At 39.6% G+C, this 121,896-nt stretch overlaps 2 protein-coding genes and 2 long non-coding RNA genes across 10 annotated transcripts; 1 reads left to right on the top strand and 3 right to left on the bottom strand.

The window, feature by feature from the left end:
- Positions 1-1,228: 1,228 nt before the first annotated feature.
- Positions 1,229-60,035, bottom strand: LOC103460734 (chemokine-like protein TAFA-5). 2 transcript variants are annotated; one of them, XR_014087781.1, is made up of 6 exons: positions 59,401-60,035; positions 17,002-17,151; positions 9,377-9,504; positions 2,891-3,592; positions 2,029-2,072; positions 1,229-1,927 (listed from the first exon to the last, which is right to left on the bottom strand). XR_014087781.1 is itself a non-coding variant. In XM_008403020.3 (4 exons), exons 1-4 carry the CDS (start codon positions 59,504-59,506, stop codon positions 3,584-3,586), a joined length of 393 nt encoding a protein of 130 aa, XP_008401242.2. In that variant the 5' UTR covers positions 59,507-60,035; the 3' UTR covers positions 1,229-3,583. The 2 variants fall into 2 exon arrangements, 1 of the variants encoding a protein (XP_008401242.2); XM_008403020.3 differs by having other exon boundaries at positions 1,229-3,592.
- On the top strand, positions 37,735-48,745 carry LOC103460732 (uncharacterized). 4 transcript variants are annotated; one of them, XM_081607682.1, is made up of 24 exons: positions 37,735-38,998; positions 39,680-39,845; positions 39,994-40,107; positions 40,238-40,439; positions 40,650-40,766; positions 40,887-41,086; positions 41,168-41,315; positions 41,397-42,081; positions 42,645-42,758; positions 42,840-42,998; positions 43,089-43,133; positions 43,271-43,309; positions 43,432-43,506; positions 43,701-43,789; positions 43,874-43,976; positions 44,056-44,172; positions 44,258-44,456; positions 44,547-44,687; positions 45,030-45,087; positions 45,175-45,303; positions 45,710-45,805; positions 48,010-48,097; positions 48,187-48,217; positions 48,448-48,745. In XM_081607682.1, exons 10-20 carry the CDS (start codon positions 42,978-42,980, stop codon positions 45,299-45,301), a joined length of 1,014 nt encoding a protein of 337 aa, XP_081463808.1. In that variant the 5' UTR covers positions 37,735-38,998; positions 39,680-39,845; positions 39,994-40,107; positions 40,238-40,439; positions 40,650-40,766; positions 40,887-41,086; positions 41,168-41,315; positions 41,397-42,081; positions 42,645-42,758; positions 42,840-42,977; the 3' UTR covers positions 45,302-45,303; positions 45,710-45,805; positions 48,010-48,097; positions 48,187-48,217; positions 48,448-48,745. The 4 variants fall into 4 exon arrangements, with proteins under 4 accessions (XP_081463808.1, XP_017158943.2, XP_008401237.2 ...); XM_017303454.2 differs by having other exon boundaries at positions 37,735-39,845; XM_008403015.3 differs by having other exon boundaries at positions 37,735-39,845; positions 39,994-40,133.
- Positions 60,036-66,254: 6,219 nt separating the features above from the next.
- LOC145551908 (uncharacterized) lies at positions 66,255-67,076 on the bottom strand. The gene is made up of 2 exons (XR_014087780.1): positions 66,771-67,076; positions 66,255-66,689 (listed from the first exon to the last, which is right to left on the bottom strand). It is a non-coding gene; the product is annotated as an uncharacterized LOC145551908 (long non-coding RNA).
- Positions 67,077-108,016: 40,940 nt separating this feature from the next.
- LOC145551907 (uncharacterized) lies at positions 108,017-111,367 on the bottom strand. 3 transcript variants are annotated; one of them, XR_014087778.1, is made up of 7 exons: positions 110,618-111,367; positions 109,685-109,947; positions 109,484-109,577; positions 109,073-109,414; positions 108,795-108,973; positions 108,494-108,654; positions 108,017-108,412 (listed from the first exon to the last, which is right to left on the bottom strand). It is a non-coding gene; the product is annotated as an uncharacterized LOC145551907 (long non-coding RNA). The 3 variants fall into 3 exon arrangements; XR_014087779.1 differs by having other exon boundaries at positions 108,795-108,967; positions 109,685-111,361; XR_014087777.1 differs by having other exon boundaries at positions 109,685-111,358.
- Positions 111,368-121,896: the final 10,529 nt, after the last annotated feature.

Here is a 121,896-nt window from a genome sequence, read left to right as displayed (position 1 = left end):
ATTACCAAAAGTACAACTTCACAAAAGTATTATTTGTATATATTTGTAATATATTTTTAAAATGTACATTTATTTGAGTAAATATAGATTTTAAATGTACATTTTAAAAATATATTGCAAAGTGTATACATGCAAAGTGTATATTTAATATCCATCCATCCATTTTCTTACACCCTTGTCCCTCAGTGGGGTCAGGAGGGTTGCTGGTGCCTCTCCAGCTAACGTTCCGGGCGAGAGGCGGGGTCACCCTGGACAGGTCACCAGTCTGTCACAGGGCAACACAGAGACAGACAGGACACACAACCATGCACACACACACTCACACCTAGGGAGAATTTAGAGGAACCAATTAACCTGACAGTCATGTTTTTGGACTGTGGGAGGAAACCGGAGTACCTGGAGAAAACCCACCATGCACAGGGAGAACATGGAAACTCCATGCAGAAAGAGCACGAGCCGGGAATCGAACCTAGAACCTTCTGTGCAGCCTTATTTTTAAAATGATTATCCAAAGTATAACTTTAGTAATATAATTAGAATTTATTACTAAAGTAATAGATTCTTTAGTAAAAAAGATTACTAAAGTATAATTTATAAAGTATATTTTAGAAAAAAAATCTTTAGAAAGTGTACCAAAAACTAATTTTTAAAAAGAGTACTAGAAACATGTTCTTAAAAATGTATATTACACTTTTAGTATAATCTTAAGTATATCCACTTCATAACGTACTAAAAATGTACTTAAAAATGCAGTCTATTTCAAATATACTTAAGTATACAAATTTTTTATCCAGGGTCCCCTTGTGTTTTTTTTTAAGAAATCTGAATTATTAAGCCTGCACAGCTGCACCTTCTGAGTCTATTTTGGTCTTCATGACACGAATAAAGCCAGGAGGAACTGATGACACCATCTCAAGCCTGGCTCCATGGCTTATCCTTGATTTCTGAATCCCACTTTTGTGAAACATCCCCCTGGCTTTTAACCTATGAACACCTTTCCAACTGTCAAGCTTGTTGGTAGCAGCATGTTAAGATGTTTTGTTATTGGCACATTGGCAAAGTGGAAGACATAATAAAAAGGGACTGCCTCCAAGTTCTTGAACTTTTCAAATTAATAGAAACAGACCCATTAAACAAATTAGAATATGTGAAAATATGTTCACATAGTGAACATATTTCACTATGTGAATTAGTGAAAAATGTTACATAGATGAAGTACAAACAGATGGATGTTTGAAAACCTTTATTTCTATCAATTATGATTTTTCCACTTACAGCCACTGAAAATATGACATTTAAAATATTACATTAGACCATCCATCCATTTTCTTACACCCTTGTCCCTCAGTGGGGTCAGGAGGGTTGCTGGTGCCTCTCCAGCTAACGTTCCAGGCGAGAGGCGGGGTCACCTGAACAGGTCGCCAGTCTGTCGCAGGGCAACACAGAGACAGACAACCATGCACACACACACACACACTCACACCTAGGGAGAATTTAGAGAAACCAATTAACCTGACAGTCATGTTTTTGGACTGGGAGGAAGCTGGAGTACCTGGAGAAAACCCACCATACACAAGGAGAACATGCAAACTCCATGCAGAAAGACCGGGGCGGGAATCAAACCCAGGACCTTCCTGCTGCAAGGCAACACTACCGCTGCACCACTGTGCAGTTAGACCAATAAAAAGCACTATTTTTAAAAACAGAAAAGTGGTTTTAATGAGAAGTATGTTTAACACCCATTTTAAAAGGTTGATCTTTTCAAAAGTGTCATGATGCGTGTTTAAATCCAGATCCAAATGCAGCACGCAAGAGACATAGATCAGTTGTGGATATTTAATGAGCAAAAACAAAACCCAACTTACAAAAATAGAAAGTCCAACAGGAAAATCCAAAACAAGGCCAAACTGGAGACACAAGGAGAACACTGGGAAGCCAAGAAGAAGAGAGGAGAGTAACAAGATGAACTGGCAACTACTGACTGAAAGAGGGTGGCTTAAATACTAGGAAGGAGAAATTTGAACAGACCTGGGCTGATGAGTAAATTGATTGCAGGTGTGAGTGAAGGCAGACTGAGGAGAAGGGGAGGAGAAAGTGACACAGGAGAGAGAGGCAGGGAACAGGAAATCTAAGATTAAAGAATAACTTGGACTAAAGAAAAATGAAAAGAAAAACAAACCTATATTCACAAAGGAAGAACAGAAGTGGAAAACACGCAAAATAAATAGAAAAACCTAAGGAACACCAAAAATCCAAAACCAAACTAAAACAACCCCAGAGCCCAACAAAAAGGTATTTTTAATCTGATAAACAAGACTCATTGAGACACGTATTCTAATTTATTGGATATAAGTAGATGGTACACAAAGTATCATTCAGGAGCGTGATTAAGAGCCCAAATATATCGAGAGATTTATACAAGTGATGAGTATTTGTAAACTTCTAAGCTCCACTGTGGTTACATAAAAAATTTAATTACATAAAATTATTGTGGCTTTCCTTCATGCCATCCTTGGCCACGTCTGTGACATTCTTCAATGCTTGATCTGCGAGTGCAAGAGCCAAAAGCACACAACACAGGGAATGGTCAATGGACTGAACTTACAGTATATGGCGCTTTTCCAATCATTTGACCACTCAAAGCTCTTTACACTAGAGTCACATTCACCCATTCGCATTCGGGAAATGTTTTAACCAGATTGTGTGGGCAACAGACAAAATAACTCCTTTTATTTGCTTTCACAATATGCTCTTTTCTTTAAAAGTCTCTTCTCTAAATGTCTTAGTGTTGTTTATTTACATTTTTGCCGTAAAAAAAAAAATAAATCCATTGATGTACTCCACCAAAATAAAATAAAGTCCCATTTTTTCTCTAGACTGTAGTTTTTACCTGGCTTCTTGACTCTGATGGTGGTATGGGGGAATTTTTCTGCCATAATCCAAGAGCACACATTTTCAGTCTGAAAGCAGGATTTCATCTCTTTTGTTCTCAAAACTTTTAATACTTTTGCTTACATTTTTATTTTGAAAGCAGGACTTCATATCTTTCTTCTCAAAACTTGTAATGCTTGTACTCAAAATTTCTCCTCGCACTTAGACTTAGTCTCTGCTTGGACTCTGCTCACTTTTGGAAACACCTATTGGCACAGTCACCTGACAACCTCTCAGCCAATAGAATGAAAGTGTTGTACTGGGCGTGTTTGTTTTCTTCTAGCGGGTGTGCCTGTGTGGCTACTATCGATTGTAGCAAACTGTGCCACCAACTGGATGTAGGGAGAAACAATGACATCAGCTTCCTACTCCGTAGTACATTAAACATCTGCCAGCAGTGTGCTACTGATCACTACAGGAGTTTGTCTCACCAATCACCATGAACAAAAGTATTAAAAGTTTTGAGAACAAAAGACATCAAATCCTGTTTTCAGACCGAAAATGTGCGCTTTTGGATTGTAGCAGAAAAATTCCCCCATATGGTGGCTCCCGACTGGTCTGCAGGAATTAACCTGAACTGGTACCAGCTTCTTTTCATGGAGAGGGCAGTTAATCAATAGTAAGAATTACTCTGTTGTCCTCTTTGCCACTGTCAGGGAACCTGGAGACAAATAAGCAGCATTAGGAAAGAGTTAGTCGCCATATTTGAGGGGATAACACTGAGTTATACCAATACCCTGTAATAGAAAATTTAAGTTTAACTTTATTTCACTCACATTTTATCTAAATTTGGATTGATAGTGTTTTGTGTATACGAATGCTTTTCTTTAATGTTTTATCACTGTAAGTGTGAGATCATAACGTGTGATAGGACAAACTGTACATTGTAGAAATATGAAATTTGGTACGTAGTTAGATCTCACTAAATCAGGAAAAAAAAGTCTTTTGGAGTTATGACCTAAAATGTACAGGGAGTATGATCATTTTGAGTGAAAGGGCAAATTTTGGCGTTTTTTTTTTGTTTTCACACACCTTGAACATTAATAAACTCCTCTTCGGGATTTTGAGCTATCAACATCATTTTTGGTCTGTGTGCAGATAAGAGGTGAGGCATTAAAAATGATCAAAATCGCACGGCCAAGTGACTAACTTAGAGAACTCACCAAAGCAAACCAGTGTTAGAACTTTCATATGCAAAGGTCAATTGGCATCAAACCTGGCATGAATGATCCTGGTTGGATGCCTGATGGTCCTATGTCACCATGGTGTGACATTATCACACTACGATGTTCTTTTTTTACCCCGTCAAGTTGGATATCATTTTGGCCCAGCCAGGTGTAAAGGACAGACCAAATTTCCCAAAATTGATCAAGATTATTCTTAGTAAAAAAGATAATTTTCTCAAGTGCAAAGTCAAAAGTTATTTGTGAAATGCATTGTGAAATTCCACATAACGTCTCTTTCTTCCACAAGGATAAAATACAGGGTTAAGTCACTTTGTTTTTACTTGGAAAGCTCCATCTCTGACCCACTTGAGCTAATTAAGATAATCTTGTGTCAGAAGACAGAAAACTAGTCTCACTTGCCTTAAAGCACGAAGAGTTTTGGTGGTGGGTGTGGCCACTGCAATGCAGTAAAGTCACAGCTGATGCCGTTGCCATACTTTTGGCTCTAAATTCCACATATCTCCTTGTCCATCCCCCAACCGGAATGCAGTCCAATATTTGGTGGACGCATATATGGGACAAACTTTCTGCAATATAGTGAAGTCAGATTTACGAAAGATCCAATTATTCTGAATGGCTCTTTACTAAGAAGATAGGACTGGAGCCTCACTGAGAGCTGTTCTTTGTTTTAGTAATGTTCTGCGTACACTTCTGTAGCTATTATTTTATTTAATTATATACATTGATATTTATTTATTTAATTAGCAAATAAATAAAACACGAGAATGGAAGAGCATGCAGAGCATGCTCATTGCTCTTTGATTGTTTTTGTCACCTGTAATGGTGGCAGACATTACAGCACTGTGCTGCCTGGCTTCATGCAGTGGGAAAGAGAGTGAGAACAGTCATGATGCGCATATTGTGCTTGGTTACTTCTGCGCCTTGGTCAGTGTTCATAGTTGAGTGTTGTTTACAGTTAATGCATTGTCTTAATTGCTATGTTTAATGGTGCAGACAGTGGTGGTTTCTGACATGTGCAATAGTCTCCAAATTACTGGAGACTTGTGATGTACTGTGTGTGCAGGAGACATTCTTAGCTAAACAGGACCTGGAGAAGCTGAACTGCATACATAAAGACTTTTATGGCGCTGGTGAATCCACTACCGACCTTAGCACCAGAATAATTCGGGGAAGGATAGCCGGTGGTGTTGCAATATTGTGGCACAAAAAATATGATCAGCTGGTTAATGTGATTAGATTGGATGTGGATTGGGCCATTGGACTTAAGCTCACCTGTGGAGATAAAAACTTTATTGTTCTGAACATATACACACCTTATGAATGTCCTCAAAACGAAGATGAATTTCTTAATAGACTGTCTTTTATTATGTCTTTTATGCAAGATAATCCATCTACTTGCTTTTTTATTGTGGGGGATTTAAATGCAGATGTCACAGATAATCATTCTATATTTGCTAAGCATTTAATGCAATTCTGTCTCAACAATGGCTTAATCCTTTCTAGTAAGGTGCTTTTGCCTAACGACAGTTATACCTATATTAGTGATGCATGGCATACAACCTCATGGTTAGATCATTGTATCTGTACAGCTGATGCTCATGACTCCATCCAGGGCATTCGTGTCAACTATGAATTTGCCACCAGTGATCATATACCATTTTCCTTATGTGTAACCATGAATTCCATACCTTCTGTTTTGCTTGCACACTATAATACAAGCATAGGAAAAATAGCATGGGATAACTTGACTGACAAAGATCTATCAGATTATTGTTATCGAACGAACAACATGTTTAGCAATATATACTTACCAAAGGGAGCAATCTCGTGCCGTGATATGAATTGTAAAGACCCCCAACATGGTATTGAGTTATGTACCTTGTATGAGAATATTGTGAAGTCCCTCCTTACCTCAAGCAAGCCACTGCATAAAACCAGCTCACATAGCACCAAGCCAGGCTGGAACGACTATGTAAGAGAACATCATGCAGAGGCCAGAAGGGCTCTTAAAGCATGGGTTGATTCAGGTAAACAGAGACATGGCCCCTTGTTTGAATACATAAAACAAGCAAATGCAAATTTTAAATATGTTTTAAGATTTATAAGGAGAAATGAAAATACTATGAGGTCTGACTCTCTTGCTAAAAAGTTAGGAAATAATAATGTTAAGGACTTTTGGAAAGAAATAAAGAAAGTAAATAACTGCAAAACATCACTTCCAGCAACTATTGATGGTGTTAGTGGTGTAAAAGAAATCACTCAGTTATGGAAGGAGCACTACAGTGCACTGTTTAATTGTGTCAAAAGTGACACTTTTGAAATGACAAATATTCACAGTAATGAGAATGTGAATGTATCCCCACAAGAAATAGATCATGCAATTGTGACACTGAAAGACACCAAGGCCTGTGGGATGGATAACATTTCCTCTGAGCATTTGAAAAATGCAAGTAAGAAACTTTGCGCATTACTTTCTATGTGTTTCACTGGCTGTCTAGTACATGGTCTGTTACCTAATTCAATGTTATCTGTCATTCTGGTACCAATTATTAAAGATAAAGCAGGTAAGATTAGCTCTTTGGAGAATTACCGACCCATAGCTTTAGCTAGTAGTTTGTCGAAAGTTTTAGAAAGAGTCCTTTTAAATAGGCTGGAAGAGTTTCTCTTGACCTCCGATAATCAATTCGGTTTTAAACCCAAACATGGCACAGACATGTGTATTTTTGCACTACAGGAAATTTTAGACTTGTATAATTTGCACAACACTACAGTATTTATGTGTTTTATTGATGCCTCTAAAGCATTTGATCGTGTGAATCACCAAAAACTGTTCGGCAAGTTAGAAAGCAGAGGTGTACCCAAATATCTAATTAGAATTCTGGTCTACTGGTATGGTCATCAATCAATGTTTGTAAAATGGGCCAACACAATGTCTGATTCCTTTAAAGTTGGTAACGGAGTAAGGCAGGGAAGTTTACTGTCCCCTTACCTTTTTAACATCTACATGGATGAACTATCAAAGCGCCTGAATTGTTGTAAAACAGGCTGTATAGTTGGTGACCACATAATCAATCACATAATGTATGCAGATGATTTGGTAATCTTAAGTCCATATAGTGCTGGCCTTCAACAACTGTTAAGGGTCTGTTCCCAATATGGTTGTGACTTTGACATCAAATATAACGCTAAGAAAAGCAACGTTATGATTGTTAGAAGTAGGGCAGATAAGCATCTGATAACCCTTGACTTCTCTTTATCTGGCATTGTCCTCAACAGATGCAATGAAATTAAATATTTGGGACATTACATAACTGATGACCTGTCTGATGATTGTGACATTCGTAGGCAGTATTGTATGATGTATGCACAAGCTAATACTTTGGTCAGAAAGTTTAGTACGTGTTCATCCTCTGTGAAGATAGCTCTTTTTAAAGCTTTTTGCACTTCACTTTACACGGCCCATCTGTGGCGAAGATACAACAAAAGTATCCTGCAGAAACTTTATGTGGCCTACAATGACGGCATGAGGCTCCTACTCAGAGTGCCTAGATGGAGCAGTGCTGGCCATATGTTTGTACATAATGATGTTCCCACATGCGCAGCTGTGCTCAGGAATCTCATGTATAGATGTATGTGTAGATTTTCTGTGTCATGCAATAATATAATTGCAATTTTAGTAAATCCTGTTTTTAGTACAGTGAGATTTTTCTCAAGATTGTGGAAACATTGGTGTCATCATTTATTTGTGACTCAGTGAATGTCATGTTTTTATTTATTTTTTATTTTATTATTTTTCTCTTATTTTGTTTTTACCTTTTTTATTGACCTTTTTGGTCTGGAATAAAGATTGATTGATTGATTGATTGATGGGGAACCGCCCAGGTTCGTTATCCTTTTATTTATGGTATGAGACCTTCACGGATTGTGGCACAGAGATGGAAGCAAAGCAGAATGAAGAGTTTGAATTGATAAGGATATTGATTACATTTATTTCAGCTCTAAGCATTTAATATCTAGGTGCTTTTATGGGAATGTGGATCCTTCAGATCAATATAAGGAGCAATTTCGATCATATTTCACATTTTAGTGTGTCATGTAGTGCGGGGCGCCAGTCTTGGTCTCGGACAATAAAAGTCTTGGTCTTGTTTCGGTCTCGATACACTCTGGTCTTGGTCTTGACTTGGTATCGGGTTAGGTGGTCTTGACTACAACCCTACATCACAAAATGTGAGCGTGGCCAACCCTCAAATAGGGTTGGCCTAAGTGGAACAAAACCTCTAAGTGGAACAACTTATTCCATTAGATATATCTCATTAATACATCAACTGATCTGCACCAGATTGTTTGTGCATTATTAGGGAGCACTCCACAACATATTTATGTCCATTGCCTAGAGGACGGGTGTGGAAACTGCATGAGAGCATGGCCAAAGCAAGCGGATGGCGTTGCTGGAGCTCATGCGGTAGTCATGAGGCCGGAGCGGCACTGAGCTGTGAGAACTGCCAATGCTACATGTAGCTTTAATCTTTATTTGTTTTACTTCAAATATAAAATCTAAATTTCTACTTGTTTTGATGTAACATTATATTTGTTTTCTACATCTTTCAGGGTGTCCCTTTGATTTGTTAATACCAAGACATCTGTGTTTCACAAAAACAGAGCATGTTTGTGCACTTTACACCATTTTCCCTGATCCTACTTATTCAGTTTTTTATTGTTAGGTTAGGTTAAGTTTTTAATTTTCATTTTAATCTGATTTTTTAGTATCAGAAGAGAGAAAATGCGATCGAAAAGTTTAAGGTTACTATGATTATGAGTGTATCAATGCATAATGATGTTATGATTCTTATGTAATGCTCGTGGGAAAGTTCTGAAGCTGTCTCTCCAAAACCTATACTACAATAAAGTTGTTGAATTACTTCTCGTTTGTCTGCTATCCACCCTCAAGAACATCCTAGAATGTTTGATTTCCTTTATGAAAGCAAACACATATGCTTGCAATCTGTTTTGTAACTAGATTGTCAACCTATGTGAATGGAATAAAACCCTCCTACCCTCCTGTTGTGTTCTTCTCTAGGCTTTTTCTCCTGACTCTTCAGTGAGTCTTTGAACATTGTAAAACATTACAATAAATATTGATAAAGAATATATATTCTTTCTCTGGTTCTTGAAACAGTTTTTCCTCACTCTTTGTTAAAGATAATTTCAAATTATGTGATAGTAAAGAATCACAGTAGCCCAACAAGTTCTGCTCCTACCATGGTAGTTTTTACTCGGCGTCCTGTTTGTGTGCAGGTCCAGCCCGATTCATTGACCAGGATATTACAGCCTTCATCATCCAAACATGGAATCATTTCGCACCACTGTTTACTCCTGACGATTTGAACTGGGGGGAAAGAACAAAACACGTCAGCTTAGTCATTTTTATTCCTTTAATGTTTTTCTGTAGGTAGAATCTTTTCAAACTGTCTCAAAACTGAATGAAAGGCTAATTTGCAAATATGTGTTTAATTGGTCACTTGGGAATAAAGATAAAACACAGAACATTCTGTCAAAATATCACTAAAGCAATAAATATTAAATTTAAGTTGAAAATATGAATATTTTCACAAAATATGAAAATATTTTATTTTCATAATGGTCAGTTTGGGGATGCATTTTCATATTATTAAAATTATATAAACTATGATTTTATAATATTTAAATATTATGAACATATTTACAACATTTCTAAAATCATGATATTAGGAAATAATATAAGACAAACAATATATCTCAAAATTATTCATACCCCTGAATATGATTGAGATGTACAATTTTCATTCAACTAGAAAGATTGTTTCTGAAAGAAAATTAGACATATGATACAGTGTTACGTATTGGTAACACATTATTTGAAGGGGTGTGCATAAGACTTACATGACACTGTCATGTTTATGACTGATCTGCACCAGATCAGATCATGTTTATGACAGTGTCATGTTTGACAGAGTCTACAATTCTGACAGTGTGCAGCAAGATACATTCTTGGAATGGTGGTATTCCAAGAATGACAGTGTCATAAACATGTCACTGTCATGTTTATGACACTCATGTTCATGAAGAAGTCTTCGTGAATATTTATGACTGTTGTCATGTCATTTCGTAAATATGACACTTTCATACAAAGTTGACAATGTTTAAAATGTCTTTGCTATGACAACTTATTAACCTAGACAAAAATGTTTTTGTTATGACAACAGGGTTTATGATGTTGAAGGCCAAATAGAAATCCAGAAAGAGCAGATAGATGTAAGAGTTCCTGTTCTGTAGGTGTGTTAGGGCTGTGTTGACCACCAATGCGATGGCATCAGCAGTAGGACAGTTCTTTCTGTAGGCCTACTGATGGGGGTCCACAGTGGCGCAATATAGCCCTTGATATGGGTCACGACCCCGTCACTGTGGAGCACTTGGGGACAGGGACAATAGTGGCGGTCTTTAAGCCGGTGGATACAGATGACAGTGATAGTAAGGTGTGGAAGATGTCCGCCAACACCTCAGACAGCTGATGTGCACAGTCCCTCAGTACATGCCCTGGGATGTTGTCGGGGTCTGCAGCCTTGTTAGGGTTGATTTTCCTGGAGGGACTTCCCCTGTGGTCTCACAGAGAGGCGTGTCATCAGGTAGTGGTATTATCTGGTACTGAGGGGAGGTGTTAGGATCCTCAAAGTGGGAATAGAATTTATTGAGTGCATCTGGCAATGAGGGGTCCTTTGGGCATTGTGTATCCCTGATGTTGTAGTCTGTGATGCACTTGATGACCTTCCACATGCACCAGGTGGTGATGAAGGGACCTTGAATTTTCTGGGCGAATGTGGCCTTCGCCCTCACAATGCCAGCAGTCAGTTCTTTCCTTACCTCTTGGAGTGCCTGTCCTGAATGCAATATCCCTAGCTTTCAGTAGAGCTCTCACCTCAGCATTTAGCCAGGGTTTCTGGTTTGGGTAACAGGATAGTGTCTTGGTGATGACATCATTGGCACGCTTGGAGATGAAGCCCAGAACAGAGAAAGTTGTCCGCCAACTTTTCTTCATAAGTAGAATGATAAACAGGCCTTTTAGTGCACAGATTGAAAACCTGCCAATCTGTGCACTAAAAACAGTCCTAGACCACAGAGTCTTTTAATGTAACCTTACCTCAAGTTAAATGGAACACACTGGACTATTTATAACTGTTTTAGTTATACATAGTTATAATAGCTAGTAGGGGTGTAGTGATACAATAATTTCACGATACGATATGTATCACAATATTTTTTGAGCGATACAATTTGATATGCTTCAGTGCATTTTTACGATTTTCTGAAAGATTTTAGAAGGACAGTGATTTTAGTGACATTTTGTGTTCCATAGACAAAATGCAGCCACTGCATTTGTGGCTGCATTTTGGAGTAAAAATGCAGCCACAAATGCAGTCTTTTGGACTATGGGGGAAAAGGCTTTTCTACCTTGGCTCCCGGAGTTAGCCGTGGCTGTAAGCTGTTTACTGCTAGCTGCTAAAGTCGTGGCTCCGCCTGACCCCGTAGTGATCGACTCCCTGCAGCTACGCAGCGCCGCTATTCCCCTGCTTGGATCTCTGAGTAGCTGCCTCTCAGTCAGACTGCCAGGATCTCATCGTTCTCTCAGTCTCTGATACTCGTTGTCTGTTGCTAATAAGAATGATCGATCAGCCATTGTTACCATGGAAATCCTCCCTGCACCGCGGATTCCGGCTGCGGGTTTTTTTCCCTCTTCGTCTTTCTGCTCAAAACACAGCGCCGCTGCGGATGTTATCAACCCATGTTCATTCTTCAGGTAATCCTTTGTATACAGAACAGAAACCGCTAAGCTAAAAACTAATTACGAAGTGAACGCTACCAGTCGAAATTGGCATTAATTCTCACTGCTTTTTCAGCTGCTCCGTTTGCGCCGCTACTCTGTTCCGCTTCTCTTTCACGGATACTTGCGCAACTTCGTTTCTCAGCAACAAAATACAGCCCATCTTATTTATTGAAGATTTTACATTTCCAAAAACACAGGAATCTTATGTTTCGTTTCGTTTTGTACGTTTGGAAGCTCATTCCCTCTCACATAACCGGGAAAGCCGGGGAATGGCGGCGCTTTTGACAAAAATATGGTTTACTAATTTTAGCATAACTCCGGTTATACTTGGTCTATTAACACAATTTAAAAACTGGTGTGTAGTTTATAATGTGCACTTTAAGCTCAAGTTGAAAGTGAGACTGAGGGAGGCGGAGTCTTGCTGCTACGCCGTAACAAACTAGACGTTAAAGAGAGCTTTAAGGCTATGGACCCCTGTGGTTTAATGGATCGATACTCGCGGACAGTGGCGGCTGGCCAGTAGGGGGCGCTTGGGCGCCGCCCCCTTTAAATTGTTTAGATAATAAATAATTTAATTCTTAACTGCAAAATACTTAGAAATGTATTTATTCATTCTGTATGTCCAATAGACATGTTAGAATGTATTAAAATAGTAAATACATAATTCTATTTAATTGCTCACATTGTGCACACTTCCTATGTGCAGGGCGCCGTTCTAATGAGTGTGTATGTAGGCGCATCAACTTTTGGCAAGCAGGTTGATCTGAGGCTGACTTTTAATTGGTTATTTAAGGTTTTCCACAGGGCGCAGCGCTCTGCGTCCCGGACACACCCATTCTGTTGTGTCAGTACTGGTAGAGTGTCAGTACTGGCTCATTTTTTTTAAAACATTGTGTGATTGGACAATCCTAACGCAGTTCGTTAGGTCGATTCACGTTTACGTTTGCAAAGTGGAGTCGTTTCAAAATGAAAGAAAACTCTGTTTTGTCTTTACAAAAAAATGCTTTTACAAAGCGTTCACTTGAAGAAAAAAACAGGATAAAGGAGCTTGGACCGGATCGTCCCAATTTACAAATTCAGCAGCAGGCAAGTGATCGTGGACGATCGATCCTGCACGCGGGCTTTTTCCAGCTCTTCTTATGACAAGCGGAGTTGGGTAGCTGGATGTGATGTCGGACACTGAGTGTAGAAGACCATGAAAGGATTGTTGCTGCAGAGGTGAGTTGTTGTGGAAAATCACTGTTACACTGGTTTATAGTAGTGTTATTTAATATATTAGGAAGATGTGCGTTGTAGTTAGAAATACCTTTAGTTGTGTCTATGCTGTGTAGGTATGTTGATGTAATGTTTGTCAGCAAGATATTTTATTATTTAAGTTGTACTGAAGTTTATGGGTAATGGGGAATAAAACATTTGGTTACTGAATTTTGTATAATCTTGTCCCACAGAAATCCTGTAACACATTTCATAACACAGCCTTAAAAAATGGCAGCAAATGTTATTAAAATCAGTAAGTTTATAAATAAAATGTGTTCCTTCTTTCTATGACTTAATAGAAAGGACAAAATAACATTTCATATTTAGAATGAAAAATGTGATTATAAAATCATAATCTTCATGTTTGTCCTTCTCTCTTAAGGTCTGTGATCATACTGGGACACACCAGGGAGCGCTTTTCTTTCACAAACCACCTTGTTAGTGCCACACTCCTGCAGGGGGACAGATTTGAACAATACAACACAGCATTTCCTGAAGATGCACTGAGCAACACCTTAAAAGCCGATCCAGTGGTCAGTCGAGGTAAACTGAAGACAGAGCTTACTCTCATCTACAGCAAGGAAGAGTTCAAAGCCTGTTGTGGTGCTGTGGGCCTACTCCAGCTGTTTATGGAAAACAATCTAGAAGAAGTCTTTTCAGAAACTGTCACGCTCTTGAAGATCCTCATCACCACACCCATGACCACAGCAGAAGCTGAAAGGTGCTTTTCAACTCTGAAAAGAATCAAGACTTTTCTGAGAAACTCAATGATTCAGGACAGGCTGAATGCATTGGCCATGTTGTCAATGGAGAAAAGACTGGTCACAGAGATGACTGACTTTAACAAGAATGTAATTGAGAAATTTGCAAGGCAGAAGGAAAGGAGGGCAAAATTCATGTTCAAATAGTGCTATTTTTTAAGATTTGTTTTGTTTGTTTGTTTGTGTGCGCCCCCCTCAGTTTTTTTAGCACCAGCCGCCACTGCTCGCGGATGAAAAACCGATACTTTCTGAGGGCGGAAAATATCGACATAGATCGCCGAATCGATTTATTTATACAGCCCCAATAGCTAGCTATAATCAAAAACTAAAACAGAATGATTTATTCTTTAACATTAAAAAAAGGTTGTTTCAACAGTCTTAGCTTTGACTTTGCTCTGATCGTGTCAACCATCTCCTCCGTTATAGTGTTCCTGTAGCGCTCTTCTTCTTGTTGTCTTCTTTTCCTGGAAGCAGCCCCTTGAAGGTGTCGGGAAATGTGATCACTAGCTCAACAATTATAGCTGTTCTTGCAATGTTGTGGTCAACATTAATCATGGTGAGAGCCTTTTCATGAATTCAAACATGGCCAATCGTTTCAGGCCATTCTCATCATAGGCGATGACTCAATCCACTGTGGTCACTTAAAAAGGAACAAAAACAAAAAACAATGTGATGTTAATTCAGCGTTTAAATTACTACCATTCCAAGAATGTATCTTGCTGCACACTGTCAGAATTGTAGACTCTGAATTGTAGAAAGTTACAGACCGACACTGTTGTGGTTGCCTAGAGACAGACACTGCGTAGCCGCCGTGAGCTGCTATTGACCGCGTCTTTTTAAAACATCCTCAACCCGATACCCCCTTGGTCCTTAGAACCAAAACCTCTCGTAAAGATACAGACGTGAGAGGGAAGACTCAAATCTCAGGGTTAGTGAGGATGAACACAGGCAATTAAAACAAATGTGTCCATTGTGGCGCCGTGCTACTGTATGAATGGATCAGGAGAGGAATTACAGACATGTCAGAGCCTAAAAAACCAGACATCAGTGTCTCCTTATCCTTCACTCTCCTGAGGCTGATATGGTACAGAACATTTTATTATTGATTCAGTTTCTTATTGTGCTTTTAGTAGACTGGTATGGTTTGATTATTTGCTTATTTAATGTATAATAATATCAGCCAAAATCATATAAATGGTCATTTAAAGAACAAATCAAGAGATTAACAGTAAATAGATAAATATTTCCTACTTTAAAAATGTTTGTTATGACTTTCTGTTTGTTTTATTAAAATTTTTTAGCATCTTTTATTTTTTCAGTGTTCAGTGGTCATTTTTATTAATGTCAGACACAGACCTTTTGCCCAGGGGCGGATCTAGATGGGGGCCAACAAGGGGACAGAAGAAATTATGCTAAATAGATGTATTTTGTTAATACTGAGTGGTGGATTATTTTAACCTTAACAATTTTACTTTAACATTAAATTAAAAATTATAGTGCTGCACTTTTAGCTGCTGTATCGAAATAGGATCATACTTTCCATCTGCTAGATCAGAGATCTGCAACCTGTATCTTTGTAGACACAAGTGGCTCTTTGGCTTATTTAATATATCAAATGATGAAATATTGCTCTATTTTTGTCTTGTTTTTTCTTTAAGTGTCCCCATGAAAACACACTGACTACCCAGGCCTTGTGGTAAATTTAGTCTAGAACCAGCCTTCAAACCTAACTCCTTATTTCTATTAATATTTTGGTAATAATCTCTACAGTACCAGAATTTTCACATAACTTTTATACTATTGGAGCCCTGTTTGAGGACACATTTTGAAATCAGGTGTTATGATCAGTGACTCGGTACCTGAGTAGTTTACCAAATACTTTTTGCACCTGCTTAATGAAACGTTTTTAAGGTATGCTACTCTGATTGGAGTACAATTTTGGATTGTCCTATGGATCAGTTTTTAAAAACAAAAAACAGCCATAAAATATTGTCTATCTCTACAGTGGCCATCCCACCCCATGAGAGTCAGGCGACACGCTCCGTGGTTCTTTGTTCTTTAAATTAACATTTATTTTAATTTCTGAAAGGTGGCAACCCTACCTCAATGTCTTTGTTTAAACTCCACCACCACTATTGGTTTTGCAGAAACTGTACAAACAGACCTTTTTACACAAAAGAGAAGCGCGCAATTTTTTGAGACTTTTCTCAGGATCTTGAGAAAGTAAGTCAGGTGCTTGAGAAAATAAGCTCCTGCCCCTCGCCCCTTCTCCATGTCCTCTTACGAGCTCCATAGGAAACCAACTTCAGCTTTGAAACTCATAATATCTTCATCTGGGACATCTCTAGACCGTAGGAAATGTAAATTGTCCTCAATGTCTCTGTTTAAACTCCACCATCATTACTGTCAGAAACTGTATAAACAGACCTTTTTACCCAAAAGAGAAACGTGCAATTTTTTAAAAACGTTTCTCTGGATCTCGAGGAAGTAAGTGAGGGCTTGTATTTTTTTTTTCTTTTCTCCATGTCCCCTTACAGGCTCTGTAAAATGCTGAAATGGTTTTCAGCAGAATTAAAAAAAGATATATAAACACAACCATGATTGACAGAACTTATTTCAAATTGTTCTAGTCCATGAATGCATTCAAACAGTGAATGAAATAAAATAAACAGCAGCTCAGCTTTTCCTCTGCAGTTTCTCAAAAATGTTTTAAAGACTCTCCAGAGAAAAATAATAAGTAAGCACAAAATGTAACCCTTTTTAAGAAAAAAATTACTTTTTTCAGTACCACTTAATTGAAGTCTTATATGTATAATCCATTTGTGTTGAAGGAAAATGCAAATATACGGAAGACTGTGTGGACTGGCTGAGGCAATACAATAAAGCGAAGTATGAAGAAAGAACTCTGGATCACGTTATTGGTTACTTATCTTGTGTCCTCCATGTGCTTTTCTAGGGCAGTTCCCTTAAAAAAACTTCAGCCTTTGGAGAAAAGCAAAAATCATACCATCAACACAGGCCGGTTTGGTTCGTGTTGTCCCAGCAATCTGTCCTTTCCTGCAGGCACAGCGGACTGTCTGACGGGCGATAGTTGTCCTGGGCTGGCTGCTGTGTCGGTCCAGAGTTACGATCTCACAGGTTCCTGAAACCAGCTGACCTGAGTGAGAGCATTTAAAGAGAAAATGATCTAATTACATGACATTGACGTGCCACTTGATGTGTTCACTAAGTAAAAGACCTGATTTCATTATTGAAGCTAGATACAATTTAAAAATATATATATTTGCAAAAAGATACATTTTAAGTTAATACATAACATATTATGTAAGATTTATAAGTAAACTAATTTGAATTTGTTGAAAATAATATAGCTTCATTCTAAATAAAATTTTTCAACATTTATAGTTGTTATTGTAACACGTGTTGTAGTCCGCTTATTAATTTTTTTAAGGTATTTTGGCTCTAGTGACCTTTATTTGAGAGTGTTATGACAGAAGAGTATGGAAATGAGAGAGGGAAGACATGTGGCAAAGGTCACCAGGCCAATCAAGCCTGTGAAGACTAAGGCCTCCATATGTGGGTTGTGCTTAACCCCTGCGCCACATGTAGCTTACAGAAAGAGCACCCCCTGGTGAAAAATAAATATACTAAGTATGTTCAATTTTAGCATACTTGAGCATACTCGAAGCCAGACAGTATACTTGAATTGAACGTCATTTTGGAACAACTACTTTTGTACTTGGTGTATTTTAATAGTAATTAAATTGTAGAAAACACAATTTACTAATGTACTAAGTGTACTATCACATGCTTCTTTGGAACAACTAAAGTTATACATTGTCTATTTTAAGTGCACAGCTTTTTATGTAATATAAACGTATTTGATTGGTATTTCTTAAGTGTACTATTTTTGTGATCAAATTACATTTAAAATATATTTAGAATGCCTTCTAAGTATATAAGCATTACATATTTTATATGTTAGTAGTGTGATCACTGTATGATCCAGTTACACTTTTGGTTTACCATAATTGCTAATGAAGTACACTTTTCAGTTACTTAATGTCTATTATTCTGCTTTGCCACTTTGTACATTACATGCTTCTACAAACTCATGTTACAAACATATCAGGTTACCAGAACACAGAAGGATCAATTACAACAGTGGTCCCCAAACCCCGGTCCGTGGACCAATTGGTACCGGGCCGCGCAAGAAATAATTAAATATTTCCGTTTTGTGTATTATTTGAGTCTGGAGGATTTTTTATTTTGAAAATCCTTTAACCGGATTCTCTCGGTTACTTGCGCGCCAACATTGAGCCCACAAGCAGCAAAATGAGTAAGAAACAGATCAAATGTCTTTGGAAAGTTTCTTTGCAAAGGGGAAAAGGCCCAGAGAAGAGACAGGAGAATGGATTTATCCTGGACCGGTAGGTGAGTCCCACATTACAAGCCGCTCTGCGTAACATGCGGCGACCGGCTGCTAATGAGGCAATGAAGCTTCAAGCTGCTTCGCCACGTAGAGACCAAGCAGGTTGTGGATATAAGCAACACTTCGGGTGTTATTGTCTCTCATCACTCCCTGATAGGACCGTCTGGTTGCAGAGAAACAAGCTCAGGGCTCCGTTAGTCATTATCGTGAGTTAAAATTTTCACGAAAGTAAAATGTTCGTTTTTGTGGCACATCTGTATCTTATTTTGAAGGGATATATAAACGTTACCATAGCGACCAGAGTCAGAGCATTTGGGCAGTGGTCGAGAGGAGATGAATAGAGCTTGTGAGTCTTAAGTCTGGTTTAGACGGAAAGATTTAAGAATGTCGGCTGATTCTCCAAACCTCTGTGACCACAGAGCTGATAAAAGTCCAACAGGTTCGATCGGTTCGTGTGTCCAAGGCAGGAGCAACACGAACCGATTCCAGTCAGGAACATCCCGATTCCAGAGGATAATCCAGTATACACCTAATATAGCGGGAATTTAGAATAACCAAACACGGATGACGATGTAGAAACAATAGTGATAGTTTGTGGAGTCATTTTAAGAGATAAAAGACGTAACAAAAAGAAAAGGCGGTGGATAAAAGACGACGGGAGCAGCCGCTCTATTTGCTGCACTATGATTTGGAGGTGGATATGTTTTTTCATAGTTAACATTTTTAACTGAATTAACATAATAATAACCTTTAGATTTGATAATAAACATTTCCACATATTATCTCCGATATACACCGGACTCAGTTGCGCGATATGTCAGCTGTTTAGGATTCCTCTCTGTTCTTACGTCACCGCGCTTTCTGATTGGCTACCTGTCACATTCAGCAGGTTGGATTCTCGTTCCCAGTCAGGGAAAACCTCACAGGCTGCGATAAGAAGAATAAGACAACCCAAATTGGGTATATTCAGGATTTAGCAGGAACACCAACAGCGACTCCACCCTCCCCCCCCCACCCCCTCCCACCGGGCCGCAGCAAAATTTTCCAAGTCTTGACTGGTCCGCGGTAATAAAAAGGTTGGTGACCACTGATTTACAACACACTTTAAGCTGAACAAAATTACATTGTGCATTTTTCAAGAGTACATTGCTAATATACTACTACAGAATTATATAAATAGTCAATATATTAAAATTGTATGGACAACTTGCTCCTGAAAATTAGCACAATAAAATAATAAGTACCCTTTAGAGAAAATTTGAAAATTATTATTTTTTTTTATAACTTTATTTTTGTTGATAATTTTAAAGTACAATCAAGAAAAAAGCTTGAACAATACATAGAAACTGTAAGGGACATGAAAAACAAAACAACTGAAAATAAACAAACTGCACACTAAGTGGAGACTCTTAATTAAATAACTCATAACTCAAGGGGACCCATTATATCTAAAAAAATAGTCCTGTAACATTGATGTGACATTTGCCCATCTTTCCTGTTTGTCCTGGCATTGCTGTTCTTGTGTCCTTAGTCTGCATGTTTAAATCTGTGTCTCAAATAATGAGTTTACAGTTTGTGCCCATTCCTTTGTGGTAGGAGGTTCAGATTGGCAACATTTCCTGGTTATTACCTTTTTGGTTGCCACCAGCAGAATTTTAAACAATCAACAATCATTATAAAGTACAGCATTTTTCAAGAGACCAAGACATAAAACCAAACAGGTCTTAGGTATTGGGTAGCCCAATATTGTTACAATCTCTTTGTGTATTTTGTCCCAGAACTGTGTCATTCTAGGACAAAGCCAGAAAATATGCTTGTGGTTAACATTAAATACTCCACAATCTCTCCAACATAGTTGAACTCTAGATTTGAATTTACTGGTAATTTTGGATACTACAAAAAATCTGATTATTTTCTTCCAACAATGTTCTCTCCAAATTCTAGAGGAGGATGTCGTAATTTGGGTCTTCCAGATACTCAGCCAGCCATCTTCGGTTAGCATAATTCCCTTTCCCATTTTGTTTTAATATCCATTGTGTTAGTGCCTATATTTTCCAACAGATATTTATCAAGTAAAGATACTGTTCTGTGCTTTTTACCTTTATAGGTTTCAATCAGAATTTTGACAATCCCATTTTTGTTTGGGTGTATTTTATGTTTGATCTTTTTGTTATAAAAGTCCCTTAATTGTAGGTATCTAAAATGACATTGAGTTCTTAGAGCAAACTCTTGCTGTAGCTCCTGGAAACTTTTAAGTGCCCATCTTTAAGGACTACACATAATGCTGTTAAACCTTTTTCTAGCCATTGTTTAATTTGTGGGTCTTGAATAAAGTATTTATTATAAGCTGGCCACTGTATCAGACGTAATTGTCTCTCCAATTTGCATTTTTGGATTATATATAACTATTTACCCAGTGAGAAACTAGTGACAGTATTAACATTCTTAAGTGTATAGTCTAAGTATTTCCAATGATACTCTGCAATTCTCTTCCATGGACTCTTTGTTCTATATTTTTCCATTTTGCTTCATAATTTTTGGCACTTATATTTATTATGGGAGTTATTTGGGCTGAAGGATTATATTCTCTAAAGTCGGGTAATGCCATACCTTCTTTCTCTTTCCCTAATTATAACATTTCAAATTTTATTCTGGGTTTTTTACTATTCTACATTGTAATTAACCCCAGGTTGTTTGAGTTATTTGTTGTATTATTATTGTCTTCCCCTTTTTGCACTTATTGGTCTTTTCATTAGTTAACTTCCGGTTTTTGAATTTTATGCTTTTATTTTGATAAGACAGCTTCCGTTGTTTATATTGTAGAACGGCAGCTTAACGACGGATAAAGAACGGAAGACAAGTTGCAACAGAGTTAGCAAAATGTATCTTATTAGCGGCCCCCTTTTTATAGAGACACAGGGTATGTTTATTTGTCTATAAGGATATTTCTTTTATTGATCTATTGGAATTGTAAATTTGCTGTATTATATATGAATACTGGTTTAGTTTTGAGTCAAAGTTGATATTTCAGTAGTGAATGTTATTTTAGTTCAAAAGTTACGGTTGTAAGAGCATTGTTTGTAGCTTACACTGTTTTTTGTTTGTACACAGCTCTTTCAGTGAAACTCAGGGTTTACTCGCAAATAAACCTGTTCACCAGTAAAGCCAACATCCTTGATTTGAGGGGGGTCTGCTACAGCAAGAGCTTAGACCTCAGGAGGAGAGCTCCGCCCTCGGCAGTTAGAGTTTCGGGATTAAGAGCCATATCAATTAACGGCAAGGCAATGACACGGAGCAGCGAGCTGCAGCAGCTGTCCGGTAACGTTTATTAACATAACGGAAAATATGGAAAAACAATTTGACCCCTCAGATCTTCTGGTTCTGCTCTTCATCCCCAGAACCAGAACCAAACGAGGAGAAGCAGCATTCAGTTTCTATGCACCACAGATTTGAAACAAACGTCCAGAAAACTGTAAAACAGCTGAAACACTGAGTGCCTTTAAATCTCAACTTAAAACTCACCTGTTTAGAGTTGCTTATGGCTAAATTGAGGGGTTTGATGTCTTTGCTTTACTTTTCATCTAATTATTAACTTCTTTTTATTTCTCTTTCACACTGTCTATGTAAAGCCCCCCGGAAAACGTCCCAGTTAAACGAATCTATATCTATGTGTGAGAGAATATCACATCTTAACTAAAACTCTGAGGTGTGAGAGGTAGTGCACAAAAATCTGTGTAGGTCAACGAAAGTCCTAGTGCGAAAAATTTTGTGTAATAGGTGGACGGAGCCTGGTGCTGCAAGGTTTGGAGACCTTGTCCTGTTAGGCGGCGGGGCCTGGATAATACCCGTGATAAACGGACTGCGGAGTCCGGTGACGACAGGCGCTTAAATTCCGTGAAAAACTCTGAGGTGTGAGACGTTTAACTGAAGTCCTACAAGGGGAACGGGTTTTAATGTTTTTATCTTCTTAGCCTTTTTTCTTTTTCTTAAAAAAAAATTAAATAAAAATTCTCTTTGTCTTTCTGTTTATTCAATGTCACATGCTGTTTTTATTTTAATTATGTAAAGCACTTTGAAATGCTTTGCGGCTGAAATGTGCTATACAAATAAAATTTGATTGATTGAAAAGGAACAGACGAAACAGTTGATGAATTTTACTGAGACGAACAGAACGGCTTAGTGTACCTACGGAAAAAATGCTATTATTTCAAACGGATGAACAAATTAAAAGAGAAGAAGCTGCTAACCATTTATGAACGTTGGAAAGGCCAGGTCAGAGCGTACAGAGAAGATCTACAAGGTGACATGTCGGATTTACAGCTAGCAGAAATGGCTGATAATATTGAAAAGACTGTAAACGACATGACAAAAATCTACAACGAGCTGGGAGAGCGTAAAGCGCCTGCCCAAGTCATAAGGCGCAAAATGCATTTGTGTGAATCAGTGACAAGAGATATAATGAAAATAATTTCTGAGTGCTTAGCAGCGAAAGATGATTTTGATGCAGATAAAGAAAGGCAGCGTCTCCATCACCTCTTAACCTTTGAACATGCCAAGTCCATATTTGGCACTGCATCATGGTCAAGTCACCAGACTGAAGCAAGCATCAATTGATGCAGCTGCAGAACTAGCTGCAATGGAAGCTCAGTATAAAATCACACAAGAGGAAATCAAACAAAGGAAAAGGATAAGAGAAATGGAGGAGAAATACAGGAGGGAACTGGATGAACAAAGGTTTGAACTAGAGCGCTTACAAACTGAAAAGGAAAGGGAAGCTGTACGTGCAAAAGTAGAGATTTATGACAAGGAATTAAAGGTTGACATAGAAAACCAATTAATGATACAGAACAATAGGGCTTCTGTTATCAACCAGAGCTTTGCACAACCAGCTGCAGTTGGTTCTACAAGTTCATATCAACCACCCTGGCAACAATGTGCATCAGTTCCTGCGAACAATCCACTACAACAATTACACCCTCAAGTTGCTGCAACATCACTTCTCACAGATATATTCCAGCTGGCTAAAGCTATCCAAGACAGCATAGCTGTAAACAGAGTCCCAGCCCTTGTACCCATAGTGTTCAGCGGAGATCCCATCACCTACATCCAATGGAAGGTTTCATTCATATCACTGATGGACTGCAAAAGGTATATCTTCTGCTGATAAACTATATCTATTAAAAAGGCTCTTAAATGTCTAGACGGCAATATTTTATTGCAGTGATGAAGATGCATACAAAGATGCAATGAAGAGGCTTGACCAGCGCTACGGTCAGCCTTTCATTGTTCAGAAGGCATTTAGAGACAAACTGTCAAAATGGCCAAGAATTCATTCAAAGGATGCAGAAGGTTTAAGAGCATTTTCTGATTTTCTCACAACATGCCTCCAAGCAACACCACATGTAAAGGGCTTGGAGATTTTAAGTGACTGTGAGGAAAACCAAAAGTTCCTGCCAAAGGTTCCAGAGTGACTTGCAACACGATGGAATCGTCAAGTCACAGTTGCTGTCATGGAAGGTAAAGATTTCCCCTCTTTCAAGAATTTTGCAGAGTTTATGACACTTGAGGCGGAAATAGCATGCAATCCTGTGACTTCTTCATATGCACTCCATTCAAGCAGCTCATCTTCAGAAAAATCAGATTTAATCAAGCAGATCTACAACTCAAGTCTTCACAACACATGCTACAGTGCATGCAGATGAAACAATGTTAAATGGCACAAGGTTAAAGGTCACCTACATGTTCTGTAAAGATGAAAGACATCAGTTGTCAAAATGCCCCAGCTTTATGGAAATGTCATTAGATGACAAACGGACATTTGTGAAGGAAAGCAAACTGTGCTATGGGTGCTTAAAGGTGGGCCACAATGCCAAAGACTGCTGTCATCGCCACACATGTAACACCTGCAAAGGACAACACCCCACCTGTCAGCACAATGAGCATCACAAGGCAAGTGAAAGACCTGAGAGCTCCAGAAAGTGATTCTACAGCAGCCACAGCTGAGTGTCACAGGTGGGTCAGTCAGGTAGCACCTCCATGATTGTTCCTGTGTGGGTTTCTACTGCCCAGAGTCCATCTAAAGAGGAGTTAGTCTACGCTGGACACACAAAGTGACAACACATTTGTTAGTGAAGAACTGACTAACAAATTAGAAGCAGACTCTCATCCAGTTAAGTTAAAACTTACCACAATGCTGGGAGTTGACACAACGGTCAAAAGTCAGAGTAGCAGGGCTACGTGTGAGAGGTTACAATTCACATTGAGGTCCACCCTCTTACACAAAGGACTACATCCCATTTAATCATGACAATCTGGCTCTGGTCTGCTCACTCGTTCCCATACACTCACTCTTTCAGGCTGAATAAGTGATTCCATGGAAATAACACCCTAAATCCATGAAAACTTAAAAGCCCATTATATTTTGGGGCATTTCTGAATAAAGAGCACAATGTTTTTGTTTGATAGAAATGATTCTCATCATTTTTATATTGACATTAATGAACAGACTCACTTTTACAGTGTTTTATTAATTTAATATACATTTAATGTTTCCAGACAAAAAACAATGTTTTTGTATTTATTTTTTATACATTATTGAGAAATGACTTGATTTATAAATCAGTCATTGTCAAACATTAAACTACATATTTTTCTTACTTTTTTCCAGAGATTAAATATTTATTACAGTATGTCAACTCTGCTATTGACAGCAAAGAGTGAAAATAATTCTAACAGTAAATTATTTTTATTTCATTACATAAGCTACATTAATACACTAATACTTCAGATTGAGATATTTAAAAATACACAAAAAGTGAAAGAATAAAACATGTATTTATTATACTGGGAACACTGGTCACAGGCTTCAGTCTGCTGGTCACACTGGGAGAACTCAATGACTTCTGAGACGTCCTGGTTCACAGGCTAAAGCCAAGAATAAAAGAGAAATTATCCAAAAGTGAAATAGAAAATACATACGATATGTTTCGTTTATGTTTCCTACACATTCAGAAAGACATTTTCAGCATGTTGGGCTCTGACTCGTAGCATCTTTATAGCTAAATACCGACATGGAGAAGCTGAGCTGGAAACAGACTGAAGACCAGCAGCTCCATCTCTGATCCTGACTGACCTTTACTCACTAAATCCTCTGGTTTTTAATTAACTTCTCCTCTAACAGCGGTTTCTCATCAGCTCTCTCTCATTAGAAAACAGTATGAAAACGTTAGCTGCTACGCTAACAATCAGTGGTTATTTTGGGAAAATTTAGCTACATAGGAAATATTTTTCAGCTGTTTAGAATCAATCAATCAAATTTTATTTGTATAGCACATTTCAGCAGCAAGGCATTTTAAAGTGCTTTACATAATTAAAATAAAAACAGAAATAATCAGTGAGAAAGAGAGAGATTTAAAAAAAAAAAAATAAAAACAAAAAAACAAAAAACATTACATCATTAAAACGTCGAAAAGAAAGAAGAAAAAATTAAAAACATTAAAGACATAAAAAGATGGAAGACATCAAAACCCGCACTCTAACCCTAATTTAGCCATAAGCAACTCTAAACAGGTGAGTTTTAAGTTGAGATTTAAAAGCACCCAGTGTTTCAGCTGTTTTACAGTTTTCTGGAAGTTTGTTCCAAATCTGTGGTGCGTAGAAACTGAATGCTGCTTCTCCTCGTCTGGTTCTGGTTCTGGGGATGCAGAGCAAACCAGAACCAGAAGATCTGAGGGGTCTAGACGGTTGGTACAGTAATAACAGATCTTTAAGGTATTGTGGTGCTAAACCGTTCAGTGATTTATAAACTAACATCAGTATTTTAAAGTCTATCCTCTGAGCTACAGGGAGCCAGTGTAGGGACTTTAAAACTGGTGTTATGTGCTCTATGTTCCTGGTTTTAGTGAGAACCCGAGCAGCAGCATTCTGGATCAGCTGCAGCTGTTTGATTGATTTGTTAGTCAGACCTGTGAAGACGCTGTTGCAGTAATCAATACGGCTAAAGATAAACGCATGGATGAGCTTCTCTAGATCGCGCTGAGACATCAGTCCTCTAATCCTAGAGATGTTCTTCAGGTGATAGAAGGCCGACTTTGTGACTGTCTTAATGTGGCTCTGAAGGTTCAGGTCAGAGTCCATCACTACTCCCAGGTTTCGGGCTGATCGCTGGTTTTTAGTTGTAATAACTGAAGCTCTGCATTGACTCTAGTTCGCTCATCTTTAGGTCCAAAGATAATAACTTCAGTTTTGTTTCTGTTCAGCTGGAGAAAGTTTTGGCACATCCACACATTGGTCTGTTCTGAGCATCTATTCAGTGATTGGATGGGTTCAGAGTCACCTGGTGACATCGTGATGTAGAGCTGTGTATCATCCGCATAATTGTGGTAGCTAATCCTATGTCCTGTTATAATCTTTGCCAGTGGGAGCATATAAATATTGAAAAGAAGGGGTCCTAGGATTGAACCTTGGGGTACCCCACATGTGACCTTTGACCTCTCTGATGAGAAGTTTCCGATTGAAACAAAGAAATCCCTGTTCTTTATGTAAGATTCAAACCAGTTGAGCCCTGGACCGGAGAGTCCGACCCAACTCTCCAGTCGATTCAGTAGAATGTCCTGATCAACACTGAGGTCCAACAGAACCAGCACTGTGGTTCTCCCACAGTCTGTATTTATATGGATATCATTGAACACTTTTACAAGGGCCGACTCCGTGCTGTGGTGAGCACGAAAACCAGACTGGAAGGAGTCAAAGCAGTTTGTTATTGTTAGGAAGTTATTTAATTGTTTAAAAACAGCTTTTTCAATAATTTTGCTGATGAATGGGAGGTCAGAGGTCGGCCTGTAATTCTGCAGTAGTGATTTGTCCAGATTGTTCTTTTTTATCAGTGGTTTGATAACTGCTGTTTTCAAAGCCTGGGGGAAAAAAACACCTGAAGAGAGCGATGAGTTACTATTTGGATCAGATCATTAGCAACAACAGGCAGGACTTTCTTAAAGAAATGTGTGGGTAGGACATCCAGACAGCAGGAACTGGAGCTTAATTGACTTATAATTTCTTCTAGGGTTTTATAATTTAGTAGTAGAAATTGGGTCATTTTTCCTGCATTTGTTTTGTTTGGGCACAGCATTGGAACTGTCTTTGGAGTGGATGTGCAGATTAATCCTCTGATCTTTTGAATTTTCTCTGAAAAGAAACTTGAAAACTTGTTGCAGGCGGCATTAGATTGAAGCTCAGGTGGCAACGTCATTGGAGGATTTGTGAGCCTGTCAACAGTGGCAAATAAAGCTCGAGCATTGTTAATGTTTTTGTTTATGACATCTGCAAAGAAAGCTTCTCTCGCATGTTTCAGTGTTGTGTGATAGTTACGTAGTCTTTCCTTGTAGATGTCATAATAAACGTGAAGTTGACCTTTACGCCATTTCTGTTCGGCCCTGCGGCAGAGTTGTCTTGCAGATTGAACTACTTGTGCATTTCTCCATGGAGATTTCTTCCTACCAGTCACAACCTTCACTTTAGTGGGGGCAATGTAATCAATGATATCTGAAAGTTTGCACTGAAAATCATCTACCAACTTATCTACGTCACTATAACTTAAGAGTGAGGAAGAAGAGTAGATTTGATTAAATGTTTCTGCTGTGTTTTCTGTGAAAGTACGTTTTGTGATAGTAGCTTTTTGTCCAAGTGGGTTAACGGATAAAGAACTGTCGAAGAAAACAGCAAAATGATCCGACAGGGCGACATCAGTTACAGAGACATTGTAAATATTCACACCCTTACTGATAACCAGGTCCAGTGTGTGTCCCTGAGTGTGTGTTGCTTGTTTGACATGTTGTGTTAAACCAAAACTCTCTAATATATTACAGAGCCTTTTAGCCCCTCGGTCTTCAGGTTGTCAACATGAATGTTGAAATCACCGACAATTATCAAACAATCGTAATCAATACATATGAGAGATAGAAGCTCATTCAAGTCCGCAAAGAAATTTTCCACATATGTTGGTGTTTTATATAGAGTTAGTGTCAAAGTTCGTTTGTGGCCTTTTACCTCGATTCCAAGATATTCAAAAGACATAAAATTACCCAAAGAGATTTTACTACAGTGTTTGTTAAGATTGCGTCCGGGGGACTTCCGGTTTGAACGTCACCGTGATGGCCACGCTGTGAACGGGGTCCCGAGAGAACCTAAGAAATTGAAAACCCAACCCCACTTAAACGACGAAAACATACCTATAGAGGTGGAAAAGAACAGGGGTGAGCGAAATACTTCAAAACCGATGCTTTGTAGCGCCATTAAGCGGTTGTTGAAAGTCGAGAAAATATTGCTAGCACTTCAGCTAATGCTAACCGCTATCCATCTCGAACCTCTGCTTTGAAAAACTACCGCAGCACTTTTTGATTTGAACTAAGCAACCAAGAGTGGTATTATGGCTGAATGGGAGACGGTATTGCAGGAATTAAGAGGCTTCCGACAGGAAAATAATGCGCATTTGGGGGAAATCAAAGAAGAAATTCGAAAAATGAACACCAGACTAGATGAGGCTGAGGATCGGATTGAAAAAGCGGAGGAGAGGATTTTAACCACGGAGGATGCCGTCACTGAAATAATAAAGCTACAGATGAAGCTGGAGGATAAACTAATGGACCTAGAAAGCCGTACACGAAGAGAGAACATACGCATTTATGGCGTACCCGAGGCGGCAGAACGGGACTCGGCATCAATGGGTGACTTTGTGGAGAAGTTGCTGCGGGAGGGTTTGGTGCTGTCCCAAGACGAGTTCGACATGCACATTGAACGGGCTCATCGCTCTCTAGGCCCTCCGCCCCCAAGCGACGCTCCCCCGCGATCTATTATTGTAAAATTCCTCAGTTTTAAAACCAAAGAACTTCTCCTTCGCAAGGCATGGCAGAAAAGAGGATTCACCTGGAACGGCAAGCAAGTGAACTTGGACCATGACTACCCCCCTCTGATTTTGAAAAAACGAAGAGAATACGCAGAAGTGCACAAGATTCTGAAGGAGCAACAAATCCCTTTTCAGACCCTCTTTCCTGCCCGGCTGAGGGTGAAATATGGCGATGAAACCAAGATTTACAACACGGTAGTGGAAGCTACGGAAGACATGTCCAGTAGAGGCTACGCTGTGCGGGTCGTTAAGTCACCAGAAACGGTCCTGGAACAACTGAAGCAGCTGACCTGGAGCAGAGGACGCGGCGGACCGGGGAGCGGGCCAGCAAACAAGAGGCGGGACCCCGCAGCCGGTTACAAAGAAAAACTCAGAGCCTTCAAGAGGACATCCCCCACGCACAAAGAAAATTAAGGTTTATCCACTCTTATTAATAATTAAGACTTGCATTCAGTTTATGACATACAATAAGTAAATAAGGCAGGTTTCTCGCGGTGCTTTCTACGCTGAGGCCTTAGCCACTAAGGGCCCCTTCATTAACCGATGAGGAAGCTGCCTTTGGAGGTGAAGCAGGGCTCTCATCTGAGACCCCCACCTTGGAAGTCAAGAGTTCAGTTTGAGTTTTGTTTGTTCTTAATGTTGACTTTTTTATATGTTCTATGTTCAATGTTTTTAAGAGTGAATGGGGAGCCCAATAATCTGTGTGATATAATTAAGAAATATAATTTAGATGAGTAGCAGGTTGATAAAATTGGTGTCAAACAACATTAATGGTTTACATAATCCTGTAAAAAGGTGGAAAGTCTTATCTAAATTTAAGAGAGACAAAGCCCAAATTGTTTTATTGCAGGAAACACATCTACCAGATAGCGAGCATGTTAAATTAAACAAGATGGGTTTTAAACATGTGTTTTATTCTTCCCACAGTTCTGGGAGGCGAAGGGGAGTGGCAATTTTGTTATCTGGAACTCTTAACTATGAACATATATCAGAATACAAAGATAAAGAAGGTCGCTACATAATGATTACGGGCAGGATCGATGGTACCATGACCACCATCCTGAATATATACATTCCACCGGGCAGTGATTGGTCCCTGTATAGACAGGTTCTCGAAATTGCAACTACTAGGAGCCAAGGAACTTTAATATGCGGCGGTGACTTCAATATTTTATTAAACACCAAATTTGATTCTTCTAGTGGGAAAGGTGATGGACGAAATATTGGTAAGAGGGTGAGACACCTCATGGGCGATCTAGGATTAGTTGATGTATGGCGAGAACATCACGCAACTAAGAGAGAATACACCCACTTCTCACACCCACATAACTTATATTCTAGGTTAGATTACATTCTTACGTTTAAGAATGATTTGTTTAAAATTAAAACATGTGAAATCGGTCCATGTACAATTTCTGATCATAATCCAGTTTATGCTGATATTTGTCTGAACAGAAAAAATAGATCTACAGTATGGAGGATGAACACAAATATTTTAAACTACCCAAACATTAAAGATAATTTAAAAAAAGACATAGAGAATTATTTAGCTCAAAATGATAATTCGGAGGTGTCACCAGGAATACTATGGGATGCAATGAAGGCAGTGATTAGAGGGAAAATTATTAGTATATCCTCCCACTTAAAAAAAGAAAACGTGCAAAAACGTAAACACCTGGAAGACAAATTGTTAAAATTGCAACATCAACACTCCGTGACTATGAACGACAGCATTAAATCTGACATGGTAAAATTTAAAAAAGAATTAGATGACCTAAACATGATTGAAGTACAGAAAAAAACCATTTTTAACAAGCAGCAGTACTGTGATGTAGGGGGGAAATCACTAAAACTTCTTTCATATAAACTCAGAAAGCAGCAAGCAGAGAGGACTAGGCACAAAATAAGAAATCCTTTAAATGGTCAAATAGAAACCGAAGAGGAGAAAATTCAACAATGTTTTCAGAATTATTACAGAAAACTTTACTCCCAAACCCATGTAGATAATAATCAAGATGTCAATTCCTTTCTGTCTAAACTAGAGCTACCAACAGTGACGGAGGAACAAAATAAGTTGTTAGTATCCACAATAACCAGAGAAGAAATTCACTCGGCAATTAAAAGACTAAAAGGGGGAAAAATGGCAGATGGATTTGGCCCAGAATGGTATAAAATAATGCAGGATCACTTGATTCCCACCTTGCAGAAAACATTTAATTGGGTAATGGAGGAAAATATTGTACCCCCCTCATGGAAAGAAGCAATAATCTCTATAATTAAGAAAGAAGGAAAAGACAACCTAGATTGTAGCAACTATCGCCCAATCAGTGTATTAAATATTGATTATAAGTTGTTCACTTCCATCATCTCTAAGAGACTTGAAACTATCCTACCAGGGCTAATACATAATGATCAAACAGGTTTTATTAAACATCGACAAACTCAAGATAACATTAGGAAAGTTCTACATATTATGAATCAGGTTCATAGACAAAAAATAGAGACTTTAGTGTTGAGTTTAGACGCCGAAAAGGCATTTGATTCTGTGAGGTGGTCCTTTTTATATCAGGTTCTTGAGAGATTTGGATTTGATAAATCTATAATAAATACTATATCTGGGTTGTATAATAAACCAACAGCCAAAATCAAAATTAATGGAGACCTTACTGAATCATTCATACTTGAGCGAGGTACTGGACAGGGTTGCTGTTTGTCGCCACTCCTCTTCGCCTTGTTTATAGAACCATTGAGCCAGTGGATCAGACAGAGACGGGATATAATTGGAATAATGACCATAGGAGGGGAGCAAAAATTGGCATTATTTGCTGATGACTTGTTGCTTGTTATATCTCATCCTACCCATGTTCTCCCCAAAATAATGAAAATCCTATCAGTTTTCGGTTTATACTCAGGGTACAGGGTTAATGTGAACAAAACACAGGTACTAACGGTAAATTATGACCCACCATCTGAAATTAAAAATTGCTATAAATGGAAATGGGAGGCGGATAGTGTTAGGTATCTGGGGGTGGTGATCCATCGTGACCTTACTGAAATGTTTGAAGCCAATTATGCCCCCCTGAACATAGCCATAAAATCGGATATCCAAAGATGGAATGCCATACCTTTCTTAGACCTACACTCCAGGATTGAATCAATTAAATTAAACATTCTTCCCCGGATTTTGTATTTATTTCAATCCTTACCAGTTCCCATACCATCAAAACAATTTGTAGAATGGGATAAGATGCTGTCCAAATACATTTGGAAAAGGAAAAAGGCCAGAGTCAAATACAAAACTTTACAATTAAAAAAGGAAAAAGGGGGACGCGGCTTCCATGTTTATGAGAATATTTTTGTGCAGCTCAGTTGAGATCTTTGGTGTGTTTGTGCTGTCCGAATTACACTGCAGGATTGAAAAATGTGGAAGGGGAAACGGTCAAAACAATACCGATTAGAGCCATAATAGCTGACACAAAGTTACAGAGCAAAATTAATTTAGCAGATGAACCTTTATCACAAGTAATGATATCTGCATGGAACGAAGCAATTAGAATCTGTGGTTTAGAAAATGCCTCTAAACTTTTAAGATGGTGCGCTTATGATTCGGACTTCATCCCAAATCAACATGATGATGGATTCAAGAAGTGGATTTCAAAAGGCCTAACTAGCTACTATTCTTTCGTCCATAAGGGGGCGCTCCAATGTTTTGAGACCTTGAAAAGAAAACATGATTTGTGTGCAGATTACTTTTTTAGATTTTTACAGGTCAGAAATTATTTTAATAAAGATCTAAAAGTACATTTACATAATCTGAGATTTGTGGAAACGTTTATATTACTAACTAAATCAAAACCAGGCAAAACTATTTCCAGGTTGTACGACGCCATCCTGCGGTGTAAGAAGGACAGCACTGTTTATATTAAAGTGAAGTGGGAAAAAGAAGCCAGCCTGACGATTTCAGAAGAAGATTGGGACCACATTTGTAAGATGCCATGGACAACAACAAGATCAAAGGTTTGGCGTGAATTCTGCTGGAAAAATATTATAAGATTTTTCATAACCCCAATGCAGAAACGATACCAGGGAGGGGGTGTTACCTGCTGGAGATGTGGAAGGGATGGAGCCAATCATTTCCATATTTTCTGGGACTGCCAAACCATTCAGCAATATTGGTCTCAAATCCATGAACATTTACAGAACATCTTCACAGTTGATTTTCCTTTAACTTTTGAATGCATATTTTTATGTAACATTCCGGTTGACAAACTGAACTACAACGATCAAAAACTTCTGTTCATTTTACTGGCCGGGAGCAAAAAGGCCCTCACAAGAAAATGGCTTAAACGGGAACCTCCAACAACTGATGACTGGATAAATGTAGTGAAAGAGATTTATGTACTGGAGAGACTGTCTCATTCCATTAATGTGCAGAGAGACACTTTCTACAAGATATGGTCAAAGTGGACAGAATATGTCAAACCTGTTATGTCTGATTTTCTGTAAACCTTGCTATCATTCAGATTTATGCTCTAATTTGATATGTGTTGTCAATTATTGGTTGATACTCAGGCTTCCCCGCCACTCCCATTTATTTTATTTTATTTTTATTTATTTATTTTTTGCTGTTTTTTTTTTTTCTTTCTTCTTCTTTAACGTGTTTAAAATTAGAAAACAGAGAAACCATGTAAAAATGTGAACGTAATCAGTATAATTATATAATTGTATTGTAACGTGCTTTCTCAATAAAAAATGTTAATATAAAAAAAAAAAAAAAAAGATTGCGTCCTCCTCTTCCAAAGAGGTGCAAGCGCTGCCAGTAGATCCAGAGGTTATCGATGAAGGTCACTGAGCTGGCAGAGCAGGTTTTAATCAGTCATTTGTTTATCATAAGCAGCCTGGAATGTTTTTCGTCTCCCCATTGAGGTGATGGAATTGGACCACTGAGAAATAACTTCGTTTTTAATTTTCCCATAGTGTCCAGAAGAATATTAAAGTCCTTTTTCAGAATTTCGGATTTTTGCTTTGCCAGATCGTTGGCTCCAACATGCACAACTAAAGTCTCAATGTTTGGCTGATCAGTGGTTAGAGAGAGCACTTTGCAAGTCAAATCAGATACAGTGTCACCAAGAAAAGAAACCACTCTCGTTTTCTTGGGATTGCAAACATGACTGATTCCATTTACTGTCTCATCTCCAACAATAAGCACTCTTGGCATACCTTTCGTTTTCCTGGTGGTCACTTTGTCCTTCGGAGCTTTGTGCAGTGGATGCGTTGGTTTAGCCTCATTGCTGATGTTTGAAGGTGGGTTTTCACTCAGAGGCTCAGGCTGAAGTGCAGAAAATCTGTTTTTCAGTGGGATTCCCACGGAGTCAGGATGTTTTGAGGCTCGGGCTGGTCGCTTTGTCCTTGGGAGTGGGCTCGGTGAAGCCGTTTTGGTTCCAGCTGCTTGTTTGCTATTCTTTGGCGGAGCAGGTGTTGAGGTTGAAGGTGGGTTTCGGCTCAGAGCCGGCCACGCTGATTCATCCAGGTGAGGGGTTCTCCCCATTAGTCGTCTCATGGGATCTGCAGTGTGAGACTTTTGTTTTGGCTTGGCTCCCTGAGCGATCCAGGGTGAGCTGCTTGGTGCGGGGTGTACGACCTCTCCGCTGATTTGAGGAAGAGTTGTTTCATATCCACAGGTAGCGTTGATCTCAAAGTTCACCTCCAGCCGTTGAATCTTTGTTTCTAAAAACTGAAGTCGTTGTAGAATACTGCTAATGTCCTTGGGGTCGGACGGGGGCATTTTGCCCTAGTTCAACTTGGAGGTGAAGAAAAGTGAGGTAAAAATAAAAGTGAGAAAATCTCCTGGTCTTTAGGTTTGAAGTAATCCAGTTATGATGTCGATAATGTGAATAAAACCATAAAAATTGTGACTTTAAAAATAATTCACAAGCAAAGTTATCAGTAAGGACGGGAGAGAGCAGGATAAGCTGTTCCTCCTTCAGTATTGTCAGAATCCAACAATTTACATATTTTATTTGGCAGATATGTTTCCAACATGTTTTAAAGTTTATGTCACAAAGCTGTTGTTGCGCAACACCTCCCCCCCCTTCTCTCTCACTCTACTTCCTCTTCTCAGAGGAGGGAGATGTGCAGCCAGCTCTCATCTAACGGGTAATTTGAGTTTTCTAAATCTGATGGGATTTTACCCTGTTCAGAACTGAGTAAACTCTGTTTAAGCTGGCATCGAGAAAGACTAGCCTGGTTTCTAACGACCTCCCCCTCCAGATGTCCCACCTTCTTCACCCTGTGAATTAGCCAGATTGAGCAGCCTGCAACCAGCTAGCTTCACAGAGGTCACCTGTTAACGGTCGCTCTTTCTCTTTATTACAACTTGCACTTGTTACTGAACCAGGTTGGTTTTAGTGACTCGGGCGAGTCCCAAGGGTGTTTTAGTTTTGGCTAAAAGCAACCTATAAAACATTTCTACTTTTTCCTCCCAGAATCAAACTTCATAGCTATTTTATGACCATTAAAGAACTTTAATGTGACTCATTAATTGAATGTCCACAACATCTTTTAGATTTTCTTAATGCTAATTATTTTATTAGTAAGGCAATTTTGCAAGGGTCAGTACAGCTTAATTCAGTAGCAGAAATAATCAAATAAGTAAAATCAATAATCTAGCCTATCTTTCCCTAATGCTGACACTGAGAACTAAAAGAGGGAAACTTTGAGAGAGACAGACAGAGTTTGGCATCTTGAACCCCAGAACTGGCCTGATGATGAAGAAGGTGTTGCAGCAGCAGGAGGTTCCCAGTACAGGAAGAGTACTGACTTAGAGCAGCAGGTCTCGGGCCTCAGGGTGACTTCCTCATGCGCGTAGCGGTCCTCAGCTTCTTGTCTTGCAGCTCTGTAGCTCCCTTCTCCTCGTCTCACGATCTTCCTGGTCCCACGGAAGGAACACACCAGTTCTTCCTCTTTGCCTTTGTCTTTGTCTTTGTTTTTATCTTCATCTTTGCCTTGGTCTTTGTCTTTGGGGGTCTGAACCCAGCTGATGAGAGAAGTGCGATTTGAAGCCACATGTTGCGGGGCTAACGGGTTGGTCCCCATGTGCAGAACAGTCTCCGGCTCTGTGGCCCCGGCTCTTCTTCAGCTGCAGAGTTCTTTGTCCATCTCCGTCTTGGCTCCAAGCTGCCTGAAGGATCCAACCAACGATTCCTCTTTTGCACCCACCTTATAAAGGGTTTATCCACCTTTTGGTGCGTTTACATTGGCTAGCTTTGTTGCTGTGCCTGTCTCATTGGCTGACTGCTTGGACAGATGATCTCATATCCATCACCCTGGAGACCTCATGACCTGATGTCTGTTCTAATGTCCCCAAGTTGCTCAACAGTTCCTCCTACCTCTGTTTCCTGCCCAACCTTTTCTTAGGCAAGTTGAAGTTTAGCAATAAGGCTTTAGTCACCTCCGCTCTCCTATCAGTTCCTCTTTCCCCCTGACCTTTCACCTTTCACCTACCATCTACCTTCAACACAACATCAGTGACCTTTAATTACAGTTACAACATTTTACACCTTTTCAAGTTCAATGTCAAAATCACATTTATAACCTTTTTCATTTAACATTCATTTATAATGTTATAATAACCATAACTTATTAGTTACTCTTATTACAATCATAATGTGAGTTATTACAGATACTTCTGAAAAGAAACCAAGAATACCCATTATTCTAATTATCCGATACCATGTTACAGTCACTTGTTTTACCTTTAAGTACTTCCACAAGTGTAAGAGTAAGTGTAAATATTCTTATAATCAAACCAACATCAACCACTGGTTAAACCAATATTAATTATTGGCATAATTATAAGTCATTATTTTAAGTATTTTACTCTGGGTTTTATCCAATTACTCAAAATGTTTAGATTTTATTCTTTAAAAACCTTTAATGCTTTAAAATAAGGAATGGTCTGAACTATTTTTAGCCTGATGCAGGATAGAAACTTCCCCTTTTCTTCAGGAAACCAGCTCTTCCTGTTCCATGACTCTCTTTCTGCCTGACTTTGATTTTTTATGATTAAATAGAAAAAAGTAGAATTAAAGCAAAGTTTGCAGGACACAATAACAACACACACAACCAGATTCATTTTATTACCGTCTGACTCTACTGTTGGGTCTTGATGTCACCTGTGTAATTAATTTTAAGGTAATTTTATTTATTATTACTATTAAACTAAAATCTCCAGCATGGGGAAGTGGGATGAGCTCGACTTTTCTCGACAAAGTATATGCATAGTAATTGATTTGTCAATATTTATAGTTGTTGTGGTTGACTATGCTTAGGGTTAGAAGGAATCGCATCGACGGCTTACTCCAAGCGTTGCCATTACGCCATTAATGAAATTGCGCCTATACGGGGAAATAGCATTGGGAGTGTTAGACCGCGAACACATAAAGTGAAGTTATATACAGCGATTATTTTTCCCACAGACATTTATTTATGTGATTATACATTAATTTGCATGTGCTTATGCATGTGGATTTGCGTCTCATGTGTACTGTAACAACAATTTTATTACTTTAAGTCTTACATTATCAGGGATCACTTATGCAACCTACTGAAACCATTTCTTTTCCATTGTCCTTTCTTTTTTTTAACATGCATAGAATCTTAACTCTTTGGCTGCTTACGACAAATTTGTGAAAATGGACGGTGAGATGGACTATATACTATTTGTAAAGAAATTATTCTCATTTTCAGAAATAGATAGAACTAACACTCTTAACCTATACTGACACTACATTCTGTGTTATTATCCCATATGTATTGTTTCTCATTTATTTATTTTTCAGATTATCATTTTCTCAATTTCTCTTTTTCATTTATCTATTTTTCATTTATCTATTTTTCATTTGTCCATTTTTCATTTATCCCTTTATCTATTTACCCATTTTTCGTTAATCTATTTTTTAATTTAACAATTTTTCAATTTCCTTTTTCCTTTAACCTGATTTTCTATTTCCCAGTTTCATTAATCAATTTCTCGTATATCCCTTTTTTATTTACCCATTTTTCTTTTATCTATTTTTCATTTAACATTTGTTTGAAAAATAGTTACTTTTCCCATTTTCCAATTTCCCTTATTCATTTAGTATTTCCTTATTTTCTTATTTATCACATTCTATTTCCCCGCAAAACTTGGAAAAAATAAATGCAAATGAGGAGAGGCACGTCATCAGGCTACAACTTCCCCAATTGGTTGATTAGCGTCACACCCATACTTTGCTTCAAGAAAGATGGCGACCTACTAACGGGTTATCAATAAGCTGAAGCTCGTTAACTTCATTAGAAAATAATGTTATTACTCCTGACTTTAGTTCTCGTGTGGCCGCTCAGACAGAACGTGTTTCAGTTGGCGGCTCTCATGGACTCAGAGCTTCACCGTCGGGAGTTTTTATAGTTTGGACGAAGCGGCCGCTGAAGTTGGCTTACGATTGAAGGTTCGGGACACCTTCGTAGCTACCAGCTGTGATCCAACTATAAGGAGCAACTTTACTGTACATCGTAAGTGAACTGCAATATCCAGAGGCAGCTCTATGGAGCATCGAGCTGAAAGAATGAGAGTGGAGAGCCTTGGAGATCTGCTGTCCGTCCAGGATCCTCCGGTTGCCCAGACGTTACACGGTAAGCTACCGCTGATGTTTGTTTTCCAACTACAGTCATATTTAATCAATAGGGCTCAATTACGATAACGGAAGGTTTTGAGTTGATCTCGGCAGTAGGTGACAAACTGAACGTCTCCAGGATGTTGAGACCAGCAGGTCCTTTGATTCAATACATCTTATTAAGGAAAAAAACAACAAAACGTCTTCAAATTAATGGCCCAACAAAATTAATAATCTCAGTAATTATTGTTTAAACAAGGTGTGTGCATTTCGGTACCATTACAAAAATAAAAAGGGACTCAAAGACCCTGATGAGCAGAGCAGTAAATATGAAGCCTGAAAACCTAATATCTTAACGGACTGAATCTTTTGTGTTTTTAACTAATCTCTGCTGGGTTTGTGGGGCGCAAGCGGTTGCCACGGCAACAGGTTGATTAAATGACATTAAAAAGTTATTAGACGTTTAGAGTCGATCGCCTTGTTTTACCTTTGTTTACCTTTGCTGGGATGCATCACAGCTGCTGTAGTTTATGAACGTTCAATAAACGACAACGTCTGATGTGCAGATTGATGATATAGAAGACTTAGAAACTCACATGCTAGACAGTACCCATCTATTCTGCAGAGCAAAAAATGACCACCCAAAAAATATGTTCAATGACTCTACATATGTACGCATAAGCGTATCCCTTGCCTACAGGACTTACCAATAAAATTAATAACATGTGAGGAAGTGCCACCACCATGCTTTTTGCCTTCTGAAAGCACCTGGCCATACTGTCCAGGACCTACCCCTCCACAGCTTAGTCCATCCAAGATAGTGACCTCACAAGCCAAGGTTTATGGCATTAGTTATGTCAAAAAAGGTGAGTATAAAGCTTCACTCTGCATTGTTCTGGATATATAAGCCATATTTTGTTTGAGTGACATTATGTTGCTATAAATGTATGTATTTTCAGGCAGCTGCATTGTGTATTTGCTATAAACTAATGCAAGTTATAATTTATTCTATAGGTATGTCAGATGCTGAAAAAGAATGCCCAGTTTGTGGTAACATTGTGAGATTCCAAGACTATACTTCAGGTTTCCACAATTTCAACAACAATGTTCTCCTTACGCTTCCTTTGTGTGAGCTTCTTTTATCTGGCCTGGCTGTAAGGCAAACTAAAGACAAACATCAATAATTGTTGTTTTTGAGTTTGTCATTTTTAAAAGCTAAAATTTCTTGTTTTGTCTGTAAATCTGTGTTTACTCACAGAACAAGTCAACAAGTGGATGGATGCTGGAGACATTATCCTTCTTTAATGACAACAGATACCATCATCAAACTGTTCGAAAGGCATTTCATCACTTTCTTTCTCTGACAGACTTTAAATTTGAGTTCTGGTGTTATCAGTGCGGACACAACCCACCGGTGATAATAGCGGATGCAAACTGGAAACTGGCTTTTGACATACCACGTAAGACTTTTGTTATACATGTTCATTAACAAGACAAACATACATTTTAAAAATTGTATTATTTTTGATAAAATTATGATTTTGTGCTTTGAAAGTATGTATGTACTGTGAATTTTGTTGAGAGAAATTAACTTAAATTTTAATGTCACTTTTTGTATGATGATACATTGTTATATATCCATGCATTATGAGTGTCATGTTGCTTTGCAGTTGGCACATTTAAAAGACCAAATCCTGATAACATTTCTGACAAGGAACTTGAAGTTGACATTGTGAAGGCGTGGTCCGATTTAGACAAATCAATAATCGCAGATGCCCTCATTTCAGGTATGTTTTATTTGTTGTGTAGAACTGCAGTAAAGAGAAGTCATCTTAATGAAAGACCATATTTTAAGTCAAGCCATGTTACCGAAGTTAAGTAATTTTGTCATGATTCATATTTTCAAGGAACAACTGTGGCTAATCAATTCAGCACATCAACTCGTCACTCGACTTTGGCACCCTGGATGGGACGGCACACCAGAGCTGGAAACATTCTTCCCAAAACCAAAATGAAAAAGGCATTGAAAAAGAAACAGGACAACATCACACATACAACGAGACAGTTAAATGAAGACCATATTTTGGAACTCATTGAGTCCAAAAAGGTACATTATTTGTTTCGCTTTCAGCACAGTACTCACAATTTTATGTTTTATTAATGAAAATGTATCTCTAAAAATTGACAGCATATAAAGAAGGACCTTTAAGATGCTTGGCTTTCTCTGGGTGTGTCATCTGAGGGGACAATAGCAGAGCTGATTAATAGGCTCCAGGAACTGCTATGTTTTAAAGATGTCTATCCTAAACTTTTCCTGAAGCTGCAGAAAGCTGGTGGTGAGTCTTTGGTTTTTACTTTCCATTTTTGGTAGTATTTTGATGGACAGTTTATTTATTACATTTGTTTTCAATTTGAAGGTGGTGTCCTTCACCTCTCATGTATGCATGGTGTCGTTTATTATGTGAACTTCCTGTTCTGGATGGAGTCTGCCATAGATCATGCAGACGGTTTGCTGAGCTTCAAAAATCTGCCTACATGCTACATTTCAGATGTAGCTGGCCAGGTCGCAAGACACACCACCAACCGCACCAAACAGCTGTATTTTCAACCTCATGATGGCCGACTTTGTGCCCCAACGGCAGAAAACATCAAAAAAGCAGAGCAAAAGGAATTAAAGATTGACGTGGAGTGGGTCAAAAAATTGAGATGTCCTTTGCCAATGCATAGAGATGATGGGATAAACCAATTTGCATGACAACATCCATCAACAGGGACATGTGATAGATATTCTCTCTATGATAGATTTCATTAAAAAAATCAAAAAAAGACCAGAGGAGACGCTAAGAAGCCTGAATATTTGCCATGATCTGAGGAAAGAAGTTAACTCAGCTGTCGCTGAACAGTTCAACCGAGAACCTGTTCTGAATATTTTAAGGTATTCATTGTGCCAAATGAAGGAAGAGCATTTCAAGCAGACTGTGAGGGTCTTAATTGATCTGCACAATGAAAAGATCAACAGAACCTTTCAAAAAGACATGGAGGCAATGTGCAATGCGCAGCTGGATGTTGGACTTAATTGGATGCTGGGACTAAAGTCTCTTGGTAATTTTTATGAATATACAAATGCCAGTGATAACACAGTAAACATTTTAGCATTAGCAGGGACGTTGAATTAAGTCAATGACTATAAACATGAACTATTTGTGTGATGTATTTGAGTAGACACCAATTTTATCAACATTTTTTGAGTAGCTAGGGCTAAGATTTTTATAATTAGATTTATGCTGTACTACTTTTATTTTATTTTTATTTTGCTTTGGTTTAAATGCCTTTTATTTGCATGTTGACTTTCTATTTCAGGTATTGTAATGTAAACACAATATATCCTTGATTCCCTTAATGTTTCCCCAACACAGAAAGATTGTTCCCATCTTTAATTTTTGGCCAGCTTCCTATTCGCATCAGAGCTGAGAGCTCATCAGAGTCTTTGTCACTTCAATATGTGCTTCTTAATTTAAATACAAAAGTCAGTGAACTGCTGTTTGCCTATTTTTAAGCACAGTATCTGAGTACTGGATATTTTCCTTGCATTGTACAAATGATAAAGACTTGACAAATAGAAGTACAGTGTTATGAATATTAACTTTTTCCATTTGTCTTTGTAGATGGGATGACAACCTTACCTCCTGAGCACAAACCCAACTGGTTTGTGCTAAAAAAACAAAAAAAAAAAACACTCCTTTGTGGCACAGCAATACATTCTTGACGAAAACAGCAAGGTAATGACAAAGCAATATCTTTGTTCTGTTTTTTTTAATATTTTAAATAATGCTTATTTTATTCATAACATATGCGGAAAGGCGAAACTGAAGACTTTGCTGTCTGGGCGACGGGATGAAAATGAAGTCCTATCACTTGCCAGGAGACGATTTCCTGTGTCAATCAAAGACATTACCAGTGTGAGCACCTCAGATTTATTAGAAGAATCTTCATTGGTTATGCCGTGGTTGACAGATGATGTAAGTATTGCTTATATTTTTTTGTTTAAGTAACTATTCCTGTGTCTCCATTGCTTTACCGAGGTCTTACTGTATATCTCTTAATTGTAGGCTGTCAACTATCGAGTAGCACAACTGGCGGCACTAGACAATACGGTAAATTGAAAAGTCATTTTATAAATGAAAAAATAAGTTGGCATTGTTAAAGATAATATGTGGTATTATCTTTAACAATGCCGTGTACTTCCCTGGGTACATTTGACTTCATTTTATGGCACCGTGAGTGGACCAAGGATGGAACTGTCCGAGATCAGATTGCAAAGCAGATACAAGTAAGTTCTACTTTATTAAAAAACAATTATAGAAAATATTATTTTATTAATTATTAAAAATAATAAAATCTTCAGTGGACATTTTTTTCTGTAAATTACTTTTCTTTTTTGTTACCTCCAAGCAATGTGGAAACATATACCTTCTGAGGATTGTGGGTCATTCTTCTCCTGAGACTGGGAATCATTTCATTCTCTGGGTGAGCTGTCAAAAAGTGTTTTAGGTCGTTTTCACAACTTTATAAATACTAATCTATTCTATAACATGTTTTCTTTTACAAATACTATTTAAAAAAAGCTAAATAAGAAATTAAAAAAGTGTAACTTTAACATAATTTGCCAGAAATTATCTCAAATATTGAAATTTATGAATGACGACATGCTTGGCCTGTAGGTCTTTGACTTCAGCTGCAAAGAGATCCGGATATATGACTCCCTATCACTTTACAAAAACATAAGTGATGACGACATGGCTTTACTCAGGTAAAGACGACTGATGCACACAACTTATTTGTAGATTCATGAGAAGATACTGCTGACATAAAATGCTGCTTTTGTTGTTTTCAGAAATGTGTTCAGATGTTCTGGTGGTCTTCAAGGTTGGACAGTAACATTTCCTCCACAGTGGAAGCAACAGGATTCTATTAATTGTGGAGTTTTTGTGTGTTCAGTGAGTTGCATTGCTTATGCAATATTTCCATAACAATTGTCTTTCTGTGGTTTAAATAAAGGTTTTTTGTTGTTGTTAGGCTGTTGAAAATGAAGTTCAACATCACCAGGTCAGTGCAGAGCCTCTGACACTTAGTCAATGCCGGACTCTCCGTCTACATCATGCCAGTGAAATTTTGAAAAATATTGATCCAAAGGTGAGATTTTTTTTCATCCATTACACTGTAATGCACATTACTTCAAGAAATAAGTTGTGAAGCAACATTTGTCTTTGCCAAGTAGGATTTCCCCCCAACTTTAAAAGAAGCAATTGTAATGGAAAAAAAGGAAAGCAAACTTCAAGAAACAGAGCAGAGACATGGATTCAAGTATGCATTGTTTGGCCTGGAAGATCAGGACGTGTTTGTTTCAGCGAGCAACAGGGAAAACATCGGATGTGTTACACAAATTCAGTATTACAGCAGATTCTACTCTGCAAAATGTGAAGTATTATTGTAAAATGTTATATTTAAGTTAGTTTTAAAAAGCTTACTTTAATATGTACTTTTGCTATGTTTTTATTTCTTCTCAGACTTTTCCACGGACACATTAAGAAGTACCGTTGGGTCCAATGCACAACCTGTAAAAACTGGTTGCATTTTCAGTGTGCTGGTTTGCCAGAAGACTGGAATAAGACAGACGTCTTTTGTGGATGCAGTGCAAACCCTGATATGTAAGATTTACTTATTTCATGAAAAAAAGTGGTTGTAATTGAATCAAACTTCTCTTTTTTAATTATAGCTTGAAGGACTGAATGTATCAAGATGCACTTTATAATAAACCAGATAAAGCAATTTAACAGTGCAGACCATGGTATTTTAGAAAATTAAAGTTAAATTACTAACTTTATGTGAAAATGGATTTCATAAAATTAATGGATTACATACATGAATATCAATTACTTAATAAGCTTAGCTATGAAGAATAATGCAATTGAGAGGAAAAATAAATACTTTTAATTCTGTTTTGGATCATCACCTGCAAAGTAATGCTAATATTGGTTTCTCTCAAACAGTGACAAGATTCTGCAGTCTACTAAAGCTGAAGACATTCTTACAGATTCAGAGATTACGGTATTATCTTGCATTATGTAAAAAATCTTTAACTTTTAAGTAATTACATTAAAAATAAAACATTTTCTTACATATGAAATTTTGCAGGATCTGGAAAAGAAATTGCAGACCGGGGATGTTCTGTCAAACAGGATGTATATGTGGAAACACAAAGGATTTGATCTACTCCTCCGCAAATTCTACAGTGACCATGACGCCATATTTAATGATGTGATGGTATGTATTTGCTGTTTTAGGCAATATAATCAAAAAGCTTTGGTCAATCTAAAAATGAATGGATGACCTTTACCGTTGTACAGTAATGTCAGAATACTGAAAGGAAAAGTGTATCTCAAGATGTGCAATGTCAAAGTCTGTACACTTTGACATTGCACATCTTTTTCTTCATACTCCTACTTTATTTTTTTAACTATGAACAATATTTTTGTTACAAGAAGAAATCTACAATTATATATGAAAATAAAATACTAAGTAATGACTTACTTTGATATCTATCACTGGAAGTCAATTTTTGTGTTTTGGCTGTATACAAAATTGTAAAATACCAAGTCTGAATTGTGTTCTTACAATAAAAAAACATAAAAATAACAAACTGATCTAACAGCCTCCCTTGTTCTTACAGACAGACATCCTCACCATGCGACTTGAAGAGCTCTTTTGAGTTCCTGGCCATGAAGCTGCTGACCAACACATGATCACAGAAGTGATTCTGCCAGAGGTGAGCTAAAATAGGATGTGAACACATCCTTAAAGTCATGTGTTTAAAATAAATGTATTTAAATGTCGAATTAATAAAAGATTATGAAGTTGGTCTTGAATGTAAATCACAATTTCTACTATTGTTGATTTAAACACAGCATTATACAGTAATCATTCCTTTTTAACATGTTTTTTGGTGTTTTCACACTTTATAGTCTAGAATAGCGGTTCTCAACGTGGGCGGTACCGCCCCCCAGGGGGCGTTCAGAGGACAGCAGGGGGCGCTGGCGGACATTTTTACAAAAGGGGGGCGCTGGGATGCCTTTGGGGGGCGTTAAGTCGAAGGTAAACTTTACACCTTAAATCCACAAAAATACCAGTTTAGACTTTGAACAACTTGGTAAAACTGTATTGTGTAACATTAAATCATGCTTGGCTGCAACTGTATCGCTGGCAGCTCTTCTTCTATTCAGTGTTTGTAGCTTCATGGCTCCGCATCAGTTCAGCGTTACACCGGCTGATGACGCTGCTGTGATTCACTTTGTCTGGTATTTATGTAGCTACATATGTTTTGGCAGTTCTGTGATCATGTCAATGCAGCAATTTATATTAAAAAGTTTTTTATTTTCGTTTGAAAGCTGCCCGCTACCATGGAAGGACAACAGAAAATCGCTCTTATAAACATGTAATTACTAAAATCACGATACCCTCACTTTGTATCCCTCTGAAAAATGAACCAATTTAAATAAAGAAATCCGTCCATGGGTGATACCACGATAGAGAGCGTTCATTTTATAGAGTTAACACGGTGCTGTAAGTGGTCCGGTATGAAACGGGGTGATAGAACAACACAGCACTTTTAAATTTCAATAATCAGAATGCAGAAATTGTTTCCGTTGTTTTAAAAGGTTTATGTCAGTCTGCCTTTTCCCCATCGATATGTTTCCCGACCGCCCTGCACCTTAGGGGGTTAAAAACAAACAACAACAAAAAACGCCGCGCACATTGCGAAAAACACAAGCGGGCAAAACGGAGCAAAGAACTAGATGTGAATTATGGCATAAAAACAGAGAATCCGACGCTGAACAGTGAAAAATCAACACATGATGTGAAACATGACGATTAGGAGGCGCAGCAGGTGATGAGTGAAGATTACTGATGGTCAATAAACGATAAAATAAATCTAGCAACAGGAAAGAAACTAAAGTGGACATAGCAATAAACCAAGAGATGATAATACTAATCAAATGAAACTAAATGGAAATAAATGAAGAACAAAATGCAAGAATAAACTAAGAAACTGAAGTAAATACGGAGGAATAAACTGGTATGGCAAGACCTTTAGAGCAATAATTAATACAGAGGACTGTATGGCAAGAATAAACAGACACTATTTCCAAATAAAAGGTAAAATAATATTGTTGAATTGTCATGGGCAGGAGCTCAACTATACACATTATTCAGGTGGATGCGAAAACATAAATCGGCGCCCCCCACGAAGGAGCGTAGAAACATACGCTCGCCTCCCTACCAGCCCCCCTCCTCCAGACGCCGATACGTTTAGGGCAAAACTCGCTACATTTACCCCGTTATGTGCGCGAGGTGAAGGAGCGTAAGGCGCTGAAGTGTACGGGAAAACATAATCGGTGCGCCGATTCAAAACATCTACAATAATGATAGTAACATTAATAATAAAATAATTGTCAGTGCAAGTAGCCTAAAAATTCTTTGGTGGGGGGCAGTGAGGGACCTGGATAAAGGCTAGGGGGGGCGCTGGCCCGAAAAAGGTTGAGAAACACTGGTCTAGTATATTCCATTCGATTTTTGACTAAAATTGAAACATTTGTTACATTTTCAAAACTTTACTTCCTGTTCACAATCCACTGAGTCAAACCACCCAAACTAACTGAAGAACCTGTTCCCCCATCGCCAGTGAGGACGCAGCACCAACAACTACTCGAATCAGTAGTTTGATTCTGAACAACTGATTCAGAATCAAACTGAATCTGAATCAGTTCAGATTCATTTCTGATTTTTATATTTATGATACTTGTGTAATACCAGTATTATAAACACAGGTATTATACAACCTGTATTATAAATACTTTCATTTAATACTTGTATTATAAATACAAGTATTTCTAATTTTAAAGTAACTTAATCAGATAATGAAATGAAATTAGTAATTTTACAATAAATGTTCTTAAAATTTATATTTCTAAGTTCTGATCCAGTGGCTGCCAAAGAGCATGAGTCTTTGCCGGTCCCAAGCAGAGGTTGTTCTTCAGAAAACGGTCAAGAAAGATTCAGGGTAAAGAACATTTGTGTGTGTAGATATAGTAGACCAAGGGTATGAAATAAGTCATTACTGACTACTTTCCTATTTCTTTTTTTTTCTAGAGATAAAGTGAAAGACAAAACACCAGAAAAGGTAAAACATTCAACAGTCACTTGATATTAAAAAAGATGATTATGTTACATAAGTATTTCAATGTATGTGGTTTTGAAACCGTGGCTAAATGACAAAGGAACATAATAATTTTGCAATTATTTAGCTTTTTCTTTAAATATAGGTTAAGTGGCCAATATCTACTATTTATATCTACTATTTACAGGGAACGGTATACACATAATAATCACACAAATCTATATTTTGTGCAGGACAGCACAATCATGAGGGACAGCAAGGCAGCAGCCCAATGGTGCCAGAATGAGAATTTTTTGGGACAGCTCACACTTCCTGCTGTTCTGGATTATGATGTTCAACAGACAGGAAGCTCTCCAGGACCTCAAGAACTGGGATGGAGAAACTGATCAAAATTGTCCAGTGGAGCCATTCACTTTTGTGTTTGAAAAAAAAGAAGACCATGAGAAGTTCTGCTCAGAAATTTGTGACAAAAAAGGACTGAAGGTTTTTGCTAGATTTGAGTAAATCTTTAAAATAAAAACATTGAAAAGATTTGTTTTGTTTTCATTGCTGTAGCCTATTTCCATATGACATACAGGTAAGGAGGAAGACATAATAATTGGCTTAGCTTACAGAGTATACTTATTACTATTATCCAGTGGCACCATTTGGCTTCCTGTTGCACCATGTCAGCCACTGTTCTGCGATATAAACATGGCCAAGGATTGAATGTCATTTTGATTAAGAAAAAAGTACCATTAACTATCAGTGATGTGTGATTAATCAGATGTGTCCTTGGAGATAGTGACAGATTCCCCTGTAATAGTGACACTTGATGGTAGATTCAATTGGCCATCTTCCTTGAATTAAACTCAGTCAAAAATATTCAAGGTGTTAAATGGATAATTAACCAATAAAATTACCATAGGAAAAAAAAATTATAAACACGCTATATAAGTAACACGTTTTCCAAAAATAGGCATTGCCATCCCCCAAAACATGGGCACCAGTTGTGACAGCTCTGAAACATTCTGGACACCTAACGGCAGCTCTAGTGGAAGCTAGACTGAGCTGTTGTAAAGGTGCCGAAACCAATGGCATCCCTGATACCCGTTGCATATTCGACTAATTCAAAGACGTCAGGAGTCGGCTGGATTATTCAGATGAACTTTAGGATGAACGAATTATACATAATGATATACGAAAAAGTGTAGGAATTCAGCTAACATAAGTCTTTCTGCAAAAAAAAAAAAACCTATTAAATTCTTTATTCTTCGTAAGTCTTTAAGTTCTTCTTCTACTAGTAATAAAGCATCATGGGATATGTCGTAAATTTGCAGAAGACGGTGGCAACACTTACGGCTAGCCCCGAAAACAGTGGCATAATGGCAGGTGTCAGAGGAAGTGCCACTATGAGGTGCCGAGGTCAGCCGAAGTCAGCCAAACGCAGTGGCAGCTAGCGCCGAAAACCGTGGCACTTGTGGCGCATAATGACACCTGCCACCGGAAGTGCCACTATGAGGTGCGGTGTCACGATTTGCGCTCGGCCCTGCTGGGTGTTATGGAGCCCAGGATGCTTTGATGGCCTTAAGCTCATCCAGAGTGTTGGGTCTTGGTCTCTCAACTTTCTCTTCACAATATCCCACAGATTCTCTATGGGGTTCAGGTCAGGAGAGTTGGAAGGCCAACAGTAATACCATGGTCAGTAATACCAGTGGTTTTGGCACTGTGAGCAGGTGGCAGGTCGTGCTGAAAAATGAAATCTTCATCTCCATAAAGCTTTTCAGCAGATGGAGCATGAAGTGCTCCAAAACCTCCTGATAGCTGCTGCATTGACCTGCCCTTGATAAAACCCAGTGGACCAACACCAGCAGCTGACATGGCTCCCCAGACCATCACTGACTGTGGGTACTTGACACTGGACTTCTGGCCTTTTGGCATTTCCTTCTCCCCAGTCTTCCTCCAGACTCTGGCACTTTGATTTCCGAATGACATGCAAAATTTGCTTTCATCCGAAAAAAAGTACTTTGGACCACTGAGCAACAGTCCAGTGCTGCTTCTCTGTAGCCCAGGTCAGGCGCTTCTGCCGCTGTTTCTGGTTCAAAAGTGGCTTGACCTTTGACCTGAGGAATGCGGCACCTGTAGCCCATTTCCTGCACATGCCTGTGCACGGTGGCTCTGGATGTCTCTACTCCAGACTCAGTCCACTGCTTCCTCAGGTCCCCTAAGGTCTGGAATCGGTCCTTCTCCACAATCTTCTTCAGGGTCCGGTCACCTCTTCTCATTGTGCAGCGTTTTCTGCCACACTTTTTCCTTCCCACTGAGGTGCCTTGATACATCACTCTGTGAACAGCCTATTCATTCAGAAATGTCTTTCTGTGTCTTACCCTCTTGCTTGAGGGCGTCAATGATGGCCTTCTGGACAGCAGTCAGGTCAGCAGTCTGACCCATGATTGCGGTTTTGAGTAATGAACCAGGCTGGGAGTTTTTAAAAGCCTCAGGAATCTTTTGCAGGTGTTTAGAGTTACTTTGTTGATTCAGATGATGAGGTTAACTGCTCGTTCAGAGAACCTTTTCATGATATGCTACTTTTTTGAGATATTAATTTGGGGTTTTCATGAGCTGTATGCCAAAATCATCAGTATTAAAACAATAAAAGACCTGAAATATTTCAGTTGATGTGCAATGAATCTAAAATATATGACAGTTTAATTTTTATCATTACATTATGGAAAATAAGGAACTTTATCACAATATGCTAATTTGTTGAGAAGGACCTGTAAATACTCATACCTGAAGATGTGGAGAATTTTAATATAAGAGCCGGACACGGTGCTTCTGCTCCAGCGATTATCATTATCTAAGGAGGAAATTCCGGTGCTCTTCACTATAGCTAGCGCAACCATAGACATAATATAAGGATAGACGCCTCATGGCCGCTCTCGCCTATTGTCGCTGACGAGATTTAGGGCGGCCGTCTTGGAGCGGTCCACCACTCCACTCAGCGTTATGTGTTTAGCAGCACAATGACGTATCAGCGCATTTAATCAATCATAACACGCTTTTTTGTTACTGGAAACCATATTCAATCATCTATCAAAGCTACATTTATAAACAATTGTATTTTTAAGTATGTTTTTAATACATAGTTCAGCATATTTAAATATGCTTAGTGGCTATAACAATAGAATAGAAACGGAATATTCTGAAATTGATGTATTTCAGATACTGATGTTGATGTATGATGAGCATATTACAAAGCACACAGCCATTCATAATTTGTTTAATAAATTATTTAGTAATATCAATACATATTTATATAACTATACAAACACAAATAAATAATTATTAATAATGAATAATATACACTGCTCAAAAAAATAAAGGGAACACTTAAACAACACAATATAACTCCAAGTAAATCAAACTTCTGTGAAATCAAACTGTCCACTTAGGAAGCAACACTGATTGACAATCAGTTTCTCCTGCTGTTGTGCAAATGGAATAGACAACAGATGGAAATTATTGGCAATTAGCAAGACACACTCAATAAAGAAGAGGTTCTGCAGGTGGGGACCACAGACCACTTCTCAGTACCTATCCTGTCTGGCTGATGTTTTGGTCAGTTTTGAATGTTGGTGGTGCTTTCACACTCGTGGTAGCATGAGACGGACTCTACAACCCACACAAGTGGCTCAGGTAGTGCAGCTCATCCAGGATGGCACATCAATGCGAGCTGTGGCAAGAAGGTTAGCTGTGTCTGTCAGCGTAGTGTCCAGAGGCTGGAGGCGCTACCAGGAGACAGGCCAGTACACCAGGAGACGTGGAGGAGGCCGTAGGAGGGCAACAACCCAGGAGCAGGACCGCTACCTCCGCCTTTGTGCAAGAAGGAACAGGAGGAGCACTGCCAGAGCCCTGCAAAATGACCTCCAGCAGGCCACAAATGTGCATGTGTCTGCACAAACGGTTAGAAACCAACTCCATGAGGATGGTAGGAGGGCCCGACGTCCACAGATGGGGGTTGTGCTCACAGCCCAACACCGTGCAGGACGCTTGGCATTTGCCAGAGAACACCAGGATTGGCAAATTCGCCACTGGCGCCTTGTGCTCTTCACAGATGAAAGCAGGTTCACACTGAGCACATGTGACAGATGTGACAGAGTCTGGAGACGCCGTGGAGAGCGGTCTGCTGCCTGCAACATCCTTCAGCATGACCGGTTTGGCAGTGCGTCAGTAATGGTGTGGGGTGGCATTTCTTTGGAGGGCCGCACAGCCCTCCATGTGCTCACCAGAGGTAGCCTGACTGCCATTAGGTACCGAGATGAGATCCTCAGACCCCTTGTGAGACCATATGCTGGTGCGGTTGACCCTGGGTTCCTCCTAATGCAGGACAATGCTAGACCTCATGTGGCTGGAGTGTGTCAGCAGTTCCTGCAAGATGAAGGCATTGAAGCTATGGACTGGCCCGCCCGTTCCCCAGACCTGAATCCGATTGAGCACATCTGGGACATCATGTCTCGCTCCATCCACCAACGTCACGTTGCACTACAGACTGTCCAGGAGTTGGCGGATGCTTTAGTCCAGGTCTGAGAGGAGATCCCTCAGGAGACCATCCGCCACCTCATCAGGAGCATGTCCAGGAGTTGTAGGGAGGTCATACAGGCACGTGGAGGCCACACACAATACTGAGCCTCATTTTGACTTGTTTTAAGGACATTACATTAAAGTTGGATCTGCCTGTAGTGTGTTTTTTCACTTTAATTTTGTGTGTGGCTCCAAATCCAGGCCTCTATTGGTTAATAAATTTGATTTCCATTGATGATTTTTGTGTGATTTTGTTGTCAGCACATTCAACTATGTACAGAACAAAGTGTTCAATGAGAATATTTCATTCATTCAGATCTAGGATGTGTTAGAGTGTTCCCTTTATTTTGTTGAGCAGTGTATATATTTTAGTATATTTCAACTACACTTACATATGTGTAAGTACATTTTAAGTACTACCTATTAATATATACAAAGTATGCTAAAATTATGCTTGTATCAATTTTGACGTTATAACTTTAAACATACTTAAATATAATTGTACCAAAATACACTTTAAGAAATATATTAAATAAAAGTATACTTTAAGTGAACAAATTATGTATTTGCCCAAGTGTCAATATACATTTGCTCAAGTATATATTTAAAAGAGATTATATAGTTTAAAATATATGCTCAAAGTAGAATTTTTTTAAATTCACTTAACGTTTACTTTAAACGATTAATTTCAATATGTTTTAAATTACATCTCAGTGTATTCTTTAGACTAATAAATATACCTTTTTAGGTGCCTTAATAATCTTTTACTATTTTTGTTAAAGTGGCAAAAAATTAAAAAAAAATCCTTTTAGTGGAACTTGATGTAGTGTTGTTTAACAAAGTAAATAATAAAAATATCAAACATTGACACTTTAGTGACAGAGGTTCTACAACAAAAATAATACTTGTGCCAGTTTTGTACAAATTCTGTGAGAGTACATTTTTCAATGTACTCTTGAAAAATGTGGGTAACACTATTTGACAGGGCGTGAATAAGGCTGACATGATACTGTCATGAACATGACATAATACCTGTTAGGAACATACTAACAGGTGTCATGAAGTTTTATTTGGTAAATAATGACACTTTTAATGAGAAGTTGCTTTAAAAGTTGGATTAAAAGTGACAACTTTGCACTATTTTGTAAATAATGACACTTTAATTGAAAGTTGGCACTTTTAATGGATCTTTAATCCAACTTTTAAAGTAACTTAACATTAAAAGTGTCATTATTTACTAAATTGCACTTCATAACAGTCAGACATTCATAAAGACTCCTTCATTTTCATGACAGATGTTATGTCAGTTTTATGCACATCCCGTCAAATAAAGTGTTACCAAAATGGTAATATATTGAATGCACTATGCAATTTGTTTCACCTGGAAAGTGCGGTGTAATTGATCCTTCTGTGTTCTGGTAGACTGATGTGTTCGCACTACTGGTGTATGAAGCATGTAATGTACAAAGTGGAAAAGCAGAATAATAAGACATTAATAAGTAACTAAGAAGTGTACTTCATTAGCAATAGGGCTGTATAAATAAATCGATTCTGCGATATATATCGATATTTTCCGCCCTGGGAAAGTATCGATTTTTCATCCGCGAGTATCGATCCATTAAACCACAGGGGTCCATAGCCTTACAGCTCTTTTTAACGTCTAGTTTGTTACGGCGTAGCAGCAAGACTCCGCCTCCCTCAGTCTCACTTTCAACTTGAGCTTAAAGTGCACATTATAAACTACACACCAGTTTTTAAATTGTGTTAATAGACCAAGTATAACCGGAGTTATGCTAAAATTAGTAAACCATATTTTTGTCAAAAGCGCCGCCATTCCCCGGCTTTCCCGGTTATGTGAGAGGGAATGAGCTTCCAAACGTACAAAACGAAACGAAACATAAGATTCCTGTGTTTTTGGAAATGTAAAATCTTCAATAAATAAGATGGGCTGTATTTTGTTGCTGAGAAACGAAGTAAAGTTGCGCAAGTATCCGTGAAAGAGAAGCGGAACAGAGTAGCGGCGCAAACGGAGCAGCTGAAAAAGCAGTGAGAATTAATGCCAATTTCGACTGGTAGCGTTCACTTCGTAATTAGTTTTTAGCTTAGCGGTTTCTGTTCTGTATACAAAGGATTACCTGAAGAATGAACATGGGTTGATAACATCCGCAGCGGCGCTGTGTTTTGAGCAGAAAGACGAAAGGGAAAAAAACCCGCAGCCGGAATCCGCGGCGCAGGGAGGATTTCCGTGGTAACAATGGCTGATCGATCATTCTTATTAGCAACAGACAACGAGTATCAGAGACTGAGAGAACGATGAGATCCTGGCAGTCTGACTGAGAGGCAGCTACTCAGAGATCCAAGCAGGGAATAGCGGCGCTGCGTAGCTGCAGGGAGTCGATCACTACGGGATCAGGCGGAGCCACGACTTTAGCAGCTAGCAGTAAACAGCTTACAGCCACGGCTAACTCCGGGAGCCAAGGTAGAAAAGCCTTTTCCCCCATAGTCCAAAAGACTGCATTTGTGGCTGCATTTTTACTCCAAAATGCAGCCACAGTGTCCAAAAGAAAAAACATAAGTGCAATCATTTGCATATTGAGAGTCTACAGAGGTGATAATCTCCCCACTCTGCTCCTGGATTACAGTTTAAACTTTTGAGTTTTATGTCAAATCCACATGAATTAAATGACAGAAACTAATTCTCTCACTGCATCTTTGATTCATTTTGTCCAGCTGCAGACTGTTAGACTGTCCAATCAGTCAGGTATTGTGTAGTTGGTGCTTTTAATCAGTTTTCAGTTAACTAAATTCAAGTCTATGGAACACAAAATGTCACTAAAAATATTGTGATACATATCGTATCGTGACCAGAATATCGTATTGTATCATAAAATTATTGTATCACTACACCCCTAATTAGCAATTATAGTACAATAGTGTAATACTATGATCACATTACTAATATATTAAATATGTAATGCCAAGATACTTAAAATACATTCTAAATATATTTTAAATGTAATTCAATCACAAAAATAGTACAATCAATATAGACTAATCAAGCATGTTTATATTACATAAAAAGCAATATACTTAAAGTATATTAAATGTAACTTAAGTTGTTCCAAAAAAATACGTGATGGTACACTTGGTTCACTTTAAATTGTGCTTTAATACAATTTTGTCATGAGTTGTGTGTGTGGTGGTGAGTACAAACGCTGAGACCCAAGTTGATGAAGATGAATGGTGATTTAATGATGAATAATAGGTCAAACAGTCCTCAATGAGCAGGCAGCACAGTGAAGCAAAAGCTAAGGCTAATCACTGGTAGCAACTTATCAAAAATAAGGAGACTGCACACGAGAGCTGAAGCCGGCACAGGACTTGACAGTTCTACTGTGACAACTTGTACATACGAAAGACGATGCAACTTACTTTGACAACAACACTAGACAAGAACCCAACAACACAGGTGGGTTTAAATACACAGGGAGGGTAATCAGGGAATGAGACACACCTGGGAACAATCAAGGGGAAGACAGAACAACATGGAGACTCACTAGATAGAAACCTAAAATAAACACGCAGAAAAACTCAAATCCCAACAAATTTAAATACTATTAAAATACATTAAGCACAAAATTAGTTGTTTCAAAATGTCACACTTTAAGTTAAATAATCCTAAGTGAACTTGAAGTATATTCATGATTACTCTGACTTAAAGTATGCTTAAGTATGCTAAAATTTAACATACTTAGTATATTTATTTTTCAACAGTGCCTAAAGCTTGAAGATTAAATAAAACTGGAACGATATTCTGCTTTGGTGTTTTTACATACTTTTTTGTGTGGGAAATGTTTCCATGTTTTTTATGCTAATTCCTGACACACTTGAATGTTTTCTTTGCTCTGTGGGCTCATGTTTGTTGGTTGCCATGGGAAGCTGGCACAGACTGAGAAAAAAATATTACAACTGTTTTAAATTGTTTTCCACTTGTTATTCTTCATCCCTGGGCCAATTGCATAATTTGCTTGTAGAACATGGCAATATTCAAAGCAATCATCAAATAGGATGAATTACTTCATAAAGCATGGGAGCCAAAGTTTGTTCAATTTTAAACCATGGCTCCTACAGCGGCTATTAAGTAAAATGAAATTATTGGCCATTACAAAATATAAATGTGCTTAGTCCTCTCTTGTATCTTGACAAAACTGACAGAAACCAAACTGACTATAGGTTATATCCAGAGAAATATAGATATTTTACATATCCAAACATCTGCACTTTTCTCAGCTTTCATTTAAGACAAAATACATAGAAATAGGATAAGAAATATGGGGGGCTACAACCACTTTTTGTGACAGATTCCTGCTCATCCTGCATTGGAACAGTTTGCTTTAGTGGACATCAAATAATATAGTATAGTAATGGCATCCGCAGGTTCACGTCACTAGCTGTAGTGGCTAATGTCCAACATCCAATCCAGTAATATCGATAGTCACTCTACTCCCTACTCCTGTATGAAGTGCTCAACTTTTTGAGCACTCGGTGTAATCAGGTAGTAAAAGGCAATTATATTGTTGTGATAATTCTTCATAGAAAATATTGGTGAATTTTGTAATTGTTTTCAACTGTGAGCAAGCATTGAGCATATATACAGACTCATTCCATAAATTAGAATATGACCAGGGGTGAAAGTAAGGGGGTACGGTCAGGTACTGCGCACCCCTAAAAGGTTTAGTGGGGGTACGCAGTACCTGCAAGAGAGAGGAGCGGCTGTCTGCTGTAAAGAATCAATGGATTCACTGTGCAGCTGTGAGTTCACCCACTAATCAGTCATGACTGATTAGTTTTTCAAGAACGATCTAAAACACGACTTAATCTGTTAATAAATAACTTTTTTTCTCATTTCATATTGTTTCTGAACTGTTCGTGCTTTGCTAGAGCAGCGGTGCAATATGTCGATCGCGGAAGGTTTTGAGTCGATCTCAGCATTAGGTGACAAACTGAACGCCGCCAGTTCACTGAGACCAGCACGTCCTCTGACTCCTTATCAAAACGTTCGTAACTTTATTAAAGAACAACAAAAATATCAACAAAACGTGCTAAAATTAATGACCCAACAACAATAATCTCAGTAATTATTGTTACAACAAGGTGTTGCGTAATTCTGTGCGTTTCGGTTCCATTACCAAAATAACAGAGCAGGAGTTTAAAATGAACTAATCAACCACCACTGTGTTCAGGGAGGCTTATTAATGATCGCAAAATAAATATCAAGCCTGAAAACCTAATATTGTAACGGACTGAATGTTATATTTTTAAAGTAATCTCTGGTCGGCTTGTGGAGCGCAGGAGGTTGTCATGGCAACGGCTGTGACAGAAAGAGACGGAGAGTAAAAAGGTCGGAGTGGTTTAGAGTTGATCACCTGTGATGATCAACTCTAAACCTAAAGTAATTTAGAGTTAAAATAATAACCTTTTTCAACCTTTATAGCTCCACTGTTGAAAATGAGGCTCTAACATTCACAAATGACAGTGAAATAAAATCCAGTCCAACATCTGGTTTGAGGTGATTCCTCTGGAACCTGTTGGGGGAAAAACATCCCAACTTCAGAAGATGAGCTTTAACCTAACAGAGCTCTGTGGTTCCTCCTATCAGTATGAGAGTCAGGGTGAGGAGACGCCATGTTAGGAAGAGAAGTGGAAGCTGCAGGATCTTCAGAACAAACAGGTCATGATGCTGGGCTACTGATTATCCCTCTGTCTGGACACAGGATCAATAGAACCAGTTTAAAAGCTAAAATGAATGGTTATATGCCAGACATGTAAAACTGGGATGCACTCCATGCCATGATGTTCAGGATTTAGGTCTCATGGCATCTCAAGGTGTCATCCCTAACCCTATATATATATATATATATATATATATATATATATATATATATATATATATTTTTTATTTATTTTTTGTCATAGTACCCCCAAGAATTTAAAACTACTTTCACCCCTGTTACTAAGTACTAAGTATATATATATATATATATATATATATATATATATGTGTGTGTGTGTGTGTGTGTGTGTGTGTGTGTGTGTGTGTGTGTGTGTGTGTGTGTGTGTGTGTGTATAGTGCAACACAAATAATTACCTGGGTGGAACATGGTGTGCTAAATACTCAAACATAATTTAACGATGTTTTCAGGCAGATAATTTGCCTCGAGGAATTTTAATAATCGAGGTACTCGGGTCATTCAAGGAATTGTTGCAGCACTAAGCTGAATTTTGCTGCATTTTTAAGTTCTGTTTATTTTTTTGTTTATTCTGATGTATAATCTAGTCATACTTTTATTTCTTGAGGCATGAAATGTTAAATTTGTCAAATTTCTTCTAAAACTGTCAGAAATTATAGTGGTTTAGAGATATAGCTAAACAAACACAGCAGAATATGAGCATGGGAACGCTTGCTGTGAATAAAGATGTGGTGAAATGTGTGCAAAAGAAAACTTCATACTGTCTGAATAACTTCTTAGGAAATGGTCAAATCCTCTCAGTAAAACCATGAGCGATCCAACTCGATTTTCATGAGATTAGTACATAGTTTATATTGGCAAACTATACCGTACCAGCACTCAGCAGGTGGTGATGGAGAAGCAGGAAGCAGCCCGCGGCGGCAGTCAGAGTCCAGGTCAGCCGGAGCAGCAGCATGAGGGAGACCGGGGGGAGAACCATCAGAACCAAAATGATTCGATCCGTGCTGCTGAGCCTTCTTCACGTCCATATATTCAGTCCAATTGGAGTAAGATGAGAACCAAACTAACTGTAGCCTGAATTACCACATTAACTATTTAAAAGTGATATATCCTTTAAAAAGAAAAAAGCTCGTACTCTCGTACTAGTTCTGGTGGTCAGCAGAGCTGCTGCTGCTTGTGGTCCGTTCCACAGAAACGCGTTCTTCTGAATTACACATTTACCCCAGATAATAAGTTTGCCAACTCTCTAATACACCTCAGTCCGCTTCTGGTGTGTCGGGCTTCCGAACTGGCGTCAGTCCACCGGGAGATGAGAGGAGTCGGCTCCGGTGGAAGCTGCTGCTATAGCGGGCATGTTGCGCTTGTTTCCCTGCAGGAAGTTCACAGAGAACCGCTGTCGCTGCTGTTTTTCTGAGAATTTTCTCTCCTCCAGTCCGACGGAAGCTGCTTTATAACTGGATGTACCTCTCACGTCCTGGACTGACGTCACTGTGGTTCAAACTACAGACATGCCGGGGCGCAATCTAGTCTGACCAGGGCTGAAAGTAGTTTTAAATTCTTAGGGGTACTATGACAAAAAAAAGAAATTGTCTATATATATATATATATATATATATATATATATATATATATATATATATATATATATATATATATATATATATATATATATATATATGTGTGTGTGTGTGTGTGTGTGTGTGTGTGTGTGTGTGTGTGTGTGTGTGTGTATGAATGGTTATATGCCAGCTAAAATGAATGGTTATATATATATTTATATATAAAATTTCCTCCTACAGCCCTCTGGCTGCAATGTTGACACCTTGAGATGCCTTGAGACCTAAATCCTGAACATCATGGCATGGAGTGCATCCCAGTTTTCCATGTCTGGCATATAACCATTCATTTTAGCTTTTAAACTGGTTCTATTGATCCTGTGTCCAGACAGAGGGATAATCAGTAGCCCAGCATCATGACCTGTTTGTTCTGAAGATCCTGCAGCTTCCACTTCTCTTCCTAACATGGCGCCTCCTCACCCTGACTCTCATACTGATAGGAGGAACCACAGAGCTCTGTTAGGTTAAAGCTCATCTTCTGAAGTTGGGATATTTTTCCCCCAACAGGTTCCAGAGGAATCACCTCAAACCAGATGTTGGACTGGATTTTATTTCACTGTCATTTGTGAATGTTAGCTTCTCATTTTCAACAGTGGAGCTATAAAGGTTGAAAAAGGTTATTATTTTGGAGAATCATCAACATCAATATTTCCACTAAATAAGAGGCAAAAAACAAAATTGTTTGATAAAGGACAAGCCTCTCAGACTCGGAGCTCAAAGCACCAAACTATTTTTTAAATTAGACAATTAATTAAATTTCACATAATTATCGCAGTAGAAGCCATTTGTTTGTTAGATACTTAATGAAACATATTTACTGTCTTTGATGTTTGTTGTAAATGACATATACTCACAAAGAACGAGGTAATTAGTCCAAGTTTGTCGTTTATTGAACGTTCAGAAACTACAGCGGCTGTGAAGAGCCACAGCAAAGGTAAGCAAAGGTAAAAATCTGAACAGGTGATCAACTCTAAACCAGTCGCACATTTTTACTCTGTCTGTCTTTTAAGCACAGCCGTTGCCACTAGCGGAACAAGTCAGCGTCGGGCCGGGGGGCGGGGCTAATTACCGGACCCCTAACGAATCACTGGGCACCTTACGTGCATCAGCTGCTGTAGGCTGTTGAGCAAGAGGGGGAGGGTGTATTTAATGTTGACTTTAACATTAAATACACCTTTCTCAACAGGCGAGGGCGTACTTTCTCCGTCTATAATCAGACATTTAAGCGACTTGAAACCATTCCTCCCTCCCTGGCACCTCCAGACCCGGGCCCCCATCCGACCCGGGCCCGGGGGCAGCCACCCCCCCAGGCCCCCTATAGCTCCGCCCCTGCCCGTTGCCGTGGCAACCTCCTGCGCTCCACAAGCCAACCCGAGATTATGTTAAAAACATAACATTCAGTCCGTTACAATATAAGGTTTTCAGGCTTGATATTTATTTTGCGATCATTAATAAGCCTCCGTCATGGCTGATTGGGTGGAGTCGCTGTTGGTGTTCCCGCTAAATCCTGAATATACCCAATTTGGGTTGTCTTGGCCTTTTTATCTCAACCTGTGAGGTTTTCCCTGACTGGGAACGAGAATCCAACCTGCTGAATGTGACAGGTAGCCAATCAGAAAGCGCTGTGACGTCAGAACAGAGAGGAATCCTAAACAGCTGACATATCAACATATCGCGCAACTGAGTCCGGTGTATATCGGAGATGATATGTGGAAATGTTTATTATCAAATCTAAAGTTCATTATTATGTTTATTCAGTTAAAAATGTTAACTATAAAAAAACATAGTCACCTCTAAATCCTAGTGCAGCAAATAGAGCGGCTGCTCCCGTCGTCTTTTATCCACCGCCTTTTCTTTTTGTTACGTCTTTTATCTCTTAAAATGACTCCACAAACTATCACTATTGCTTCTACATTGTCATCCGTGTTTGGTTATTCTAAATTTCCATATGCTATGTTGGGGGTTTTACTGGATTATCCTCTGGAATCGGGATGTTCGTGACTGGAATCGGTTCGTGTTGCTCCTGCCTTGGACACACGAACCGATCGAACCTGTTGGACTTTTATCAGCTCTGTGGTCACAGAGGTTTGGAGAATCGGCCGACATTCTTAAAACTTGCCGTCTAAACCAGACTTAAGACTCACAAGCTCTACTCATCTCCTCTCGACCACTGCCCAAACGCTCTGTCTGACTCTGGTCGCTATGGTAACGTTTATATATCCCTTCAAAATAAGATACAGATGTGCCACAAAAACGAACATTTTACTTTTGTGAACATTTTAACTCACGATACTGACCAGGGGTGAAAGTAAGGGGGTACGGTAGGGTACTGCTACCCCTAAAATATTTTGCCGGGGTACGCAGTACCCTCAAGAGAGGAGCGGCTGTCTGCTGTAAAAAAAATCAATGGATTCACTGTGCAGCTGTGAGTTCACCCACTAATCAGTCATGACTGATTAGTTTTTCAAGAACAATCTAAAACACGACTTAATCTGTTAATAAATAACTTTTTTCTCATTTCATATTGTTTCTGAACTGTTCGTGCTTTGCTAGAGCAGCGGTGCAATATGTCGATCGCGGAAGGTTTTGAGTGGATCTCAGCATTAGGTGACAAACTGAACGCCGCCAGTTCACTGAGACCAGCACGTCCTCTGACTCCTTATCAAAACGTTCGTAACTTTATTAAAGAACAACAAAAATATCAACAAAACGTGCTAAAATTAATGACCCAACAACAATAATCTCAGTAATTATTGTTACAACAAGGTGTTGCGTAATTCTGTGCGTTTCGGTTCCATTACCAAAATAACAGAGCAGGAGTTTAAAATGAACTAATCAACCACCACTGTGTTCAGGGAGGCTTATTAATGATCGCAAAAATGACTAACCATAAAGTAAATTCTAGATATTTCAATTAGTAGTAGCTCCCATATCAATTTAGTTTTGACTAGTCATAATTCTAATTAAAGATATCTTGAATGACACCATAATGCAAAATATCTTAAATGTATTTTTAGTACTTGCTCTGATTAGATTTTTTGCTGACAATTCCATACCAATCATTGCCGATCTGTTAATTTTCCGCTTTAGGTATAAATGTGAGCTGGTAAAATGGAAAAATGATCTGGCAATAAATTCACCAGATTTAGACAAAAAACATGAAACATATTGCAGGCATAATGCAGCATTCAGTAAAAAGGATAACTGAAAAACCTCAACAGCCTAATTTATACAAAATCAAATAAATCTCACAGAACTGCCCACAATTTCAAGTGAAAGAGAAAACATTCATTTTATGTTAAATGCAGGTTGCATTCACATAAACAATCTTCAGTTACTAAATGAAAACTCCCTGAGAGGACTGCTCACATCAGCATGAGCGAAATGCGGATTTCTTGTTTCCGCTTTGAGTTACCATGACAGCTAGAAAAGACAAAGTCGAATTTCAGACGCAAATAAAGCAATACTATGAACATTGTTGTCTTCCATATATAATGAGCTTTTACGTTTTCATGGATTTCCAAGCGAACCTGAATTAAGAAGATGGCGGCTTGTAAATATCCGTCGCTACCAGTTGAAGCTAACGCTGCACCTGATCAGCTTCTTCAGCCTAAAACTACCGGGGGATACGGATGGTAAATAAAGGAGCCTCCCTGACAGTGGCGGCTGGTGCTAAAAAAACTGAGGGGGGCGCACACAAACAAACAAACAAAACAAATCTTAAAAAATAGCACTATTTGAACATGAATTTTGCCCTCCTTTCCTTCTGCCTTGCAAATTTCTCAATTACATTCTTGTTAAAGTCAGTCATCTCTGTGACCAGTCTTTTCTCCATTGACAACATGGCCAATGCATTCAGCCTGTCCTGAATCATTGAGTTTCTCAGAAAAGTCTTGATTCTTTTCAGAGTTGAAAAGCACCTTTCAGCTTCTGCTGTGGTCATGGGTGTGGTGATGAGGATCTTCAAGAGCGTGACAGTTTCTGAAAAGACTTCTTCTAGATTGTTTTCCATAAACAGCTGGAGTAGGCCCACAGCACCACAACAGGCTTTGAACTCTTCCTTGCTGTAGATGAGAGTAAGCTCTGTCTTCAGTTTACCTCGACTGACCACTGGATCGGCTTTTAAGGTGTTGCTCAGTGCATCTTCAGGAAATGCTGTGTTGTATTGTTCAAATCTGTCCCCCTGCAGGAGTGTGGCACTAACAAGGTGGTTTGTGAAAGAAAAGCGCTCCCTGGTGTGTCCCAGTATGATCACAGACCTTAAGAGAGAAGGACAAACATGAAGATTATGATTTTATAATCACATTTTTCATTCTAAATATGAAATGTTATTTTGTCCTTTCTATTAAGTCATAGAAAGAAGGAACACATTTTATTTATAAACTTACTGATTTTAATAACATTTGCTGCCATTTTTTAAGGCTGTGTTATGAAATGTGTTACAGGATTTCTGTGGGACAAGATTATACAAAATTCAGTAACCAAATGTTTTATTCCCCATTACCCATAAACTTCAGTACAACTTAAATAATAAAATATCTTGCTGACAAACATTACATCAACATACCTACACAGCATAGACACAACTAAAGGTATTTCTAACTACAACGCACATCTTCCTAATATATTAAATAACACTACTATAAACCAGTGTAACAGTGATTTTCCACAACAACTCACCTCTGCAGCAACAATCCTTTCATGGTCTTCTACACTCAGTGTCCGACATCACATCCAGCTACCCAACTCCGCTTGTCATAAGAAGAGCTGGAAAAAGCCCGCGTGCAGGATCGATCGTCCACGATCACTTGCCTGCTGCTGAATTTGTAAATTGGGACGATCCGGTCCAAGCTCCTTTATCCTGTTTTTTTCTTCAAGTGAACGCTTTGTAAAAGCATTTTTTTGTAAAGACAAAACAGAGTTTTCTTTCATTTTGAAACGACTCCACTTTGCAAACGTAAACGTGAATCGACCTAACGAACTGCGTTAGGATTGTCCAATCACACAATGTTTTAAAAAAAATGAGCCAGTACTGACACTCAACCAGTACTGACACAACAGAATGGGTGTGTCCGGGACGCAGAGCGCTGCGCCCTGTGGAAAACCTTAAATAACCAATTAAAAGTCAGCCTCAGATCAACCTGCTTGCCAAAAGTTGATGCGCCTACATACACTCTCATTAGAACGGCGCCCTGCACATAGGAAGTGTGCACAATGTGAGCAATTAAATAGAATTATGTATTTACTATTTTAATACATTCTAACATGTCTATTGGACATACAGAATGAATAAATACATTTCTAAGTATTTTGCAGTTAAGAATTAAATTATTTATTATCTAAACAATTTAAAGGGGGCGGCGCCCAAGCGCCCCCTACTGGCCAGCCGCCACTGGTGCTGCTCAGTACCATGTAACGGTACCATGATTGTCACCTCGACAAACCTCAAATCCTCAGTACCACCTGCTCACTGTTTGCTCTCTGCCTCACCTTAACGTAACGTTACTACCAGGCGGTTCTCACCACTGCTGACGGGATCTGGACTGGAAGTGAGCAGCTGTGAATATAAGTTACTGCAGAAACTCAACTGCTAAAGAAAGATTCGACCCATAGCATTTGGAGCTCACAAAAATATCACATAAACATTAACAACAATACTGTACCAATAATTTGAACTGCAGCATAAAGCCAAGCATGCCACAATGAAGTAAATCACAATGTCCCAAAAGCAGGACGGACTGGCAAAGGGGCTACCGGGGGATTCCAGGTAGATTCCAGCAGAGATGCACAGCGCAGCAGCTCTTCATGCAGGGCCGGCCCAAGGCAATATGGGGACTTAATATCTCTTCACTTTACAATTCTAGATCTCTCTGAGGTGCTAACATTAAAAAAATTACATAGAGTTAACCTCTCTGAGTTTTTTTAATCGTTAAAGCAGTCTGCAGCCAAGTTGTTATAGAGGCAAAATTACATTTGCTTTGCATTGCCCCCACATGATGACAAAGATGTAGTATGATCCAATTAAATATTAGATTCTTGATCAATAAGGGTAGTGTCATGATGGTATTTACACTACGAACCCACATGCAGAACACAACTCAGGCAGCAAAGATCGGTTAAGTGATTTATTAACAAATATGAGCTTTCCAGGTATCGTCTCAAAAACAACGAAGTGGACAGCGAGAAACAGGTAAGCCAGGACGTCTGGAAACAACAACAACAGATCGGGAGGTGAGTTCAGGGACTGTGGGAAATTTCCAGTGCTCTACAGTACTATGCTTACTCGGGGAGGAGAACAACAACGGTGCGGCTAGGCGTGAGGCGCTGGAGATGGAGATCGTGCTGCGGTGGAGGGCGGACAGATATTAGGATCCTGACGTCACGGATAGAGCGGGCGGACTGCCAGCTAGGATCTTCTGACTCAGAGGAGTCTCTTTGGTTCCACGGAGGAAAGGTGAGTGGTGGTCTTGGGCACCAATGGGTGATGTTTCCACGGCGTCACAAGGAAACTCGAGACTACAGCCAGACTAGTAGTCGCAGGAGCAGCTGAAAGAATCCAAACGACAAACGGCGTTAGTTCAGTTTCAACGGAGAGGTAAACTAGATCACTGGGGGGCTCAGGGTTACCATAACTGGCTAACACTCAAGCGTTGGTATGCTGGCAGTCGCCGTCTTTTGAAGTCCTGCTGACGAGTAGATTAGGAACCGGTGTGACGGTGACATCAGCACTCCAATCCTCCTATCCTAGCCTCCATGGTGCCATCTAGTGGTGATGGCAAAAAACAACCCCAAATACCCCCAGATCCCAACAGTACCCCCGCCCTAACGGTTGCCACCTGGCAGCCGAGACGAACTGGCAGGCAAAGAAGAACGATAATCAGTGATCAAATCAGAATCCAAAATAAACGAAGCAGGGACCCAGCGGCGCTCCTCCAGACCGTAGCCCTCCCAATCAACAAGGTATTGCCACCCCCGACCTCGCCGACGGGAGTCCACAATCCGGCGAACTGTGTAAGCGGGGTGCCCATCAATGAGACGGGCGGGAGGAGGGGGTTCAGGTGGAGGGCACAAGGTGCTGGTCTGGACAGGTTTAACTTGAGACACATGAAAAGTTGGATGAATCTTTAGCGAGGCTGGGAGACGAAGACAGACACCTGATGGACTGATTATGGATTCCACCTCAAACGGTCCAATGAACCTAGGGGATAGTTTCTTAGACATGGATTTTAACTGAATGTTTTGAGTGGATAGCCAAACCTTTTGACCAGGAGAGTACACTGGAGCCGAAATCCTTCTGCGATCAGCAAAACGTTTGTTCTGAGTAGAAGTATTATTGAGGGTGATGATGGTAGATCTCCAGATATTCTTACAGCGCCGGATGTGGTGTTGGACAGAAGTAACAGAGATCTGGTCTTCCTCAGTGGCAAGAAGTGGAGGCTGGTATCCTAAGGAAACCTCAAAAGGAGATAAACCGGTATCAGCAGAAACAAGACTGTTGTGTGCATACTGAACCCAAGGCAGGAAATTACTCCAGTCAGACGGATTGGTGGATGTGAAACAGCGGAGGACTGACTCCAGTTCTTGATTCATTCTTTCTAATTGGCCATTGGTCTGAGGATGATAACCAGAAGTCAGTACTACTTTAGCCTTGAGAGCGGCGCAAAAATGTCTCCAAACTTGGGACACAAACTGCGGACCCCGGTCCGAAAGTATCTCAACTGGGATGCCATGTAAACAGAAGACATGTTTAACCATCAACTGAGCAGTCTGAAAAGCACTGGGGAGCTTGCGAAGGGGAACTAAATGACAGGCTTTAGAAAAACGGTCTATGATGGTGAGTATAGTCGTCATACCCTTAGAGGGAGGTAACCCAGTGACAAAATCAATGGCAATGTGAGACCACGGGCACTTGGGAACAGGTAGTGGTTGAAGGAGTCCCGATGGGGGCTGATGAGAGGACTTGTTCCGGGAGCAAACAACACAAGCTCGCACATATTCTTTAACATCCTTATGGATGGATGGCCACCAAAACCTGCGGTTTATAAGAGAAATGGTGCGACTCGTACCTGGGTGCCCTGAAAACTTTGAAGCGTGGATCCAATGTAGAAATCTGGCTTGAACAGCTGAGGGGACATAAATCTTATCTGGGCAGTTCACCGGTGTAGATTCAGACGACTGAGCTTGCTTTATGAGGTCCTCAATCTCCCAGGTGACAACTCCCACTGTGCAGCTGGGGGGCAAGATGGTCGCAAGAGTCTTGTCTGAGTTATCAGCAGCATATTGCCGGGACAGAGCATCTGGTTTTTGGTTGCGTGAGCCTGGACGGTAAGAAATGGACAGGTTAAATCTCGAAAAGAACAGAGACCAACGGGATTGACGTGGATTGAGGCGTTTGGCAGATTGAAGGTAGGAGAGGTTCTTATGGTCGGTCCAAACCAGCACCGGATGTTCCGCACCCTCCAACCAATGCCGCCACTCCTCCAGGGCCAACTTGATGGCCAGAAGTTCCCGGTCGCCCACATCATAATTCCGTTCAGCAGGGGATAACCTACGGGAAAAGAAGGCACAAGGATGTGTCTTATTATCAGTACCTGATACTTGGGACAAAACGGCTCCCACTCCTGTATCAGATGCATCAACCTCCACAATAAATTGTCTAGACGGGTCAGGTTGAATCAGGACAGGGGCAACAGAAAAAAGAGACTTGAGTTTCTTAAATGCTGCTTCCGTTCTGGGTGTCCACAGGAAAGGAGACTTAGTGGAGGTCAGAGCGGTTAGAGGAAGAGCTGTTTGACTGTAGTTGCGGATGAATCTTTGGTAGAAGTTTGCAAAACCTAAAAATCTTTGGAGCTGTTTACGTGTTTCTGGGGTCGGCCATTCCACAACTGCTTTAATCTTTTCCTCCGTAGGACGAACCTGTCCGCCCTCGAGTATGAAGCCCAAGAAGGACACAGATGATTGGTGGAATTCGCATTTCTCTGCCTTCACATAGAGTTTATTTGCAAGTAGCCGTTGCAGAACCAGGCGGACATGGCGTTTATGTTCCGTTAAGTTCTTGGAGTATATGAGTATATCATCCAGATATACAAACACGAAAATGTTCAAAAAATTTCTCAAAACATCGTTAACCAAGGCCTGGAAGCAAGCTGGAGCATTGGACAGTCCAAAAGGCATAACTAAATATTCAAAGTGCCCTAGAGGGGTCTTAAAGGCAGTTTTCCATTCGTCACCCTTTCGAATGCGAAGCAAATGGTACGCGTTTCTTAAGTCCAGTTTGGAAAAAACCGTGGCACTGTGGACAGGCTCAAAGGCAGAGGACAATAGAGGTAGAGGGTATTTATTTTTGACTGTGATTTGGTTTAGCCCACGGTAATCTATGCAAGGTCTCAGTGTTCCATCTTTCTTGCCAACGAAAAAGTGTGCAGGGCTGGTATTCCAGCCCTGCACACTGGAATACATTGCCAGACGAAAGAGGAATTTTATTAAATTTGCCAAGCCATTGTAGTTATTTACCAAGCTTCCTTTTTTTTTATTTAAATAAATTGGTTTTAAAAAATGTATATTTTCAAACCAGGAGTTTTTTTTTAAAACCTCAGGAGTCCTAACTAGTTCAGAGTTAGGACTACTGAGGATCCTAACTCTGAACTAGTGAGTTCTGCAGCCTGGTTCTTATCAGCCTGTCTCAGGAGTAGAGCGAGCAAAAACTCCTTCTGCTATGAATCTACAGACAACTCTCCTATGATTATGATGGATTGTGTAAATCCCATCTCATTTGCGTATGTTTTATGCTTGCCCATATCAGTTGTTCAAGTTTGGTTAACTTGCAATCCTGGACATTGGTTATTTTCAAGTAGGCAGAGCAGGAAGAGATGGACAAAGCAATAGATGTTTTTTTTTTCGATTCTGTGACAAACCTTTTTTCAGAATCTTTTAAATGGTAAATGGCCTGTACTTGTGTAGCGATTATCAGGTCCAGAGGACTCCATCACTACATTTGGTGATTTACCCATTCACACACATATTCACATGCTTATGGTAGTGAATTACATTGTAGCCACAGGTGCTACACACTGACAGAATAAAGGATGCCATTCACCGGCACCAACAGGCCCTCTAACCACCACCAGCAGGCAAAGTGTCTTACCCAAAGACACAGCAACTGAGGAAGGTGAAGTGAGAAGTTTATGTTTACAGGATAAACCTCCACCTCCTGAGCCACCACTGCGAAAAAATAAATCCTCAATATACACTAATTAAGCTTAACATTATAAATAATGACAGGTTAAGTAAACTATTCTTATCTAGTCACTTTTTCACTGTAGTTGGTGGGACATGGTCGGCAGCAAGTGAATATCTCCCATCAAATAAGATGTATTAAAAGCAGAAGAAATGGTCATACTTATGCATATCAACATCCAAACTTGGATGATGTACAGTTAAAAATGTACAGGGTATTCAGTCAAAAAAATGGTTCAAGAAAGGAGCAGTGGGGAGATATCTAATTGTCAATCTGGTGTAGGTATTCTAAACAAGTCTGATCCATGAAAGTCCTGCTATGTCCTGGTACTGTTAACATCTTCATATATCTCAGCACACCTTCAGGGGTCACAGTGAAAACTGTGCTTCCATGGGTCTGCTTTGGTACTAAACACTTATTTTGCAGGTGGTCACAAAGGTCTACCTTAGCGGTTCTCAACGTGGGCGGTACCACCCCCCAGGGGGCGATCAGAGGACGGCAGGGGGCGCTGGCGGACATTTTTACAAAAGGGGGGCGCTGGGATGCCTTTGGGGGACGTTTAGTCGAAGGTAAACTTTACACCTTAAATGCACAACAATACCAGTTTAGACTTTGAGCAACTTGGTAAAACTGTATTGTGTAACATTAAACCATGCTTGGCTGCAACTGTATCGATGGCAGCTCTTCTTCTATTCAGTGTTTGTTAGCTTCTGTTAGCTTCTGGCGCAGCTCCTCTCCTGCTACTGGTAGCTTCACCGGCTGATGACGTTGCTGTGATTCACTTTGTCTGGTATATTTGTACATATGTTTTGGCAGTTCTGTGATCATGTTAAGCAGCAACTTATATTAAAAAGCGTTTTATTTCTGTCTGGATGCTGCCCGCTTCCACGGAAGGACAACAGAAAATCTCTCTTGTAAACATGTAATTACTAAAATCACGATACCCTCACTGTGTATCCCTCTGAAAAATGAACCCATTTAAATAAAGAAATCCCATGGGTGATACCACAATAGAGAGCGTTCATTTTATAGCGTTAACACGGTGCTGTAAGTGGTCCGGTATGAAACGGGGTGATAGAACAACACAGCACTTTTAAATTTCAATAATCAGAATGCAGAAATTGTTTCCGTTGTTTTAAAAGGTTTGTCAGTCTGCCTTTTCCCCATCGATACGCTTCCCGACCGCCCTGCACCTTAGGGGGTTAAAAAAAAAGATACGCACATTGCGCAAAACTCTGAGCAGGAGAAGTGGGACATAAAACGGAGCGACGAACTAGATCTGAATTATGGCATAAAAACAGAGAATCTGACGCTGAACAGTGAAAAATCAACACATGATGTGAAACATGATGATTAGGAGGCGCAGCAGGTGATGAGTGAAGATTACTGATGGTCAATAAACGATAAAATAAATCTAGCAACAGGAAAGAAACTAAAGTGGACATAGCAATAAACCAAGAGAGGATAATACTAATCAAATGAAACTAAATGGAAATGAATGAAGAACAAAATGCAAGAATAAACTAAGAAACTAAAGTAAATACAAAGGAATAAACTGGTATGGCAAGACCTTTAGAGCAATAATTAATACAGAGACTGTATGGCAAGAATAAACAGACACTATTTCCAGATAAAAGGTAAAATAATATTGTTGAAGTGTCATGGGTTTGTTGAGACCATATCTAATACTGAGAATAAATATATCTTACAGACCATAACAGTAAAGAACTTATTTATGTTTTTATTAGATTTGATATATTTATTTCTTCAATATTATTTTTCATGTCAGTGTTAATGTCATGAGGCTGATGACTCCATGACACTTTCAATTTGACTCATTAGGATTTGATTAAGAACCAGATTTGTTCTTTGTAATTTCTGTCCAGTAAAACTATTAATCTATAATCAATAGACAGGTCTATATAAAGATATAATCCATCTCATATTTGTATGGCATTAAAAGGACCTGGAACTTTAGTTTTTCCACTGAAAGCTCTGGTTTGCACAATAAATGCCATGTGGGTGAAGTTTTATGGATGATACTCTGATGTCCCATTCTCCTGAAGGCAGCACAGAGCTGCACCACCAGAAACTGACAGAAACACTGAAGAGAAGAAGAGTTATGATTAATGTAGTTACAGTTCTATCCATGTTTTAATGTTGCAGAGCTCAGTCATTTTGCAAATAGTTCAAAGTTTAAACTGGCATGTTGAACATCTTTTATCTGCTCATTTTGTGGAATATTAAACAACTAGAAAATGACAAAGAATAAGAATATTTTTCCACTCTGATTGGCTGCTGTTAGACCTACAAATTTAAGTTGAATGTTTATTGCATTTTTCATACTCGCCTGTGAAAATAATTTCTATTCCCATGACTTTTTTGTTCTCTGGGAAATTATTTTTGATGATAAATACAGAAACAAGCATAACAATCAAAACATCTACAATAGTGATAGTAATATTAATGATAAAATTATGGTCAGTGCAAAGTAGCCTACAAATTCTTTGGTGGGGGGGAGGAGGGACCTGGATAAAGGCTGGGGGGGCGCTGGGCTGAAACAGGTTGAGAAACACTGATTTACCTGATCAATTTAAATCAACATTGTTTAACACCTCTTAAAATTGGATGATGAGGTTCATAAGAAGAAGCATTATTAATGGAAGCTATTTGAAGTAGTCATTTTTGTACATAAAGAAAACTGTCAATTTCAACAGAGACTGAAGTGTTTCTTCACCACATGCCACCATGGAGGTGTCATCTGGTGACATGGGTTGGTAAAGATGTAGTAATATTTCAAAATAATGATAATAATAATAATACATTTTATTTCAAAGGCGCCTTTCTGGCACTCAAGGACACCGTACAAGAGTAAAAAATAGTGACAGAAACAAATAAAATATAACAATTAAAAATAGATAGAAATAAATAAAACAAAACAATGTATCTATATAAAATCTATGTAAAATCAGGCAAACCAAAATTCAGAGTTAGTATATATATTTTTTTAACTCCAACCAATTTATCTTTGCAAAGACAATGTCTGGGTCTGTCCAACCTTTTGCAGACAAGTCTTCACTGAATTGGATTCTCTTGCAGCTATTGCTGTAAGTCAAACAAATTCTCATGAACAGAACTCTGCATCTATATTACCTATTAATTCTAACAATGCATTTGTATTCATAATTTTATTTAGTTTGCAAGTTTATGTCACACTGAGACTCACACCTTTGAATGTACAAGGAAAAAAAAATTTAACTGCCCAAGATATAGATGCTGATGGACACACTATACAGCTCTTTTTTGACATCAACATTGGCTTTGCACACTGAACATAGAGCCCTTACACTCTTTGGTCATCTTTTTTATAATTTGTTTCTCTCATTTCTAAGTTTAGGTGAAAGTTTGTTAGTTAAACTCAACGTGTGGTAAGGCTGTTATCCTGCATAAGTATATAAAGAAAGACTTCTAGAACCAACACAGTTTGCTGCTTGCCCATCTGCGAGAGCTTATTTGCAAAAAAGACTGCTGGGTTATCTTTTGCATGTTGGTCCAGATTTGTGTTGGCCCAAGGGTTTCATTCTTGTGCCATTCAATAATTAAAGTTTAGCAAGCAAAACAGAAGAACTTTGTTTCAAAACTCAAACTTGTCTGAAGCGCTATAGAAATAGCATCCTTAGTAGAGCCATCTAATCCATCGGCATCTTGCCGAACCAGTGATTTGCTTTATGTTCAGCCATTTTTAAGCTAATTGGACCTCTAGAGGAATAATTAGGAGGTTCGATTAAAGCGACAGGGCTTTTTGGCTTTATTAACAAATGTCACGTTTCTCTCTTTTGTACTCCACATCATGGTTGTCATCACCACCAGAGATACTGTATGTACATTTATAACCTCATGAAGCTTTATTCAACTGTCCGGGTTACCAAAATGAATTGGTTTTTTCTGCAAAGCATGCTGTTTTCTCAGTTACTTTAACAAGCATGTAGTTGAAATCCAACAGGAGAATTTCTAATTTAACCTCAAAGTTGTTAGGGCTGTTCTTATTCAAATTAGAAAATAATTCATTGCTCTAATTTGTATAACTGCAGTTCTCTGTCTGGACCATGTGAATAGTAGCATGATTCTGTTAAGGTAAGCATCAGGAATGTGTCAGTTAGTTCATGTCATCGATGTACACCAAAACAAAAACACTACTAGTGTCACCAGTAGCAACACTAAAAAGTGTAGAATAATGCAGAGAATTGTCACTAGGCAGCATGGTGTGACCCAGATGCTGCTAGTATGGGTTAAAATTAAATTACAGTTTTTTTGTGTGCAACCCGTCACAGAAGATATAATATTAAAATGTTTTAAAAATTTTCCTAGGGTTGCACCTGTGAGACGCGGAACCTGGAGAGTTGTGTGTTGGAGCGACGCGGAAAAAACAAAAATAGAAACATCGTTTGTGGAAAAGGTGGTTTTGGCATAAACTGGTATGTGAATGGTTCGGATGGAAATGGAGGTAGGAAATGAGAAAGAAGGAGAGTTTGAAGGGTGGACATCAGTAGGAAGAGGGAGGGAGAGAGGTCGTGGAAGAAATAAAATAGATGAAGGAAAGGGAATTGGTGATAGCCAAGGCAGTAAACGAGAACTTGAAGGAAGTAGCTCAGAAGAAGAAAGGATAGTGAGGAGGAAAGTGGTGAGGGAGGAATTTAAAGTAATATTAAAACTTAAGAACGAGGAAGAACAGGATAAAATCAGCTCCATTGTGGTATCAAGAGAAATTAAAAAGAAAATTGGAGATGTTGAAATGGTAAAAATTTTGAGAGACGGAAACCTATTGGTAATATGCAAAGATGTAGAACAAAAGATTAAGACTAAATGTGGATATTTGCAAAAGATCTGTGCTTTTATATGGGAGAAAATAAAAAAAATTAGAGGAGTGATTTATGGGATCCTTCTAGATTAGCGGTTCTCAACGTGGGCGGTACCGCCCCCCAGGGGGCGTTCAGAGGACAGCAGGGGGCGCTGGCGGACATTTTTACAAAAGGGGGGCGCTGGGATGCCTTTGGGGGGCGTTTGGTCGAAGGTAAATTTTACACCTTAAATCCACAACAATACCAGTTTAGACTTTGAGCAACTTGGTAAAACTGTATTGTGTAACATTAAATCATGCTTGGCTGCAACTGTATCGATGGCAGCTCTTCTTCTATTCAGTGTTTGTAGCTTCATGGCTCCGCATCAGTTCAGCGTTACACCGGCTGATGACGCTGCTGTGATTCACTTTGTCTGGTATTTATGTAGCTACATATGTTTTGGCAGTTCTGTGATCATGTCAAAGCAGCAATTTATATTAAAAAGTGTTTTATTTTCGTTTGAAAGCTGCCCGCTACCATGGAAGGACAACAGAAAATCGCTCTTATAAACATGTAATTACTAAAATCACGATGCCCTCACTTTGTATCCCTCTGAAAACTGAACCCATTTAAATAAAGAAATCCGTCCATGGGTGATACCACAATAGAGAGCGTTCATTTTATAGCGTTAACACGGAGCTGTAAGTGGTCCGGTATGAAACGGGGGTGATAGAACAACACAGCACTTTTAAATTTCAATAATCAGAATGCAGAAATTGTTTTCGTTGTTTTAAAAGACTTATGTCAGTCTGCCTTTTCCCCATCGATACGCTTCCCGACCGCCCTGCACCATAGGGGGTTAAAAAAAAAAAGCCGCGCACATTGCGCAAAATTCTGAAACATGAGAAGCGGGCAAAACGGAGCGACGAACTAGATGTGAATTATGGCATAAAAACAGAGAATCCGACGCTGAACAGTGAAAAATCAACACATGATGTGAAACACATGACGATTAGGAGGCGCAGCAGGTGATGAGTGAAGATTACTGATGGTCAATAAACGATCATATAACTGTAGCAACAGGAAAGAAACTAAAGTGAACATAGCAATAAACCAAGAGATGATAATACTAATCAAAATGAAACTAAATGGAAATGAATGAAGAACAAAATGCAAGAATAAACTAAGAAACTAAAATAAATACGGAGGAATAAACTGGTATGGCAAGACCTTTAGAGCAATACTTAATACAGAGACTGTATGGCAAGAATAAACAGACACTATTTCCAAATAAAAGGTAAAATAATATTGTTGAATTGTCATGGGCAGGAGCTCAACTATACACATTATTCAGGTGGATGCGAAAACATAAATCGGCGCCCCCCACGAAGGAGCGTAGAAACATACGCTCGCCTCCCTACCAGCCCCCCTCCTCCAGACGCCGATACGTTTAGGGCAAAACTCGCTACATTTACCCCGTTATGTGCGCGAGGTGAAGGAGCGTAAGGCGCTGAAGTGTACGGGAAAACATAATCGGTGCGCCGATTCAAAACATCTACAATAATGATAGTAATATTAATAATAAAATAATAGTCAGTGCAAAGTAACCTACAAATTCTTTGGTGGGGGGCGGTGAGGGACCTGGATTAGGGCTAGGGGGGCGCTGGCCCGAAAAAGGTTGAGAAAAACTGTTCTAGATGAAGATCTTGATAAAATTAAGGGAAGTGTTGCAGGAGCAAAAGTGAATAACTTGAAAAGATTGTCAAAAACAGTGAATGGAGAAAGAGTAGGAAGTTTATCAATCCTTATTGAGTTTGAAGAAAAAGAGTTACCAAAAAACATCAAAATAGGATACCTCAATTATCAGGTCAGGCCCTATGTACCTCCACCACTTCGGTGCTTCAAATGCCAAAGGTATGGACACATAGCAGCAGTTTGTAAAGGGAAGACGAGATGTCCAAAATGTGGAGAAGATCATAAGTTAGAAGAATGTAAAGAAGAAGCACAAGAAAAATGTTGTAACTGTGGAGGGAATCATAGAGTCACGTCTGGAGGATGTGAAGGAAGAGAGCAAAAGAAATCGTACAGATTAAAACAACTAAAAACATAAGCAGTTAAAAATGTGAAGGAACAGAAAACAAGAGAGATTAAACAAACAGTGAGTCAAACTACACAGCAAAGCAAAGTACAGACTGAAGATGATGTCACAATACCAGTGGAAAAACTAATAATATTTATAGCTTATGTCATCAACTGCACTGACCAAGCCAAACACAAAACAGAAGATTAAAATAATAGTGAGAGGAGCTGAAAAGTTTTTGGGGTTTAAAGAAGGATCATGGGAAAACATAAATAAAAAGTTGGAGGATGATGGGAGACCAGGACCATCAGGTGAATATGGTTCATGTTAATATTACAATGGATGCTGGAAGTTTAATCGCTAACGGACAGGAACTTAAAGGTTATATAGATGAGCTCGAAGAACAACCGGAAATTATTTCTGTACAGGAAACATGGTTAAAAACAACATTAGATTTTGTGATTAAAAGATATGATAGTGTAAGAAGAGATCGACCAGAAGGAGGAGGATGTGGAATATTTATAAAACAAGGGATACAATATCAGGTGTTAGGAAAAGGGAAAGAACTAGAATATGTGCTAATTGAGATATGGGAACAAGAAGGTAAATTCAAAATAATACATTTTTACAATCCATGTAAAACATTAACGATTGATATAATGGAGGAATTAACTGAATATCTAGGGAAAGTAATTTGGTGTGGAGATTTTAATGCAAATAGTACTTTGTTGGGTAAATGTAATGATAAAAACGGACAAGTTATAGAAGAATTCATGGAAATGAAAAATCTAGTATGTAATAATGATGGAAGGAGAACAAGAATCAATATAAGAACGGGAATGGAATCAGTTATTGATTTAACAATTGTTTCAAATGTTTTAGATGGTATGTGTTAATGGTTGATAAAATATCTACAATAGGCAGTGATCATTACCCCATAACAGTAAGAGTAGGACTAGATTTAAATAATAAGAATATAAGGCTTGGGAAAAAGTTACATTTTAATAAGGCAGACTGGATTAAATGTAGATATTTGAGTCAATTAAACTTGGAAAAAGTAGATATAAATATGGATATAAATGATGCAAATTTAATCATTTGTAAGATAATAATGGAAGCAGCAGATAATTCAATAAAGAAATCAGGGAGTAAGAATGATAAGAAAATGGTGCCATGGTGGACAAATGAGTGCAAATAAGCAATAAAATTAAGAAATAAAGCATTTAAGGTACTCAAACATAATCCAATTTATAAGAATTGAATTGATTACAAAAGAAAACAAGCAATAGTAAGGAGAACTATAAAGAATGCAAAAAGAGAATACTGGAGAAATTTTTGTAATACGATAAAGAAACAAAAATTGAGAAAATTTGGAAAGTAATCAAAAGAATGAATGGTATAAAAGAGAGTTTGAATATCCTATACTAAAAATAGATTATACAAATACAATAAGAGATGAAGACAAAGCTGAAATATTGTCAAGAACATTTAGTAAAATTCATAGTTCAAATAATATTAGTGAAAAGGGAAGAGAACATACAAAAATTATATATAAAGATTTATTACAGAGCGTTGAAAAAACAATTTGTTCAATGTTGATTTTACAAAAACGGAATTAAATAATGCACTTAAGAAGACAAAAAACACAGCACCAGGTAAAGACCAAATCTGGTATAGAATGATAAGACAACTCAGTGAAAAATCTAAAGATATATTATTACAATTATATAATAAAATTTGGGAGGAGGGAAAATTACCATTGAATTGGAAGGAATCAATTATAATAGCCAGGCACGTGCAGTGGGGGGTGCTGGGGGTGCTTGAGCACCTGCCCTTTTTGCTCCTTCCTTCTGGTCACCTTGTTACCTTTGACCTTTTGCCCGTGATGCATGACCCAGTTGCCTCTCGCCAGTGGCGGCTGGCCAGTAGGGGGCGCTTGGGCGCCGCCCCCTTTAAATTGTTTAGATAATAAATAATTTAATTCTTAACTGCAAAATACTTAGAAATGTATTTATTCATTCTGTATGTCCAATAGACATGTTAGAATGTATTAAAATAGTAAATACATAATTCTATTTAATTGCTCACATTGTGCACACTTCCTATGTGCAGGGCGCCGTTCTAATGAGTGTGTATGTAGGCGCATCAACTTTTGGCAAGCAGGTTGATCTGAGGCTGACTTTTAATTGGTTATTTAAGGTTTTCCACAGGGCGCAGCGCTCTGCGTCCCGGACACACCCATTCTGTTGTGTCATTACTGGTTGAGTGTCAGTACTGGCTCATTTTTTTTAAAACATTGTGTGATTGGACAATCCTAACGCAGTTCGTTAGGTCGATTCACGTTTACGTTTGCAAAGTGGAGTCGTTTCAAAATGAAAGAAAACTCTGTTTTGTCTTTACAAAAAAATGCTTTTACAAAGCGTTCACTTGAAGAAAAAAACAGGATAAAGGAGCTTGGACCGGATCGTCCCAATTTACAAATTCAGCAGCAGGCAAGTGATCGTGGACGATCGATCCTGCACGCGGGCTTTTTCCAGCTCTTCTTATGACAAGCGGAGTTGGGTAGCTGGATGTGATGTCGGACACTGAGTGTAGAAGACCATGAAAGGATTGTTGCTGCAGAGGTGAGTTGTTGTGGAAAATCACTGTTACACTGGTTTATAGTAGTGTTATTTAATATATTAGGAAGATGTGCGTTGTAGTTAGAAATACCTTTAGTTGTGTCTATGCTGTGTAGGTATGTTGATGTAATGTTTGTCAGCAAGATATTTTATTATTTAAGTTGTACTGAAGTTTATGGGTAATGGGGAATAAAACATTTGGTTACTGAATTTTGTATAATCTTGTCCCACAGAAATCCTGTAACACATTTCATAACACAGCCTTAAAAAATGGCAGCAAATGTTATTAAAATCAGTAAGTTTATAAATAAAATGTGTTCCTTCTTTCTATGACTTAATAGAAAGGACAAAATAACATTTCATATTTAGAATGAAAAATGTGATTATAAAATCATAATCTTCATGTTTGTCCTTCTCTCTTAAGGTCTGTGATCATACTGGGACACACCAGGGAGCGCTTTTCTTTCACAAACCACCTTGTTAGTGCCACACTCCTGCAGGGGGACAGATTTGAACAATACAACACAGCATTTCCTGAAGATGCACTGAGCAACACCTTAAAAGCCGATCCAGTGGTCAGTCGAGGTAAACTGAAGACAGAGCTTACTCTCATCTACAGCAAGGAAGAGTTCAAAGCCTGTTGTGGTGCTGTGGGCCTACTCCAGCTGTTTATGGAAAACAATCTAGAAGAAGTCTTTTCAGAAACTGTCACGCTCTTGAAGATCCTCATCACCACACCCATGACCACAGCAGAAGCTGAAAGGTGCTTTTCAACTCTGAAAAGAATCAAGACTTTTCTGAGAAACTCAATGATTCAGGACAGGCTGAATGCATTGGCCATGTTGTCAATGGAGAAAAGACTGGTCACAGAGATGACTGACTTTAACAAGAATGTAATTGAGAAATTTGCAAGGCAGAAGGAAAGGAGGGCAAAATTCATGTTCAAATAGTGCTATTTTTTAAGATTTGTTTTGTTTGTTTGTTTGTGTGCGCCCCCCTCAGTTTTTTTAGCACCAGCCGCCACTGCCTCTCGCGCAGTGAGATAAGGCGGCTAACTGGAGCTCAACGTAGCGAACGTTCCAGATTACAGAACAGTTTTTGGTGAATTATAAAAAAACGTTTTTGGTGAATAAAGTGGAGACCTGCTGCTTGTCAGATGACGGAAAACGTTGAAGTATCGTTTCTGCTTCAGCTCGGAGTCGCGGTTTAAGCAGAGAGGTAATGAAATACAACAGACACTGACAGGCCTCTGCGTCTGCCTTTCTCTGAAGAACTACTGAGGGGAGGAGACAGCCAGGTGAGGAGAAACTGTTCTTATCTATCGATTCAGTATAAATATCATACAGACATTAGGCTGTTGTTGATGTGCTATAACAGGGGTGCCCAAACTTTTTGAGAGCAAGATCTAGACACAAAGACATAAAAATTGCAAATTAAACTCTATTGACTTATTTTATATGCAAATATCCATCAGTTATAGCAGAAATAACAAAGTGACAGAAAACCTAATCCAGTTTCTTCCCCCGTGAGATTCTGACACTGGGAGCAGCTTACTGGTTTCTCAGTCAGAAGCTGGTTGGTAACCTGAGGCCAGCAGGTATCAGTCAGTCATGGTGGATCTGAACTTTGGTTTGATGACTGAAATATGAGAAACTACAGACTGATAGGAAGAAACACAGGGCCTAGTAAAGGTAAAGGCAAATCTTCTGAAGTAGGGATTGTTGTTGCGCAACACCTCCCCCCCCTTCTCTCTCACTCTACTTCCTCTTCTCAGAGGAGGGAGATGTGCAGCCAGCTCTCCATCTAACGGGTAATTTGAGTTTTCTAAATCTGATGGGATTTTACCCTGTTCAGAACTGAGTAAACTCTGTTTAAGCTGGCATCGAGAAAGACTAGCCTGGTTTCTAACGACCTCCCCCTCCAGATGTCCCACCTTCTTCACCCTGTGAATTAGCCAGATTGAGTAGCTTGCAACCAACTAGCTTCACAGAGCACACCTGTTAACGGTCACTCTTTCTCTTTATTACAACTTGCACTTGTTACTGAACCAGGTTGGTTTTAGTGACTCGGGCGAGTCCCAAGGGTGTTTTAGTTTTGGCTAAAAGCAACCTATAAAACATTTCTACTTTTTCCTCCCAGAATCAAACTTCATAGCTATTTCACAACCATCAAAGAACTTTAAGGTGACTCATTAATTGAATGTCCACAACATCTTTTAGATTTTCTTAAATGCTAATTATTTTATTAATAAGGCAATTTTGCAAGAGTCAGTACAGCTTAATTCAGTAGCAGAAATAATCAAATAAGTAAAATCAATAATCTAGCCTATCTTTCCCTAATGCTGACACTGAGAACTAAAAAAGGGAAACTTTGAGAGAGACGGACAGAGTTTGGCATTTTGAACCCCAGAACTGGCCTGATGATGAAGAAGGTGTTGCAGCAGCAGGAGGTTCCCAGTACAGGAAGAGTACTGACTTAGAGCAGCAGGTCTCGGGCCTCAGGGTGACTTCCTCATGCGCGTAGCGGTCCTCAGCTTCTTGTCTTGCAGCTCTGTAGCTCCCTTCTCCTCGTCTCACGATCTTTCTGGTCCCACGGAAGGAACACACCAGTTCTTCCTCTTTGCCTTTGTTCTTTGCCTTTGTCTTTATCTTCATCTTTGCCTTGGTCTTTGTCTTTGGGGGTCTAAACCCAGCTGTTGAGAGAAGTGCGATTTGAAGCCACATGTTGCGGGGCTAACGGGTTGGTCCCCATGTGCAGAACAGTCTTCGGTTCTGTGGCCCCGGCTCTTCTTCAGCTGCAGAGTTCTTTGTCCATCTCCATCTTGGCTCGAAGCTGCCTGAAGGATCCAACCAAAGATTCCTCTTTTGCACCCACCTTATAAAGGGTGCAACAGAGGAATTAAAAGTAGAATTAAAGCAAAGTTTGCAGGACACAATAACAACACACACAACCAGATTCATTTTATTACCGTCTGACTCTATTGTTGGGTCTTGATGTCACCTGTCATTAATTTTAAGGTAATTTTATTTATTATTACTATTAAACTAAAATCTCCAGCATGGGGAAGTGGGATGAGCTCGACTTTTCTCGACACCCCCTCCGCGAGGTCAGACCTTTCACATGCTGGGAACCCAACACCCTCCTGCAGGTCTACGTCCTCATCCCCTGGAAAGAGAAGATGGCAGTCTGGGATGTGAAGATCCTCCATCGTCACCAAGGCCTCAGCAGCCTGGGATGTGAAGATGCAGATTCTCAGTCGTCACCAAGGGCTCAGCAGTCTTCAAACTCCACTGCCCCACGTTGGGCGCCACTTGTTGTTGCGCAACACCTCCCCCCCCTTCTCTCTCACTCTACTTCCCCTTCTCAGAGGAGGGAGATGTGCAGCCAGCTCTCCATCTAACGGGTAATTTGAGTTTTCTAAATCTGATGGGATTTTACCCTGTTCAGAACTGAGTAAACTCTGTTTAAGCTGGCATCGAGAAAGACTAGCCTGGTTTCTAACGACCTCCCCCTCCAGATGTCCCACCTTCTTCACCCTGTGAATTAGCCAGATTGAGTAGCTTGCAACCAACTAGCTTCACAGAGCACACCTGTTAACGGTCACTCTTTCTCTTTATTACAACTTGCACTTGTTACTGAACCAGGTTGGTTTTAGTGACTCGGGCGAGTCCCAAGGGTGTTGTTTTAGTTTTGGCTAAAAGCAACCTATAAAACATTTCTACTTTTTCCTCCCAGAATCAAACTTCATAGCTATTTTATGACCATTAAAGAACTTTAATGTGACTCATTAATTGAATGTCCACAACATCTTTTAGATTTTCTTAAATGCTAATTATTTTATTAGTAAGGCAATTTTGCAAGGGTCAGTACAGCTTAATTCAGTAGCAGAAATAATCAAATAAGTAAAATCAATAATCTAGCCTATCTTTCCCTAATGCTGACACTGAGAGCTAAAAAAGGGAAACTTTGAGAGAGACGGACAGAGTTTGGCATTTTGAACCCCAGAACTGTCCTGATGATGAAGAAGGTGTTGCAGCAGCAGGAGGTTCCCAGTACAGGAAGAGTACTGACTTAGAGCGGCAGGTCTCGGGCATCAGGGTGACTTCCTCATGCGCGTAGCGGTCCTCAGCTTCTTGTCTTGCAGCTCTGTAGCTCCCTTCTCCTCGTCTCACGATCTTTCTGGTCCCACGGAAGGAACACACCAGTTCTTCCTCTTTGCCTTTGTTCTTTGCCTTTGTCTTTGTCTTTATCTTCATCTTTGCCTTGGTCTTTGTCTTTGGGGGTCTAAACCCAGCTGTTGAGAGAAGTGCGATTTGAAGCCACATGTTGCGGGGCTAACGGGTTGGTCCCCATGTGCAGAACAGTCTCCGGCTCTGTGGCCCCGGCTCTTCTTCAGCTGCAGAGTTCTTTGTCCATCTCTGTCTTGGCTCGAAGCTGCCTGAAGGATCCAACCAAAGATTCCTCTGTTGCACCCACCTTATAAAGGGTTTATCCACCTTTTGGTGCGTTTGCATTGGCTAGCTTTGTTGCTGTGCCTCTCATTGGCTGACTGCTTGGACAGATGATCTCATCTCCATCACCCTGGAGACCTTATGACCGGATCTCTATTCTAATGTCCCCAAGTTGCTCAACAGTTCTTCCTACCTCTGTTTCCTGCCCAACCTTTTCTTAGGCAAGTTGAAGTTTAGCAATAAGGCTTTATCTTCTCCGTTCTCCTATCAGTTCCTCTTTCCCCTGACCTTCCACCTACCATCTACCTTCAACACAACATCAGTGACCTTTAATTACAGTTACAACATTTTACACCATTTCAAGTTCAATGTCAAAATCACATTTATAACCTTTTAGTTTATCTGATTCAACATTCATTTATAATGTTATAATAACCATAACTTATTAGTTACTCTTATTATAATCATAAGGTGAGTTATTACAGACATTTCTGAAAAGAACCCAATAATAATCCATTATTGTAATTATCTGATACCAAATTACAGTTACTTGTTTCACCTTTAAGTACTTCCACAAGTGTAAGAGTAAGTGTAAATATTCTTATAATCAAATCAACATCAACCACTGGTTAAACCAATATTAATTATTGGCATAATTATAAGTCATTATTTTAAGTATTTTACTCTGGGTTTTATCCAAGTTCTCAAAACGTTTAGATTTTATTCTTTAAAAACCTTTAATGCTTTAAAATAAGGAATGGTCTGAACTATTTTTAGCCTGATGCAAGACAGAAACTTCCCCTTTATTAAGGAAATCAGCTTTTCCTGTTTCATGACTTTCTTTCTGCCTGACTATGATTTTTTATGATTAAATAGAAAAAAGTAGAATTAAAGCAAAGTTTGCAGGACACAATAACAACACACACAACCAGATTCATTTTATTACAGTCTGACTCTATTGTTGGGTCTTGATGTCACCTATGTCATTAATTTTACGGTAATTTTATTTATTATTACTATTAAACTAAAATCTCCAGCATGGGGAAGTGGGATGAGCTCGACTTTTCTCGACACCCCCTCCGCGAGGTCAGACCTTTCACATGCTGGGAACCCAACACCCTCCTGCAGGTCTACGTCCTCATCCCCTGGAAAGAGAAGATGGCAGTCTGGGATGTGAAGATCCTCCATCGTCACCAAGGCCACAGCAGTCTGGGATGTGAAGATGCAGATCCTCCGTCGTCACCAAGGCCTCAGCAGCCTGGGATGTGAAGATGCAGATCCTCAGTCGTCACCAAGGCCTCAGCAGTCTGGGATGTGAAGATGCAGATTCTCAGTCGTCACCAAGGGCTCAGCAGTCTTCAAACTCCACTGCTCTTTGACACCCCCTCCTTGGAGTTTTGATGTCTCTCAGGAAGTGACGAATGTTGAAGAGAACCCAGGTCGCTCTGATCCTTTAATAGTGACAAAAAATCCTCAGCTGAATGAAGCGTTGGTTCTTCAGGATGTGGAAGATTCCTTAGGACAGGTGATGGGCAAAAGCCTCAAATAAAAATAAAAAAAAACTCTGGATTTCAGTAAGCAAAACAAAAAGCATAAGCAGCATGACGCTTTATCCATAATCATAATCCTTTTCCATCGCTGGGGTCGTTAAAGGGTTACTGGAGTTGTCGGAGGCAACAGGACTCTGTCAGGCAGGACTCTGTGAAGTCCACAGGTTGCTTCCAGGTGTTGGTGTGATTTCAACACTTTGTTGCAGGATTGATCTTGGTGGTTGTCTATGACGCCACTCCTTCCTCACGACTTCAGTCCCTTTCCAGTTTAATCCATCCTTTGTGACAGGAGTTCTTCTTTAGCATAATCCAATTTCTTCAGGGCCCTCCTAGTCCTAAGCCTTGAAGTTGTTCTTTGAATGGCAATCACCTGTAATAGTAGCCAGTCTAACACAGGATGGCATGATGCTTGATTCTTGCAATGTTCTGGTTCGCTTTAGCTAAGAACTGGCTTGAACACTGACCTCGTGGACCCCTTTCTTCATAAGTAAACTTTTTACATTGCAGTACTTGCTTCACAAAATTCATTCCATTGAATTTCAACTTGATCACCGTGACTACAGGCCGATCTGATCTTTAATCCAAACTTTCTGTCCTGTTTCAATGACACTGTAAACTGCAACTTCCCCTTTCCCTCTCTGGGCAAAAAGGAGAAGTGCCTTCGCCTTCCGGCTTTCTGTGACGTGAACGGAGTTCCTCCGCAGGGGAAGACCTGCTCTTTTTCAGCTGTCACTGTTACACCATGTCCATCAGCACCAAGAGGTACTCCTCACCTCTCTTTTCTGTTATCCATGGGCCTCCCGTCCTCTGGAGTACTGTCCCACTTCTCGGCTCCGACAAGGACAATTTTCCTCTGCTGGACATAGCAGTCCACTTCATCATTTCCACGCCAATGACTCCCTCATGCGTGCTCTCAGATGCTCGACCTTGAGCTCCAGATGCATTTCACCACTTCCTTGTGAAATTGCTTACATCTTCTGGACGTACGACCTCGCGTCGTCCTCCTTGTCTCCGAGTCGCCTATCCCCCAAAGCCTCTCTTAAGCCATCGAGCAGGAATGGTCTAGGCTATCTTGGCTACTAGCGTCACTGATGGACATGGTCAACTGTCCTCAGTGAAACTCCCCTCACCCACACGCCGTGTAGTTACTGCGAGATCCAGAACTATCCTCCTGTTTACACGCTAGACTTCTATGACGTTGGGCTCCACCTTGTTGTGTACGCAACGCCCCACGTTGGCGCCACTTGTTGTTGCGCAACACCTCCCCCCCCTTCTCTCTCACTCTACTTCCTCTTCTCAGAGGAGGGAGATGTGCAGCCAGCTCTCCATCTAACGGGTAATTTGAGTTTTCTAAATCTGATGGGATTTTACCCTGTTCAGAACTGAGTAAACTTTGTTTAAGCTGGCATCGAGAAAGACTCGCCTGGTTTCTAACGACCTCCATCCAGATGTCCCACCTTCTTCACCCTGTGAATTAGCCAGATTGAGTAGCTTGCAACCAACTAGCTTCACAGAGGTCACCTGGTAACGGTCGCTCTTTCTCTTTATTACAACTTGCACTTGTTACTGAACCAGGTTGGTTTTAGTGACTCGGGCGAGTCCCAAGGGTGTTTTAGTTTTGGCTAAAAGCAACCTATAAAACATTTCTACTTTTTCCTCCCAGAATCAAACTTCATAGCTATTTCACAACCATCAAAGAACTTTAAGGTGACTCATTAATTGAATGTCCACAACATCTTTTAGATTTTCTTAAATGCTAATTATTTTATTAATAAGGCAATTTTGCAAGGGTCAGTACAGCTTAATTCAGTAGCAGAAATAATCAAATAAGTAAAATCAATAATCTAGCCTATCTTTCCCTAATGCTGACACTGAGAACTAAAAAAGGGAAACTTTGAGAGAGACGGACAGAGTTTGGCATTTTGAACCCCAGAACTGGCCTGATGATGAAGAAGGTGCTGCAGCAGCAGGAGGTTCCCAGTACAGGAAGAGTACTGACTTAGAGCGGCAGGTCTCGGGCCTCAGGGTGACTTCCTCATGCGCGTAGCGGTCCTCAGCTTCTTGTCTTGCAGCTCTGTAGCTCCCTTCTCCTCGTCTCACGATCTTTCTGGTCCCACGGAAGGAACACACCAGTTCTTCCTCTTTGCCTTTGTTCTTTGCCTTTGTCTTATCTTATCTTTGCCTTGGTCTTTGTCTTTGGGGGTCTGAACCCAGCTGTTGAGAGAAGTGCGATTTGAAGCCACATGTTGCGGGGCTAACGGGTTGTCCCCATGTGCAGAACAGTCTTCGGTTCTGTGGCCCCGGCTCTCTTCAGCTGCAGAGTTCTTTGTCCATCTCCGTCTTGGCTCGAAGCTGCCTGAAGGATCCAACCAAAGATTCCTCTGTTGCACCCACCTTATAAAGGTTTATCCACCTTTTGGTGCGTTTACATTGGCTAGCTTTGTTGCTGTGCCTGTCTCATTGGCTGACTGCTTGGACAGATGATCTCATATCCATCACCCTGGAGACCTTATGACCTGATGTCTGTTCTAATGTCCCCAAGTTGCTCAACAGTTCCTCCTACCTCTGTTTCCTGCCCAACCTTTTTCTTAGGCAAGTTGAAGTTTAGCAATAAGGCTTATCTTCTCCGTTCTCGCTATCAGTTCCTCTTTTCCCCTGACCTTTCACCTACCATCTACCTTCAACACAACATCAGTGACCTTTAATTACAGTTACAACATTTTACACCTTTTCAAGTTCAATGTCAAAATCACATTATAACCTTTAGTTTATCTGATTCAACATTCATTATAATGTTATAATAACCATAACTATTAGTTACTCTATTATAATCATAAGTGAGTTATACAGACATTTCTGAAAAGAACCCAATAATAATCCATTATTCTAATTATCTGATACCAAATTACAGTTACTTGTTTCACCTTTAAGTACTTCCACAAGTGTAAGAGTAAGTGTAAATATTCTTATAATCAAACCAACATCAACCACTGGTTAAACCAATATTAATTATTGGCATAATTATAAGTCATTATTTTAAGTATTTTACTCTGGCTTTTATCCAATCTCTCAAAATGTTTATATTTTATTCTTTAAAAACCTTTAATGCTTTACAATAAGGAATGGTCTGAATTATTTTTAGCCTGATGCAAGAAAGAAACTTCCCCTTTATTAAGGAAATGAGCTCTTCCTGTTTCATGACTTTCTTTCTGCCTGACTATGATTTTTTATGATTAAATAGAAAAAAGTAGAATTAAAGCAAAGTTTGCAGGACACAATAACAACACACACAACCAGATTCATTTTATTACCGTCTGACTCTATTGTTGGGTCTTGATGTCACCTGTCATTAATTTTAAGGTAATTTTATTTATTATTACTATTAAACTAAAATCTCCAGCATGGGGAAGTGGGATGAGCTCGACTTTTCTCGACAGGATATAATTAATTTAATTTCACATAATTATTGTGGTAGAATTTGTTAAAACTTAATGAAATATATTTGTCCCATTTGATGTTGTGACGTATGCTCACAAACGAAAGAGGTAATTAGTCCAAGTTTGTCGTTTATTGAACGTTCAGAAACTACAGCGGCTGTGAAGAGCCACAGCAAAGGTAAACAAAGGTAAAACAACCTGAACAGGTGATCATCTCTAAACCACTCCTACCCTTTTACTCTCTCTCTCTGTCTCCCTCTCTCTCTATGCCGTTTAAGCGTACCCGTTGCCGTGGCAACCGCCTGCGCCCCGCAAGGCGAGTCCATTACTTATCAGGTTTCCAGACCTGATATTTATTTCTCTATTTTTAATAAGCCTCATGAACACAGCGGTGGTTGAGTAGTGTTGAGACGCTTTACCAGGTCGAGAAAGAGTCACACGCTGTTAGACAAAGGCCCATAGTAAAAAGTTACATGTTTGATTCTGTGAGACACCAAGGTCCATTTCTCACGAAAAAGAAACGTTTTCCCAGGCCACAGAGACATGGTGTGATTTCAGGGAGTGTCTTCAGTCCATATAATCAGCTGCCCTCCTCTTTCTCCTGAGACGCTACAGACTTTTTTAGAAACTCTTCTCGGATGTAATGGTAAAAGTTTCTCCTTTCAGCGCTGAAAGTGAATAAAATAAGTAAAGTCTGAATGCTTTTCTTGGCTGATTTTATGCTCCGTGTGTCAATACAAATTATGATTCATCGATCGGGATTTCCATTCCCAACAGTAGCTAATTTAAACTCCTGCTCGTCAGTCGGTCTTTGAATCGCCTTTTTTTCTCTTTTTTTTGTTAATGGAACCAAACTGCACTGAATTGCGCAACACCTTGTTGAAACAATAATTACTGAGATTATTAATTTTAACACGTTTTGTTGATTTTTTATAATTATTCTTTTGTAATGAAGCTACAAACGTTTAGGATCTTAGTGAATATTTTTGATAAGCCTGCAGAAGAGGAAGTGCTGGTCTCAGCGTCCTGGCGGCGTTCAGTTTGTCACCTGCTGTCGAGATCGACTCAAAACCTTTCCGCGATCGACGTATTGGGCACCCTGTGCTATAAGCTAGCTGCTAGCTAACGACTTTGCTAGCAAAGCAAGATAACTAAAAGCTTCTTCCCTGTACCGTTAATATCAGTCATTCTTTAGTATTTATTATGCACATCTCCTGTCCAAAACCGATCATCTCCATAATGAATATATGTCCAATCTTCTAAATTCCTTTGCTGCATAATGTACATTTAATTTATTCAGGCGTTAGGTAAACGTATCTTGAAGGAAAATAACACTTAAATAATAGTCCAACAAGGATATTCATTTAGAATTAAAAATAACTCACTCTCAATTACCATGATAGATATATCAACACATTCTCACTCCCGACTCGTCACATATTGACGTTTGGGCAGGTTCCCTCAGCGTCACATGTTGACGCCGAGGGAACCCCATTCGTGTCAATAATTGACGAGAAGGGTTCTCTCATTGAATGCTGTACGGATCCCTAAGCGTCCGAAACTGACGATCTAGGAACGAATAAGATGACGAGTCTATTCTATTTTTTTAAAAACCTTTATTTACAATTTATGTGCTAGTTTGAACAGGATATTAAGAATATTTACTACAAATACATGTCAGACGTATCGGTCAAAGGACTTTAATTTGGTATTTAAAAATAACTCTGTAAAATATAAAACCGGAGGGTTTTTGTTGTGGTTGTAACTTGATTTAAAAGCCTTTTTTTTTAATTTACCAACTATTTTTGAGTATGATATCAATGATTTACACCAAATAAATTTTAAAATCCCTCTCCTTGGGCTGCCACCTTATTGTGGTGGAGGGGTTTGAGTGTCCCAATGATCCTAGGAGCTATGCTGTCTGGGGCTTTATGCCCCTGGTAGGGTCACCCAAGGCAGACAGGTCCTAAGTGAGGAACCAGACAAAGCGCAGCCCGAAGACCCCTTATGATGGACACAAGCTTTGGACTTTCCGACCCCAGTTTAAACAGATAATTCTCCACAAACTATCTCTAGGGTAAGACCCGAGTTCTGGGGATTTTCCGGACCTGTTAGACAGAGAACTGGGCAGTAGTGAGTCCAAAGAGTTGTGAGGAGTAGGCGGGACTTACTATTGGGTAGTAACAAACATGGCGTCCCTGGGTGGGCCCCACCCTAATGAGTAGGAGGGCCCTACTTTGACCAAGTCAGTAAAAACAGACGGGAGGGTCTGAATAGCTCATTTGGGAGACTAACTCTTAGGGAAAAGAGTTGGTGGCGACCGATGAGGCTTATCAGTCGCAACCCTTGCAGTAACTGTACAGCGTGCAGGCGAGGGAAAGCTTCCGCTGAGGATGAACAGCTGTATCCAGAAGGGAAGCCAGTAGCCAACCTAGCCTAGACCCATCCCTGCTCTACGGTACCCAGAGAGGCTTTGGGGGATAGGCGACTCAGAGACAAAGACAATCATGGAGGATGCGGACGAAGCATCGAGGCTCCAGCCAGCATCGGAAACGGAGCAGGAGACCGGCGCCGCCAGGCTTGATGGGGAGGCACAGCCCCCCCACTCCAAAACTATGTTATGGCGACTTCCAGTAAAGCTGATGCCGTTAGGCGACGGGTTCGACTCCTGGACGACACCATCCAAGCAGATGCTCTACCAGGCCCATCAGTAAGGACCCAGAGGTGTCACGGGGCCTGATGGAAACAACGGTGAGGCTTCATCACAGCTACAACTGCCCCCAGCTCAAGGACGGTCACCGGCTGGTGGTCGTCGGGTGCCCGGTGAAGGTCACCTAAAGAACAGAAGTCAAAGAATGGCTGGAGTGGTTCGCCGATCTCCTGGATAGATGGCCTGATGGCAAGTTACGGATTGTCTATAGCCCGTCCGAAAAATATAACAGCATAGTGAAAACAGCAACGTTAGCTGCCGGCATAGACGGGATCCTGGTGGACCCTCAAGCCCGAAGAACGTCCCGTTACACCGAGTGCACTGAAGTCTTGCAGAAAATTGAATTGTACAAGAAAAACAAAGAAAAAAACCAAGCCCCGGACCCTGCCGACTCGGAGGTGTCGGAAGCCCCGTCCCGGGAGGCCAGCCGAGGCCCATCACCCCAGCCGGGACAAGACCTGATAAACCTAACGGAGGATGACGACGAGGGGGTCCAGAACAAACCCCTTGGACCGTTAGGTCAGGGAACCCAGAGCGGAGCGCTGGCCTGGAATCTTGATGAGGAGCAGTGGAAGGCAGCGGCAAAGGAATGGTCCCCACGGAGTGACCTGAAAGGCGAGCTCCTGCCATGGGCCCACAGCACGGAGAGAAAGGCACCAGCTCCTATGCAGCAGTCATCAGGGGACAGCTCGGACGATGAGGCGAACGACACGGACGTGGACAGGAGGGAGACTTATAGTCCCAAGAAGAGAACTCGGAAATCGAGCACCAGGAAAATGCCAGTCGCATTTTCCTGGTAACAAACAAATGTAACAAACAGGCGGCAACCCTCGAACCCGTTGGTGGACACCTTCGGTGAGGGATGCTGTCAAGCTGAAGAAGGAGTCCTATCGGGCCTGTTTGGCCTGTGGGACTCCAGAAGCAGCTGATGGGTACCGGCGGGCGAAACGGCATGCGGCTCGGGTTGTCGCTGAGGCAAAGACTCGGGCGTGGGAGGAGTTTGGAGAGGCCATGGAGACAGACTTCTGTACGGCTTCGAGGCGATTCCTGGTCCACCATCCGGCGTCTCAGGAGGGGAATAGTGCAGCACCAACACTGTTTTAGTGGGATGGTGTGCTGCTGACCTCAACTCGGGACGTTGTGGCCGGTGGGCGGAATACTTTGAAGACCTCCTCAATCCCACCAACATGCCTTCTGTTGAGGAAGCTGAACCTGGGGACTCTGGGCTGGGCTCTCCAATCTCTGGGACGAGGTCGCCGAGGTGGTCAAAAGCTCTCGGTGGCAGGGCCCGAGGGTGGATGAGATCCGCCGGAGTCCTTAGGCTCTGGATGTTGCAGGGTTGCGTTGGCTCACGTGACTCTGCAATATTGCATGGACATTGGGGGCAGTTCCCTTGGATTGGCAGACTGGGGTGGTGGTCCCCCTGTTTAAAAAGGGGGACCGGAGGGTGTGCTCCAATTACAGGGGGGGTCACACTCTTAAGCCTCCCTGGTAAGGTCTATTCAGGGGTCCTGGAGAGGAGGGTCCGTCGGATAGTCGAACCTCGGATTCAGGAAGAGCAGTGTGGTTTTCGTCCTAGTCGTGTGATAGGTATTTTCCTAGAACCTACATAAAAGAACCACAGACAACGTATATGAATTTTATGACAAACTTTGCAAAGGAGAAGACTCTATCAATTGCTCCTCCGAGCCGTTCATAGAGCGTTCTGAAAACCTTCAGTTTGTTTGTCTCTTTTATTAGCAGGGGAGAGAAAGGTGTGAACAGGAATGGAGGGGGTGAAACCCACATCCTATATTCACAGTAGGATGTGAATTCAGACAGACAGAGGGGAGACACAGAAACTAAATTAACACATACTAGGTTTTACAGCTCAGGACTTTCCCAGGAAGATCTAAGTCACCATCTGTACAAACATGCTTGATTAAGGAAGATTTAATTTGTCTCCAAGTTTCAACAAGTTTGAACACTAAACTCTAAATATAACTAGTAACATAAACTTATAATATAAGAATGATAACAAACATAATAACTCTAACATTTCCCCCTGTTTAACATTCTTATACAAAAGTCACTCAACAACTTAAAATGAAAAAGAACACATAAAAAGAAAAATGAATTATAAACGAAACAGTAGAAACCAATGCAATTTTCTTTCATCACAAGCACCACTTGTTTTCACATTTTCAGTGTAGGCGTCATAAACATTTGATTCCATCTGTTTATTAGTTACAGACATCGTCATACATTTCTCTTTTTTTTTTTTAGTTCATCTTCATCTCTCTGAAGAGACATGTAATCTTCATCGGTGTCAGAGATTACCCTGACCATCTGATAGTTGATCATGGCTGTGTTAAATGTCTTTAGCATCATGCTACGAAGGCATGAATGATGCAAGTTGTAAACAGGCAAAAAAGAATCAACACAGTCAGAATGGTGTAACAATCTTCAACAGTAAAGTCCACCACGGCCCAGACGTGAACCAGACAGAAAGTCAAAAGGATGTGATCTTCGTAGCACCGTCTACACAATGTTAAGTTCCTCCAGGCCATGTAGAGCATCAGAAATAGTTCCACCAGTTCCTGTTTCATCCGGAACAATGTACAGCACGCTGGCCATGATTTTACAAACACCTCCCTGAGAGGCTGTGAGCAGGTCAAGCACAACACGATTTGCAAAACCATGTTTCTCAGTTCAGTCAGCCTCTCATGGAGCCTTTGCCAGCCGTGTGTGCTGTTGATGAGTCGCAGTAATCCATATCGTTGATTTCAACGTGGTCCTGAACTTCTCCTAATCCAACTCCTGGGAACATGCTCTGCATGAACTTTTCACCTCCGGTCAGATCTTGAATTTCCCATGGAACCAGTGTCTGTAGTGAGGCTCTGGCATAACTGCATGCTTGGAGCGGGCAGCTAAGCTCCATTTCCTCACAAGAAGTACCAGTCTGCCATCACCGTGAACCATAGTCCCTGGCACTATGGCACTGCACAGCGTTGTCTCCTGTCTCTTGTCTTATGGTGTGTTGAATCCTCTCTGAAGCAAGTTGTCACAGTCTAGGTTGTCCTTCCAGACTTGCAGTGTGGAGTCATCCTTTGACCCTGCAGGCTGTGCAGTCGATGAAATCCTGTGTCGGTTCACAGTGGGTGTAAACTTTGTTACACAAGTTTCAAGGTAACATCCCAAGAGAAACATGTCCGTTGTTGAACATGCAGCTCCTCAGAGACCCGGGTTTACCTCCTGCTAAAGAAATGGTCTCTGGTATTTTCCATGCGGTTAGTGGAAATGGAAATACGTCAGCATTAAAGGAACAGTTCATAGATCCAAAAAGTTCCTTCACGGCATCTCCTATCTGAAGTAGAACAGAATAGTCATTTTTACACCATTTGCATCCCTTTGGCATGGGGACGCTTAGTCGTGGTTGTGTGCTCAGGCCATAGAGACACATCTATTTGTCATCCGTGATGTGTCCTACACGCAGACCTGAGTTGTGTGTGGCGATTGGCAGCTGCGCACACACATAGCAGTTCACAGCATGTCCCTCGTACGCGGTTCTATTCATTAGTTTCCACCACAGGTTGATGCTGCAGTCACAGCGCAGTAGAAGATCATCTGGAATATGGAGTCCCCTGCTGCTCGGTGCACAGAGATGTCAGAACCCCAAACTAAAGACGGGGAATCTTAAGCGTTTCTTCACGGGTTTGAGACGAGCTACCCTAAAAAATAGCCCCCCTTTGAAGTCCGGCCTTCCTCCCTCCGCCTACTTAGGGGTTCAAACACTCTCTGCAGCTTGCAGTGACTTAGATGTATCCAGCTGGGTCTTTACGACTGTTGGTGTGGTCATCAGCACCTGGAAGGGTTCTTTTATGACCTTTATGTAGACCCAGTTTCCTGGCTGGATTGGGGTGGTTTTATTTATTTCCTGTAGAGGAGAACAGTCAGACGGCAGTAATATTGCATTTAACACCTCTTTCTGTTTCAGGATCCTGATCATATAATCTACCAAAGTTTGTCTTCATCAGCTTTCTGTAAGTCTGGAGCAACAGAGGCAATAGTAAAGCTTTCCAATAAATTATGTCAAAACCAGGTTTTGCTGGAACTACTTCAACTCTTTAAGAAAAAGCATAAATCATCATCTAACAGTATTTGTTAATTCAAAAGTTCATAACAAAAAAATTTTTATGTAAGAATTTAGTAGTTATATAGTATTACCTCACCATTTTCCCTTTCCCCCCTTTTTACATGGCATTGCCCATGTGTTACATCATTTCAGCTTCAAATTGGTCTTTGGGAGGAATAATGGTTAATTCAGGTGAACTCTCAGGTTTATTGCATGTAGAAGATCCTTTAGCAAACAAGTATTCCTAAGTACAGGTTTACCTTTCAGCTATATTTGATTTTTCTTGTAATTCAGTAGCTTTCAACATCTTCATTTTATTTCTCCAAAATAAAAATGTTCACCTTTAATCTAAAACAAATCTTATATCCTCTAATTCAAGATTTTTCTATTTGAACTCATTGACTATCAATCAAATCTGGATTAAAATGTTCTAGACTGAAATCTAGAAAATGTTGCTTTTAATCACAATCATCAGTTTTTAGTAGCCGTTTACAAGGTTGCTTAAAGTCCCAGACTTTCCCTTAACCTCGCATTTCAGACAAGTTAACAATGTAAGTTTTTTATAAAAAATTAAATGGTCAATAATTTTATCCGTTACTCAATTTTGCAGAAAAATTTCTCTCGTCTCAGAATAATTGTCATTCATCCCAATATAAAATACACAAACACAATCCCAATCAATCTGTAGATTCTTTATAGAATTAAACTCTAAGTTAAGTGTTTCAGTTAAATGCAAAGAAATACTTCATAGTATTTCAACACTGCAATATCAATTAAGTTCAACACTTAGATATGTTTAATTTAGTTCCAAACTTGTATATTTATTTCAAAGAAAATAAAACATTTGCAAATCACTATTAGTTTTGAATCTAATAATTTTAGTTGGTGTAATTTAGCCGTATCACACTCAGTTTTTTTTTCTTTCTTAACTTTTAACCATTACAGTTTTTTCCTTCACAGCTTCCCAACCTATGGCTTGTGGACCCTGAGAGATCACTGGTCCTTCTATTAAGGACTGAGTTAACGGGTACAAAATGAAAGATTTTTATTTAACATTGTACCTTAAAACCTTCAAAATGTTCTTTTCTAAATAGATAATTCCTTCCTGCTAGTAAGTAAGCAAGCAAGTCCTCATTACAGTAGCAGTGTGTGTATCACAGCAGTGTGTGTGTATAACTTATCTCGCATTTCTCCTCCTGCTAGCGTCACTGCAGCTGGTCCTCCTCTGCCCCTCCTCCATCTCTCAGTCCAACTGGCTCGGATTATTTTATAAGTTGTCCAGACCGTCCCTTAGTCCACCAATGAAACAAGCGGCAAACAGTTCAGTTTGCTTTCTTTTTCCAAACATCTAGCAAGACTCCATACAGTAGTTTTGCTGCATGGCAGTTCCCAGATGTCAAGGAATTAGGACCAGTGGACACTTTATTGCCTTCAGTGTCCAGTTGGTAGAAATCGTCCTGTCCTTTTTCGCTTCTTTATCAACTAGCTGGTGATAAAGGAGGGACGTCATCTGATTGGCAGGACAGATCTGAGCCGAGGTCAGAGGTCAGACGCAGCGCAGCGAGGCTCAGACAGAGGAAAAGGAAAGAAGCAAATAAGAGTCAATTTAACTTTCTTTCTTTTCATCGTATAGCTTTAGCCACTTATTATCCAACTTTTTAAGAAGTCAAACCATTCCTTACACACATGAAACATGTTAAAAGCTGTAGTCTCTTTCATCATGTTCACCATTAACTTGTAAAATGTAGAATGTAAGTTTAAGTTAACTTCATCTAAGACACGTCTCACCAGAGAACAATGGATTTCTCTAAATTTGTTGATCTCAGTGCTGCAGACTGTGAAGTCAGCGGGCAGTCCTCCTCTCAAGGCCTAAGAGTTACGAGGCTGGACAATGTCCAGGTCGGTACCTTACTCTGACCGCTGACCCCTCCAGATAGACAGCTAAGAATCATTTCACCAAGTTGGTGTTATAATATTATTCCGACACAATACATTAAACATTGTTCTCTGAGGACAATTTTATTATTTAGTTTTATTTTTCAGCTTCTCCTCCTTCAGGAAAGTCATGCCTCACTTTTAGCATACAAAGAAGTTGTTCCATGCTTTATTTCAGTGAGACCTCTCTTACTGGTTTTTCTTCAAAGGTGTAGGAATGCTCAAAAAAGAAAAACAAAACAAACACCAGTATTTCTTAAAACAAATTATTTTCACTTGTGAGGTTTAAACCAAATTTTTAGTAACATTAAAAATTATTTGCATACACTGATTTCTTACAGGAATTCAATTTCTTTTATGGTTTTACTTAACGTGTCCCAAACTGCATGCACATGTCTCTAGCATTTCATCAATTTGGTCTGGTGGTTTGTGTTTTTGGGGTGTGGTAGAGTCTGATCAAGCTGAGGAGTTTAGCCTGTGCCGTCTTCTTCCTCCACCACCCCTTCTGTTATTCCATCTATTCTTTTTACATTCTTTCGCCCAGTGATCAAAATCACCACAGTTCCAGCAACCTTTTGAATACCGTGGTTTTTGTGGGGTGTTATTTTGGGGTCTTCGCCTATCGTGACCTCCTCTGCCTCTGTCTCTTCCACAGCCTTTTGTCCGGTCGTTGGAAAAGGCAGAGGTATATAAACCTCCAAATTTCTCCAGGTGAAAAACATCTGATCCTTTCACAGCTTTCCTGACCTCTTCTAAGGTACAGGGTCTAAAGATATATAAGTTTTGTGCTAGGGAGGGATACAGTCGTGTTGTTGGAACAGCAGCGGCTGATACTGGGGCAGACGGAGCTGCTGAAGCAGCCAGGGGAGAGGTGGCTGCAGGAGCTTGCTCTCCCTGCACCGCTACAGCATTCCGTGTGCTTGGAATTACTTTATTTTCTTCCTTCTCTATAATTAAGTTTTTAGATTCATTTAACCATAATTTAGCACACCTCAGCTCATTCTCCTTTTTAGATTTTTTTTTTTATTCCCATTTTTCTTTCTACACTACTCTCCAAAATTCCCACAATTGTTTGCCATTGATCAATTTTTAGCTTTCCATCTATTTTATATTTCTTTCTCCATTTTTCATGTGTACAGTGCTACCAGGAAACCTGGACAGCATGTACTTTTCATCTCCATCGGGCCCTCAATAAGTGAGGAATTACAAGAATGTTTGTTTCCCATATGTAAAACACTTGCAATTTCAGCTTGAAAATATTATTTATTTGAATTTATTTAAATTTGGTCCAGGTTCGTTGACTCCTAGGGAGTCCTATGAACTGGAGATCTTTTCAGTGGGCCAGCAATTAAAATACCTTGTTGTGGTATTCCCCGCTTCGACTCTTTCGAGTGGGAGAATCTTGCCTATTGCATCCACAAGAGGTTTGCTGTTTAATTCCACTGTTTTATATGAGGTAAAATACAGAGCGGTATTTAAACCTCCAATCACTCTCACACAGCAAAGCAGTAGCAAACCAGCAATACCAGCACAGTAATGACTCTATAATTTAGCGCAACATTATCCGTTTTTGCCTTGTCAGATAACTCAGCACCAGTGATATTTTACCCATCAAAAAATCAAAACCACACAGCAATGACAAGCTTCCTATCCGCCTGAGGACTTGCCCTTATGGGGTCTCCTCGAATAGAGTTTTAGCAGAGTGACATTTAACAAGGGAACTCAGACCTGAGTTTTAGCAGAGCGAAATCATACAAGGATTCTCAGACCTTAGAGTTTTAGCAGAGCGAACATCATACAAGGATTCTCAAACCACAGAGTTTTAGTAGAGCGAACATCATACAAGGGAACTCAAACCACTAAAATAGCCATTTTAAAATTCACCTACGTTTCTGTAGTTTTCGGGTTGTCCAGTCGGATCTCGTCATTCCGCCGTTGGCAGACAAAGTCGGACCTACGTCGCTGGCCCAGCGAAGAATTCTACTTCCTGGGTCTTTCTTTCCAGGTCCAATTGACTCTGGCCATGCATGGATTCAGCGCGTCTTCCTCTGCCTGACAGCGGTCGGTATGAGAGATCCCGGGTTTCGGCACCAAAATGATAGGTATTTTCCTAGAACCTACATAAAAGAACCACAGACAACGTATATGAATTTTATGACAAACTTTGCAAAGGAGAAGACTCTATCAATTGCTCCTCCGAGCCGTTCATAGAGCGTTCTGAAAACCTTCAGTTTGTTTGTCTCTTTTATTAGCAGGGGAGAGAAAGGTGTGAACAGGAATGGAGGGGGTGAAACCCACATCCTATATTCACAGTAGGATGTGAATTCAGACAGACAGAGGGGAGACACAGAAACTAAATTAACACATACTAGGTTTTACAGCTCAGGACTTTCCCAGGAAGATCTAAGTCACCATCTGTACAAACATGCTTGATTAAGGAAGATTTAATTTTGTCTCCCAAGTTTCAACAAGTTTGAACACTAAACCTCTAAATATAAACTAGTAACATAAACTTATAAATATAAGAATGATAACAAACATAATAACTCTAACATCGTGGAACACTGGACCAGCTCTACACCCTCAGCAGGATCCTGGAGGGTGCATGGCAGTTCGCCCAACCAGTCTACATGTGTTTTGTGGACTTGGAGAAGGCATTCGACCGTGTCCCTCGGGAGGCCTTGTGGGGAGTACTCCGAGAGTATGGGGTACCGGGCCCTTTGATACGGGCTGTCAGGTCCCTGTATGACCGGTGTCAGAGTCTGGTCCGCATTGCCGGCAGTAAGTCGGGCTCGTTTCCGGTGAGAGTTGGACTCCACCAAGGCTGCCCTTTGTCACCGATTCTGTTCATTACTTTTATGGACAGAATTTCTAGGCGCAGTCGAGGTGTTGAGGGGATCCGTTTTGGTGGCCTTAGGATCGCATCTCTGCTTTTTGCGGATGATGTGGTCCTGTTGGCTTCATCGGAACGTGATCTGCAGCTCTCACTGTAGTGGTTCGCGGCAGAGTGTGAAGCGGCCGGGATGAGGCTCAGTGCCTCCAAATCCGAGGCCATAGTCTTGAGCCGGAAAAGGGTAGAGTGCCTTCTCTGGGTCAGGGGGGTCATCCTGCCTCCAGTGGAGGAGTTTAAGTATCTGGGGATTTTGTTCACGAATGAGGGAAGAAGGGAGCGGGAGATCGACAGGCGGATTGGGGCAGCATCTGCCGTGAAGCGGGCGTTGTACCGGTCCATCGTGGTGAAGAGAGAGCTGAGTCAAAAAGCGAAGCTCTCGATTTACCGGTCGATCTACGTTCCCACCCTCATCTATGGTCATGAGCTTTGGGTCATGACCGAAAGAACGAGATCACGGGTACAAGCGGCCGAAATGGGTTTCCTCCGCAGGGTGGCTGGGCTCTCCCTTAGAGATAGGGTGAGAAGCTTGGTCATCCGGGAGGGACTCAGAGTAGAGCCGCTGCTCCTCCACGTCGAGAGGAGTCAGTTGAGGTGGCTCGGGCATCTGGTCAGGATGCCTCCTGGACGCCTCCCTGGTGAGGTGTTCCGGGCACTTCCCACCGGGAGGAGGCCTCGAGGAAGACCCAGGACACGCTGGAGGGACTATGTCTCTCGGCTGGCCTGGGAACGCCTTGGGATTCCCCCGGAGGAGCTGGAAGAAGTGGCTGGGGAGAGGGAAGTCTGGGCCTCCCTTCTGAAGCTGCTGCCCCCGCGACCCGACCCCGGATAAGCGGAAGAAAATGGATGGATGGATGGATGGATGGATGGATGGATGGATGGATGGATGGATGGATGGATGGATGGATGGATGGATGGATGGATGGATGGATGGATGGATGGAAATTTTAAAAAAAATTAAAATGTATTTTCTTTTCTGATTGCATGCAAACTGTTCTGTAAACGTTTAATATTTTTTATTGAAATAACAAAAATAGGGACAAAAACCCAAGAAGAAGAATAAGCTGACGTCATCATATACGACACTTACACTCCGGTGAGTAAAAATCTGCACCTGTCAAAATGTTTTTGTACTCTAAAACCAAAAATAACTCCAAAGTGTTACGTTATAAAGTTACTGATCGTAGTTTTAGGATTTAATGGCAGTAGGACTGCGATGCGAATGGTTGAAGACACGTTTGTAACATTTTTTTTGCCGGAGAATATACGGTGGAAGCTAGCTAAATTAGCCTCTTGGAGGCTAATTGTACCTGTACACTGTACCTGTGCTTAATACGTTTAATTAGCAGTGCTAAAGTCACCTAATAGTATTTATAGTCATGCTTGTTGTTGCCACTTTGTAAAATTGGAGGGTTGCTAAAAACATCAGTGCCCCTAGGCTGTGATGATCTTTAAAGTTTTGTTTATGAACCCTCACTGAATACACAGATTGCAGCTAGGTCATTTACTTGAATTAAAAATGAACTTGCATCAGTACAGGCACATTTCTTTCCTCCTGTCTATGTTATTTATTGCTGTTGAAAGCCAGATGAAGAGAAGTAAAGAGCTGAGAACCTGATCTTTGAACAGACAGAGACCATAGGTCAGGACAGCCTGGGATGCTTACTGAGGAGCATCCAATGATGATACCAGAGAACCAGGAAGATACTGTGATAGTGCTGCTTGATCTGGTTCCTGTTTCTCCTCCTGTTGTCCCATCCTCTCAGTCTTTTCAGAAGAAGAAAAGACCCAGAAGCACATCTCCAGCTGCCTCTCCTCCCACTGTCTCCCCCCAAAGATCAGCCACATCTGCCTTCATGTCACCTGCTGACCATCCCATCTCCTGAAGTCATAGTGGCCGATAAGAAGAGAAAGCTTAAGTTAAAATGTTATGGAAGGATCCCTTCAAGTGTCAAGTTTGTACCCCAGATTTGCTTTCAGTTTCAGTGGATGGAAATTGCAAGTATTACCATTTAAAGAATGCAGCAAGGTATTGTAAAATGTGTACAATATAACACATCTTTGTATATGTTAGTGATGTTCACTACTTTTGGACTTTAACACTTCATGAAGTGTATTTTATTGCTTGTTTTTCAGACTGGAGGAACAGGCTATATTTCAGGACCTTTTCATAGCCAAGGATGAAAACGTAGGAAAATTTGTGGACTGTATACACAAATCAACCAAAAATGTAAAACTGCAGATTGTATATGTATAATAACAAAAACCTTTTAGCCTGACTGAATTGTATGCATTCTAGATTTTGTGGTGGGCAATGGTCAGCAGCCAGGGAGATCTCTCACAGATCCAGCAGCAAATTGGATGAGGATACTTGGAGCTAGCAGTGTGTATACATGGAGTAAGCACTAAGCAGCACTTTTGTATAAAAGTGCTGCTTAGTGCTCTTAGATAGGGTATGAGATTTTGCATAACCCTTGTTCTTTTCAACAAAGGCTGGTCAACAGACAATCACTTTTTTTCCATGGATGTAACATGCAAGTACTGGACATAACTTGAGAACTAACAAAAAGCTGTCCTGAGCTCCAACACCTGCTTAAAATGAAGCCATTTCTCTCAATTTTCCATGGCAAAGCCCATGAATGTAAGTAAGGAACACTGACCAGGCATTGAATAACCTTGCTGGTACATACTGCATAAACATCTTTGACGCAGTTGATGTTGTTTGTGCATGTTTGTGGAGACACAGATGGACACAAAGCTTGTGCCAAGGCTCATCGCAAGATCAGAAAGGAGAAAACATCTTAGCATCGGCTTTAGAAGATGTTGGTCATTTGAAGACTGATACAGACACAGAAGTTCTGTCTTTGGAAGAGATCCTGTCCGGTGACACAACATTGCCATGGCAGCAATCACACAGTGGTAAGTAAACATACACTAATATGTTTTATACTGTCATCATAGTTGACAGATAATGTGACTAGATACTCCAGATGTTGACCTGAACTTACAAATTTAAACTTTTACTGAGTTGATTTGTCCTTTTCATAAATGCATTTCAGACTCTGTCAGTCTTCACACAAAAACAAGGACAATCAACGACATTAAAGAGACTGGAAGAGGAAAAGAGGATCCTTGTTGATGAACCATCATTGGAAATCTGTCATCCTATGAAGACACTCTAAAGGAGTTTCCCACCTGTTATCGGGAGGGGAATTTAAAAGTAGGTTTTTAAGTAATGCATAAACATACAAAAAGTAAAAGCATCTAAATTTTGTATTTTTATTTATGTTCAACTTTAAAGGTTTGTCCTGTGCCCTAACTGACGAAGGTCCAAGAGGTCTCCAGAGCATCATCCTCAGAGAGCTGCAGCACCAACAGATGAAGCTGCAGGCAACAGAGTATTATCTACAGCAGGGGAGCCCAAAGTGGGTCCTGGAGGTCCGGCATCCTGCGTGTTTTAGTTCTCTCCCTGGTTTAACACACCTGCATCAAATGATGGCTCATCAGAAGGGCTAAGAAGAACATTGACAAGATGAAAAGGTTGTTGCTTCCACCAGAGATTGAACTAAAACATGCAGGATGCAGGAGCCAGAGGACCGACTTTGGGGACCACTGATCTACAGACTTTGTCAGGAGCAGAGAGTGTTACCTTTGGCGACGACTTCAGTAGTGACTGATAATAGTCTGTAATAATTTGTGAATGTACTGCTGCAAAGATCTACACTGGTGTGAGAGTGGAGATCTTTTGTCAGTGACAAATATATACAGTGCTCAAAAAAATAAAGGGAACACTTAAGTGTTCACTTAAGTGTTCCCTTTATTTTTTGAGCACTGTACATATTTATAGTTTGCTCATAAATTACAAAGAGACACCTTACAATCTGTTCTTGTGCTTTCATGTTTCCATATGGCCAGTGTTTTATCTTGTTGATTCTTTTTTTTAAATAGTTAATTTGTTTGTGCCTTTGTACTTTCTAAAAGGGATTACTAGAGCTGTGATTACTTCCACAGGCATGTCACTGAGTGTGTTTCTTTTTCACTTATGTTTCTGCACATCTAGTGTATTTTCTATGTAATAATAAGAGAACTTGTAGTTAATTTAATAGTTTACTATTTTTACTTCAAGTGGAATAATAACACTTGTGCTCATGTTAAGCAGTTAAATGGCTACAGTACTATGTTAAGCAGTCTCAGTGATTCTGTAGTAACTAACATAACTAAGACATATCTTTGGATCTTCTACTTTTATTTTCTTTTTTTATTAATATGTGCAGCTCTGACTTATTTCTTAATAGAAAGAATGCACAAAGTGTGTACTGGTGGAACAATTTCTTATCCTTGGTCAATTGAATGCAGTTCACTTCGTCTGTCAATGTCTTTATTAAAAAGAAATAAGCAAAATAAAATTTCAGTTCTTGTCAAAGTGATTTTTTAATGCGGTATTCAGGTATGATTTTGTTTAATGACATGCATTTATACAAAAATCATAAAGGCATGATTTTATAAACAAAACAGCATCTAATTTATTGGATTCTTCAGGACATTTTCTGTATCTTTCAGCTCATGACAAATCAGTAATGAAGCATATTAAAATGTTGGACGAGCAAGAAGTGGTTCAAGAAATTATCAGGAGAAATAAGTTGTTCAGCTTTTAGATACGCTTTAAGGACTTATGAAAATTAGTTATAATTGCCTACATGGGCCTGGTGTTATTTAAACATGTCTATGTTCAACAGTTGACAGGTGAAAAAGGAAGCTGACTAAGGTTTGGTAGAAAAACTTGCTGTCGATGTCATTTAGTTGAAATGCTTCAGATTTGGACATGACTTCTTTTTTATAATAATAATAATAATAATAATAATAATAATAATAATAATAATAATACATTTTATTTCAAAGGCGCCTTTCTGGCACTCAAGGACACCGTACAAGCGTAAAAAATAGTGACAGAAACAAATAAAATATAACAATTAAAAATAGATAGAAATAAATAAAACAAAACAATGTATCTATATAAAATCTATGTAAAATCAATTGTGTCGTGGAAAAGGCAGATCTAAAAAGGTGTGTTTTGAGTTCGGTTTTAAAATGTGATAATGACTTTATGTTTCTAAGGTATGGTGGTAATGAGTTCCATAGTTGGGGAGCAGAGCGACTGAAAGCTCTGCTCCCCATGGTGGTGAGACGGGCAGAGGGGACAGTGACATGGATAGAGGAGGATGATCTGAGGGAGCGAGAGGGAATGGCAATATGAATAAGATTTGAAAGATATGGTGGGGAGAGATTGTAAAGGGCCTTGAAAGTGTACAGAAGAATTTTGTATTATATGCGGAACTTGGTGGGCAGCCAATGGAGTCTTTGCAGGACAGGAGTGATGTGGTGCATGGATGGGGTTTTGGTAATGATACGGGCAGCTGAATTCTGGACCAGTTGGAGCTTATGAAGAGATTTCTGGGTGAGACCAAACAGAAGGGAGTTGCAGTAGTCCAGGCGTGATGTCACAAGACAGTGAACAAGGATGGCAGTGGAATGGGGAGTAAGGGAGGGGCGGAGGCGGTTGATGTTGCGTAGGTGAAAACAGAGGGTTCCAACTTAGTGAAATAATCTTTATTAAATGTACAACATTAACTTGGTATTTGGATGCATTTACAAAACAAAAGGGGGAGACCTCTATTTCACCTACAATAATTAGATGGACACAACTTAACTTACATTCTCTTTAGGCCTTTTCTCTGCAAGCTTAATGAAATGATGAAATAAACCACAGAGGCCTGAGACACCATCAGGCTAATCAATCTTTTCCCACCAGAGCAGATTTAGAGTCGGGCTACAGAGCTCAATTCTAGAGAAAATGCATCTTTAAACCAATACTTTCATAAAGCATTTGAAGATTAAGCCATCTCTACCCCTAGCCCCCATCTAACCCTAGATCGTTTTATACAGTTTAACATAGTGCTTTTCTCGTAGAGAAACACTATGTCAATCAAACATAATTTAGATTACTATGCTAACATAGTTTAAATTACAGTAGACTCAAACTGATTCAATATTAATTTACTAAACTGTAATGTTGAATGACTTCAATCTGGGTTTTCTTTCACTGGGCATACATACACAAAATAAGCTGCAAACTTTAACTTTGCAGCTTAAAGTTTTGAATAGCATGTTTAACAGGTAAACATGCTATTCAAAATACTTCTCCATAAAGCTTTTTTTATGTGTAAATACTGATCACACTGAATAAAACACATAACAAATAGCTTCACACAGTTCTGTAAGTGTGTAGGAAACGAATCTTTTACACAGTTTAACCTTGTGTCATGCCTTAAAGACAACACACAGGGCAAACTTGACCAGCCTACAATGACGACCAGCGTGTCAGGCAAAAAGTCTTTATGAATCCTATTCTGACTCTTTCTGTATCAAACTAACAGTTTCACTACATTTTGAAGTAACATTTCTGAGTGTATCGTTGTCCTTGATCTTATTTGGCAACAAATACGGTTGTCATTTTATTGAAAACCTTATTACCCTCCACCTCCCACAACGTGCTGACAGCGTTCCTTTCTTCTCTCAATCAGTCTGCCGTACGATGGCTGCGTTCCATTTCAGATTCCCGCCGATCAGCCGTACAATAATTTCTAGAACTAACAATGCGGAGCTGGAATGCTTATAAAAATATTTTGTGTGGTTTATGATAATACATTATGGAAGATCAAGTTTGAAACATGTATTCCATCCAGCTTATGTATATATATATATATATATATATATATATATATATATATATATATATATATATATATATATATATATATATATATATATGCAAATTTATATTTTTGTGTTCTTCAAAATCGTGTATGGCATTTGTGCATTTCTGACATAGGTTTATTAAAAATGTGTTGTTCTAATACAGTCAGTTGATCTGGACATTACAATGTATTTTTTTTATCATGCTCTTCATCAATAACTTCACTTCAAGTTGCTGTGTTTAAAAATAAATGTACTGCATTTGAAAGCAATTTTATTATAGCATTTTGCAAATAGTCTTGATTGACAAAATCCATGACACAAAAAAGATCATATTAAAATAGCTTTTTGAGATTTAAAAAACACTTCCATTTAGTTATATTGAAATCAAGTTGTGCTTATTTTGTTATGTATTTTATAGACTTTACTTTGTACATCCACATCAACATTAAAAACACTCAAAAAGAAATGTGTACAATGCTATGCTTAAAGTTTTTACGACTTTAGGTCATATTTACTGAGCAAAATCTACAAACAATTCTGTTGTAGTTAACACTCTGTTGCCTGCAGCTTCATCTGTTGGTGCTGCAGCTCTCTGAGGATGATGCTCTGGAGACCTCTTGGACCTTCGTCAGTTAGGGCACAGGACAAACCTTTAAAGTTGAACATAAATAAAAATACAAAATTTAGATGCTTTTACTTTTTGTATGTTTATGCATTACTTAAAAACCTACTTTTAAATTCCCCTCCCGATAACAGGTGGGAAACTCCTTTAGAGTGTCTTCATAGGATGACAGATTTCCAATGATGGTTCATCAACAAGGATCCTCTTTTCCTCTTCCAGTCTCTTTAATGTCGTTGATTGTCCTTGTTTTTGTGTGAAGACTGACAGAGTCTGAAATGCATTTATGAAAAGGACAAATCAACTCAGTAAAAGTTTAAATTTGTAAGTTCAGGTCAACATCTGGAGTATCTAGTCACATTATCTGTCAACTATGATGACAGTATAAAACATATTAGTGTATGTTTACTTACCACTGTGTGATTGCTGCCATGGCAATGTTGTGTCACCGGACAGGATCTCTTCCAAAGACAGAACTTCTGTGTCTGTATCAGTCTTCAAGTGACCAACATCTTCTAAAGCCGATGCTAAGATGTTTTCTCCTTTCTGATCTTGCGATGAGCCTTGGCACAAGCTTTGTGTCCATCTGTATCTCCACAAACATGCACAAACAACATCAACTGCGTCAAAGATGTTTATGCAGTGTGTACCAGCAAGGTTATTCAATGCCTGGTCAGTGTTCCTTACTTACATTCATGGGCTTTGCCATGGAAAATTGAGAGAAATGGCTTCATTTTAAGCAGGTGTTGGAGCTCAGGACAGCTTTTTGTTAGTTCTCAAGTTATGTCCAGTACTTGCATGTTACATCCATGGAAAAAAAGTGATTGTCTGTTGACCAGCCTTTGTTGAAAAGAACAAGGGTTATGCAAAATCTCATACCCTATCTAAGAGCACTAAGCAGCACTTTTATACAAAAGTGCTGCTTAGTGCTTACTCCATGTATACACACTGCTAGCTCCAAGTATCCTCATCCAATTTGCTGCTGGATCTGTGAGAGATCTCCCTGGCTGCTGACCATTGCCCACCACAAAATCTAGAATGCATACAATTCAGTCAGGCTAAAAGGTTTTTGTTGTTATACATATACAATCTGCAGTTTTACATTTTTGGTTGATTTGTGTATACAGTCCACAAATTTTCCTACGTTTTCATCCTTGGCTATGAAAAGGTCCTGAAATATAGCCTGTTCCTCCAGTCTGAAAAACAAGCAATAAAATACACTTCATGAAGTGTTAAAGTCCAAAAGTAGTGAACATCACTAACATATACAAAGATGTGTTATATTGTACACATTTTACAATACCTTGCTGCATTCTTTAAATGGTAATACTTGCAATTTCCATCCACTGAAACTGAAAGCAAATCTGGGGTACAAACTTGACACTTGAAGGGATCCTTCCATAACATTTTAACTTAAGCTTTCTCTTCTTATCGGCCACTATGACTTCAGGAGATGGGATGGTCAGCAGGTGACATGAAGGCAGATGTGGCTGATCTTTGGGGGGAGACAGTGGGAGGAGAGGCAGCTGGAGATGTGCTTCTGGGTCTTTTCTTCTTCTGAAAAGACTGAGAGGATGGGACAACAGGAGGAGAAACAGGAACCAGATCAAGCAGCACTATCACAGTATCTTCCTGGTTCTCTGGTATCATCATTGGATGCTCCTCAGTAAGCATCCCAGGCTGTCCTGACCTATGGTCTCTGTCTGTTCAAAGATCAGGTTCTCAGCTCTTTACTTCTCTTCATCTGGCTTTCAACAGCAATAAATAACATAGACAGGAGGAAAGAAATGTGCCTGTACTGATGCAAGTTCATTTTTAATTCAAGTAAATGACCTAGCTGCAATCTGTGTATTCAGTGAGGGTTCATAAACAAAACTTTAAAGATCATCACAGCCTAGGGGCACTGATGTTTTTAGCAACCCTCCAATTTTACAAAGTGGCAACAACAAGCATGACTATAAATACTATTAGGTGACTTTAGCACTGCTAATTAAACGTATTAAGCACAGGTACAGTGTACAGGTACAATTAGCCTCCAAGAGGCTAATTTAGCTAGCTTCCACCGTATATTCTCCGGCAAAAAAAATGTTACAAACGTGTCTTCAACCATTCGCATCGCAGTCCTACTGCCATTAAATCCTAAAACTACGATCAGTAACTTTATAACGTAACACTTTGGAGTTATTTTTGGTTTTAGAGTACAAAAACATTTTGACAGGTGCAGATTTTTACTCACCGGAGTGTAAGTGTCGTATATGATGACGTCAGCTTATTCTTCTTCTTGGGTTTTTGTCCCTATTTTTGTTATTTCAATAAAAAATATTAAACGTTTACAAAACAGTTTGCATGCAATCACAAGAAAATACATTTACATTTTTCTTAAATTTATTTGGTGTAAATCATTGATATCATACTCAAAAATAATTGGTAAATAAAAAAAGGCTTTTAAATCAAGTTACAACCACAACAAAAACCCTCCGGTTTTATATTTTACCGAGTTATTTTTAAATACCGAATTAAAGTCCTTTGACCGATACGTCTGACATGTATTTGTAGTAAATATTCTTAATATCCTGTTCAAACTAGCACATAAATTGTAAATAAAGGTTTTTAAAAAAATAGAATAGACTCGTCATCTTATTCGTTCCTAGATCGTCAGTTTCGGACGCTTAGGGATCCGTACAGCATTCAATGAGAGAACCCTTCTCGTCACATATTGACGTTTGGGCAGGTTCCCTCGGCGTCAACATGTGACGCTGAGGGAACCTGCCGCTGAGGGAACCTGACGCTGAGGGAACCTGACGCTGAGGGAACCTGACGCTGAGGGAACCTGACGCTGAGGGAACGTGACGCTGAGGGAACCTGACGCTGAGGGAACGTCATGCTGAGGGAACCTGACGCTGAGGGAACGTGACGCTGAGGGAACGTGACGCTGAGGGAACCTGACGCTGAGGGAACCTGACGCTGAGGGAACGTCATGCTGAGGGAACCTGACGCTGAGGGAACGTCATGCTGAGGAAACCTGACGCTGAGGGAACGTGACGCTGAGGGAACGTGACGCTGAGGGAACGTCATGCTGAGGGAACCTGACGCTGAGGGAACCTGACGCTGAGGGAACCTGACGCTGAGGGAACGTCATGCTGAGGGAACCTGACGCTGAGGGAACGTGACGCTGAGGGAACGTGACGCTGAGGGAACCTGACGCTGAGGGAACGTCATGCTGAGGGAACCTGACGCTGAGGGAACCTGACGCTGAGGGAACCTGACGCTGAGGGAACGTCATGCTGAGGGAACGTGACGCTGAGGGAACCTGACGCTGAGGGAACGTGACGCTGAGGGAACGTGACGCTGAGGGAACCTGACGCTGAGGGAACGTCATGCTGAGGGAACCTGACGCTGAGGGAACCTGACGCTGAGGGAACGTGACGCTGAGGGAACCTGACGCTGAGGGAACCTGACGCTGAGGGAACCTGACGCTGAGGGAACCTGACGCTGAGGGAACCTGATGCTGAGGGAACCTGACGCTGAGGGAACCTGACGCTGAGGGAACCTGACGCTGAGGGAACGTCATGCTGAGGGAACCTGACGGTGAGGGAACCTGACGGTGAGGGAACCTGACGCTGAGGGAACCTGACGCTGAGGGAACGTCATGCTGAGGGAACCTGACGCTGAGGGAACGTGACGCTGAGGGAACGTGACGCTGAGGGAACGTGACGCTGAGGGAACGTCATGCTGAGGGAACCTGACGCTGAGGGAACCTGACGCTGAGGGAACCTGACGCTGAGGGAACGTCATGCTGAGGGAACCTGACGCTGAGGGAACGTCATGCTGAGGGAACCTGACGCTGAGGGAACGTGACGCTGAGGGAACGTCATGCTGAGGGAACCTGACGCTGAGGGAACCTGACGCTGAGGGAACGTCATGCTGAGGGAACCTGACGCTGAGGGAACGTGACGCTGAGGGAACCTGATGCTGAGGGAACCTGACGCTGAGGGAACCTGACGCTGAGGGAACCTGACGCTGAGGGAACCTGACGCTGAGGGAACCTGACGCTGAGGGAACCTGACGCTGAGGGAACCTGACGCTGAGGGAAACTGATGCTGAGGGAACCTGATGCTGAGGGAACCTGACGCTGAGGGAACGTCATGCTGAGGGAACCTGACGCTGAGGGAAACTGATGCTGAGGGAACCTGATGCTGAGGGAACCTGACGCTGAGGGAACCTGACGCTGAGGGAACGTCATGCTGAGGGAACCTGACGCTGAGGGAACCTGACGCTGAGGGAAACTGATGCTGAGGGAACCTGATGCTGAGGGAACCTGCCCAAACGTCAATATGTGACGAGTTGGGAGTGAGAATGTGTTGATATATTGAATGTAATAAAAGTGTCACTAATGAAGGGGAAAAAACTCAACCCAGACTTTAAGTTTAGTGTCTGGTTCACAGAGTATGAAGTTAAATTTGTTTCCCAATTATTCAATGAAAAAAAAAAAACTAACCTCATTAAGTAAAATAAAATTGTAATCAAAACTTTTGGAATTGTAATGATTTGTTTTAAAAAAAACAAATCGTTTTGTTTAAAAAACTTTTTAATTAAATAACTAATTTTTGTCTTGTGAACATAAAAAGTTATTTGCCAAACATAAACATTTATTTGCACACATCATAAATCTTTTGTTGTAATTTTGGGCCCTGCTCACGACTCATGTGAGAATCACAAGCAAAACTTTGATGCTCACAAACAAAACCTTAGAATATTAAGAAAAAAAATTCTGACATGCACAAATAAGTTTGTTTTGCAAAAAAAAATCACTTCATGAGACAAATGTGTGATTTAAATGTTTAAAAAAGTTTTGTTAAGCAAAACTCAGTAGGCTTTTGTCATGATGGCATTCATTAACAATTAAATATTTGCTTTTTTTTTTTTCTTTTTTTTTCTGCAGTTCCACATTCAAGTTTGATGCAGCTCTGCTTTCCTGAATGGACCGTCTTCATCTCCACTGCAGCAAACAGGCAGCTCTGTTTTATAGATTACTGTACACTAAAGTCTTGCATTGAGCCCTTGTTTATATTTTTAATAGCGTAATTATGTAAAGACAAAATTTGTCTGGTGGTCCAGCTCTGATTTACATATCAAGATAAAGCTAAATTGTGGGTTTGAATATTGCAATATTTTCCTATGACAAAATAGACCTACAGAAAGAAATTACTAATATCTTACATATGCATAGTGTCATGAAATCTGGAATAAGCATGTGAGATCTGTCCAGGTACACGCAGAAAACGGAATAAAGGTCTGGGAAATAACAGTAAGCCTTGTATAATGATTTAATGATGATTATGGTTTATAACAGGTTTAAAGTAAAAATACACATGCCAATAAAGAAATGTCTTTAATGCATGATCTGTAATTTTAATCAGTTGATTTTATTACATTATGGAAATTGAGGTTTGAACAACTTGATTGTTGTATAATAATCATTGATTATTAAAGATTAAGGATAATGAGTGAGGAAGAAACATACGGAAGTAAAATGTCGACAAAGTAAAACATTCCTGAGCGGGGGCGATGGGTGCAGCATAATCAGAGCGCAACACCTCCCCCCCCTTCTCTCTCACTCTACTTCCTCTTCTCAGAGGAGGGAGATGTGCAGCCAGCTCTCATCTAACGGGTAATTTGAGTTTTCTAAATCTGATGGGATTTTACCCTGTTCAGAACTGAGTAAACTCTGTTTAAGCTGGCATCGAGAAAGACTAGCCTGGTTTCTAACGACCTCCATCCAGATGTCCCACCTTCTTCACCCTGTGAATTAACCAGATTGAGCAGCCAGCAACCAGCTAGCTTCACAGAGGTCACCTGGTAACGGTCGCTCTTTCTCTTTATTACAACTTGCACTTGTTACTGAACAGGTTGGTTTTAGTGACTCGGGCGAGTCCCAAGGGTGTTTTAGTTTTGGCTAAAAGCAACCTATAAAACATTTCTACTTTTTCCTCCCAGAATCAAACTTCATAGCTATTTTATGACCATTAAAGAACTTTAATGTGACTCATTAATTGAATGTCCACAACGTCTTTTAGATTTTCTTAATATTAATTATTTTATTAGTAAGGCAATTTTGCAAGGGTCAGTACAGCTTAATTCAGTAGCAGAAATAATCAAATAAGTAAAATCAATAATCTAGCCTATCTTTCCCTAATGCTGACACTGAGAACTAAAAAAGGGAAACTTTGAGAGAGACGGACAGAGTTTGGCATCTTGAACCCCAGAACTGTCCTGATGATGAAGAAGGTGTTGCAGCAGCAGGAGGTTCCCAGTACAGGAAGAGTACTGACTTAGAGCAGCAGGTCTCGGGCCTCAGGGTGACTTCCTCATGCACGTAGCGGTCCTCAGCTTCTTGTCTTGCAGCTCTGTAGCTCCCTTCTCCTCGTCTCACGATCTTCCTGGTCCATCGAGATGTAGACGAGCTGGTCTCATGGGAGGAACACACCAGTTCTTCCTCTTTTGCCTTTGTTCTTTGTCTTTGGGGGTCTGAACCCAGCTGATGAGAGAAGTGCGATTTGAAGCCACATGTTGCGGGGCTAACGGGTTGGTCCCCATGTGCAGAACAGTCTCCGGCTCTGTGGCCCCGGCTCTTCTTCAGCTGCAGAGTTCTTTGTCCATCTCGATCTTGGCTCCAAGCTGCCTGAAGGATCCAACCAAAGGTTCCTCTGTTGCACCCACCTTATAAAGGGTTTATCCACCTTTTGGTGTGTTTGCATTGGCTAGCTTTGTTGCTGTGCCTGTTTCATTGGCTGACTGCTTGGACAGATGATCTCATATCCATCACCTTGGAGACATTATGACCTGATGTCTGTTCTCTTTTCTTAGAAAAGTTGAAGTTTAGCAATAAGGCCTTAGTCACCTCCGCTCTCCTATCAGTTCCTCTTTTCCCCTGACCTTCCACCTACCATCTACCTTCAACACAACATCAGTGACCTTTAATTACAGTTACAACATTTTACACCTTTTCAAGTTCAATGTCAAAATCACATTTATAACCTTTTAGTTTCTTTGATTTAACATTCATTTATAATGTTATAATAACCACAACTTATTAGTTACTCTTATTACAATCATAATGTGAGTTATTACAGACATTTCTGAAAAGAAACCAATAATAATCCATTATTGTAATTATCTGATACCATGTTACAGTCACTTGTTTTACCTTTAAGTACTTCCACAAGTGTGAGAGTAAGTGTAAATATTCTTATAATCAAATCAACATCAACCACTGGTTAAACCAATATTAATTATTGGCATAATTATAAGTCATTATTTTAAGTATTTTACTCTGGGTTTTATCCAATCTCTCAAAATGTTTAGATTTTATTCTTTAAAAACCTTTAATGCTTTAAAATAAGGAATGGTCTAAATTATTTTTATACTGATGCAGGCTGGAAACTTCCCCTTTTCTTCAGGAAACCAGCTCTTCCTGTTCCATGACTCTCTTTCTGCCTGACTATGATTTTTTATAATTAAATAGAAAAAAGTAGAATTAAAGCAAAGTTTGCAGGACACAATAACAACAAACACAACCAGATTCATTTTATTACTGTCTGACTCTACTGTTGGGTCTTGATGTCACCTGTGTAATCAATTTTAAGGTAAATTTATTTATTATTACTATTAAACTAAAATCTCCAGCATGGGGAAGTGGGATGAGCTCGACTTTTCTCGACAATAGTTGTATGCTCTATGTAGAGATTCACCTTAGCTTTGATTGTATATCTCACAGTTTTGTAATTTATCATTGTTTATTAAACTCTGAAAGCTGAGAGGCTTTGTTAATATTCTGTCCTAGAATGAGGTTAGATGGGCACTTTTTTGTTGTTGAGCACCTGCCCCTGTAGTGGCCTCTGCACGGCCCTGATAATAAACTAAACCAGGAAAAGATCATTCAAACCCAGAAAACTACAGACCAATAGCTTTAACATCAAATCTATGTAAAATAATGGAAAAAATTATTAATAATAGACTAGTATATTATTTAAATAGTAAAGGATATATGTCAAAATATTAAAGTGGTTTTCGAAAAGGGAGGAGTACAAACGATCCAACGTTATGTTTAGAGCATGAAGTTAGAAGAGCTCAAGTAAATAAAGAAAATGTAGTGGCTGTATTTTTTGATATAGAAAAGGCATATGACATGATGAGGGATTATTAATTAAATTATACAAGTTGGATGTTAAAGGGAGAATATTTAAATGGATTAAAGACTTTTTAACAAACAGGAAAATACAAGTTAGAATAGGAGAAGTTATCTCAGAAAAATATGTAGTAGAAAATGGAACTACACAGGGGAGTATTATAAGTCCATTACTGTTTTCAATTTTGATAAATGACGTATTTAAAGAAATTGGAAAAGACACGGGTTGTTCACTTTTTGCTGATGATGGAGCTGTTTGGAAAAGAGGGAAAAACTTTGATTTTATTGTTAAAAAATTACAAGAGGTTATTATTGAAATAGAGAAATGGGCGTTGCAGAGGGGATTCAAGTTCTCAGATGATAAAACGAAAGTAATGATATTTACTCAGAAAAAATAAACAAGGAAATAAAATTGAAATTATATAAACAAGAGTTAGAGCAGGTAAAGTGTATACATTTTTTAGGGTTTGATGAAAAATTAAAATGGCAAATACATATTCAAAAAATTGTTGATAAATGTAAGAAAATGTTGAATATTTTGAGATGTTTGGCTGGCAGATGGACAATCATTAAAACAGATTTACACAGGATAAGATCCAACATAGACTTTGGTTGTTTAGTTTACGGTTCAGCAGCTAAAACACATCTGGCTAAATTAGACATTATCCTTCATCAGGCACTAAGATTATGAACTGGAGCATTTAAAACCAACAGCAGCTTTAGAAATAGAAATGGGAGAAATGCCGTTAGATTTAAGAAGAACAAAATTAGAAATGAATTATTGGTTAAATTTGCAAGGAAATAACGGTGATCATCCAACTCTGAAAATTTTAAATCCATGTTGGGAAAAAGAAAAGAAAGAAATGAAGAGTTTTGGATGGACAATTGAAAATAAAATAAAATTTTTTTAAATGAATAGTTTAGAAATTAGTCAACCACCAATATCAATTATACCACCCTGGATTCTACCAGAAGCAACAGTAGATATGTCAATAATGGAAAAGAAACAAGATAAATCATACATTGTAGATTTAGTACAATTATATTTAAATAATTATTATCAATATGTTCAAATTTATACTGATGCATCAAAAATAACTGGGAAAATAGGAATAGCGTTTGTAGAACCAGAATTCAATATAAAAATAGGAAAACGAATTACAGATGGATTATCAGTAAACACAGGAGAAATGTTGGCAATATTATTATTAGCTTTACAATGTGTAGAAGACATAAAACCATTAAAAACGATAAAATGTTCAGATTCAAGCTCTGCATTATTAAGTTTAAAAAATAATCAAACAGACAGTAGGATGGACATTTTATTAGAAATATTTCATACATTATTCAGAATACAAAACATGGTTTAATAGTTATATTTGTGTGGGTTCCAGTGCATATTGGAGTAGATGGAAACGAGACGGCAGATAAAATGGTAAACAGGGCCATTAAAAATCCTATTAGTTACAGTTAAAATAAGTAAATCTGAAGGAAAGAGTATTGTTAAAGAGAAACTGATGAAAGTTTGGCAAAAAAGGTGGGATGAAGATAAAACAGGAAGATGGTTTTATAAAATTCAGAAGAATGTAGGAGAAAGAAGAAATGGAAGAAAAAACAGAAAGGAGGAAAGAGTGATAACAGGGTTAAGATTTGGACATTAGGACTTTAATTATACACTTTTTAAAATTCAAAAACATAAAACTGGCAAATGTGATTATTGTGATAAATATGAAACCATAGAGCACGTTATATTAGAATGCCATAAATATGAAATAGAGAGAAGATATATGAAGAGAGAGTTTGAAAGTATTAAGGAGAAAGTTGATTTATTAGATATATTGAGGAAGAATTTAGGGAGTAAACATATGCAAATTATTTGATTTCTAAAGAAAACTAAATTATTTCATAGAATTTAATTATAGTAAGTGTGTTAGTGAATGAAGGCATGATATAGAAAGTTGTGCACAAGTATGTATGTTTTTACGTGTGAATGTATGATTAGATAGAATTTCTGGCAGAATATATGTATATAAAGATCAGGATAAATATTTAAACCATCACGAACCACACTCCATACCAGTAAGTGGCGGTAATGCTACTAAAAGTTTCTTGCCAACCGCCATAAAACCGACAAGAAGAAGAAGAAAATTTTTTCATTTTTTATTCATGGCTGTGTTTTTAGGCCAGACTGTGAGAGAGCCGACTCCCTTGGCTGAGAAGCAACCCCACACATGAATGGTTTCAGGATGCTTTACAGTTGGCATGAGACAAGACTGGTGGTAGCGCTCACCTCGTCTTCTCCAAACAAGCTGTTTTCCAGATGTCCCAAACAATCGGAAAGGGGATTCATCAGAGAAAATGACTTTACCCCAGTCCTCAGCAGTCCACTCCCTGTACCTTTTGCAGAGTATCAGTCTGTCCCTGATGTTTTTCCTGGAGAGAAGTGGCTTCTTTGCTGCCCTCCTTGAGACCAGGTCTTGCTCCAAGAGTCTCCATCTCACAGTGCGTGCAGATGCACTCACACCTGCCTGCTGCCATTCCTGAGCAAGCTCTGCACTGCTGGTAGCCCGATCCATCCCGCAGCTGACACACTTTTAAGAGACGGTCCTGGCGCTTGCTGGTCTTTCTTGGGCGCCCTGGAGCCTTTTTGGCAACAATGGAACCTCTCTCCTTGAAGTTCTTGATGATGTGATAGATTGTTGACTGAGGTGAATCTTTGTAGCTGCGATACTCTTCCCTGTTAGGCCATTGTTGTGCAGTGCAATGATGATTGCACATGTTTCTTTAGAGATAACCATGGTTCACAGAGAGAAACAATGATGCCAAGCACCAGCCTCTTTTTAAAGTGTCCAGTGGTGTCATTCTTACTTAATCATGACAGATTGATCTCCAGCCCTGTCCTCATCAACACCCACACCTGTGTTAATGGAGCTGAAACCATGTTAGCTGGTCCTTTTAAGGCTGCAATGAAGTTGAAATGTGTTTTGGGGGATAAAGTTCATTTTCTGTGCAAATATTGACTTTGCAATTAATTGCTGTTAAGCTGTTCACTCTTTATAACATTCTGGAGTTTATGCAAATTGCCATTATAAAAACTGCAGTAGACGTTGTAAAAATTAACATTTGAATCATTCTCAAAACTTTTGGCCATGACTGTAGTTTACTGCAACTAGCTCCACCAGTAACTACACGTAGAAACCGCAACAAGCATGTGTGGCCATCCTGTTAGGTGTCCTGCATTTCCAATTCCAGCTTCCGATTCGGGAAATGGCTAATGGGTGATTTCACCTAATTTTTCACAACCTTCCGCATCTTTAACCTACTCTAGTTAAGAAACTACAACACCTAGACACTTCAAACCTGGACAGGATTATTCTGCTATAATAGCAGAATCAGTGGTGTGAAGTAACGAAGTACAAGTATGTCGTTACTGTACTTAAGTACAATTTTCGTGTTTCTGTACTTTACTTAAGTAGATTTCATAATGGGTACTTTCTACTTTTACTCCACTACATTTTACAGTAAGTATCTGTACTTTCTACTTCACTACATTTCTACAAAAGTGTCTCGTTACATCCAAGTCGCATTGCTTTTTTTCCGTTAAAATGTGAAGTTCATGGACTTAAGGTGGCGTCAGTAATATAATAGCTGCATAAATTGATATGGCGACATGTAAAATCTGCAGCTCTTTGCTTTCACAGACGGTGGGGACTTCATCCAACTTTTAGCGTCACTTGGAAGGAAAGCTTAAAGAAAGGTAAGCTCTGTGGGCGTGATGCTAGCAAAGCTAGCTGTACATAGACACATGTTGCATCTGCGATGAAATAAAGTTGTCACTCATGCGCTAAATTATTGTGTGGAGGTGTTGACTGAGGTCAACTGAGGTGTCCAAATATGGAACAAAGCTGTGACCAAAGTCTGCATGGACCTTACCACAGGGCCCGCCTTTCATTGGCTAATGCCCATTTTACGTCACAGCGCAGCTATCACGTGGGTTACCGGCTCACAAACTCATGCTAATGTACATTGTGGACTACCAGACCGACAGAAAGTTTTTGCGTCAGGACTTGAAAAAAAATGGTTCTCCACCGTCAGTGGGGTACCTGTACAGGCGATGTCAGGTATCCTGATTGTGTTTGTGGAACTAAAATTCACAAATTTCCAAAATCTGAAAGGGTAAGTCTTCCTTGGATCAAAGCTTGTGCATGACCGCATTTGCAGCTCAACCGTCGTAGGATCAATAAGAACAAAGTGTCTGCTGGCGTAAGTATTATTGCTTTGCTTTCCTTGTGTTTAGTGAATGAAAAAAAATAGTCAATAATAAACACATCCATTATGAAAACCTTTTAGCCAAGTACAGCATAATGGCAGTACTGATACAACTTCTACATCCTGAAGCCTGTTTGTTACAGCCTTACGTTAGCTGAACAGATCAATATGCAATGTGTACCGTAACTGACATACATTAAAGATTTTATTTCACCTGAAAAGGCTTTTTACTAAACTGTAATCGTGTTAGCCACACTAACTTTTACTAAACTGTAATCGTGTTAACCACGCTAGCTTTTACTAAACTGTAATCGTGTTAGCCACGCTAGGACCGAGTACAGTGTATAAGTCCTAGGCACATTCGAACCCTCAAAACCATGAATGTCCGACTTACCCAGCCTTGCAAGAACAATAGCCATCAGTGATCTTGTCCACAGCTATATTTATGCTGAGGGTCTGAGGATCTGCTGTTTTCCTCATCGACTGGTAGCATTTAGCTGCAACTCGCACAATGTTAGAGGCATCGCGTGGCTAAAACATCTTGATGTTGTCCAAAAAAGATGACATGAACTTGTTGGTTCCCTTGTCCATTGTCGTGGCTGATATTTTGTGAAAATCTGGCAGAAATGCTAAACTAATTGACACAGAAATACTCTGCAGAGTCAGTCGAAACGAAAAATCCCATAGAAGCTAAGCTCTGTGAGGAGGTTAATGTGAGACATGAAGTCACGTGGGACTTTCGAGGAGCGTTTCTGAGCGGAGCTTGGTAAGGTCCGTGGATATGACATTCAGGAGCAATCCAATTCTTCTGAACGGATCTTTACTGATTATATTTAATTCAGCTCAAAGTATTTAATATCAAGGTGTTTTATGGGAATGTGGATCTTTCAGATCAATTTGAGAAGCAATTTTGGTAGGTAAAACTTTGTGTCACGTAGCGTGGGGTGCTGGTCTTGGTCTTGACTTGGTACATTGGGTAGGTGGTCTTGACTACAACTCTGCTACGTGGCTCCTCGTTTGCATGTCCTCCCCAACCCACCTTCTTTCACCCTTTCTGT

The sequence above is a fragment of the Poecilia reticulata genome, chromosome 6, assembly GCF_904066995.2.
Source record: "Poecilia reticulata chromosome 6, P_reticulata-male-v2, whole genome shotgun sequence".
Lineage (NCBI taxonomy): Eukaryota > Metazoa > Chordata > Actinopteri > Cyprinodontiformes > Poeciliidae > Poecilia > Poecilia reticulata.
The sequence above is the reverse complement of the archived record's forward strand: the minus strand, read 5'-3'. Positions and strand labels throughout refer to the sequence as shown.

Excerpts from the sequence above, each read along its gene's own strand:
- LOC103460734 (XM_008403020.3), bottom strand. The coding sequence starts at position 59,506 with ATGGTTCTCCCCCCGGTCTCCCTCATGCTGCTGCTCCGGCTGACCTGG. Across the intron at positions 17,152-59,400 it reads TCACCACCTGCTGAGTGCTG|GTCAGCTGGTTTCAGGAACC; the intron begins GTACGGTATAGT and ends GCTCTCACTCAG. Across the intron at positions 9,505-17,001 it reads CAAACCGGCCTGTGTTGATG|TTCAAATCGTCAGGAGTAAA; the intron begins GTATGATTTTTG and ends CTTTCCCCCCAG.
- LOC103460732 (XM_081607682.1), top strand. The coding sequence starts at position 42,978 with ATGCCGTGGTTGACAGATGAT. Across the intron at positions 44,457-44,546 it reads CAGATTCTACTCTGCAAAAT|ACTTTTCCACGGACACATTA; the intron begins GTGAAGTATTAT and ends ATTTCTTCTCAG. Across the intron at positions 44,688-45,029 it reads TGCAGTGCAAACCCTGATAT|TGACAAGATTCTGCAGTCTA; the intron begins GTAAGATTTACT and ends TCTCTCAAACAG.